At 37.2% G+C, this 144,179-nt stretch overlaps 1 protein-coding gene and 1 long non-coding RNA gene across 6 annotated transcripts; both read left to right on the top strand.

The window, feature by feature from the left end:
• Positions 1-45,305: 45,305 nt before the first annotated feature.
• On the top strand, positions 45,306-52,244 carry LOC127948681 (protocadherin-18). Of its 2 annotated transcripts, none has more exons than XM_052545307.1 (4): positions 45,306-48,240; positions 48,544-48,599; positions 49,422-49,591; positions 50,940-52,244. In XM_052545307.1, exons 1-4 carry the CDS (start codon positions 45,751-45,753, stop codon positions 51,593-51,595), a joined length of 3,372 nt encoding a protein of 1,123 aa, XP_052401267.1. In that variant the 5' UTR covers positions 45,306-45,750; the 3' UTR covers positions 51,596-52,244. The 2 variants fall into 2 exon arrangements, with proteins under 2 accessions (XP_052401267.1, XP_052401266.1); XM_052545306.1 differs by having other exon boundaries at positions 48,511-48,599.
• An 8,816-nt stretch (positions 52,245-61,060) lies between these two features.
• Positions 61,061-138,977, top strand: LOC127948706 (uncharacterized). Of its 4 annotated transcripts, XR_008152157.1 has the most exons (6): positions 61,061-61,297; positions 62,385-62,452; positions 62,539-62,640; positions 113,303-113,363; positions 114,123-114,246; positions 114,702-114,984. It is a non-coding gene; the product is annotated as an uncharacterized LOC127948706 (long non-coding RNA). The 4 variants fall into 4 exon arrangements; XR_008152159.1 differs by lacking the exons at positions 113,303-113,363; positions 114,123-114,246; positions 114,702-114,984 and adding exons at positions 138,341-138,383; positions 138,561-138,977; XR_008152158.1 differs by lacking the exon at positions 113,303-113,363.
• Positions 138,978-144,179: the final 5,202 nt, after the last annotated feature.

Here is a 144,179-nt window from a genome sequence, read left to right as displayed (position 1 = left end):
GACAGAACATAACTTATTCTGCTAAAATGAACAATAATCTCCATAAAATTATGTCACACAAGCATCCACTCACCTCATCAACAACACGGTCTTCGCACCAGTCCAGTAAACGGACAGCTTCCTCAAGTTCATGTGTCGTTCTGAGCATGGATTCATGTTCAGAGACCTGGCCGGTTAGTGCCAATAAGCTAGAATTTAAAATGTGAAGTTCACCAAACTACATTGGGCTCCTTGAATTTCAGTAACATTAAACTGATAAAAAAAAAAAAAAAAACAAGCTGAATATAGAATAACGTATGAAAAAAGTTGAAATTGCTTAAATTATTTTTATGAGTTAAAGTTACTTAAAAATATAAGTTGTCATGACTTTTTCATCATATAATTTTTTTTTACAGTGTGGCATTGATGTCATGACATATACACACTACATACACATACACTTCAATAATCTTACTTATTGTTTGTTTTATGATTATGTAGGAAATCAGTTGGCAAAGACAACAGTCAATATATAATGGATTTATTATTATTATTATTATTATTTATAATTATTCACATTTTATTTAATTATTTATTATTGTGTAGGATATCAAATGCGAGATTGATTCAGCAAAAATATTTTAGTATTTTTTTTATTTTTTTATTTATAACTATTGTATTTTTTATTATTTAATTGTTTATTTTTTTATTGTTTATTTTGTTACGTTAATAATAATAATAATAATAATTTGTTAAACAATTTGTGATGATGATGATGATAATTATTATTATTATTATATTTAGATAATAAAATACAAATAAAATAATAAAAATTACAATAATTATAAATCATACAAATGAAAAAAAAACACGCACTGTTTACAATGAAATATTAAAATAGAAATATTAATTCTGTAATAGTAGTGATATTATTATTATGTTAAAATAAAATAATACTATTTTGATATAATAATAATAATTGATACTACTATGACTACTACCACTACTACTACTACTATTATTAAATATTAACATTAATAGATAATTATTATTAATTAATACTGTATCACTACTATTACAAAAATGAATATTACTATTGTAATATTTTGCTGTGAAAGTGGTATTTTCAACAAGAAAAAAATATGAAAATATAAAAATGATTTGATAAAAGTCTTTATCATTTTTGTTTTTTACTTATTTATTTATTGTGTGTGTGTGTGGGGGGGGGGGGGGGGGGGGATCCATTACCAGAGTTAAAGATAGTTATATAGTTTAGCAGGCAATATCCAAAAATATTTCTATGGACAACAAATAGAAACCATAAATGTGACTTAGCAGAATGTTCTGTTTATGTCTAATAAACAAAAAAGGGATTGTGTAAAGCTAAACTAAATATTTTGATGTAGGAATTGAGTAGTCTAAAAAAAGGACAAAATACAAAATATTTGGAATATGTCCTCTTTAATTTATTGCATTATGTCGTCAGTTTGACCTAACATTCTCTCCATTTCCCACTCATTTTCGTGCCGAACAGCTTTTACATCATTTTGATAACCCCACATAAGCAAGAACACGATCCAGTAAAACACACTGCATGAAATGTGATTCAGTTGCACAACATTTCGCCATCAGAAATGGCTGACATTTTGCTCGTAACCTTTTCTGTCACTTTCGCCATCTCGTCTTTGTAGTTTCGCGGGTGCGCGAGATGAAAGCGTTAGTTAATGAGCCGCCTCTGTAGGGTGTGAACTGATGAAATGAAAGAGGGGAGAGAGTCTTATTGTGAAGTTTAAATGTGAGGGCAGCCCTTCGGATCAGGTATTGTATTTGTACAGGCGGAATAATGAAAGCCTGATGCAACTCCGTGAAAGAGTGAGGGAGGGAAAGACAGAGGGAGAGAGAAAGAGGAGAGATTTTTCCTTCAGTGGGATGACACCATAACGGCATCAGCTGTGTTGAAATAGCATATGCTCATCTCTGCCTTTGTGGCATCAGATCTCCTAAAGCCAACCTGCTTTGTAGTTCCTTATGGTCTTACATAAAGTTGGAAGTGATTCTGGATTTTCACCTGCATGCTGAAATCATTTATGATGCTGCATCTTTATCCCATGACCCTGCAGTAAGTTGAGCATACTGGTGTGACGTGAGCATACTGGTGTGGATAAATCTGACTCAGATCTCAACAAGAGTCATTGCGTCATCTACTGCAGGTTTAATGAACACGTTAATATTTAATATTCAGTCTCGAATGTTTCACAGTAATTTAACTTTCTAATTTGTAACAAGTTTGACCAATATCTAACACTGTCCTATTAAGATGTGATATGAAACCGTTCCAGTGAAAACAATCTGTCTGCCCACACCAGACACACATCATCACAATCAGATCAGCCAATCAGATGAGCATGTGGGCGGGCGCTCTCTACATAATCAAATTAAGAGATACTGAATGATTTTAACATTGTATCCTTTGAAACTAAAACAGAATGAAGTTCAACATTAACATTTTTAATTAAAGATGATCTGTCATAGTTGAGGCAGTTATTGATATTTACATTTATTCAACGTTTAAAAGTAGTGTGTGCATAAATACCTCATATCTGTGTGAGCAATGTATTTTTGAGCTTGGACTATCAAGCTGTTAGCTTAGCAACATGGTAATTGTAGATTTTTTGGAATCAAATCTTACTATTAGTCAAGTCTTTTGTGTGCAAAGTGAGATTAATTTAGTTGTTCTCTCCAATCCATCTTATATAAGGTTGGATTTGGATTTGGATGCTGCTTTAGAACAGACCTGCCTTTAAATTATGACCTTCATTACTCAAACCACACTTTATCTCTGCTTTAAAGCACAAAAGGTGAACTTTTGAATAATATCCAGGCTGCTCTTTTCAATAATGAAAGAGAATGAGGGCTGCCTAGCTTTAAAATTACAAAACAGCACCATGCAAGAAAAGCTTTTTGCTTTATTACAGGGCTTCAGAAGCCATGTGATAACTTTTAATATTTTAAACACTGGAGTTGATTACAGTAAAATATTGATGGCTGTTTGAGTAAGACAGTGATCACCCAATTTGGAAAACATGTTATAAAGTGGTTGGGGCAAGATTAAGATATTGTATGGAGTAATGCTTCAGGCCAGTTCCTCTTTTAGTGATTGTGTGATCGTGTGTGTGTGTGTGTGGGGGGGGGGGGGGGGGGGTGTGTGTGTGTGTGTATGCCTGCGTGACAGATGGATTCCTCAGGCTCTCTGCCCCTGTGGTCTGGTACAATCCAATGCCTCAAGTCCTTCTTTGAAGCTCTGTTTCTTATAGTTGTCCTTGTGCAATAATACACACACAAACAGTCAAACAGATGGAGGAAACATTGTAATCAAGACTCACAAAAGCAGAAAAGTGTGATACAGTTCAGTGTTGTTGTTGTTAACTAAAACAATTTTAAATAATTTGTGTTAATTGAAATAAATGTTATACAGATGTTAAAAGATTTAAACAAAAATGAGGAATGATGTATCATCACTGAAATAATACTACATGAATAAAATTATCAAATTAAATTAAATAGAAATATTAAAAAGTTACTATAAACATCGCATAACATCTAAAAATAAAAGTAATAATACACACACACACACACACACACACACACACTCGCACCCATGAGAATCAAATATGTTTCTACTGGGTAAACTGAAGTTCTGAACAAATAAATGGTAAAACGGGAGTTCCGGTTTATCCAGTAGGATCTTATTTGATTCTGAGATGATTCTTTACTGATCCAATGGAATCTTAAGGAATGATTCCAAATAATTACAACAGAAAATAGATGTGTGACACAAAACTATGGAAATTGTAAAAAAATAAATAAATAAATAAAATAAATAAAACAACAATAACAAATGGAAAGAGGCAATATAGGTCTATAAGGTCCCACAACAATTCATGTCGGCTCCTCTCTCACCCTGACTTTCTGTCACAGGGGTCTTCATTCTCCATTAGAGGGGAAAATATACATTGCTGGGGAAAATGTTATTGGCCTTTGGTGTGTTTGTGTGAGAAATGTACTATTACATGCTGTTCAGAGTAAAGCTATTTATAAATTGAAAGGATGAGGGGTTGACCTGTGTCAGTGTCACTGGGGACGAAAAGTTCATGGGAATCATGAGAAACCCTGTAAAGTCACTTCTTCCATTTACACATAATCTCTCTACCCTTTTAGATCTCTCTCTCTCACTCTCTGTCTTTTACTCCATAAATCTCATTTATTTTGTCCCCCACCCCCCCACAATGTGTTCATCTTAAATAAACATTTGGTTGAAATTGTGTTCATTTGAAAGTATGTAAGCTATTAGTTGTTTGTCTTTTAATTATTTAGCCTCAAGCCATACTGAGTGCATAAACTGGACTTAACATGTCAGAGCATTTTGTGCGCTAATTAGAAACTGCCTCCAAAAAACATTTGATCTTATCTTGTTGCAATAATTTTTGATAAGTCTTTTTTAACAAGAACAAGCTAACGATCAAAGAAACTAATACATTTTTGCTCAGGATTAAAAAAAAACTTATTATGATCACAATCTAGAAGATTGCTTATCTTTAAATGATCTTAGCAATTTTGTAGAAACATTGCTTTGGTAGCAGCTGCATCCAGTATTTTGCTGAAAATGAAGACGATAAGTGATTTTATCTGATAAGAGACAAATGTGCAGTTACACACTGAATTTTTTAAATGTTTCTAAAAGAGACTAAATCGTATAGGATGAACTATGTTGTACTTCTAAAATTAGCTTATTCTTGAACATTTTGATGCAATTTCATTGTGTGCAATCCATTGGTACACTATCTCACAACAAATTTATACATATTTTATGAGGTGGCTAATTCATAAGAACTCACTCGTACGATTTCTTCGAGAGGTTGGTTTAGGAGCGGACTTAGTGGTGGTCATCCATTCGAATTCCTACGAATTTGCCACATCATAAAATACGCATGATTTTTCACAAAACGCACAGTACAAATTCATATGAGGTGAAACGAATTTGCACTAAATATTTACGAATTGCCATGTGAACGGGTTGGTAAAACAGCAATTATTGTAATCCATTTGCTTGGGGACAACAATAATCATATTTTAGTGGCGATAATGTTGCTGAAACAGGGCCAGAAATACCCATAATTAGAGGACATTTTGGAATTAAGTGTTATTTTGAGGAAAGGGGGATACTTGTTATTGAATTATGTTTTGGAGATTTTGCTGAACAAATGGGGTTTATTCTTGGGTTGAGGTATGTGATATGTATTTACCCTGTATAAAGTATAATTGTTAAATCATAGTCAAAAAAAAAAAAAAAAAAAAAAAAACTCTTTTCCACGAACATTGAATATTTAAGAAAGGATCAAAAGCTGAATACTCTTTATCAGTGTGGTTCCCAGAAATGTATCCAAAATTGCAGGACAATGTTCATGTAATACTGGATAACATCTTGGTGCTTGTATATTTTACAATGTATAACTATGTAATTAAACCCTTCCTGTTCATCCAATATGCTGTACAGAACACCGGTCGATACTAGGCAGTATTAGTAAAAGTTTTTAACATTATTACCTTTAAGATGTTGTTCCGTGTCCTTATTGGTATTGAATCCATTTATTTATTTATTTATTTTTTGCATTCTGGTGGGAAACTGCAAAAGATTCTGCTGAGTTATTTTGACACATTCAACATGTTTACTCATTTCAGTTGGGTTCCATATTTGAATGGAGTTAACATTTATCTTATCTTGTTTGTCGTCGTTTTAGACGGTAAAAGTCTGATCCACATCTTAAAAACACCCCTTACTGTGGTAAAATTACTATTGCACAGCTTCCTGTGGCTTATTGCTTTAATATCAGATAGAAGTGAATGACAAATATTTATTTCTGTAAGCAGCTATTTTTCGCTTCGTTTGAGAAGCACATCATGATGTACTTCTGCTTTATCAAGTATCATTCTGAACAGCCGTTTTGTGTGACAGTTGCTCTAATGCACCAAAATGTTCTTTTACTAAATGACCTCTCTCTTCTCTCTCTTCTGTCTCTTCTCTCTCTCTCTCTGTCTCATTTCATGCATGATTACACTTGTGATGGAGCTTTTGGCTTTTGTTTAATTACACACGGTCAGCCACATCTCATTGAAAAATTGAAACTCATTTTGTCTAAAAGCTGCTTAAAAAGCTTGATGCTTCTGTTGGTTTCCTACATAAAAACCCATAATCCCATCACTGCTAAAAACCTCCTTAAACCCAGTCTTTAACAAGAGCCTTGAACATTTTAAGAAAGGAACAAAAGCTGGATCCTCTTTATGAGTGTGTGTTTGTGTATGCAAGGCTGAGTTTGAGATTGCCAGCTGTTGCAGTATTTCTCTGATCAAATGCGAGACTGAGGGTTCATTGTGTTAGAAGCCAATGTCTTGCCAGTGGTGCTTTTCCAGTCATGTGTCTCTGAAGTCTTCAACATTGCCAGTACAGCTGGACCTTCAGTTGTCAATGCTGCCAGGGGTGGAGATGATAGAGTCAGTTGCATTAAAGTATGGCGAGAGAGTGGTACATTAATGTTTACACACATGTTGAACATTTAATGTCACTCTCCATTTCGCGGTCCCACTCTCTTTCCCTCCGGCGGACTATTTGTGTCGTTTTGCTTTGGTGTGTCTCTTTCAACACTTCTTCACAATAAATTGACATAAACATTATTTCTTTTTTTTTCTTTCTTTTTGTTCTCGTTATACTGAAATACCCCCTTTCCTTTAAAAGAAAAAAACAAATGTTGCCTTGTGTTTCTCTTCCTCTCACTCCATTTCTCTCTCTCACTCCATTTCTCTCTCTCTCTCTCTCTCTCTCTGTCTCAGTGATCATGTATGCGTGACAAGTTAATATGTTGCACTGGCTGCAGCCCAAACTCACAGAATGAACAAACAGCTGTTCATAATTACTAATAAGGCAAAGCGGAGCTGGTCATTTCTCTTTCTTTCATACACACACCCTTCCATGCTGTATCTTAAGAGTTACAGCAGTTTAAACGGACATTTCCCCCTATAATTTACAGACCCTCATGATGTTCCAAACCTGTGCGACTTTATTTTTTCTTTGAAAAACAAAAGGACGAGTTTTGATGAAATATAGTGGGAGAGGGATGCTTTTAAGCTTATAAAATGCATATGCAAATAATTAAATGAATGCGTTTAAAAGAGAGAGGAAAAGGCGCACATAAAAGTCCATGTGACTAATGCACTATATTTCAAATCTTCAAGTCATAATATCGTTTTATGTGAAGAACAGACTGAAATTTAAGGTTTTTTAATAATCCTGATTCAATAATGAATAATTCAGAGTGGTTTTGTGAGCTAGTCTTGATTCAAAAGAATGATTCATGAATTTGATTCTCAGGAACTAACAAAGTCGAACTAGTGTGATATCTTTTGAGACTCAGCCCTCATTCATTGCATTGAACATAGAAAGTACAGTGCTTCAAAATATTCCATTTTGTGTTCCATGGAAGTTTCATAACAACATGAATAAATACAGCCCAGATTTCCATTTTGGGTGAAATGTTCTTTTAAAGGCCTGTTCACACCAATGATGGTTATTAAAAAGAATAATCATAGAGTGCTGCAGCTATAACATCAGAACCGAGAAGTCTATTTTGCCACTGGGTTCCCTCAAAATTTTCCTGTTGGTATTTACAATGGGGCATTTCAATTTATTAGTGAAACGAGATCTGTGGAAAAGATCCTTCTTTTGTTATATAACATAAACTACAAACTCTTCCCCAAAAAAATAAAAATAAAATAAAAACTTTTTTTAATAACAAAAATTGCATTTTCAGTGTGTTTAATTTACATCACAGAACAACATACCCAAGTTTGCTAACCATAAAATTATTCCGAACCTGTATGAGTTTCTTTAATCTGTTGAACACAAAAGGGAATATTTGTTGATAACCAGTTGACGGTGTCCATTGACTTCTATAGTATATATTTTTTACATAATACAGAAGTCAGCGGCTAACCAACATTCTTCAAAATATCTTATTGTATGCTCAACAGAAGAAGGAATCTCGTACTTGAGGGTGAGTAAATGATGAATTGTCATTTTTGGGTGAACTCTTCCTATGTTTTAACTCCTCTAAGAACAAAGTTTGACTTATATGCCTTGCGCACACACACAAGTTTTCACACACCCCCATGACAATTCCAATACCTTCTTTAGGGTAAAAACTAATGTGTTATTACCTATGGGCTTCCAAAGGAAGTTTAAAAGCATATACAACTTCCTAGGACTTCCAGGCTTTACCCACGGCATCAGGTTTTCATTTTCAAATACCACACTGCTCTACATATGATACATGAAATATTCATCTGATATTCAAGTAAATAGGTTGGTGTCAGGTTATATAGACACCGATGAAGGAAGTCAGTGAGTGTGTGTATGCGAGACAGCTTCAACATTTTTAAACCCCAGAGAAGTTATGTATCTTTTAAGATCCATACTAAGCTGGAGGAACTTACTCAAACAGAGATGAGGCACACTACATAATATACTATATATATATATATATATATATATATATATATATATATATACACTATATATATACATCAGAATATCAACGTGCCTAATAAGTATTCACACGGTGTATGGATATTTTTGTTCTGTGAAACATGAAATGGAGAAAGTTTTAATAATTTTATATTTCCATGCAATCAGATTTAAAGTAACTGGTGTATTCCAGCTTCAAAAGTGAATAAAAATATCACAAAAGTCATCCCCTACAGCCCTCTTTTGGAGTCCTTGGCACATTCAGGAGAGTTTTTGTTTTGAATTTTCTTCAATAATCCAGTTCACAAAACTGATCTATATGACTTATTCATGAATCATTGCTGCTTCTCTCATGCACTCTCATATAAGGCGACACGAAGGCAAGAGAACTAGGATTGAGGTCAAGACATCCAGCACTTGCATACTTGAGTTAGAATACTTTCAGTATATGTAACTATTCTACTTATAGAATGAAGTGCACAAGCGTTTATGTCCTCTTTGAAGCTTTACATTACAACTTCTTATTCATTGCAATTTATTTATTTTTTTTCATGGAAAGGAGTAAATCATGAAATAAATACTTATTTTTTAGGTTAACTATTCCTTTAATTTCACGCACTGAGTTTTGGAGTGTGTAGAATGCTTTACAGGGCTACTTCCTCCCCCATGAACAGCTGCTCAGCTGCAAACTTTCATTTGTCATTGGTAAACATTCCATTCACTCCCATTAATCCAGAGGACATGCAGAAAACAATAAGTTGTCAGAAGCAGTTCTGAAAGCAGATTCACATTTTCCCACAGTCAACTTTATTATCTGTCATTTGATTTTAAAAAGATCATTTTCAACTATATTGCCCTTCTCAGTCAACTCCTTTGAAGCCACAGTTATGGCAAGCTTGCTGGAGTGTTACTAAAAGCTTTTCCCTTGTAATATTGCACAATCTTTCTGGTACATCATTTACATTGAATAATGGGGAATTGGACTACAAAGAAAGTCATTTCATTTTCAGTAATCCCATCTCCTTGTGCGGCATGTTGAGAAATGCCACGAACCCTGCATCTCAATGAACAACAGTTCAAATTAGACATTGGTTGTTTCGCATTACAAGTAAAAATCTCAAGTCACACACATTAGCTCAGCTATGTCTCTCATGTACATACCTTTAGCCTGTCTATGAAGACTTCAGATAAAATCAAGATATAAGTGTTTTAATCAAATCCACTTAAACCTTACCATTAAGCTCAATAGCACATACTGTACCCAACCTTGAATCCATTTTCATGCTCCACAAAGAGTGCTGTGTCAAGAAGGGCAAAGTATGTAGGTAAATGTGGGTAACCAAGGCTTTGACCCCATATCCCTATTGCTCACTTTATATATAAACTCTTCAAAAGACCATGTTACTATTTCTTTAGCTAATTTATCATTCATATTCACTATTACATATTTATATAGCCATTTACATCAGTCATGAATCAAACATGAACTGGAAACACAGGCATTGATTTAATGTACATGGTGAAAGAAAGCGAGGGAAGGGCAACTGCTGAGTATAAAATATAAGTCATTTTTCCCCTGGAGTTGACTAAAGCAATTTAAAGCTTCAATTATATTTAACTTATAGAAATCCATCACGGTATTAATGAGCAAGGGCAATGTGCCATTTTCAGCTGCACAGTAGAAATGCAGTTGATATTTTCAAGGCTATTTCCGTACACATTGTTTTTTCCAATCACAAATGAATCCGGGTTACATTTTTCGCACTTATTTCCTACCTAATCATCCATCTATGAATGTCACTGAATTTCCTTGCAATTGTCTGACTCATTATTTCCCTTGTTCAGACATAAACCCCTGTATTGCACTTTCAGTAATTTATTCAGGCATTAACAGAATAGGCTCACACATGTTGCTCATTGTGGTCTATTTTAAGTAGTGTTAAGTATATGTATACAAAAGTTCCCTTGCCATTTGTGGAATGTCCTTTAAGAACACTAACATCCTGTTCGATCCACAGTTCCCAGGAAACTCCAATTCTCCCCCTGTTTTCCCATACGTTCAGCACACTGTGGTTATGATATTAGTAGTGTGGGTGGTGTGGCTTAGTGGTCAGGGCTGTACTGTGGGTTTGAACCCCACTCAACAAACCAAAGAACACCACTGGTGCAAGACACCTTTGCAGGTTACTTCAGGGGTATTTAATGGGGGAATAAGTATACAAATGAAAGTTTCTAATCCTGCTATAGAAGGTCTCATGAAAGATGTCACCATGATGGCAGTATATGTTTCAAATAAAGAATAATATATATCCATGTCAATAGTATACCTTTGCACATATGCCAACCACCCATAATGTTTGCTCTGCTGCACCCGATACCATGACAGACATTTGCTTTTGCATCTGTCACTGATGCAAGAACTCAATGTCAATTTTCCCAGAAACAACTTGAAATGTGAACTTGTCTTTTTGACTATCTGAGATGAGTTCTGGCCCAGAGAACCCCATGGTATACCTGCGTAGAATTTATAAAAAATTTAGAATTTATAGAGAGCTATAGCTTTCTCTGAGAGTAACAGAGATTTAAGCAGCGGCAGTCTGTGTTAAGTGACAGTGGTTTTCTGAAAAACTCCTGAGCCCATGTGGCTATATTTAACACCGCATCATAATGGTTTCTTGTGAAATGCCATCTGAGGACTCAAAGGTCATGCCCTCAAAGACTGAAATGCTCCTTTTATACCCAAAAATGAAACCTTGACCTATTACGAATTCACCGGCTTAGTGTGAACTGTTTAAAAACAGTTTAATTTGGATATTCTACAATCTTTTCACTTTTATAAAGCCTCTGTCCCAACTTTTTTGCAAATATGTTGTAGCCATAAACATCCCAATTTACTAAATACATTTACGTTGGTCAGTGAAAACTTTGGAAATCCTTTCTTCGTACTTCTTTGTACTTTGTTCTCAATTACATAAAACTTAAAGAGAATTAGCAAATCACAGATTCGTGTTATTACTGCATTTTCAAAATGTCCCAACTCTACTGCAATTGGAGTTGTAATTGAATACCACAGTATGCAAATCGGGTCATGTAGTAGAGAACTGTGCATGTTTGAGGGAGTGGAGTGTGTTTTTCAGTTATGTGTGAGTCATTGAATCATCAATCAACAAAGAAACTAGGGTTGCACTTTATTTTATAGTACATGTACTAGCATGTACTTATAGTGTACTTACAGTGTATTTATCTAAGAAAGTTCTGGTAACACAAGGTAACTACATGGGGTAGGGTTAGGTTTAGGGGTAGGTTCAGGGTTAGTACCTAGTTATTACATAGTTATTGTAATCACTATAATAAGTACATAGTATGTACATGAGGAACAGGACTGTAAAATAAAGTCCTACCAAAACTAGTTATCCCATTATCCTTTATTAAAACAAATAACCTAATATTGGCCTTAAAGGGATTGACCCCTAAATTAAAGTTGTGTCATAATTATCTCATTAATTATTTGATTTTAATGGGGGCCCAGGGTACACTCAGGCCATCTAAATTTGAAAATAAGACTACTAACTATCCATTAGAGCTCAATTTACCTCTAATTGTAGCAAACCAGGCAAACTACTATCCAAATTCTCAGAGACTAACCATAGGCTAAATAAATAAAATTCAACATAACTTCACACACAAATCTATTACTTTCCCAGTCCTCCCCCAATTTACATAACCCCTATACCAGTGAGTTACCTTCTCAAGATCCATCAGCCTTCGCCACAGACGCGCAGTTTCTAATGCTATCTGATGGGCAAAGTCAGCCTAGCATAGCACAAATCAAATTAGCATAATGGTTCTGGAGTGCTGAGATGCTATCTGTCCACGTTGGGTTAATGTTCCACTGTGAAAAGTGGCCGAGGGTTCTGGATCACAGTGCTGATGTCCGGGCAGAGTAATAGCCACCAGATGTGAGGGACCATTTTGGAGAAAGAATGAGTGAACTGGGGGAAAAATAAACAATGCTAATGCCTCACTTCCTGTCACCTACAAATGCTTTCTTGGAGAAATGGAGAGGGAGAATTTGAAGAACAGCATTTTCTTACCTAATCACTATGTCCGCTTACTGCTGCTACAGCACATTTCAGGAACAGAAGGAAGCACCTATTGCACATTTTTCACTGAAAGTTACTCAAAGACAGTGAAAAATCAACACGATTTATGTCAGAGACAGAAATTATTGATTGTTTGCTATGAAAAAGTCAAATATAGGGAAATAAAATAAGTTTTAAAGTCATTGGATTGAATTAAATTAGATACTGCTAACTCTCGCAGTGGCACTGCCATTTTATCAATGGCTAGCAGATTTGCTTTACTTTGCAAAGAATATAATCCACACAGAAGAATGAACCAGGGGAAATGAACACTGTGCTTTCCATACATTCCCTAAGGTTGTTTATCATTCCTTGGTTATTTATTATTATTATTATTATTTTTTTTTTTTTTTTTCTTTAGAGATTAAATATATACTCTAAATCTTTCTCCTGCCTGCGCTGGAAAAGCATAAAGCAAACTCTGCAGTGTTCATATGTCTATCCCACACACTTGCTGTTGCTGTTCAAATGTTTTATGTCCACATTTGACCTGTAAAGGTCTGGCAGAAAGAGTCCCTTTGCTTGACTATATTGCTCAGAGGAACATACTGCCTGGGAATACATGCTGTACTTCCTGGACTATTTTCTTTCTTTCATTCACTCATTTGATATATATTAATACATATATTATTTTGTTCTTTTGTTTATTAATTTGCTGTTTATTTCATTTGTTCATTAAGTAGCTCTTATTTGTATTTCTTTCATTCAATTATTCACATAACCTATTTTGGGTTCTTAGTCTAGATGTTTTCTCTAGTCTAGTCTTTTTCTTTCTGCGAAGTTAAACAATAATATTTATGTCTATATAATTTTTGAATTTATTTTTCATTAGCTCTTATTTCATTAGTTTTTTGTTTCTTTCTTGTTCTTTGTGTGAATAGAAAGTCTATATATAATTGTATCACTTTAATTTGTTTTCTTACACTAGCTCGTTACTTTTGTATTCATTGTTACGGTGTGAATGTAAAAATATGAGGAAAGAGGGAAAAAAAAGTTTGTCTGTTTTTAGTTAGCTTATTTCAGTTACTCTTTCATTGTTTCTTACTTTTTTTTTTTTTTTTTTGCTTCTACCATTTGTTCACTTGTTCTATGATTTTTGACTTGATCGTTTTTTCATCTCTGTAAATAAAGTTAGGAAATAGTTAAATTAGTAATATTCAAGAATGTTAAAAGTATGTGTCAGACCTTTGATGGAATTTGTATTGCACAACAATAGTGTAACCACAACCCTAATTCATCATATCGTCTAAAGTGTATTATGAAAATATTTTTTTCTATTCTTTTATAGGGTCCATAGGAGGGTCAAGAGAGTTGGCGATTCAGTGGGGACACAGAAGGTCACTCAGGTTTCGGCGGTGATAGATTGGATTAATCTAGCCTCTGGCACAGAATGATGGAGATCGCGCGTACACACACACCCACACACACACACACAGAGAGACATACACTATAGCCCACACAGTGAAATGCAGGCACAAAGATTCACACACACACACACACACACACACACACACACACACACGTGATAAACAGCCCAGGAGACGGTGACTTGATGAAATTGGGGAAGTGTCATTTTTAAGAGAGAGGCCATTAATAATAAACATGGGAAATTCTTGGCTGATGCATTTAAACCTCCCTCTCCAGCTCTCACCTTTTTCTCAGTCCTCCACCGCCTGTCATACAGATCTATTTCCATATTTCTATTCATATATAGGCCATTATAACCATTTGTGTGTCTTCATTTAGTTTAAGGCAGTTTTCACACTTTACTTGTTTGTCGTCTAAACCATATCATTCCTTCACAAGAATTTATCAAAAAATAAAAATAAATAAAATGATGCATTGCTATCTTCACAATTTTAAGACTTTTTTCCATTGTTTCTATATTTATCACTTAAAACATTGAGCACTATGGGGCCAGTCACACAGTATGTATTTTTGCTTTCCACTATGCCACATTTGAGTAGTTTTACTATGTAAACATGCACTACACAAATGTGTTTGACCATTAAGCATAATACAACATTTTCAAAAACAATAATTTAAATTAAAATGTTAAAATAATAATAATAATAATAATAATAATAATAATAATAATAATAATAATAATAATATTTTCACTGTCCTGTGTCCTGTTCTTTTAAATACAAAAACTTTGTGAATAGCCCCTTAGATTGTTATGACATGACAAATGCTGATTGGCTGATGACCCCACTGATAAAACAACTATAATTTAATGAACATTAAGTATATATATAATTTTACAACTGGTAAGGACATTAAAAAAATGCTTTTAAATTATCATGTGCTTCTCAATTGTGACCTGGACCATAAAAGCAGTCACTGAGGTATATTTGTAGCAATAGCCAAAAATACATTGTAATAATACATTTCTTTAATGCCAAAATCACTAGGATATCAAGTAACGATCATGTTGCATTAAGATATTTTGTAAATTTCCTATTGTAAATATATTAAAGCTTACTTTTTTATTAGTAATATGCATTGCTAGAACTTCATTTGGACAGATTTAAAGGTGATTTTCTCAATATTTAGATTGTTTCCATCCCTCAGATTTTAAAATAGTTGTATCTCGACCAAATTTTGTCATATCATAACAAACCATACAATCATCAATGGAAAGCTTATTTATATCCAAATTAAACCCTTATGACTGGTTTTGTGGTCCAGGGTCACAAATGTTTTGTAGTGAAGCTTAAAAAAAAAAAACACACATTTGCTTTTTCCCCCCATTCCACTCTCTTGTGTCTTGGGTTTTTAAATGCAGAAACATGTTCTTTGCAAACAATCCCTTGGATAGTCACAGATGTTTTGCAGATATATAAAGATTGCGAATTGCTTGCTGAAGGTATTTTATTCAAAGAAGCAGGTATGAAAAATGTGACCAAGATCATGGAGAATTGCTAATTGGGATTTAGTGTGAATAGCATTCACACAAGCTGCAAACCACAAACTGTTTCCACACCAACCAACAAAAGCTTTTAAAATTTAATTTGTTCCTTCTCACAAAAGTATATTACATCACACTTACAAAGTCAAATGGAGGTTTGAAGAACTTTTGACATGATTTAAAGAAGTTTCGCCTGTTGCATCATGCAACAAAACATCAATTTGAGTGAAAACCGTAGTGAAAAGGCTACCTTTCTTTATATGTAAGTGTTTTGAAGCCACACTGGCACACCTCAGTTTGGGAGTGAAGGGTTGCCCAGACAGACAGTCAGGCAGCGAGGAAGAGGATTTCTGCCATCTGTGTGAGACATCAAAGGAAGCGTGTTTGCCGAATTTACAGGAGACATTGAGCGAGAGGGAAAGAAAGACTGAAAAAAATAATGCCTATGGGGTTAAGGAGGCATCTCTACTGGTTTCTGTCTCTTTTATTTTTCTCTATTTCACTCTTTGTCAGTTTTTGCGTATCTGCTTTTGACAGAGGTGTATTTTCCAGCGCAGGTTGTCTTTCGGTTTTCCCCCAAATGAGACAGATGACTATGACAGCTCAGCCTTTCCTCTATCACCGCTAACACCTCTAACATCTTTTACTAGAGGTGTCTTTTTTTCCTTTGACTTTTCAATGTACCTGTCGTCCCATTTTCTCTCATTCGTTCTTTTTCTCAGCTGGACTGTCAGTCGTTCTCTCACTATCACACATTCACAGAAAGCTATTTTCTCTGCTCTCTCTCACTTTTCTATCTCTGTCTGTTGTTTTGTTTTTTTCCTCTCTCTTCAAGTCCAAACAAATATGTTTGTCTCTGTTTTACCTGTCTAGTCATGCTGAAGCTTATCTGCCTCATGTTAAACTCAGAGAGGCAGAGGCCCCGTCTGCACTGGGTATTACTGTAACATCCATCTCTGTGATTTGATCATAAGTGGACAACCCTAAATACAGTTTTGCATTATTGACACACTATTTTCCTATTTAATGCTGTTCAGTTGCTTTGTCACAATCTGTATTGTTAAAAGCGCTATATAAATAAAGGTGACTTGACTTGATTGTCACGAGTTTAACTCGAGATTAATCACAATTTAATCACACATTTTATCTGTTCTAAATGTAGCTTAAATTAATACTTTTCATGTTTTTAATACTCTAATCAACATGGGCAATGGCAAATATGGATGCTTTATGCAAATGTATGTTTCTTATTAGTGAAACCATACTCAATATAGATCATGAAGACTAGATATGTATCAAATGTCAAAGATGTTTTTCAAAGAACTTGTCAATGTCAATAAGACACATGAAAAAAGAACATAGTCAAGTCACCTTTATCTGTATAGTGCTTTTAACAATACAGATTGTATCAAAGCAACTGAACAGCATTAAATGTCAAAATGTGTCAATAAAGCTAATAGGCAGTTCATCACTGAATTCAGTGATGTCAACATCCAGCTTATTTCAGGTTAAATAGTATCTGTGCAATCAATTCAACAATATCGCTTGAAATGAAGTGTCCCCCAACTAACCAAGCCAGAATGGAGAAAAAAATCTTGGGAGAAACCAGGCTCAGTCGGGGAGCCAGATCTCCTCTGGCAATACGAAACCAGCAGTTCAATTCCAGGCTGCAGCAAAGTCAGATTTTGCACAGGACTCATCTGGTTCCTGTGGTCTTGTCCCGGTGGCCATCTAGGAGACAAGATCTTGACTGTGGATCTGTATCTGGGTTCAGCTGTCCTGGTCTCCGCTGACATTCAGGGCTGTAGAGGTCCTCTCTTGGTGCTGATCCACCAGCTGGATTCGTACTGGATCCAGGTGACTGAAGTGACCATCTGATCTGGATACAAACTGGATCTGGAGGCTACGGTGACCTCGGAATAAAAGAGAAACCGACTAATATTAGCGTAGATGCCATTCTTCTAACGATGTAGAAAGTACATTGTGTGGTATGAAAAGTGTTCCCAGTTCCGGTTTTCCTAATTAATGTAGCCTAAAAATCCTTTAATGGATTTGAATATTAGAAATGTGTTAGTATGTTATGTGTAAGCAAGGTTAAAGAGATGGGTCTTTCATCTAGATTTAATCTGACAGAGTCAGGGCCGCGGGAAGTAATTTTGAAAAGGGGGTGCTGTGAATTTATTTATTTATTTTTTTGACAAAAAACCTATGAGCCTATAGGCCTATTTAAAATACACTTTAAAAATAAACACATTGAGATTTACTACTTTATTGTCATATACACTTCAGTGCACAGCCAGCCAGGGTCTGAAACACACAGACATCAGTTCTCAGATATGCGCAATGCGCTATTAATCTGAAGCAGAAGCAGAAATAATAGTTTAATAATCGAAAGAAAACAAAATAATTACTTTCATTACAATTTCAGATAGCCTATACATACATGCAACTTATTTAGATACAACAAATAATATTACAACAAAATATAATATTAATCAAACTTCACAATAACGCTAAAACAATGCAATCGATTTGGTCAGCTGGCTTGAGTCACTGCACGTTTATTTCACACGAAACTCTATTAACTCCAAAATCTTTTTACGCACACCACAAGGAAATAATCTCTGAATATTTAAGCAATTTGTTTATTGAACAGTTCTCCACATCCATTATGCAAAGAACACACGCACAGTATAAAGCTTTCTGTCTCCATCTCCGACCTTTTTACACAAACCACAAGGAAATAATCTCAGACTATTTAAACTTTATTTAACAGTTCTCCACAACCATTACGCAAAGAACACACGAACGAAATAATACTCTCCATCCCCACCACCTTCCAAAAATACTATAGTGTACTACTTACAATTGCTTGGCTAGTCAAAGCTGATCCCACACTTGTTGCCAAAAAAATAAATGTTACAAGCGCGGCAGCACCATGCTCTTACCTGAGCTACATGCAGGCGGGGTGCCCTGGTTACAGGTGTCTAAATGTCGAGGTGCGCTCTGGGGTCGTGGACATAAAGTCTCTCATGAGGGGACGAATGTCCAGGGAGTTCAGAATGTCTGTGTTGGTATGCATCAGCGAAAACTATGTAAATTTACTAGTCAGCTGCTGCCAAAGATGGATGTATTCTGCATGGAACGAGCGGGAAACCTTGTTACTCGGCGACCAAACCTGCCTGCCTGACGTTGACAACGTAACTTCCGAACCTGTGTTGATTAGGCCTCAAAATATGAAATTAAAATCCAAAATATACGTAATAGCCTACGTGCGTCAAAATCATTTTCTAAAATATTCATAAGGAATTTATAAATTGTGCAAAATATTTTTTATTGGGCCATTGGGCCTACATTTTTTTAAATCTCCCTCTCGTCACTAGGGGGTGCTGCAGCACCCCCATCACCCCCACTTCCCGCGGCCATGGACAGAGTGTGTCTGCCTCCCGAACAGTGTTAGGTAGGTTATTCCAGAGTTTGGGGTCTAAATACGAAAAGGATCTGCAGCCCACAGTTGATTTAGATATTCTAGGCAGGGCTCTGAACCGGTTCAAGGAACGAAAACGAAAACTGGAAACGAACAAAATTTTGGCAGGGACAGAAACAGAAACGAAATCACATTTTAGTTCCGAACAGAATAAAAAAAATGTAGATGGCCATTAACCGGTTAATAACTTTATTTTATCCTCCCATTTAATATTTGAAATTTGCTGTCAACCAATCATGAATTCCAGCAGTACGTCCTATGAGTGAAATGTCAGCTCAGCTGTGAACTCATCATATGTAAGTCGCGATGACAAATGCACCGCCCTTAGAGTTTATTTCTATAAAAAGCAATATAGGCATATACACTAAATATATTTCACTTAAATCATATTGACAGATTAACGAAACAAAATAAAAAAATAAATTGCTAAATTACGGTTCATTGACACATGTTCCAAAGTTTTCAGAAAGGAAAATGATACAGCAAAGAGTAGTTTTCTTTATTTTGCAAAAGCTTTACAGTTTTAATTATTTTGCAAAAGCTTGACAACTTTGAATAATGTCTTGCTTCTGTATAACCACCCAGCTGTGGTATGACCATCGCGCCGACACAACATCATTTTGCTATATTGAAGCCTGTTCATTATCAAAATAAAATACAGTTAAAGAAGCAAATAAAAAGTTACACTACTCCGTTCAGCATGACTGCGCCTCACTGTGCTGATATAGCCGATGTGAAGGATGATGTTTTGTGTCGATGAAAGTAAAATCACTATATAATAAACATATTTTAGCATCAAGATACATCGGGAATATTAAAACATTTGGATTCGTGCCGAATGAGAGAGGTAAGCATCAGCTTCACCTTAGATTAATTTGGTTTTGGATTGATGTTTTCATAGCCTAAACTTTAGAGGATTTGTTTTGGAGAGAAACTAATAACTGTTTTTAGAATGTTTGTTAACATTTTGCTTTAGCCTTCATTATTTCGGAAAGTAATAGGGCTAATAAAATGCGACGAGAGATGAGACTTTTTTTTTAAATTTTTTAATTTTTTTTTTATTTTACAATGCACCAATCATTTTTAAATATCTTAAAAATACTTTGATGTCTTTAAAGTGTTGATATATATATATATATATATATATATATATATATATATATATATATATATATATATATATATATATATATATATATAGTAGCCTACATTTGGCCAAAATCTAGAAAAGATGATGCTGTATTGACATTGACTAAGCGCAACTGGTTATTGGCTAACGTTAGATCTCTATTTTTTCATTTTCTTTTTGAGTAAAGAAAACACTTTACTTTATTATTATTATTATTAGGCAAATTATATGCAAATAATATTGTTTTTTAAAAAATAGCGTTATTAACCGGTATTTCTTCCACCCGAACCGGTTTCAAAATGGTAATAATATCAGAGGAATGCAGAACAGAAACGTTATCATATTGATTCTGATCGGAGTGAGCCGATTTTTTTCGTTTTCAAGCCCTGATTCTGGGTATTATCAAATTGCCCAAGTTTTAAGAACACAACGGAAGTGGAGGACTGTGCAATAAGAGCTCATTCAAATACTGAGGTGCTAAACCATTCAGGATTTTATAAGTAATGAGCAAGATTTTTAAATGTTTAATAGGGAGCCACTGCAATGTTTGCAGAACTTGGCATATATGGTCATACTTCCTGGTTCTAAAGTCACTAAGTTGGCAACTTGGTCAATGCCCATCTATGAAGAAAAATCTGTGTGAATGAAATGTTTTTAGGTCAAGAAAATGGTACAATACCTTTCAGTATATAGTTTTTTTTTTTTTTTTATTTATTTTTTTTCAAAATGTTGCTTTGTGGTGATCATGTGAAATTGGGGTTTGATTCCAGCCTTCCATTCCAGCATTTGCCATTAGTGGTTAATGTGGCCTTGCTAATCAGAGAAATAGGTGATCTCTTCAAATTAGTTTTTCACAAAAATCTCCTTTGTGAATATTTACAACTGCATTCTTTCTTGACTTTTTGAACATAGGCTGTAAGTTGTCCAACTTATTACTGGAGGGACTAATGAAAAATACTCAGAAAATCTGTTTATCTTGAACACTGCAGCTTTTCCTTAATGGAATGTGCTTATGTTTTCAGTTTGACAGCAGACATGTATTTGATTTGGCTGAATAACTAATTTACGAATGTTTTGTTTTGTTAGGTTGCTCACTCTGGCAGATGGAAGATCGTTCTCTCTCTCTCTGGGGTGGAGTTTTTATTTATTAATTTTTTTTGTTTGTTTTTTTTTAGCTCATGTCCAATGATTATGACTTGTGATTTGGAGAAATATCACTTCTCTGCAGAATGTGCTGTTAGATTGTGAATGCAAAAAATTAAAAGTAAAATAATAATAATAATAAATATTTCTGTTTGGCCTACCTTTAGTTTTCTTTTACTTTGCCCTTTCCTCTGCTCTTCATTTTCGCTAATGATGATGAAGTGTTTGCCTGACTTTTTTTGCTTGATTTCTTCTAGTCATCTGCTCCATGCAGTGTCTTCACTGGGTGTTCCTTCTTCCAGCAGAATGCATGATGTCAACCTGATATCTCATAAAACTCCCCTCACGTTTCTGGCAAAAGTGGACAACCGCAAATTCAATTAGTTTTACATTACAGAGATGCATTCTCCTTACTAAAGAAATTCAGATATTGCACCAAAATATCAAATCACACTGAAGATTGATATCACGCACTAACAACTTTTATTACTGCTGACATTTATGTCTATAAAATGAATGGCTCCATCATGACCCCATTAAGGCCAAAGCCTTATTTTTTTCTTTCCCAGAACAAAAAGATATTCTCAAAGAAATATACATTAAACTTTAAACCAATAAAGTGAAGTAAACTGCTTGAGCCAGCAAACTGGGGAATGCTTATTTGGGCTCTGTAATGCACTGCAGGGACCCATACAGAAACCATGCTTTCAAGTTCGCATTGTGATGCATAACTGCATTCAATAATATCTTTAGAGAATGGAAAGGAAAGCCAAGATGACACATTTACCCCATACCGAGGCTAGACCTGGGACATTCTGACATCTGGGATTACATAAAGGTTTCTCCTCAGTAACCTCACTCACACTTGTCTTTGTCAACGTTTGTCCTTAAGTGATTCATTTAAATCACTATGTGGACAACCTGATGATGAGAGCTAGTACATATTACCCAAACAGGTCAACAGAGAACGCATCAGCATAACAGACACATCTCCATTTCTCAGTTCATGTAAATTGACACACAAAGGTCATGGGATTTCCTGAACAGGATCCATCCCATCACCCACTCAGTTCCCCACGGAAGCGAGAGGGTAAAAAAAAATCCTTTCATACCCCCAAAACTGAGTGAAAATTCCTGTTTTTGTTACTCTGATCACAGTCATAACAGCTAAATTTAGTAAGGCTAGAATTCCACAGCATTCTTTGTGAGGGGAGGGGGCGGGTGGGGGGGGGGGTAAATAAAAAAAAATGACCACTAAAAAAAACATTTGTTGTAAGAGGGCAAAACATTCCAGTAGTTAAAAATGCTGAATTTGGCAAAAGTTGCTTTTTAATGACTATTCTGTAAAGGTTTAGCATGTTATCTTGAAATGTCAGGCAAGGACAGGGCACAAAAGCATTTAACACTGCACTATTGCTATTGCTGAAATAGTCTTCGAACCCCTGGCAGTTCATTTGCACCCCCAAAAAGAGTAACTTGTTTTAGCACAGCAGAGTAGTGAAACATATTGCACTCTCCATTTTCAAATCTATTTTTGGCTGCTGCCCCAAATTGAACACGCAAATCCAAACCATCATTCACAGACCCGAACAGGCCATCAGAGATATAAATTATCCCTTTAAAAATTGGAATGACCCATCAGTGAACCTAATAATAAACCTCCATCTTAGCATTCCGGGCCTCACCGTCTGACTGTCCCGTCCAAACAAAAGCCGATGGGAGGGGCAACCAATATTTCATTCCTGCACTGGTGCTTTCTGCTCCAGCAGATTTAGATTGAGTCCATTGGGAGGGATTTGCTGAGCCATAAAGGTCCCGGAGTGATGGAGTGGAAGTTTAGTGTGAGGGTATTCCATTCTGACAAAGGCCTACAGGTCGCCCCATTTGTCCATTGGTTTCTTTTAATGAGACCTCCCTGACAACCCCAACAAAGGCCCAGGCCTCTTCTCACTGCCAGGCATGGTCATTATTTTGATATGCATTCAGAGAAAGGACCTGAAAAGTTTTGACGCTAAGACTTGAGGGAGTTTTTAAGTGGGTTTTGGTCTGCGAACTTGAAAATCACTTAAAAATAAGGACTTTTTTCATCTTCTGAGATAAAGTGTTGTGTCAGCTTTCAGCCAGTATTAGTTTACAATCAAAATGCATGTGAGAGAGAGAGTTTTGGTACAGTACATTCAGAATGAATGCTTTTAAACATTATTTCAACAGTTTATTGATTGTGTGAAACAAAATGAATATACTGACTATTATTCAACAGTTTGAAATGTTTTTGAAATCCCTAAAACATTCTATTATGCTCATATTTATGTTTTAAAAATTGCACTAATATTTTGAAGTATTATTATCAATATGTAATAAACTCTTTTTACTTTCCTAAATGTAATATGTAATGGATTTTTTTGACTAAGGCTAATTTTTAGCACTCATTATTTCATTACCAGTTTTAAAAGATCCTTCAGAAATAATGAAGCTTTTCTTATTATATGAAACAGTTGTGCTGCTCAATGTTTTTGGGGAAACCAAGAACCATAGGATTCTTTGTAGAATAGAAAGTTCAAAAGAACAGTGTTTATTTGAAATAATATAAACTTTAAGCAACATTATAAATGTCTTAAGTGTCACCACACATCTGAAAAAATGAATGTATTTTTGCTTAACAAAAATATACATTTGGATTCCAAATACTTCATTAAATACATAATGTGGGAAAAGCTGAAAAAGACTCCAAAATTAGGAATTCTATGCATATAAAACTTATGTATAGTGTAAACTAAATCTTCAGATCTGCCATTTGATTCTAAAAAGGGTTATACATTAATTCAGGATGCAAAAGAAAGCTTTACAAGGGGAATGCTGAAAAGAATGTATATGATTGGACGATATGGGTGTGTGCATGTGTTTTCAGAGAGTCCATCTGTAGAGTGAATGTTTCCAGGGGTAATGATGTGTGTATGAATGGGGAGCTCCTTTACCCAAACCCCTCACCAAATGTTCCTCTCCCTCTAGTGCTGTAGCACATTCATACCCAACATCATCATTCGAAAGAGAGTGGGCGGAATACGGCTGAAAGGGTGTTGGCAATGGTGTGTCAGTCAAGTACCATGAAAACAGATGTGTTTTAGAGCTGGACAGAGGAGAAAAAGTGGGGATTCGGCCACTGAATACGATCATTGTTTGGTCTCGCTCTCTCATAGAAAGCTGCTTAGCAATCATTGCAATTCCAGACCAGGATGCTAATTGCATCCAAACACTCAGTATATTCCTATCTACATTAGAATGGCTTGCTAGTGGGGACCAACTAGCAACCACCCAGAACATCCAAGCAACATAGATAGATAGATAGATAGATAGATAGATAGATAGATAGATAGATAGATAGATAGATAGATAGATAGATAGATAGATAGATAGATAGATAGATAGATAGAAATGTATAGATATCTATACATTTATCAATACATGTAGGAGCTTTGACCCTAGCAACCATCATGGTTTTGGACAGGCAAGCACCACTCACATTATGAGTGGTTAAGTTAATCTAGTTTCACATTATTGCTGTAAAATCAGAGATTGTTTCATTGACTCCTTAGACGAAACGCGACATCTCATATCTTATGCAACCTCCTGAAACAAGTCATCACATGCACATGTATGCAAAACCTCATCCATCAGAGTGGTGGGGATGTTTGGTTTCTCATTTGGTGCCGAAAGCATGTGAACCCGGCTGCTCAATCTCAGTTTAGATATGCGCACATGAATACATGCACACCCCCTCCTGTCAGGATGGTGGATAATTAGCTGGTGCTTTCTGGCAGGGGGTGGAGTGCACTGAGGAGAAAGACCTGCTAAACTCTTTTGTCCCTTTTTTGTGATGTCACATGGAGTTCCTCCCCCGCCGCTCCTTTATGACACAGCCACAGGTTCCTTTTCACTCTGCTTGTCCTCATACATTCATGGGCATCATTCAGCAGGCCCCCCGCTTTTGTGTTGGGTTGAAACACCCATCAACCACCCTGATCTGCTCGCACTCACCATATGGCTCCAGCGAAAGACCCCCACTAAGAGTAAGGAAGAGAGAGAGAAGAATAGAGGGTAGTGAAAAAGATCTAAAGCTTCAGCAGCACATGAAATTGATTTTATTTTTGGCTGCTACAACTCACAAAATGGGAGAAAGATGGAGTGTGGGTCTCAAAGAAAAAGAGTGACAGGCGGTGAGAGAAATGCAAAGGATGGAAGAACTGAAGCTTGAATTTTCAGCTTCATCATCACACACTGATCAATCTCCCGCATGAGCTGCTTGGATATTTCAAAGAAATCTTTTGAGTTTTGAATGCTCATTTAAAATGCATAATGTGATTAAAATGCAAAAACAATAGGAATCTAGTCTCTTTGTCTTTTGCGGTTTCATCCTGGAATGTGTGCCCATATTTTCAGTGCACTAGTTTGAATTAGAACGATTCAGTCATTTTGAGGCATTACTAAATTCACAACAAACTCCCTCACTGAATCACAAATCATTTTGCCATTCTGTTTGAATTTAAATTCATCGTTACTGTTATGGTTTAGCATATTAGATCCAACTGTAAGTATAAGAGACATTTTTCTATCTAATTAAACAAAAAATAAGATTATTACACTTAATTAAAAAATGACAACAAATATGGATTCATACAATATAATGTAATATGGGACTACAAAACCAGTATTAAGTAGTGTGGGTATATTTGTAGCAATAGTCAAAAATACATTATATGGATCAAAATTATAGATTTTTTCTTTTATGCCAACATTTATTAAGCTTCTAAGTAAACATCATAATGCATGAAGATATTTCGTAAAGTTCCTACTCTTAATATAATAAAACAATGTGCATTGCTATGGACTTTATCTAGACAGCTTTAAAGGCTGTTTGCTCAATATTTTTTATATTATGTTTTGCACCCTCAGACTCCAGATTGTAATTGTATGTCAAAATATTGCCTTACCCAAACAAACCATACATCAATTAAAAACGAATTTATTCAGCTTTCAGATGAGGTATAAATCTCAATTTTGAAAAATTCACCTTTATGACTTGTTTTGTGGTCCAAGGTCAAAGGTATATTTATTTTATATGTTATTGATTGTTTGAATCATCTCAGAACTGTCAAAAAAAAAAAAAAAAAAAAAAAAAAAAAAAAAAACATTTTAAGCGGGCCAATTATAGCAAGTCATTATGCTTTAATTTGGATAATATTGCAGGTGTTTGTAGTTTTCCCCAAGCTAATTCTACAATAATAACAACACATTTTTGATAATTTACAAGCTAAAGAAGCAAATCTGTGTTTGCAATTGATTATGTACATGTCATTATTGATTTTAATAAATGGACCTACCATACCATTGGTCTTTGTTTAAAGGGGGGGGTGAAATGCTCGTTTTCACTCAATATCCTGTTAATCTTGAGTACCTATAGAGTAGTACTGCATCCTTCATAACTCCAAAAAGTCTTTAGTTTTATTATATTCATAAGAGAAAGATAGTCTGTACCGATTTGTCCCGGAAAAACACGACCGGCTTGAGGCGTGACGTGTGGGCGGAGCTAAAGTATCACGAGCGCCAGTAGGCTTTTGTGTTGAGAGCGTATGGAAGCTGTGACATTACCGTGAGGGAAAAACCATCATCCAAAACAAACCATGGCTAACAGTCAGATTCAGTGTATATTTATGATCCAGAATCAGATCCAGAGGCTGAAATTTAACAAGAGCAGCATCAGCAACAAAGTCTCTATGTGGTATGTACTGAAACTGTATATATTTGCTTAGCGGTTTTGGAAAATGACTAAGTTCCATTTTGTCGTCTTTTTTTTTTTTTTTAAGCTGTACATGTGGAAAGTGCAGTTCGATGACAACATCGCATGTTGTTTACTTGATGTGCTTACGCGCCGATAGCTAAGTTAACAACACAGAGATATTTGAAGCAGTTTTACTCACCGCATGCGGTTCCAACACACGATCGTGACCCTTTTTCTTTGGGACTGCATTATCCTTAAGAAATAAACGTGCGAAAATGTGAAAATCCGGCGTTAAACTGGGCCTTGTTTGTAAAACAAGCATCTTCGAAATGCAGGGGAACAAACACAAACACTTGCACAACTCCGTTGATGCTCTGTAAAAATAAACTCCATCCACTGGTCCCTTAATGCTGTTTTTCTTTTGGTAATCTGTGCAGGGTTGTCTTGCTCTGGCAACCAAAAACACACTCCTTTTGTGACATTTCGCGACGCTCTCGCTCTGATCAGTGAAATGTCTGTGCTCAGCTTCGCTATACGGGAGCGCGCGCTCTTCCGGCAGAAGTGTCCTTAGGACCCATATAAGGAAATTCCGCTCCATCTAACGTCACACAGAGCCATACTCGAAAAAAAACTTTCCGAAACTTGTGACAAACCGGAAGGAGTATTTTTGGAACAGAAATACTCCTTCAAACGTTCAACTTAATTTTTTAAACTTTTCCATGTTTAGCATGGGAATCCAAAAAAACTCAGTATGCGTGAAATAGCATTTCATACCCCCCCCCCCCCTCCTTTAATATAACAGCATCATGTTTATGGTACACATCTCATATAAGTCTGTATGTATGCTCTAAGGCAAATTAGTAAAAACACATATACCTTAATTACCCTAGGTTGTATTCTCAAGATGACATGATAGTGATGTTGCTGTTTCACACAAACATACATGTGGACTTTCTTGCATGGCTGGGCATCTGACTGCATCTGACAAATAGTAAGAGTGTGTGCTCACCCTAAGGGTGTGAAACCTGTGCACCGAGCCCAACAGGTCATTCGCACACCGTAGGGCAAAAAGACACGCAGCTCTACATGACTACCCATCCTGACCCATTTCCATCAGTTCTCATTAGATCAAACAGCACCATGCTACAACTCTCCATATATTCCTTCCTCTCTCTATGTCTGTACGATCCCTTATTTCTTGCTCAGCCGTCGGCGGTGAATTGAGAGGTGAGAAAAGATTTAATCGCTCAAAGAGTGTTGTGCTCCCCTCCCTTCTTTCTCTTGTTATTTTGTGTTTCTCTCCAAAGTGTAAAGTCTGAACACGGTGCGGCAAACAAAAGCGTGGTTAATGAGGGTGCTAAATGCAACACACATGGAGCTATTGCAGCAGTCTCCTGACAGCGCCACAGATGAAAGCAAGAGGAAGTAGCTGTGAGACAGACAGAGAGCGAGTGAAAGAGATGGAGAACAACATTACACCGAGATCAAACCCTGCTGATGAGATCTGTGTGATGTTCAGAAAAAAACATGGTACAACCCATTTAGGTAGAACAACATATTTAGGTAAAACAATGCTTCCGTTCACCAGTAGAATAAGTACATGGCTGGCTATTAATGTCTTTGTGCCCCCCCCCCCCCCCCCATTATAGTCCTTGTAATGGATTAAATCATCAAGGATTTCTCCTTAAGCTGTAAGCGTATGAATCATTTATACTGTCTTACCATAACAAACCTTTACCTGATCTGCAGGCATATTTAAAATTAGTTTGTTTGGATCTTTAAAAGTAAAGAAACTGCATAGACAGCTACTGTCAAATGTGCGATCATCTCATTTGACCTAGCTATCTGATTAAATATGTTTTTACTAGTTAGATATAATTTTAATTTTTTTGTGTTTTTTTTTTTTTTTTTTTTTTAAAGTTGAAAATGAACATTGGATGGATGGGTGGATTGATAAATACTTTGGATGGATGAATAGATATTGTAGATGCATGATAGATATATAGATATTGTAGATTAGTGGATCAGTACAGTAGATAGATGGGTGCATGAGTAACTGGATGGATACTGTAGATCATTAAAAGGACAAGCTGATACAGTAGATGGGTGAGTTGATTGGTTAATTGATACATGCTAAGAATTGGTGGATGAAAAGGTATTGTAGATGGATGATGCTATGGATGGATATTTAGATACTGTAGATGGATGGAAGGACGGATGGATGAATATGTGTATGAATAGGTACTGATATGGATAGATGGATGACACTATGACTGAATGGATACTGTAGATAAGTGGGTGGATGAGTACATACCGTTGGCTGGATGGATGGATGGATGGATAAATGGATAAATGGATTGGTGGGTAGATTAATAGATACTGTTGACAGATGATACTATGTTAGATATATAGATACTGTGGATGGATGGATGGATGGATGGATACTGTAGATATGTGGGTGGATAAAAAGATACTGAAGATGGATGATAATATGGATGAATGGATTGATGGATGAGTAGATACTATTGACAGATGGGTTGGGTGTATGGATATTATGGATTGGTGGATGAGTAGATTCAGTAGACATATAGACAGGCATATGTCCAGTTAGATGTCCATTGTCAGTCAATTTTAGCAGAAAATTAACAGCAACCCGAGATCACCCTGTCAAAGCATTTATCCTTCTGCATTGAGAATGGCTTATGTATGTTCTTAAGGACTAATTTGCAACTTTGATTTCCACAAGTTAGGTGAAAAAACAACAGCTTGCAGTGCCCGTCTAGATGTGAAAATTGACTGTTTGTTTCGCAGCATCTTTTTTTTTATCTCTTTCTCCCCCCTCACTCACTTTTCATAGTTAATGGAGTATTCATCGCAGCAGGTTTAATTTCACTCTTTCTTTTCTATTTTGCTTTAATTAACGGCGGGTTCCTCTAATCACTCTCTCTCTCTCTCAGCACTCCAACAAGCTAGACCGAAAGATCTTTACCCCCCACAGAGGAGGAGAAATTTTTTTTAGGGAAATCTACAGAATCTATCTACAGTGCCCTCTACTATTATTGGCACACTTGGTAATGAGCAAAGGTGGTTGTGAAAATAAATCTGCATTGTTTATCCTTTGGATCTTCAAAAAATTTAAAAAGCTAAGCTAAAAAAAACCTATCATTGAAGTAATGATCCATCCATCTTATCTGTCTGTCTGTTTGGTGGTATACAGTTCATTATCTACTGTCCGTTTTAATGTAAAGAAGTAAATTATTAAATGATCAGGCAGAGTTTATTAGTAACATTAGTCTGAGTTTATGTTTATAATATAACTTTATATCTTGCAATTGCATGCAACATTATAAAAAACTCTAGTTTTGAGAGAGCTGAAGTCAGCATGTCCATGCCAGTGCTAACAGTAGCTCACTTCTGCCCCAATTCATCAGCGGCTGTTATAAAACAGTGATGCTAATACTCTCAGACTGCTAACATCTGTTAGCATTTGTGTTTCAGTGAAACTATGATAGAGGCTACAAGTGCTATCATGGCCCAACATCTCCATACGCTATCTCAGTGCAACATCTCCAGGTAGAGAGAGTTCAGCCATGCCTGTGATGGAAGCGCTATCAGCTGCTAGCATCTGGCCATGCTAGCTGCCATTCATCAATCAGTATGGTGGTTTGGGTGAATAGGGCAGGAGAAAGTGGGGGGAGGGGTGGAGATAACAAAATGGAGTCTTATCACCTATATCTTATCAGCTTTAGTCCTGTGTGTTCCAAACTGATTGGAAACATACAGTTGAGAAAGCGTGATAGTGGGACTTTGCGAATGAGAGCTGAGAGATGGAATATGAGCACTATTACGGCCTTTAGAAACTGAATATTTACCTTTTACAGGTATGGTGAGATAACAGACAAAACTAGAATTAAAAGTTAGTGAACTAACTTTGATGTTGGCTTGGCCATCTTGGCCATGGAGCAAAAGAGCCAAAGTACTTGTGTGCCCAACATTGAGTTGCCCCGCTGCAAAATTAATACACATAATAATGCCATAAAAAAATACACCTGCAACAGTCTTTTTCCATGCTCCCTTGCTGTTTTCTTTTTTTAATAAAAAGCCTGGGCTATGATAACAGCTATGACAGGGTTGTCTAGCTGGATGTGAAATAAGTCATGCCTATTTTTCTCGTGTATGTATTTCACAGTCCTGCCACCGTTGCGTTGTGGGCAACGACACACAAGATTACTGAAACAATGCATTTTAAATCAAGGAGATCATAAGGGGTCCAAGCACAATGGTTTGTATAGATGATGCAGTTACACACTGTTTAAAATTGTTTAATTTGTACTGTATGTTCATTCTATTTATTTATTTGTGCTATTTACATAATGTTTACTTTTTTTTAAGTTTGTTTTTGTTAATGTAAAATAGCACTGCATAGTCTTCACTGTAAGATAAAATACACAATCAAACCAAAATGTATTCAGACACCTTCAACATTTCTCACATAATCACAGTTTATTTGCTGTAGTTTAGAAACTGGTAATAATATATGACAATAACTCAGAACAAATTCATCTTGATAATTTCGGATAACTTTGATAAAAAGATATGTAATGGAATCAACCAAAACTTCAGACTGTCAGTATGACAATATTTACACAACTATCAATACTTTGTTGAACAGTTACCAAGCAAGAAATGCTTAATTTGGTTCAGTCTGTGGTGTGAAAAGGTTGCATTAACAATTAAAGAAAGAAACACTTAAGCAAAACATGGGCAGGTCCTTAATTATTATTTTTTTAAATCAATTTCACTGGTAGCCTACTGTATGAAGAATTAGTGGGTATAATATTTCACAGATCACTATTTTGCCATACTCACTTACATAAATGAACTAGTGGCCTGCACCCACTAGTAAAACAATTCTATCTTATTTTTGGATTGACTTTGGATAAATTCTTGTACTACAAGGTAATTCAGTCAAGAGCAGTGAGTGATTTACTTTCATTTTCATACATTAAAGACTCTGACAGCAGAGCTAGTAAATTAGGCGCGGTCCCTTTAAGAGACAAACGCATCCATTATGATGATACACATCCGATTTTTTTTTTTGCAAATCTTTACTTTCACTTAAGACATAACACATACTTATTCGAACACACTTTCCAACACGGGTATTTCGACATATTTTGTATGTATTTGTTGTCGGTACAAAAGCAAGAAGACTTTGAGACGCGTCTCTGCTTGCTCCCTGAACAACACCGCGCTGCTGAATTGAGCTCTTTTGCTTTTCGCTCTTTTTTCTGTTTATTTAAACTGCGATTTGAATTTGTTCGTTCAGGTCCAGGAGGAAGTGAACGTCCTGAACGACAGCTCTGTTCAGTGTTGCTGTCCCTGTCCGCGATACGCGCGGCTCTCTCTCGTGCACACGCGCCATCAGCTGCTCAGTTCAGTTTCCCGCAGCGCGGGGCTGAAGCCAACTTGATGTGTTGAATGCTCGGAGCACGTTATAAAACGTATTCTTAAAATACACATTTCTGTTTTAATAAATGGTCATATTAAATCATAGCATAACACATAAGTAGGTACAAAAATAATCAGTGATGCATGCGACCCTTTTGGTCTCAGTGTAGCTCCCTGCTTTACCATGTTATGCAACGCTGAGCAATTGCTGCGACGTTAAGCCTGACAGAGAAATCTCACAAGCACATATAAACACTCATTTTCATATGTGTAATATATTCTTCTAATTGTTTTGTGCCGTTTCGCTGCAGTGTTTTAATGTGAAAGGCTGTAAATGTGTACTTCAAGTGTTCAGAGAAATACATCGCGAGCTACCATCTGTGACGTTCAGCATGATGATTCAGTTAGAAACCAGCTAAGACCAGCGTGACAGTGGCCAAAACTACTTTAAAACCATATAATATATTATTCTAATTGTTTTGTGCCGTTTCGCTGCAGTGTTTTAATGCGAAAGGCTGTAAATTCTCTGTGGACTTCAAGTGTTCAGAGAAATACATCGCCAGCTCGCGGACATTTGGCTGCCGCGAATATATCATGTTATTACTTTAAACAGTTCAGAAACATCTGAATTTAGCTCTTGGTGTGTTCTAACGTGTGGATTGCGTGCAATCGCCGTTTTAAAAGGTCTTAAATTAGAATGAATTCGCTCATTGTGAGCTCCGTGGAGACAGACTGAGCTGAGCAGCAGTGATTCTTCTCTCGTCTTTCTGACTGCTCTCTGCCCAGAAATAAATTATTAATGAGCCCTGACCCCTGTAATAATCAGATATGTTGGTTTAGCTTGTCAGTTTGAGGGAAATTGTATTATTTACTTGGTATTTTTAACCGGTTTAAAAGTGAAACGAAACCCGACTCCTCCCTTTAATCTCGGTTATTGCAACTAGGGGCGCAATTTTTCTCAGATAATGTAAGTCTATGGGTAATGTATTTTGACATTTAAAAATTAATAAAAAAAAAACTTTAAGTCTGATCAGTCTGAAAAGATATAGCACACACCACCGCTCTATCCCGCAGGTTTCTGCCGAGTTTGGGGCTTGTGGCTTTAAAGCCCTAGGAGGAGTAGCGTTCAGAATTTCTGTCAGAAAAATAATAATAAGAAAAAGAAGAAGAAGTTTAAATAGCATAACAGTATGTTGGCTTGTTGCCAAGCCAACATAATAAATGCATCTGGAACAAACCTACATACAATAGACTACAGTGATTTTCTTCAGTGATTTTCAACCCAAAAATAGGTCTCAGGTCTGCTGTGAAAATAATTATAAACATGTTTTCGGGTGTATGCAGTAAAACTAAAAAGTTCACCCAAAAAGAGGAGATTTCTTTCATCTTTTACTCACTGTAATTACATTCCAAACACATAAGACTTTGATTCATGACAAATTAAAGGGGGGGTGAAATGCTCTTTTTCACTCAATATCCTGTTAATCTTGAGTACATATAGAGTAGTACTGCATCCTTCATGAATCCAAAAAGTCTTTAGTTTTATTATATTCATAAGAGAAAGATAGTCTGTACCGATTTTTCCCGGAAAAACACGACTGGCTGTAGGTGTGACGTGGGGGCGGAGCTATAGAATAAGCGAAGCGCGAATAGGCTTTGGCGTTGAGAGCATGTGGAAGCTGTGACATTACCGTGAGGGAAAACCCATCATCCAAAACAAACCATGGCTTTCAGTCAGATTCAGCCGTTTATTTATGATCCAGAATCAGATCCAGAGGCTGAAACTGAACGAAAGCAGCAGCAGCAACGACTCGCTCCAAGCGGGGCTCGAACCCGGGTCTCTGGCATGGGAGGGGACGCACTAACAAGGAGGCAGAGATATTTGAAGCAGTTTTACTCACCGCCTGCGGTTCCAAAACACGATCGTGACCCTTTTTCCTTGGGTTTGCATCATCCTTAAGAAATAAACGATACGCAAATCCGTCGTCAAACTGGGCCTTGTGAACAAGCATCTTCGAAATGCAGGGAACAAACAAAAACACTTGCACAACTCCGTTGATGCTCTGTAAAAATAAACATCCACTGGTCCCTTAATGCTGTTTTTTTTTTGGTAATCTGTGCAGGGTTGTCTTGCCCTGGCAACCAAAAACACACTCCTTTTGCGACTTTTCGCGACGCTCTCGCTCTGATCAGTGAAATGTCTGTGCTCAGCCTCGCTATACGGGAGCGCGCGCTCTTCCGGCAGAAGTGCCTCAGGACCCATATAAGGAAATTCCGCTCCATCTAACGTCACACAGAGCCATACTCGAAAAAAACTTTCCGAAACTTGTGACAAACCGGAAGGAGTATTTTGGGAACAAAAATACTCCTTCAAACGTACAACTTAATTTTTGAAACTTTGTCCTTTGTTTAGCATGGGAATCCAACTCCTTAACAGTGTAAAAAACTCAGTATGCATGAAATAGCATTTCACCCCCCCCTTTAAGATATATTTTTTTATATAAAACCTAATAGGTTTCTATTCCTCCATTAAAAGCCCTGGTAACCAAAACTCTAATGATAAAAAAAGCTCATAAAGGTGCTGTAAAGGAATCCATGTGAAACAAGCTGTTTAATCCAAGTTTTGTGAAGAGTTATGACCAGGGTTAATTAGGCTTTTCTTCACATATGAACACCTAATGTGTGAATCACACATGGTAAACAAGCTCTGCATGTCGCACGCTAGAACAAACCTCATTGGTTTTCATGCATCATGGATGCTTGAGCTTTCATATGCGGTGAACTCTATGCATGTTTTGATCATTGTTTAGATAAATTAAATCTATATATATTTGCCAATTTAGCAGACATCACAAATATGTCATAGAGGTTTATGAAATATTTGGTTACACTTTAGAATAGGGAACACATATTCACTATTAATTAGGAGTTGTCCCTCAATAAACTGCTAATTTGTTGCTTATTAATAGTTAGAACCTTGTTCTTTAACACTTTAGAATAGGTAACACCTATTAGCTCCTTATTAGCATGCATATTACTAGAATATTAGCCATGTATTAGTGCTAATTAAGAACATATGCCTTATTCTACTTGACCTTATTCTACATCCTTAATCTTACCCAATACCTAAACCTAACAACTACCTTACCAACTATTAATAAGCAGCAAATTAAGACTTTATTTTAGAGAAATGTTGTAGTTAATAGTTAACAAGTGTTACCTATTCTAAAGTGTTACCAGTTGGTTCAGTTATGGGGTAGGGTTAAGGGATCTAACATGCAGTCCTGCAGAATAAGGCATTAATATGTGCTTTTTAAGCATTAATAAACAGCTAGTATACTAGTAACACGCATGCTAATGAGCAGCTAGTTAATAGTGAGAACTGATCCTTGAAATTAGGTACCAAATATTTTGATAATAATGGATAGTGAATGAATTGAATGGATAGTTTTGCATGTGATGGCTCACATGATGAAAGAATGTTTAGAAGATGTGAAGAATATAACAAATTCGCAAATAAGTTTTGTTCATCAAGCCATGTGCAATTATATAACATGAAAATTGTATACAGTTGTACTCTACTTATTATTTATAACTCTTAACTCTGTAGGCTACATATAATATTTTGCACACGTTCCATTTGCTAAAATGAATTCATGTGTTAAACATTTTGCACAGTGTTGAGTCACCATGTGATGTCTAATGAAATAATTTAATTATTAAGTTAAATGTTAAATAGTTATTGTAATTATTGGCGCCAGTAATGTTGTAACTACCCAGTGAGTTATTTTAAAAGATTGCTTCAATAGTATCTAACATCAACACTATTCCTTTCTTTTTCCTTTCAGGTTTTTGGTCCTCAAATATGTGAAAGGCTTATTTGAGAATTTGTTTTCTTCCTTACCATGTTTTGTTTTCATCCCTTTGTTATTCGACATCTAGCATGCCAATCTCAATGGAGCAGAGGGGGGCTCTGATCACTGTTCTCTTTTCACCATGGATAACGAGATGAGGAGAGATCCATATACCACCCTAGAAGAAGAGACACAAAGAGGGAGAGCTTGTTTTAATAGATCAAAGATGCTTGTTTCCCAAAATTGTTGCCTTTGGATCAGGTTTGGCAGTAGGCTCATAGCAATTCAGAATAAAACGTTTAGTTGGACCTGATTTAAGAGCTGCGATTCAAGTGAAGCCCCTTCAGTAGCTCCAGAACATCACATGGGCTGCTCTGGTCTCACATGCATGTTCTCACTGTGCCGTTCTGGCTGCTTAGGATTTGTTTATGTTCCTCTGCCAAGCATTTTGATGTAAATGATGCACATTTCAGAGCTTGCCATTTTTATCCACATCTGCATTGGACATGCTGCAATTTTGTGCTGTATTTCCAAGAGAACTATCACTGAGGCACATATGTTACTAAACATGAAAACAATCAGTGTTTTGATGGATTGCACATTCAGTTTCTCCAGTTTCTATGCTTTTAAGAATTGTTGTAGTTACAGAATGAAAGATTGTTTGATGTTCTCAAACGTTAATGAGGTCATGGCAGATGCAGGTTGCTCATTATGCAACTTTTGTTTATAAGATATTATGTGTTGGGATAATTTTCTGTGGGTCATGGAAATATTGTTTTGCAGATAATTTTCTTTTCATAATATATTGAAATTTCATGTACACAATATTTTGGCAAAGTGTTTTTGACATGGAGGTCGTGTTTACTGTATGATGCACATTGCAAAAGAGACTCATTATACAGTTTTGTTTTAATGCCTCAGGTGATTATCTGTGTAGTTAGTGTTGGAAAGAAAAAAAAAAACATCTTGTTAATGAATTGAAACTGTGCCAAGCATATCTCAACCAATCAACTGCTGGTTCAAATGATTAAAGCTAAGTTTTACAAATTACACATCACGCAAAAAAAGAAGAATTTTTTTTTTTGGGAATAATAATATGCTGTTCTCTGTCTATTTTTTTATTTGTATTTTTCTGCGTTCTTTCTGCTTCTACTTTCTCCATCTGTCTACATCTGGAGGAATTGGTTATGAGTGAGGATCATTTATTTTAAACAGTATTTTTAAGTACTGTTTCTACATTTGGCACAAATCCCTAGTCTAGATGAAATGATGTTCACTCATTTTACTTTCAGATTTCCTAGTGAAACAAGCTGAAAACATGTAGGACATGGCATGATTTTATACATTGGGATTTGATTTGATCAGTAGTATGAAGGGGAGGGGTTGAAATATAATGTTTGTGGTGTCATGTGAAAAAGAATAGAATTTCACAGGAGTAGCAGAGTTTTTAACAATAAGTAAATTAGTCTAGTGACTTTTTTATGGCTTTTTGTAACAATTAACTACTTTTTAATTTTTATGTATAAAATGTTTAGGGTTATTGGAAATATGTGCCCTTTAAATACTTTTCTGCAACACTATTACATATAGCTTACTGCACGTTTCACGGCAGTATGAAGTGAAACAATCCTGCGAGTGGCACTAAACTGGGGGTTCAATACATGACCCTGGTACGTTTTTGTTATGTTGATATAGGCACGTATTGCTGTGTTTGTATTACATTGCTCCTACGTATTGCAGTGGTTCATAATTCAAATATCTGAATGTTGAAGAGCTAAAAATGTATGCTCTATTGTGTAATAAATATCCCCTACACAATTCCAATCCCTAAAATTACCTGATAGTGTTAACAAATGTGAAAGTGACATTTAAAAAAAAAAAAACATTTGTTTGATGCAGCCATGCTATTTTAACTTCCTTATGCCAGATTTGATCTGCTTTGTTGAACCATAGTTGGTTCTGGGTTCGAGGTTCGAACCAGCATATTGCATGAGGAAACCGAAACCGGAAACTGATACTTTTGAATGTGTCACCACATATACCGCTTCATATCCATTATGAAGCGGTATATGTGGTGACACATTCAAAAGTATCAGTTTTCAAATCCTGCAGCATGTTAAAATGGCTGTCAAACTGAAGAAGCAGTCCTACTAGGCCTGGATGGCTTGTGGGACTCCTGAGGCAGCTGATGGATACCGGCAGGCCAAGCGGGCTGCAGCTCGGGCAGTTGTGGAGGCAAAAACTCAGGTCTGGGAGGAGTGGTGAGGCCATGGAGAAAGCCTATTTGTTGGCCTCGAAGAGGTTCTGGCAAATCGTACAGTGCCTCAGGAGGGGCAAGCAGTGCCCTGCCAACACTGATTACAATGGAGGTGGGCAGCTGTTAACCTCAACTGGGGATATCGTCGGATGATGGAAGGAATACTTTGAGGATCTCTTCAACCCTGCCAACATGTCATCCATTGAGGAAGCAGAGGCCGAGGGCTCAGAGGTGGACTCGTCCATCACCCAAGCTTAGGCCACCAAGGTAGTTACGGAGCTTCTCGGTGGCAAGGCACCAGGGGTGGATGAGATCCACCCCGAGAACCTCAAGTCCCTGGATGTTGTGGGGCTGTCTTGGCTGACACGCCAGAGGAGTGAAGCATCGTGTGGCGGTCGGGGGCAGTGCCTCTGGAATGGCAGACACTGGGTTGGTGGTCCCTCTTTTCAAGAATAGGGACTGGAGGGTGTGTACCAACTACAGGGGGATCACACTCCTCAGCCTTCCTGGGAAAGTCTATGCCAGGGTACTGGAGAGGAGAATTTGGCTGATAGTTGAACCTTGGATTCAGGAGGAACAATGCGGTTTTCTTCCTGGCCGTGAAACACTGGACCAGCTTTAAACCCTTTATACCGGTCGATCTACCTTTCTGTCATGGTAAAGAAGGAGCTGAGCTGCAAGGCAAAACTCTCGATTTACCGGTCAATCTGTGTTCCTACTCACATCTATGGTCATGAGCTGTGGGTCATGACCAAAATGACAAGATCGAAATTAGCTTTCTCCTTAGGGTGGCTGGACGCTCCTTTAGAGATAGGGTGAGGAGCTCAGCCACTCTGGAAAAGCTCAGAGTAGAGCCGCTGCTCCTCCACATCGAGAGGAGGCCAAGTGTCTTCGGGCATCTGTTTTGGATGCCTCATGGACTCCTTCCTGGGGAGATGTTACAGGCACAACCCACTGGGAGGAGGCTCCGGGGAAGACCAAGGACACGCTGGAGGGACTATGTCTCTCAGCTGGCCTGGGCAGGCTTTGGTATCCCCCCAGAACAGCTGGTAGAAGTGTCTAGGGAGAGGGAAGTCTGGGCATCTCTGCTTAGGCTGCTGCCCCAGCAACCTGGCCCCGGATAAGCGGAAGGAGATGGATAGATGTGAAGTAAAAAGGGTGTGTGTTTGTAATAATTGCATCATTAAGATGATTTAAACTTTTACTTTACATTTTAAAAAGGCTGAAAAAGGAGTCTCCTATCCATAATATTGCTCCTCTTGTCTGAATCAGAGAAAAATGCACTGATAAAATATCTCCGTACAAGCGAAAACAGTTCTAAACAACTACGTTGGTGGATATTGATATGAGAGGACAACAGGGGATGGATGTTTGCTTTTTTTAATTTAAAGCAAACATGACCTATGACCTCAAGATTTTATAAAATATTGAACAGACTTTACTTCAATCCCTCACAGTCTCATTTTACTTAATGTAAATTAAATATCCTGTCTCTCATACACAATGCACAGCCCACACATGCACATGATCTAAAAACAGAAACATGTTAGATGTGCAACAGCTGGTTGATAAAGTCTCTGCCTCTAGTCCAAACCACCTTGGGACACCTAAACCAAATTTACCCATAGGAGCCTCACTTCTCCACTGCCATGCTGTTCTCCATTCCTTTACCCACAGCTGTAAATCTGGCCTCTAACAAACTACAGCATATACAGCTTGCCTGATACATGTAACCCAGGAACCCTTTGCTCACACTAGAAACACAGAAGAGTACGGGCCCCCGCTGTTTAACTACCTCTGCTGGAATGCCTTCGGCTTGCATGTGCTGTTGTTTTAAAACTCACGTTTTTGGCTACTCACGTCTCCTTAAAGGAATAAAGGGTGTAATGAAAAACCGACAGTCAAGTTACAAACCTAAGAGAACTGTGGTCCATTTGTTTAAAAGACTGTTAAAAGCAGGAAATTTTTTCAATCATGTAACATGACAGTCTTTTGAGACCTAAAACCCTTTGAAGGGCCTCCACTGCCATTAACACGGCTGTGAAATATGTTTTACTTTATAAATTGACAGTCTTTAGAAAATATAGCTTTATTTGGAGGTGTTTCTAATTAAGGGATTGTCCAATGAAGTTTGTCTCAAGAATGAAACAATTAAGAAAACGTTTTCTTAAATAAAACACTTTTTTTTTTTCTTTTTTGTTAGCTCATCTTCCTGCCAAGCTCTGGCACTGACCCATTTACAACTGCTGTTGCACATGTTGGCACTATCACCATGTGCATTCTGATACCTTCATTAAAACATTACTGCAACAACTCCATCAATGTGTATCCCATATATGGTTGTCTGATTTGTTTCCATGGTGATCGCAGCTCCAAAAATGAGCTGTCAGTCATGAAGATTGGAGACCAGTCAGGGATTCAGGAACTGAGCATCATGTTCATCATCAATTGCACTTGAGTGGACCATTCCTTCCTTGTTGTCTTAACAACTAGCCAGCAACATCTTTTTGTCTCATTACTTCTGTCTGTTTCATTTCTCTCTCCTTCTCTCTTTCTTATTCTGTCACTCGTCAGAAGGAGCCACCTCAGCAGACATCAGTGTCAGAGTGATTTGTCCTTGGTGACGGTGCTTGAACTTGGGCTGAGAGTTTGGTATTAGTCATTGCCAGTGTGAGAGTGTGTGTGTGAATGGCTTTAGGGAGGTACATGACATTGACTATTAGTTAAAACATTTCTCCAAAAACAGAGAAGAAAAACACCTGGTAATGAAGTATGCATCACAATCTTAAATGAATTCCACTAGAATTTTCTTAACAGATTCCAAGATAGTACTTTGTGAGAAATTAGACATCTTAAAATGGTACAGTGGTGGCTTGTCACTGAGATACAGATATGGTATTATTATTTTTTTTTTTTTTTTCTGGCAGTCCACAGTATTTGATTATTAATGGAATAAAATATCAATTTTTCTTTTTATATATATAGTAACACCAACAAATCAAGGTTTTGCTTTATTGTTTATGTATAAAAAAAATCTTAATATAATAATAAAGTGTGTGTGTGTTAATTCTTAGTTCATGATATAATTTCTTTTAACTTTATAGCAGCAGGAAAACTAGTGGAGTTCTGATAAAGATTTCACAGTATATAACAAAAAATCCTAGGACTATTTCATTTTTTTACAGTAGGGTCTTATTTGATCCTATTAGAATACTTTAAGTTCAATTCCATTAATGATGATAGATTTTCAGTAGGGATCCTTATTGCTTTCCTTGAGAATTTTTCACTTGGAAACTCATTTAAATATGCACTGTATGCAAGGCTTTTCATTCATACAAAATACAAATTTTAATTTCAGTCAGATATTAATGGACAATGTAAAGCTCAATCCGCACCCTAAGCATAAACTCTCACTGGCAACATTAGCAACACTGTAGCTAAGGGTGGCCCTCGAGTGCGGCTGTCATAGAATTTCCACAAATTAGCTACTACATACACAAACTTGTGGTTCTATAGCAGGGCTGGATTACTATAGTGGGCTACTGTTAAAGAACAGCAATAAATTTGTCACCCTTACCGCGACACGAAGCTCAATATGGTGTTTTTAAGAACGCGAACTACATCCATCACACGAGCAAACAGACTCTTGAGTCTTGTTATCCCGCTCAACGACTCATAAAGCAGTAAAAGTCCATTCCAAGCGGGGGGAGAGGACTAAGTTTGCTCTTTGGCCTGGTATGAATAACAATGTATATCGTCAGAGACCTTTGTGACCGGGGGTCTATTGAAAAAGCGACAAGGCACAGTCCGCCTTGAAGGAGAAAGTGCTAATCGAATGAGGAATAATGAGACAGACGAGGCGACAGATGCTCGCGTGCCTTTACAACAGCAGCGCGCACTCGTTCACGAGCATACCACCGATACTAAAAGTAAAGTTTGTGCGTGAGTTTGGAAGCCAACATCATTTGGCTTGCCTTCCACCTGCTGCAGCCATTGTTTGGCTGGGGATGGACAGCATATCAATGACAAAAGTTGAATCTGTGGCCTAGTTTTATGGCACATGCGAGGGATGCGCCTCTGTCAGGGAGATTGAGACACAGTGGCCCAGTATATGGTGTTGTAAAGTTGTACTAGCAGCAAAAAATGCAGATGTTCTTTGCTCGTTGACTTGTTCATTATACCATTTGAGTCCTTAATATACAATATTTGTTGCCAGCTAAAAATATAAGTGCTGCACCTGTCTCACAAATTGGTTTTCACTTAAATGTATTAGTTTCATTATCGCATTGTCCGTGAGTTTAAATAGATTCTGTCAGATGAGGCTTCTTTTTTTTCCGCTCTCGCTTTTTTTTAAAGCCAAACCGTGTCTAAGTGCATTAGCTTGTGCATCTGTTTTTACTTATCGCACTTCTTTTAGACTGTGTGATTTTTTTATGCAACACTGCGGGCATTCCAGAACCCCCGAAATTCAGCAAAGACTTTGACGTCTTTGTTCAGGCAATGTGATTAGAGCAGAGGTAATTGCATTAAGGCTTCGGAGCCAAAGAGAGCGCTCGGCCGTATCAAACCTGGTTAAAGTCGCCCTGCTAAAATTGGAAGGGCGAAACGCAGACGATTCGCAAACACGGTGTCTCATGAAAAGAATAAACTAAACAAAAGGAAGCGGCAGGGTCAAACATGCGCCTTCTGGTAACGCTGAAATTTCCCGGTAATCACTTTCCCAAACAGTCGCTAGAATACCCCAGTGTCTCAATATGGGCCTTCTTGGTTTGTTAAAGCACATGGAACTCCAGACTTGGGAAAAGAGGAGCAGCATTTGTGTCAAATCTGTCGCCAAAGGGCTTTTTATTAATCCAAGCCCAACTTCTGTGAGTTTGATACGGTTGGCTACATTTCCACGGGTTAACATATCACCATGGGAATTTGAGTGAGAGTCAGGAAATAGGCCATTTAATGTATTTTATTCATCCGTTTGCCCGTGAGCGTGATAGAGCAATTGAATTGTCCCCGTTTTTACACTTTCAAACTGAACTAATTTCCCTCTCTAGTTTAGACTCAGAGAAAGCTTTGTCTCTACAGAGGAACCGTGACCCATGCGCAAATGCAAATTACCTGGTCCAGACGACCCGGTCCAGACTGTGCACATTTTTAAGCGCTTACATGGATGTTAAGTTAATACATTTTGCTGGAACCACACCAAAAGAGATGCACGAGATGTAAAACCCCGCATTATTCACGTGAGCAGAACTGTTTGTGCGCGTGAGCGAGTTTTTCACTCATTCATCAGAACAAGTGATTCGACACACAGCTTAAGCTTAAACGTATATGGCAGATGAGGAGTCGGTAGCGCGTGAGAATACTTGAACCCCAACAAGGGAATAATAAAAGGATTTAAGAAAGGCAATTAAGCAGTTTTTGAAACATATTCGACATCTGAGGCAAAGGCTGGTTCAGTCCTCCAAAAAAGAAATGACCTATATCTGATGTTACAGTGTAAGCATCTACTGTAGTGTTTTAACACCACTTTAATTTAACACCAATTATGTTAAAAACATTTACACAAACTTTTCATCTACATAATAATTAAGAAATATTGTAGCTGACCAGATGGGAAGGATTCTAACACTTTATTTTCTTTTGTACTTCTATGGACACACTGTATTTAGAATTTTGATCTTCCACGTGCTTTCAATTTTTATTTGATGGTAGTTTTACTCATTTATTTAATTGCTTATATATTTTTGGATGGTGGAGAAACAAATAGCATTGAGCAAGACATGGAACAGGACTAAGGCAAAACTTGAACCCAGGACCCAACAAGCACAAGAGCCCTTTATATGTCAGAGCAGCACACTGCCCTCTGTGCATGATAATCAACTGCAATGTTTTCATTTGGTGTTACAATCCACCACACTCTCTGAGGTTTTCCAGATTACCACACTATCAGAACCCTCTTGAGAACATTTAGACAACTTTTTAGAAGGTGTCTCTTAAGTATTATTTTATTTATTTATTTATTTTTTAGAATGTGTCTCATTAGTATTTTTTGGAATTCTTGCAGGAATCTTGCAAGTTCTTCTCCCTTTAAAGATGTATAGGTTCTCCAGGTAAGGATTTGGGGATCCATAAATAGTACATATCTTAAAATTTTTACACAACATCATATTTTATGTTAAATTACACAAGTTAGGGATGCATACGCTTTCTAAACTATTTCACATTAGAAAAGTAATGTTATAAATAAATACATGTATTTGATATATTAAGGGTTTACAACATACTGAGTTTACAGATGTTTAACCAGAACGGTTCTTACCAAACACAGATTCGTAAATGAGGCCATATTTCGAATACATCTTTTCTTTAGCTTCACATATTTGCCAAAATATTAAATTATACGATGCTTAACCAAAAAGATAGAGGTGAATATTAAGTGATTAAATTGGATTGACAGTCATCTAGAGGGAAAGTTCAGCTCGAGATATTCTTAAATTCTGCTCTCTCATCCTTTGTTGAAGCGCGTTCAGGGGAGTGAGAGAGAGAGGAGGGAGAGAAAGACCCTAAAGGGCGGAGTTATCCACTTCCTTTCTCCCCTTCATTTAATTGGGATCTGTAGTGGCTCTGTGTTGAATGGTCAGTCGCAGAGAGAAGCGTTTTGTCTGAAGCCGTGACTGTAAAGTAGGCTTTGCTATTTTGGGTTAGTCAGTCAAAGAGTGTCTTCAGACAGCGGGAGACAGATACGCGCGCGCACAGGCTCTCCAGACGGAGGTTGTGCTTCCAGTCTCTTGATACGCGCAACAGATTTCTCCTTAGTGACAGAGGGGTATGCGCTTTTGCATTTAATGTCATTGCTTGTTTTAGGCACTTGCGCTCTATTAATTTTTCAAGACCTGTTTGTCACGCCGGAACCTTTTGAGAAGACGCTTTTCCTTCGGATTTGGAGATGCTTTTGAGACAATAACAACGCATGCAAAGGATTGAGACAGCTCAACAAAGGAAGCGACAATCATCTTGAGAGTTTATTTCAGTGCCTGTCGGAACCCAACATGGATACCAGCAAGGGCACAGTGTTTTGTGCCACTTTACTCAAACTTGCTGTGCTCGCGACATTGGGGCTGTACGTCTCGGCTAAAACTCTGAAATACCAAGTTCACGAAGAGCAGAAGGTGGGTACAGTAATCGCCAGACTTCGAGAAGATGTCGCTGATGTTTTGTCCAAACTTCCGAGCACGATTCCGTTACGCTTTAGAGCCATGCAGCGCGGCAGCGCGTCTCTTCTCTCCGTGCGCGACCAGGATGGAGAGATCAGCATCAGGACCAAAATTGACCGCGAGAAACTGTGCGAGAAGAATCTCAACTGCACTATCGAATTTGATGTCCTCACCCTCCCAACGGAGCACCTACAGCTGTTCCACATCGAAGTGGAAATTTTGGACATTAACGACAATGCGCCCCAGTTCGCGCGCCCCGTTATTCCCATAGAAATTTCAGAAACCGCCGCCGTGGGGACGCGCATTCCCCTTGACAGCGCCACCGACCCAGACGTCGGAGAGAACTCACTGAACACATACTCTCTGACCCCGTCTGACTTCTTTATGATAGATATTCTATCCAGAACCGATGGCGCCAAGTACGCGGAGCTCGTTGTGCTTAAAGAGCTGGATAGAGAGGTGAGAGCAAGCTATGAACTCCAGCTCACCGCCTCAGACAGGGGCGTTCCCCCAAAATTTGGAACAACGCTCCTGAAAATCAGCATAGCTGACTCAAACGACAACAATCCGGTGTTCGAGAAGCCATCTTATGTGATCAACTTGCTTGAAAATTCCTCTTTAGGCAGTTTGCTTATTGATCTGAATGCCACTGACCCAGATGAAGGGACCAATGGTAAAATTGTATATTCTTTTAGCAGTCACGTGTCACCTAAAATTCTAGAGACTTTTAAGATTAATTCTGATAATGGTCATTTGACACTAATGAGGAAAGTTGACTTTGAAAGCACAAATTCGTTTGACATAGATGTTCAAGCTCAAGACATGGGCCCTAACTCAATGCCAGCACACTGTAAAGTCATAATAAAAGTGGTGGACGTGAATGACAACAAACCTGACATTAGCATCAATTTGATGTCCACTGGGAACGAGGAAATAGCTTATATATCAGAGACGGCTCCTGTAGATACATTTGTGGCTCTGGTGAGGGTAGATGACCTGGACTCTGGGTTGAATGGAGAGGTGGATTGCCATCTCCATGGCCAGGGTCATTTCAGGCTGCAAAAGACATATGAGAAGAACTACATGATCCTTACAAATGTCACTCTGGACCGAGAGAAGAGGTCTGAGTACAGCTTGACCGTTATAGCTGAAGACAAAGGCTCTCCAAGTCTATCAACCTTCAAACACTTCACTGTGCAGGTCCAGGATGAGAATGACAATGCGCCGAAGTTTGAGAAGAGCAGGTATGAGATTTCCAAGGCGGAGAACAACTCACCAGGAGCTTATCTGTCATCTGTGAGGGCCTCAGATCCAGACCTGGGCCCGAATGGTCAAGTGAGTTACTCTATACTTGAAAGTACAGTCCATGGGAGCTCCATCTCCACGTATGTAACTATTGACCCCTCGAATGGAGACATTTATGCGCTACGTACTTTTGATCGTGAAGACGTGAGTCAGATCTCGTTCTTAGTCCAGGCCCGGGATTCTGGAAGTCTTCCACTGTGTAGTAATGTGACCATCGTGTTGACCATCTTGGATGAGAACGACAACAGGCCAGTCATCATGATGCCTCAGCTGTGGAACCACACAGCTGATGTTCCAGTATCCAAATACGCAGAGATCGGAGATGTTTTAACTGTAGTCCGCGCGATAGACCGTGATGCTGGCACCAACGGTGACCTGTCATGTTCTGTAGTAGGGGGCAATGAGGCAGGTTACTTTGCCATGGATGCTAAAACATGTGAAATTCGGACCAACGTCAGCATGCAGGACGTCCCACAGGATCACGTGGAGCTGACCGTGCTCGTGCAGGACCATGGTGCTCAACCCCTCAGCGCCAGAGCCCTACTAAGACTTTCACTTTATGAAAACATTGAGAATCACATGAATCCCCATCTGACAGGTGGAGGAACTGGAGACGGCACTCTAGACGTGTCCATGATCATCATCATCTCCCTTGGGGCGATCTGCGCCATACTGCTCCTCATCATGGTGGCCTTTGCCCTTCACTGCTCACGCGAAAAGAAGGACACTCGCTCATACAACTGCAGGGTGGCTGAGTCTACTTATCAACAGCACCCTAAAAAACCCTCACGTCAGATCCATAAGGGCGACATCACCCTGGTGCCCACCGTCAATGGGACCCTCCCAATCCGTGCACATCATCACTCACCAACCTCCTCACCCGGACCTGAACGGGCCCACATGGGCAGCCGGCAGAGCCAACACAGCCGCCAATCACTGAACAGCTTGGTCACTATTTCCTCCAATCACATCCCTGAGAACTTCGCCCTGGAAATGACACATGCCACGCCCCCTGTGGAGGTAAAAGCAAAACTTGCATATTCAAACAGTGTAATTGATGTTAATCTTCATAAAGAGCTTGTGAATTCTCTGTCCATGTTTATACTCATCTTTTCATTCACCAATGTCAACATAACATTCACTTCATCATGTGTGTTGTTCTCGTACTAACAGTTTTCCAATTTCCATCCGTTTGCGTGCGTGTGTGTGTGTGTGTATGTGTGTGTGTGTGAACGAGTGTCGTGTTCCATCAGTATTTATTTTTATTTATGTCATCTGTTTTTGCTATAGCAAGTCTCACAGCTCCTCTCAATACTCCATCAGGGTCAGTATCAGCCGCGGCCAAGCTTCAGAGGGAACAAATACTCTCGCAGCTACAGGTAAACTTACAAACAAGCAAATACTACGCTCCCAGCTACAAATCCATATTTGGGCATGATGTGCTCTAAATAGTATGGTAGAGTAGATGGGTAGAGATACTCAACCTGTTGTGTGCTGCTGGTTTGATCGGATTGGATGATAGGTATTCTAAAATGTTTGTGGTAGAATAGGACAGAACTTCCCTGTTGCCGTGGTCACCCACGTTCGCAGATCCTGATTGGACTGCTCCTCACATGAGGTCATAGCTTGCTTTCTGTGCTTTTTTTCTTTCCTCTCATCTGCGTTTTGTTTTTGGATCATGTCATTTTACTCCGTGCATATTGTTGAAACCATTGTCCCATACAATGATGCATTTCAGTGTCAATTTGGTCATTTAAAAACATACTAGTTTTAGATAGTTGCACTTTTTTGTCATGCACGCCTCTGCTGATGTGAATCAAAATATTTAAGAGACATTTTGGGTGTGAGATAAATGCATGGTGCTAAAGAGACATCACTGAATAGATCTGATATGATTGTTTAGTCTGTGCAAGTTAAATTGATGGGTTGGGCATATGCTTGCCTGCTTTGCATATGCATGTTCATAGACTGTATGCAATGCATAGAGATGCAATCAAACATATAATGCCACTCTTAATGTGTCATACTCTATGTTTGATTTCTCTGACAAATCACTTTTAAGTGGAGGCTTTATGTAGGTTGGTGGTTGATGTAACTTGATTGTTTTATATTGTTTTTTAATAATTAGCCTATATTTAATACTGCATACTCTATTGCATCATGATAAACCTGTAACTGTGTTTGTGTGAATGTGTGTGCAGGTACGCCCTCCAGGACATGGATAAGTTCAGTCTAAAAGATAGTGGGCGTGGCGACAGTGATGCGGGCGACAGCGACTGCGAGATGGGCCGTGATTCGCCCATCGACCGGTTGCTAGGCGACGGCTTCGGAGACCTCTTCCACAGCGACGGACACCACCGTCTCCACCCAGGTGAGAGAGGAACTCTGATTCGTCTCGCATGCGGTTTCTCACCTTTTATCATCCTGTGTTATGACATTCATTAGCTTGATTATATAGAGCACATTGCGTTTATGATGGCGTTTAACACCCCGGTCTACAGTAACTTATTTTTATTACTTTGTTAACAATTGCGGGTGTAAATGAAATGACCTTCACTATGCTTTTAAACTCAATATGGATGTGAAAATTAATGCTAAAAAGGCTTAAAAAACATTTAAATGATCTGGTTATTGGTTGAAATCATGTTATTCTTGTAACCACTACATTTTGCAGTGTCAATCTGTTTTATAGCTTAAGACACTGTATGTGCATGTGTGGATGTATGGACCGGAGTGTTATTTCCCTGTATTCATTCTCTTCTCTGAGTGACAGCCCTATGCTTTCAAAATCTGAACTGAGGAAAATTCACCGTAATTGCTTTCACAATGCAGTTAAACCCACCCTTCTGCACGCACACACTCTCTTTTCTCTCCCCAGAGGGCCGCTATTTCAGCCCTGCTCTTCCTCTTTCATAGAGAGAAAGAAGCAACCTGTGTGCATCGATTAGAGTTCCACCCTTTCCTCACCAAAGCGGTTTATTGTCATTTTCGCTCAGTTGCTTTTCCTCCATCCCAAATCCAGTTTGTCCTCTCCATTTTTATTCCCTCGCTGCTTTGTCTCTAATATTCAAATTCAGTCATATCTGATTCGTATAAGACGGTGTTGCCAAAGTAATGAATAATAATCCAGCTTAACAAAGGATGTCAGCCTGCACAAGAGAAACTGGAATGGAAGAATGACAAACTCTCCATCTCCTCAGCTTCTCAAGCTCACTCCCCAACTCACCCACCCACCTCTGAAATCCTTTCTCTAACTTCCTAACCTTATCACCCCTCTTCGTTTTCCCATTCTCTTTCATCCCTTTGTTTTCCTCACTTTCCTTTCTGTCATTTTTCACATGCCCAGAGACAATTTAATTGCTCAGAAGTTGCTCTTTCGTAGCTCAGGAGATTTATGGTTCATTTAAGTACAGTATCACATTTGTCTCAGAGGTTTCTCTTACAATGTCTAGTAATAAAAGTAGATACAATTTAGACAGTGGATGAGAATTATAGTAGGCTAGATAATTTGGTCTCATGAGAAGTAAATGAGAAATGTTGGATATTGAAATGTCCTTTGATTAACAGAAAATTGTAACTTAGACATTGTAAAGCTTTCTTCAGAAATGCTACACTAAAGGTTCTATATTTGCATTCATAAGAATCTTTAACTTTCACAGAGCCCCTTCATTGCACACAAGATTCACTCAATAAATGTCTGTCTGTATTTCTCTCTGTAGTCATGAAATTGTGTACGGAGGAGTGCCGTGTGTTGGGTCACTCTGACCAGTGCTGGATGCCATCTCAGGCGTCTTCGGATTACCGTGTGAACATGTACATCCCTGGAGAAGAGAGCAGGCCTCAAGTCCTCGAGGAGGATCAACAGTCAGTCGACTCAGCTAAGAAGAGCTTTTCTACCTTTGGAAAGGACAACGAGGAGGAATGCGGCGGTTCGCTGCTGTCAGAAATGAACAACGTCTTCCAACGTCTCCTGCCAACTTCTTACGCTGAGGTCAATGAGAACGAAGGATGCACTGGCCATCCCACTTCCTCCATCGGCATGGAGATCAGAAAGGGCTTCCTGCCGGGTAAGGTGTCATCTACAGCTCCCTCCTACCCGCAAGGTGTTGCTATTTGGGCGGCCAATACTCACTTTCAAAATCCTGGCAGTGCCGTGACGAGCGGACACGGCTCGACCAATCACGCAACATCACAGGCACATTTAAAATGGCTGCCGGCGATGGAGGAGATCCCAGAGAACTACGAAGAGGACGACTTAGAGAGCGTGCTCAGCCAGCGGCAGGGAAAACGCAACGACATGAGACACGAAGTTGTCGACGCTAGCGAACTGGTTGCCGAAATTAACAAATTACTTCAGGACGTACGCCAGAGCTAAACAAGAATCTGTTAAAGAACATTTCCCTGTCTCTTTCTTTTTCGTTCACTTTATTTTTGTAGAGTGAACTAATCATTTAAAGGAGGAGAGAGGGAGAGAGTTCAGCGCTGTAGCCTTGATTGAGTCGCATGTGGAAGCATTTCGGTTAATATTGTTTACTTGGTATGACTTTTTTGGTCTTTTCGTACAAAAGTGAACACAATGTGATTGTAAACACCTTTTATGTGTTTTTTTTTTTTTTTTTTTTTTTTTACTCCGTATTTATATATGTGTATATATGTGTTTGTACAGAAAGCAATACAAATGTCTATTTTTATACAGTATTTCACTGCATGTATCTAAAATTAAACCAAGATTTGTTTGTATACTTGAAAATGTTTAATGTGTGTTTGAGCGTGTGTGAGTGTGCGTAAGAATGTTTTAATCGATACAGATTTCACAGTGTATACAAACTATTGTTGGTGGTCCAGTTCTCTGTTATCATTATTGTGACAACTGAAATACTCTTACCAGAATGGTTCTCTTTCCATGGTTTATCAATTACTGTGAAATATTTCTTGGGACCTTATAAGGATTTTTCTCTTTGTCAGCAGATCTTTCTGTTACAATTTTTCAATAATGTTGCATTAAAAACATTCATTTGGAGAAAGCTTTCACACTCTCTGTTTTCATTCATGATTTATTCAGCAAATCTTTTGGTCTTAGTTGTAATTATGTTTACCCTTTGGCAAATCCGCATTCATTATCTTTCATTATGAAAGCATCTTTTACCGTTAGCCTTGGAACTTTTTGAAAACGAAGCAGACATAATCGATCACCTTTCTACACAACAGTGATTCTTGTAACCAACATACATCTGTTTCCATGGACCTCTGCAATTGTTGCTTTCACTAAGAGCTCCCCCTTTTGAGCAGAGCAGGTATTGCAGACAAAAAAAAAGATATCTGCACATGGCTTGGCCATCAGTAGGAGTGCTAATGTAATTATTTCTGTTCATACAAATCTAATTGATCACTTTATTAAAGAACACGTTTTATCTACCAATAATATTCTGATTATATGCCTGATGAATCAAGCCTCATTTTGTTGTCTTTGCAAACCCAGAAAGGGTGGAATTCTGCCCTGGTTACCCAGCCATAACTCCTAGTAATTAGCTATAACCCTGAGTAATTAGCTCGTAGAAAGATTATGGCTTTACATAAAACATACCATGCCCCACAAATGTTGTTATCAGTGGTGTCTGATTACTTCATACACACGTACTGTATAAAATGACACAGCCCACTGAATCTTTCATACAAAGATCAATATATAATGTCCTACCGTATGCATGTGTGTGGGTCTATGTATGCATGTTTATAAATGTGTGTTCTTATGTTTTGTGTGTATTTGTGGTTAACACCTGTCAATGTGTATAATTTAACAGCAGGCAGCTGTTCAGGATTAGTAATCTGGAGTGCAGCCAGTCGATGTGATGCACTGTGGAATCATCTACGCTGCCCTGACCGAAGCATAGAGCGGCCATTATCCACACACTCTCGCTCAACATTGATTTTACTTTATTATTCTTTGCAGCAAGTGGCAAGCAAGCTCTATTCTCACACAATCACCTCTTTCAGCATGCATGTTAGTGTAATTGTATGGTGTAAACGTTGGGCACTCTGAACTTTGAATGCAGAAATCTCATGTGATCGAAGCTGCTTTGACTGTACGACCTTGATCTGGAGTTCTTCTTCCTTATACTTTTGACCATAAACCACGCTTTAAACGTGATGATTGTAAGTGCTGGGCAGTTAACCTCAACATGCTCCCTACAATTAGTAAATTGCTTTGCATAAAAGTGTCGGCAACACCGGCGATAACTAATCATCAGAAAAGAATACTGCAGCCAGTAAGCACTACCCTATTCATTTAGGCTAAGATGGGTTCCTGTGTGCAGCAGGGGTGTTAATTCACCTCAGGGTCAGTTTAATTCGCTTCCTCTCTGCTGAGCATCACCTGTGGCGTGAGGTTCCTGTTTTCCTGCTGAGTAACTCTGTGGTAAAGCTGATGTCAGAACTTGATTTTGGACTGGAGTAGATTTAAAAATATTATGTTACACTGAAGACTGAAGTAGCCTAATGGCTGTTGAAAATTCAGCTTTGCCATTACAGGGATAATTAACATGTGATGTTACATCTCTTGCTATTTAAAAGAGTAATATTAAAGATTAACATGCATTTCTTAAAATATACACTGTAAAAAATTTCCTGTAGAAATTACAGTAACTTACTGGCATCAGTTTGCCAGTAACTTACTGTAAATCAAACTTACAGTAAAAATACTGCATTCATATTTACAGTACCATTTAACTTGCTGTAAATGTATTTGCAGTAATATATTTTTTACTATAAAACACAATTATGTTTTTTTCTCCTTTTATATATTTAAATACAATAAAATATTACTTTACACTGTGAAATTTACTGTAATTGGTTCACTTTTATTATGTATTGTAAGACTTTACAAATTATTGTATTTCAACAGGTCTCACGTCTCAGTAGTAAAAACTATAAAAAGAAACAAAAGACTGTTTAACTTCTTTTATTGGTTTAATGGTTAAATTGTAATACTTGAAATAACATTTTAATATTCTTGCAGATTGTACTTTCAGTTTTCCAAAAACTTGAATACATTTCATTTATACATAAAAGTTTCATATTAAGAGCATTTTAAAACAACAGACATGAACAGATTCAGTCATAAGAACAATCTTAAAAATTTACAAATTCAGAAAACTCCTATGTAGAATGTATTTGCTCTTAGTAGCTTAATAGTTTTGCCAGCTAAAATCCAGAAACTCCTTAAAGGGATAGTTCACCCAAAAATCTGAATTAGGTCATTAATAACTTACCCTCATGTCGTTCCAAACCTGTGAGACTTCCGTTTATCTTCAGAACACAGTTTAAGATATTTTAGATTTAGTCCGAGAGCTCTCAGTCCCTCCATTGAAGCTGTGTGTACGGTATACTGTCCATGTCCAGAAAGGTAAGAAAAACATCATCAAAGTAGTCCATGTGACATCAGAGGGTCGGATATAATTTTTTGAAGCGTCGAAAACATTTTGGTTCAAAAATAGCAAAAACTACGACTTTATTCAGCATTGTCTTCTCTTCCGGGTCTGTTGTGAGACAGTTCAAAACAAAGCAGTTTGTGATATCCAGTTCATGAATCATTCGATGTAACCGGATCTTTTTGAACCAGTTCACCAAATCAAACTGAATCGTTTTATACTGTTCGCGTCTCCAATACGCATTAATTCACAAATTACTTAAGCTGTTAACTTTTTTAATGTGGCTGACTCGAGAACGAGTCAGTATTTTGTTCATTATCTGGCTCAGCTCGGTGTTCATCTTCAGTTCTCTCCTCACAGCAGTTCAGTCAGTGTACTTTTTGAGTAAATGAATTACTCTGGGATATTGGTTTGTTTGAACTCAGAAGTGTCAGCCACATTAAAAAAATTTAACAGTTTAAGTAATTTGTGGATTAATGCATATTGGAGATGCGAACCGTTTAAAATGATTCAGTTTGATTTGGTGAACTGGTTCAAAAGGATCCAATTACATGGAGTGATTCGTTCGCGAACCGGATATCACAAACTGCTTTGTTTTGAACTCTCTCTCACAACAGACACGGAAGAGAAGACAATGCTGAATAAAGTCGTAGTTTTGGCTATTTTTGGACCAAAACGTATTTTCAATGCTTCAAAAAATTCTAACTGACCCTCTGATGTCACATGGACTACTTTGATGATGTTTTTCTTACCTTTCTGGACATGGACAGCAGACCGAACACACAGCTTCAATGGAGGGACAGAGGAGATAAATGGAGGTCTCACGGGTTTGGAATGACATGAGGGTGAGTTATTAATGGGTGAATTAATTTTTTGGGTGAACTATCCCTTTAATGAAGGAGGATACATGAGGGTTCAGACCAGAGTTCTTCCTTTGCACCATCTTCCCACTTCTTTTGATGACGTGGAACTTTGAGGAGCACTTGCTGTTGTCAGGGTTAACATTTAACCTTTACAAAACAGAAAAAAAAGTTAGATCATTTGATGTGAAAAATGTCTAACAAAACAACCAAATACTCACAACAAAACCAAATACAGAAATGCACTGCAAATGGCACAGAACACAACGGAAATATTTCCAGGGGACCCAATATGTGACAAACCCGGATGGAGCATGTTTAGTACTCAACGTCTACTTTTGTTTTCTTGCACAAAATACAGAGATTACATATTTATGACATACAACTTTATATACAATATAAAAAAATGTAAAAAGAACATGAGGGTAAGATATTAATCTATACATTAGTAACATTGTAAAAAAATTGTAATGTTATGTTTAAATAAGTTTCATAGGTAAGAAATGTAAGGTAATGTAGGGTCCAAAGATGAAACAGCTAATTTTAAAGTTGAGACACACACAGATAAATAAAGCATATTACAAAAACTTTTTTGTATAAAATGTATTTATTTGCAACAGTTATGTTAACAGCAATAATAAGACATTTATGTCCCAAGTACAGCTATTAAACTGATAGACACCATGCTGCTTTGTCACGACAACATCCCAGGTTAAAATAATGAGGAAATTACGTTGGCTAAATCCGAAATCGCCCCCTTAACACTCATTCACTCATTTCTACATTAGTCCACTAATACGGTTCACTTGAAGCTGTGAATGAATTCGGACAGCCGTTGATCGCGCATTGGATGTACACAGTCGGGTTCGTCACTTACTGGGGTCCCCTGAAAACATTTCCATTGTGTTCTGTGCCATTTGCGGCGCATTTTCGCGAACGAGATTATGTTATTCTCCCGATGCTGATGTACAGAACAAATGTTACATTTGAAGTAGACATATTTTTCTCTTGGTTGTTTAGTTTCCTTAACTTTATGTGTTTGCGGTAACGTTAAATGTGAGACTGAGGGGCGGAGAGGCTTTGGAAAGTGTATGAGCATTCAGGAACTGCACACGAAAACCTTAAATTCGCCGTGTTTTTATGTCTTTTGGCATGATTAATAAAGGCGTATAATGTCTCCACAGAGACGCCAGTGTTTGCACACGACACGAACATTGCGGGTTTTACTCTAGCACTACAAGCATGACGTGCATTTATATGGGGTAATCAGTTAACAGCAAGCGATAATAGCGGGAAAAAATCCGACTGACTTTAAGCTAAATCCACGAAAGCTTTGTTGTTCGGCTAACAGTTCACATGAACACTCACCAGCTCCTGGAGTGGTCAAACCCAAGGCAGAGACCCGTTAATGTCCATATTTTGACGGTGAAACGTTCAGAAAAGGGAAAGAAAGGAAAGAAATATGAATGTTTGCACAGTGTCACTACAACTCTCTCTAGCTCTCTTCACAGCATAAATGTGAGGTGACTGCGCGCCGTTCAGTGGCAGCGTTTTTTTTATTTATATTTTTGTTTTAGTTAAACCAAAGATATAATATATTTAAAGTAAAAGAAGTAATATTTGTACCCACCTTTGCATCTGACTGGTTCTTTTCACATCTGTGTGTCTTGTTTTCTTCTTTCTCCAAGTGGGAAATAAAACTTGATCTGTGATTGGTCAGGTTTCGCGCTCATTTTTTCTTTACTGTATTTAGATTTACAGTAAATTAAAAATACTGTAATTTAGTGTCGCCAAGAGGGTATTCCCCAAAATGTAACTATAAAATACAGTAATATGCTGTATAACTGTCCTACAGTAAAATACAGTTCATTTTACAGTTAAATACTGCTAAATTTACAGACATTTCTAACAGTGTAGTGGTTCTAAAACCTGTCCTGGAGTACCCAGCACTGCACATTTTGTATGTCTCCCTCAATTATCACATCTGATTCAACTCATCAATTCATTAGTGGAGACTGCAAGACCTGAAATGGATGTGTCAGATATAGGGAGATATACAAAACGTGCAGTGCTGGGGGTACTTCAAGGAGAAGTTTGAGAACCCATTATAATATATTACACCTACTCAAATTGCATATATTGAGAAATGAAGTGGGCCCAAGACTGAGCCATGAAGCACCCCAAGTCCAGTGGTCTGCTTAATGCTACGTTAACATGCAGCCAAATACTCAATTTGTAATCAGATTGATGGCTTAATCAGACTGAAAAGCCTTCATGTAAACACCTTAATCCATCCGAATGAGCTCGATTGGAATGAAATTTCGATCGGATTGAAGGGGGTGGTTTATTCCTCTTCTAAAATGATTGAGAGTGCATGTAATGGATAAATATTAATTCTACTGTTGAGAACAAATAAAGACACCATGTAGGAGAGTGGTTGTTATGTGCAAACAGTGCGAAACTGTACTTTTTTTGTGCAGTGTGCGCATGTAAAAAATAAATAAATAAATAAATGCTGATTTGAAGCTTGGACATATAAATGTGCATCAAACCGATCACTTTATTTAAAAAATTGTGCATGTAAACATTGCCAATGTGTCAAAGGCAATAGCCAGGTCTAGAAATTCTGACAGTAGAGAAAAATGAGCATAATCTTTATTTATTATTAACTTCCTACTTTTTGTGATTATATTGTTGTCTCAACACACAGAAGATTAAATTATTTTGTATTCAGTCAATGTGAATGATTTTGTCTCTAGAAAGATGTCCAGACAGCTGCCATATACCACAGCCAATACTTTCACACCATTGCTTAATTAAATCAACAAATAAATTCTGCAATCATGTCACGTTCTTATTAATTAACACTTCAAGTGTGGGGAATACAAATTTATAGGGTGTGAGTGTGTATTTGTGTTTATGTCTGTGGGTTGTGGGTATCTGTGTTCTGTTAACACCTTTTGGTTTCTCGGATTCACACAATAGAGAAGACTTGGGGAAATAATGAAGTGTGTTGCATCTCAGTTGTTCTTCTGAAAAGTACTTTGTGTAATTTTATACACAATATTTGTTAAGAAAGTATTATTTGAAACTCTTATGCAAAATTTTGATATCAATGCAACACTGGACACGACTGGAGTATCCACGTTCAACTGACTGATAATACTATTACAGATTTTATTTTATTTTTATTATTTATTTAATCTAAAATTTAAACTGGAAAAAGAAGAAGAAAAAGATTAAATAACTTTTTTTTTTTTTAACCAATAGTCAGTCTTTCTGATAATGTTCTCTGGCTTCTAAATGAGGCTATATTGATAACAGTGTTTGTTTCAATGTATTAATACATTATACTCTTAAGAAAAAAAAAAATTTTGTAATCCACTCACCTTTGTTTTGCCTATGACCTTGTTCGAGTCAGACATAAAAGGTAGCATTTCAATCTATGTTGCCTGTGTAATTGAATTCATTATTGATCATGAGTCGCGAACTTTTTCTTAGGCCACCATATATTATTTAAAGCTATTTCATTTTTTAGGCTATTAATAGGTATGCCATTTGGAACTGTTAAAATTACAAAATCTTCTCAGATTTAATAATGTCAAAGACGCTGCATCTCAGTAAATGCCACGATCATCCATTAGCACATATTAATTGTCCCTACTACTACCTTACACAGGTAGCATATTATACATGCATATTACTGCAGGTAGAATTGTTGCTAGATAAAATTACACTGGTCTATGAGAAACCGTGATCTCTCTGCAAGAATCAGTATTCATAAGCTGGGACAATTCCACATTTCAGTAAAGAGAGAGAGTGTGTGTGTGAGAGAGAGGTCACATGTTGTGAATCTTGAATTGGTGCTATTAATGTTTGGTAATGTGCTTCATGGGCATGCATAAAAGAGATTAACGCCACATTACCAAATCATATTTACTGAAGCACTATTTGCATAATGGAGTGTGTAATGGAATTTTTACGTGCACTATAATTTCATAAACTTCAGAAACGGTAAGTATTTGTGCTTTTCTTCCATTTACAGTCAGATGTCATTGTATTCATACACCGAGAAAGTGTTCACGATCCAACAGGATGCAAATGGTTTGCTTTGACAACAATTCAATTCAGATTTGATTTTTCACTAAATGATGTGATGCATCATAAATTCTGGACGCTGGTCAGGATTGATTTAAATTTGATTTGATTATGTTGGTATGATGCATATATATTTTCCCAACGGTGCAATTCATAAAATTCATAATATATTGGTGTTATTCTAGAAGTTATAATTTATAGTGAGGATTATTAGTGGGGCTTTTTAATGGAATGCCTTGGCAGCCACAACTATGGAATATTTATTCCAGTAGGTCTATATATTTTTAGATAATTACAATGATGTCTGAAGATCAGCTGTTGAAAGTTCAGTACAGAGTAACCACAAGCGTTTTAAATGTGTAGAACATATCTCTAGACTCATTCGGTTTAGTCACACACACCTGAGCTTTTAATGATAATTTACCATTCTTTCTCTAAAGAGGTATTTGTCATCACATCTGGCTAATGAATTGACTTTATCCTTTTCTTTTCTCTGTCATGTTTGATGAATTCGCTATGGAAATTACCATGGAGGCCTGCAGGGGCCCCGTGGAGGATAACACACAGTACACATTAGGGAGGATATATGTCTCCCTTTGCTTGACTGGAACAAGGAAAATAAGTTCTCATATCAAAACACTCCACAAATACATGGCCTCCCTAGAGATGGTGTGAGAACAAAGCCAGACAGACGTAGTGAGAGGATGGAAGCAAAAACAGGGACAGTGAGAGGACAGAGGCCCTGTTTACACCTGGTATTAACATCTGTCTTTGTGTCAGGCAAAATAGATTGCTGTTTACACCTTGATATAACATGCGTCTTGTTGCATCGATTTGTTGTTGGATTTTTCTGAAAGAAGGCCAGTTGTCCTTTACATTTCTTTTCAAGCCAGTAAAAAAAGACTATATCTTTGTAATCAATATGATATAATTAAATGATGTTCCTAATTAAATAAAATAATTAAAATCCTAATTAAAATACAAAATGAATAATGTTACCTTGCATATGGTGTATAGATTATTTTGTGAATAATTATTTTGTCTATCTTGTCTTTTAAATGAAGGAAGATGCTGCTGATCAAACCTATTTGGCCTCTCTAAACCAATCATTTCCCAAGACTGGTATACTGAGCCAATCAGAATATGGTATCTACCAGCCCCGCCTATTCTAATCGGAATGTTTGTGTGAGAAGTTTATTAACTACCCAACGTTATTCTAGAAAACTACAGAGTAACAATAACCAACATTTATCCAGTTAACTCCCACTAAAGTTACTTTCAACTCCCTGGCTGGCAGTTCCAGACAAAATCATTCTGTGCTCGAGGCCTTAGCGATGCCTACGTTTTGCTAATTAATAACGGCGGGCACGAGTTCCCTCGTTCAAAATAATCCATATTCATCAAACATTTCAAACGAAGGTAAGGACACATTTATGCACGTATATACACAAGTGAGAACACTTGTAATCAATTATTAGTGAATGAGACCCACCAAGGCTTGAGGCTGGTGTTTGAATATGGATTAATTGACCTGTCAGCATATTTGGGTCACCCAGGGCCAGTATAAGAAGTCAGAAAAATCTCAAGAAAGTTCAAGTTCGCCGATGATCCTGTTCATGTAGCACAGGCACAAAAGCCTACTAAAAGAATATCCAATCAGTTCTATTTTCAAAATCAGTATTTTGGAGCAGGGTAAGTTGCTTGGATAATTTAAATCTATTGATTATATGTTAGTGTAATATATTATTTAGCCGTTGTATTATTTTCACTAATTTTCAGTTATCAATCAGTGGCAGTTTGTGTAACTGATGGGAGGTCATGGCTTGTTTGCTGTCACCAGCAGATGGCGCTCTGTCAATGCCACATGGGAGCTGTGAGTCTGCTCTCGTATGCAAAACTGTCTCTCAGCTTCCCCTGGGTCTTTGAGTAGAAGGGTTTGTGTTTTATGTCTGCTTGTACAGAGCTCAAATAGACTTGAATTTTGCATGTCGAGTGTTTTCTCTCTCTCTATCAATCTGTTATTAAAGTAGACCCCTTTCTCTGATTATTTTTTACTCTGTAGATTATTTCTTTCTTTCCGATAACCTTTCTTTTTTGGAGGTTAAAATAGCATATATTGATAAACTATGTTTTTTTCTTGTTTCTTTTTTTTTTTTTTGCAAATGAAAATAAAAGGTGTGGGTAGTCTACTTAAAGTCTCATGTTGTCTCAGTCTTGGTTGCAAAATGTTAAGAAAAAAAAAAATATATAAAATGTAGTTAATTAATTTGATATGTATTTAAATACAAGTTAAGCTATGCTGCTAACAAAAAAAACATTAAATAATGCATCTTACAGGTCTTATTCTGAATGGTTAATATATGTGTATATGAATTATACTGTGTGTCTGTATATAGACAGATAGATAGCTGTACATTCTACATTTATCTGAGGCAGCTAATGATTATGAGCTGTTATACATGCAGCTAAATGTGAATAAATCCAGCTTTAAGATCATGAACCCATCAGGAATCTCAAATGCTGTAGATTTCCAGTTGTGAGAACCACTGAAGGGTTCTCGTCCAGGTATCTGATCCATGAAGCAGTGCATTATTTTTCTGATGGATGAGTAACCTGGCCATGCCGCTGTCAGCTCTGACATTTGTTTGTCTGCGCTATTACAGACGTGTGTGTGATTGATAACTGAGCATGCTCTCAAGCAGACCTATGGGTGTTTGATAGCTATGTAGTGTGTGTTTGTGTGCACGTACTTGATCGTGTGTGTTTTCTCAATCTGCAGTCCTTGTTCACCCTGCAGCCTTGTGTCTGCTATCCAGATGGACTCATTACAATGATTCCCACACAGCTGTAAGGAGCTTGCTCTACTTTTGTGTACAAAAAAGACATTTGAGCTTAAGCAGAGATGGTACATATTTTATCTTTTTGTGTGTCAGGAGAGGCATCTGCAGATGACAGGAAGGGGCTGACGGAGAATTGCCATATGACCAATCGATACTGAGATGACAGTAGCAGGATGGTATGCGTGTTGCTGTCAGGTAAGACACGTTCCATTGTGTGGAGTTGAGTTTAAATTTAGTTCTGAAAGTAACTTGTGGACTTGAGCAGTATAAGTTTTGGAACAGGTTCAGTAGGTCTTCAGAGATGAGAAACTTGGACAATATTCATCTTTTCCTGAGAACTCAAAATATAATGTGCAGCCAAAAGAAAGACTGGTGAAAATTTTTTGGCCCCTATCCTAGATGGTGAATGTCACAAATAGAGGAAATAAACTGATAATATCAGAACTTGATAACAGAATAATTATTAATCCATGATGCCCTTTTGGTGTGTGTCTGTGTGTGTCTGACTTCTGCAGGTCACTCTCATATCAGATAATGCGTTTATGATATATGACTTCAGATGTCCAGGTTTTCTTAACATTGTTTTTATGCTAAGGCAAGCACCACTGCTTAAAGGTTTTGGGGTTTGTTGTAGGATGAAGTGGTCTGTGATTTTTGCAAAAATTCATAGACTTGCACTGAACAAGGTAGACCAAGCCCCTGGGCAGTAAGCAACTAGTAAACTATAGATGTCCTAGCAACTGCATAGTGGCACACAAACAACCACAGATAATCTGTGAGCATAGTTTTGCACAGGTATACAACAGCAGTGGCATAATAATAATAATAAAAATTAGGTATATCTCAATAAATTAGAATGTCGTGGAAAAGTTCATTTATTTCAGTAATTCAACTCAAACTGTGAAACTTGTGTATTAAAAAAATTCAGTGCACACAAAATGAAATCGTTTTAAGTCTTTGTTTCTTTTAATTGTGATGGTTTTGGCTCACATTTAACAAAAAAGCACCAGTTCACCATTCCAATCTCACCAAATTAGAATATGGTGACATGCCAATCAGCAAATCAATTCAAAACACCTGTAAAGATTTCCTGAGCCTTCAAAATGGTCTCTTAGTTTGGTTCACTAGGCTACACAATCATGGGGAAGACTGCTGATCTGACAGTTGTCCAGAAGGCAATCATTGACACCCTTCACAAGGAGGGTTAGCCACAAACATTCATTTCCAAAGAAGCTGGCTGTTCACAGAGTGCTGCATCCAAGCATGTTAACAGAACGTTGAATGGAAGAAAAACATGTTGAAGAAAAAGATGCACAACTTACCGAGAGAACTGCCGCCTTATGAGGATTGTCAAGCAAAATCAATTCAAGAATTTGAGTGAACTTCACAAGGAATGGACTGAGGCTGGGGTCAAGGCATCAAGAGCCACCACACACAGGCATATCGAGGAATTTGCTGAACCACAGACAGCGTCAGAGGCGTCTTACCTAGGCTATGGAGAAGAAGAACTGGACTGTTGCCCAGTGTTCCCAAGTGCTCTTATCAAATGTTTTTCAAAATGATCAAGTTTTGTATTTCATTTGGAAACCAAGGTCCTAGATTCTGGAGGAAGGGTAGAGAAACTCATAGCCCAAGTTGCTTGAAGTCCAGTGTTAAGTTTCCACAGTCTGTGATGATTTAGGGTGCAGTGTCATCTGCTGGTGCTGGTCCATTGTGTTTTCTGTAAACCAAAATCACTGCACCCGTTTACCAAGAAAGTTTGGAGCACTTCATCAGTTTTTTGAAGATGCTGATTTCATTTTCCAGCAGGATTTAGCACCTGCCCACACTGCTAAAAGCAACAAATGTTGGTTAAATGACCATGGTGTTGGTTTGTTTGACTGGCCAGCAAACTCACCAGACCTGAACCCCATAGAGAATCTATGGGATATTGTCATGAAGAAGATGAGAAACAAAAGACCAAAAAATGCTGATGAGCTGAAGGCCACTGTCAAAGAAACCTGGGCTTCCATACCACCTCAGCAGTGCCACAAATTGATCACCTCCATGCCACGCTGAATTGAGGCAGTAATTAAAGCAAAATGAGCCCCTACCAAGTATTGAGTATGTTTACAGTAAATTAACATGCTTTCCGGAAGGCAGACAAATGACAATTTTCTTTTTGTCTTATGAAGTATTCTAATTGGTTGAGAGAGTGAATTGGTGGGTTTTGTTAAATGTGAGCCAAAATCATCCCAATTAAAAGAACCAAAGACTTAAACTACTTCAGTCTGTGTGCATTGAATTTATTTAATACACGGAATTCACAGTTTGAGTTGAATTACTGAAATGAACTTTTCCACAACATTCTAATTTATTGAGAAGCAACTGTATATATAGCCATGATAATAATGTCATAGTAGGCTATTTACAAGAAGACAATTTTAACATTATTAAGAAAGTAGTATTTTTTTTTTTTTTTTTTTTTTTTTTTTTTTTTAAGAATAAATAACTAAAATTACCGTGGTGTCACTGTGGTGACCAATTATTTTTCTATCCAAAAGGTTTCATTTGAAAATGAAAATATGCTCTTAACAGAAACACAGTATAAATTTAACTTCCATCAAAGCTGCAGTTAAGAAGCTTATTTTATGCTAAATGTTTAATTGTCCTTCTGAGGTTGAGGTTATAACATCAGTGTTGAAAAGTTTTTAAAACATTCATTGTAAGCATCATATGTAATGTATATTATAGGTTAGGATAAAATCCTTCACACAGTTTGTAACGGGATCCTTGGATCTTTATCCTCCAAAGGTTCTTGGCCTTGAAGACCTCTTTTCTAGCTGATGCATCGGTTTTGAAGCCCAAAATGCCCTTTATAGTAATTTAAGAAAAAAATAGAGGTGACCTTGTTTGAACTTTCACCTCAGTTTTGAACTATTCCATATCCTTGTGTTTATACGCCGGTACCTAGCATTAAAGATCCTCCATTCTGGATGATCTGTCTTGCTTTCACCAAACAAACACTGTCTCACTCCCTGTTGTCTCCCATATCCCTTTCCTCTCTCGCTTTCCTGGCTGCATTCCTACAGTGGGACTCATCTGTCTGTTCTTCCAAAAATCAATGTCTGTCAAAGGTGCAGCTCCTGTTCAGAGTAGGGCAAAAAAACAAGGGGAAGGAAAAAATGTCAGACAATAAAAACAAAAGAAAGCAAAACATTACATTAGCTTTTGTGTCTGCGAGTCTCTGTTTTCCTCTCTTCTCTAGCTTTCTCGTAACCTGAGGGAATGTACTGGCAAGATCTGAACGATGAGGACAATTCTGTTTGCACTCTCGTTCTCTGCCTTTTTCTTTCTCTCTCTATCAGGTCTTTTTCATCCTCTTCTTTCCAGTGCCCTCTCAGACCGATTTATGATTATTCTGTCATGTTATACTCACCCTCATGCCCTTCCAAACCTGTATGACGTTGTCTGTGCAACAAAAAGGAAGAACGTTTAAATAAATTCCCTGGTCGCTCCATGCAATTACAAAAGGGACTGGTGCTTTCAAGGTTAAAACAGTAGTCCATATACAATAGCCATCTGTTAAAACAGGCTACAAAACTGTCTTCATTTATACACTAGCATTCCTTTAGATGAGAGAAATAGAGATGTCTGATTCAGAAATGCAGGATCCTTTCAATCAACCAGCTGATCTGGTTCACTAAGCCAGTCTGAATGATTTGTTCATGAATCAGACTGATTAGGTTATCTGGTTAATGACCCAGTCATCCGGTTGTAGCAATTAAGTTTACTGGAGTGAAAGATTATGCATTAAGAATATCACTTGGACTGTAGTGCAACAGTTGGAGCAGTTCTTTGAAATACAGCTTTATTTTCTGCCCTTTTGAACCCTTCTGACCTTCTGAATGCTCAGCTCACCATTCATTGGAAGAAAAGAAGCTACATGTAATTTTGATTGCTTCTACAAAAAGCTAAAACTTTTAAACGTTGTTTTTCTTGTTCTCTTTTTGTTATCTCACCCTTTCTGTTGTCCTTGCTATCCCTCTCTCATTCGTCTCAGTATAGCAGTTATCTTCTCTCCTTTTTCATCCGGTTCTCCTGGGAAAGGTTCTAGTGATGTCGAGTGTTGTGTGTCTGCATCTGCAGCGTGTGCGTGTGTGAAATGAGAGGGATATCCTCTTGGAGACTCCTGTCTGGCAAGTGCTGGAATCAGATCATCACCTTGTGGACCTGATACCAACAGAGAGAGAGAGAGAGAGAGAGAGAGACAAGGAAAGAGAAAGGGGAAGGAGGAGAATGAGATTAGGGAAGCTTCTGTGAATTATTATTTATTATATATTTTTTTCTTGGTAGCTGTGGTCACAAAACTTTACCATTAAAAATACAGTGACAGTTTCAGACATTACAGGGCTTTACAGGTCATTTTAGTGACTGTATATTGATTTAACAGGTTTATGCCGTGGCTTTTTATATTCTTCTCCCATTAACATTACTGACATTTTATACACTCTACTGGATATAATCTACTAGTTTTTAAGTCTGTTTAGAGGTACATGCTGTTTATAGCATCAGAAAAGGAAGTTATAATTGCAACCACAAGGTATAACCAATGCAGCCCTGTTGGCTGGAAAATATAGCAATAAACTAGGAAAGTTTGCCCAACGAAGAAGATACTAGTTTCATTGTGACTTTCATTCACTAAACACTGCCTTAACTGAAAATATTACCTTAGCAACTATTGTCAGTTGCCAATCACGTTTCAATGGAGTACCTGTGTGTTTGCATAGTTTGTCAAGTAAAAAATAAATAAATAATAGTAATAATAGTAATAAAAATGAGAAAGTGACAGTGTACCTTGAGATGAACCAATAAGTATTTCCCGGCCCATTACTTAATGACCATCCCAAATTATTGTAATTATAACAATAAAGACTCCAAGGTAAATGCATGTATACTTTTAATGTAATTATGTTTGTAATTGGGCTATTTTTTAGCTTCTGAGTTGATGTGATAAGCAATTGAGTCTTAAGTTTTGATTAGTGTCGTCACAGTAAATGTCACTTTTTTTTCTTTTTTTTTTTTTTTTTTTTTTTTTTTTACAAATTAATATGCAAATTTTACAGACAAAAAAGATCAGTCCTGTGAGATGTTTTTTCAGACCTAGCAACAGTAACCAAGGGGCTTGAGGCTATTGTTTTGTAGAACACCTTAAAATATGAGAGGAAAGTTTTAAGTTGATCTGTGAGTTGAAAACACAAGGTCAAGTAAGGATTTAGACGTGATCAGACATGTCGTGTTGCTGTCTTTTTCCTCCATGAGTCGTGGTCATTAGTTGGATCCTGGAGCTTTTTGTCCAGGTATACACCAGGAATGACAGTAGACTGTGAGAGAGACAGATAATAACCATCTTTTTGACATCTATGAGTGTACTTATCATAGACAACATAGCAGGACTGAAGTGTGTGTGTGTGTGTGTGTTCATGCCACTGTCGTAGGCTGTATGATTAGTCCATCAGGGTCTGTGTCTAGGTGACAACTGGCAATCATTTGGACTCACTTCATCAATCTCCATCATTCTGTCTCCATTATTCAGTCTCTCTCTCTCTCTCTCTCTCTCTCTCTCTCTCTCTCTCTCTCTCTATGCCTGCAGCTCTCCTCGCAGGGCTTCTCCAGTGAGTGAAGATTCCGCATTCAGCTATTATTATATTAATGGTTTACTGGCATGAATGCTCAAGTGACGTTGTTGCCAATCCCACAAAACAGTAATTATGTTTAGCAAAGCCTAAATAATGAATCACAGAAATGCTAAAATGTTTTAACTACAAAATATTACAGATATTACAAGATATTACATTAAGAGAAATTAAATTTTTATTTATTATTTAACATAATAATAAGCATCATAATTACGATCAACCATACTCTTATACAATTTATTATAAACAGTAATTTTTAGTGATAATATTGATGTTAATATGAATTAATAACAACAAAACTTGTATTATTATTGTAGTTTTTAAAAGGGTGGAAAACATAATGAAATGTTCTAACTAATATAATATAATGTGCTTGCATGTGCTTTTTTTTTCTCTCTCTCCAGTTCTGTTATTATTTAGACTACATTAAAGTGTTAGTTGACCCTGAAATTAATTCATCATTTACTCACCCTGGTATTATCCTAATGCCATTTACCCTTCTTTATTTTTTTGGAACACAAGAAGGATTTTATTTTTATTTTTTAATTCGTTAAAGTTTTACTAAATTGTCTAATACAACAGACTAAAGAACAATTTGTTCATAAGACATTTATTTTAAAATGTTGATGCTGAAGTAATGACTAGATATACATTTTTAGGTAAACTATTCCTTCAAGCGTAAACCCAATAGGATGCTAAAGGGGGGGTCATGTGATGCGATTTCAACTTTTTCTTTCACTTTGGAGTGTTACAAGCTCTTGGTGCATAAAGATCTGTAACTCTCAAAGACTAAACTCTCAAATCCAAAGATGTATTCTTTCTAAAAGTTAAGGCTAACACTTTACAATAAGGTTCATTAGGTAACATTAATTAACTGCTTTAGTTAGCATGCACTAAGAATGAATAATAGTTCTTCAGCATGTATTATTCTTAGTTAGTTAATAGAGCTGCAACTAACGATTATTTTTTCTGTCGACTAATCTAACGATTATTTTTATTACAATAAATAATTAATCTAATGTTATTTTTTTTATTAGCTAATGAATCCTTTGGATAACTTTACAAAAAAAAAATATAAGTACAACTTCTAATATAATATTTCAACCTTTATTCATTTTCAACCAATGTGGTTGAAGTTTTTACAGTATAAAATAATAAAGAGGCAAAGAAAAGTAGTTTACTATTGTAAATATGAGTTTATGATAGCGTTCATAATTAAACAGTACCGAAAAATTGTCCGAAACGTCATGAAATGTTCTTTAGCATCACAAACCATAAAATGTAGTCAGGGTTCTGCTATGGTTTAGCATGGTTTCCAGAGATCTGAAGCGGATTCGGGGTAGCTCAGTGGTTTGTGACTGTTGTCTCGCGGCGCGCTGTCTTTTAAGGGGCCGTTCACATATCACGTCTGTTGCGCGCTCAAGTTTGTTATTTCCAATGCTCATAATGGAAGAGACGCTCATTTTTTCCAGGTGCGTCCGCACCGCAACGAGTTAAAAACCTCTCAACTTTTCAGAATGCCGCAAGCGCAAGAATATCAGACCTGAAGAAGGAAGTTGGTCGCAGGATCACACAGTTAAACCGTAACCGGAGAGCGCCAAGATGTTTTCCTCTGAGATGCTCGTGCATCACAGTTGTGCTGCCATGGTACACCATATCGGTTTTGCAAAGGGAACAAATGGGCCATTTTATTTGTCCTCTGTTTAAAGTATTCCCATACTTTTGATAACAGTGGTCTCTGTGATAGAATGCAACTCTCTCCATTCCTAGTATGCCATTACGCGAGATGTAAACAAACAGTTTGACGCGTCGACGCATTTCACGGACGTCGACGTATTTTTGTAGTCGACGTAATCGATGACGTTGATGCGTTGTTGCAGCAATATTAGTTAATTTGAACATTTACAAATGCATTATTAAAATCAACTGTTTTGCTTGTTAACATTACATGAACTAACAATTAACAACTGTATTCTAATTAATTAACATTAAGAAATATGCATAAATACTGTAATAAATATACTGTTCGTTGTTCGTTCATGTTCGTTAATACATCAACTAACATTAACTAATGAACTGTTTTGTAAAGTGTTATTTAGTTCAGGGTCAACTGCACCTTCTTAAAAAGGCTCATTCTAATGCGCCCCCACATGTCTAGATCACATTGTTGGAAGATTTGCATAACACCGCCCAAATGTTCATGCAAAAAAAGACTGCGTTACTTTTATTCTCTATTTTCACCACTGCCATGTTGTGGCGATGCTGTGTGTTTTGTTGTGAAAGCGAAACTATTTTGTTGCCTTCCTAAAGAGAACAAAACTAGAAATCAGTGGTTAAGTTGTATTTACTACACTGTTCTTGGAACAGTTAAACCCTAATATTCAGATGTGTGCAGTGATTATGTCCCCACCGGATGCAATAAATGCTTTGTTTGTAATGGGTTTCATTGGTTGTTTTACATTGTTGAGCCGGACTCGGCCAGAGCTGGCGCCAGCGGGAACGATGACATAGCACAGAGTAAAAATAAATAAAATAAAATAAAACTTTCCCATTCACGGATTTTGTCAGACCTATATTATTAAAACTATTAGAATACAGGGTTCATACAGATAGAGATTTGGTTGTGAGGCAGGTCAGTGGAAGTTCTAAGGATGTGTTTTAGAAGCAGAATTTATTTGAATTTGAGCGCCGTGTTTTAGAATGATGTAGGCTATTATGCACGAGAATTATGTGCAAGAAGCTGCTAAAGACCTGAGATGAGAATGCAGCATTCAAGACGTCTGGTATCACATTTACACTGAAATACAATGGAAAAGAACAGAAGTGCCTATTAAAAGCTACATCGCAAATACAGATGGCAGAGTATTGAATAAAACAAAATCGCATAGCCACTAAATTAAAAAAATCTGACATCCAGGAAATAAAAATGTGAGCAGTTTTGAGGAACGGTCTTTCCACAATTATAGACAAGTTATACCAGAAATACTTAATTGTGTCTGCTTCACAATGAAACACAAGCTCATTGCAACTGACTCCCTGACACAATACATTCATTGCGACCCATTTAACAGATGCATCATTTTAAGTTGGAACAACTTGAACAGCAACAAACAATAACAATACAACAAAATAATTCAACTACGATCATTTAGCCCTCTTAAACATGAAAAAAAAAAAAAATAAATCATCATAGCTTACTCAGTAGTGCTGCTTTTTTAGTTGCACTGCTTGCGTGGGAATTTGTGTCAGAGTAACAATTAAAATGCGACTTTGTGAAACGGACTGTCCTAAATTGTTGCTATAGCATCATATTAATGCTAGAAAGCTTTTTCTGCATTTGGCAACTACATTTTTTAAATAAACCATTATATTTCATATGTAAAATCTATTTTCACACTCATCTTTGCTGAGGGGGCAAGATAGTTCCAATATATAGAAAATAAAACTACATAAACGCATTGCATTATACCAAATACACAAAATGTTCTTTTTATTAAAGTCATATGACCCCTTTAAACGAGATACATCTTAGTCCCTGAACCCCCTACATCCCTTTTGGAATAACATGCAAATATGAATTCTTCACAACAAGACCAACATATAATTGTGGACAGCAAATCAGTATGGGAATGAGACACTATGGCAAGTGGGATAGAAACAAATTGCTGGTCAGACTACTGCGTTATGGCTCCAACATTATTACCATCTAAACCATTCCCTCTTTCCTTTTTCTTCAGTGTCTGACTTCTTATTCCTTTCTCTCCTCATTTTTCCCGCTTTCTCCCATCATCTCTCTCTCCTATGTCCCATTATCAGTATATGCTAACTGTCTGAGTCGTTCACCGAGACTGATTCCAGTTAATAACCATATTGGTGACATTCTGTTTTATCCTTCTCTTCCGTTGTCGTTTAATACAGAGCCATTGACTGGGCCCTGACTGAATTTAATCTGTCTCCTGTGCTCAGGCCTGAATTTATCACAGCCATTCAGGTTGGCTATAACCTGTCCCACGTGTGCCTCCTGAGCCACTGTAATAAAAGCAGACAGGTCTTAATAACAGTCCCCTCTCTGCTGTTCACTATCAGCAATACTTCTTCTAAATATACTACAAACCGAGAGAGCGAGAAGGGTAAATTCTTAAGCAGCTAAAGGAAAAATGTGTGTCTTGTTTCAAAAGAGCACACAAATGCAGCTTCCCATTTTTGTTTAATTTGCTTTAACCATAAAGATAACTATAAAGATATTAGCATCCACACCAGCAGACAGTAGCGTCTGTTTACTAAGTGCACACTTGTCTGCCGCTTTATATTCTTGAGCTCGTTATAGCAGGGTGGATTCAGATTGGCTGTCAAAGTTTGTATTGTTCATCAGCTGAAAAAAAAAAAAAAAAAATTCTGAAAGTGATCCCAAAGATATTGTTTCTCTGTACTTTTATCATTATAGCTGTGGTGTGGGCTCTGCTATTCTTTAATATCTATAAGCTTTTTAAGCTAATAAGATTTTAAGGACTTTATCTTTCTCGTTATCATTATAGTTAAAGGGGGGGTGAAATGCTATTTCATGCATACTGAGTTTTTTACACTGTTAAAAAGTTGGATTCCCATGCTAAACATGGACAAAGTTTCAAAAATTAAGTTGTACGTTTGAAGGAGTATTTTTGTTCCAAAAATACTACTTCCGGTTTGTCACAAGTTTCGGAAAGTTTTTTTTCGAGTATGGCTCTGTGTGACGTTAGATGGAGCGGAATTTCCTTATATGGGTCCTAAGGACACTTCTCCCGGAAGAGTGCACGCTCCCGTAGAGCAGAGCAATTCATTGATCAGAGCAGATACATTCACTGATCAGAGCGAGAGCGAAATGTCACAAAAGAAGTGTGTTTTTGGTTGCCAGGGGAAGACAACCCTGCACAGATTACCAAAAAAAAAAAAAAAAAACAGCATTAAGGGACCAGTGGATGGAGTTTATTTTTACAGAGCATCAACGGAGTTGTGCAAGTGTTTTTGTTTGTTCCCTGCATTTCGAAGATGCTTGTTTTACAAACAAGGCCCAGTTTGACGCCGGATTTGCACATCGTTTATTTCTTAAGGATAATGCAGTCCCAACGAAAAAGGGTCACGATCGTGTGTTGGAACCGCAGGCGGTGAGTAAAACTGCTTCAAATATCTCTGTGTTGTTAACTTAGCTATCGGCGTGTAAGTACATCAAGTAAACAACATGTGATGTTGTCATCAAACTGCACTTTCCACATGTACACCTTAAAAAAAAAAAAAAGATGACATAAAGTGGAACTTAGTCATTTTTCAAAACCGCTAAGCAAATATATACAGTTTCAATACATACTACATAGAGACGTCCTGCTGTAGTCGTTGCTGCCGCTGCTCTCGTTCAATTTCAGCCTCTGGATCATAAATATACGCTGAATCTGACTGTTAGCCATGGTTTGTTTTGGATGATGGTTTTTCCCTCAAGGTAATGTCACAGCTTCCACAGGCTCTTAACGCAAAAGCCTACTCGCGCTCATGATTCTTTAGCTCCGCCCACACGTCACGCTCCCAACCGCTCGTGTTTTTCCAGGAAAAAACGGTACAGACTATCTTTCTCTTATAAATATAATAAAACTAAAGACTTTTTGGAGTTATGAAGGATGCAGTACTACTCTATAGGTACTCAAGATTAACAGGATATTGAGTGAAAACGAGCATTTCACCCCCCCTTTAACATCCTTGATGTGAATGGGGCTTTTATGACTTTGTTCAGAATGGTATACAACACACTACTCTTACCCGTAAATATAATATAAGTTTATAATATTGTGTACGGTTTTCTGTATGCTTGTTATTAACTAAAACTGTAAAATAAAAAAAAAAAATTTAATTACTTGAAACCGAATGTTAAATGTAAAACAAATATACTTAAGCTTATTTTTCAGTACATTAGCAACATTTTCATTTAGTTGTACTTGAAATACTAAGTAACTAAACCTAAATAAACTAAATGTAATAAACCTTTTTTAAAATAACTAAATAAATAAAAATGCACAAAAACGCATGACAAAATGACTAAAATTTTAACTAGAATAAAAATGAAAAACAGTGTAGTATAAAAATATATATATAGCAATAGATTGTGTGTATATATATATGTATATGTATATGTGTATATATAACTGTAATTTGATTCTAAAATAACAGTAACGTGTTGAAAACCACACTTACCAGCAAAATATTTTAAAGCGTGCAATATATCGTATGCACACAATACATGCGCTCAACTTGACCTTGTATGATTCATTTGCAATTTTTGTTGTTTCTTTTTTTCTTTTTATATTTTTTATATTTTATCATTTTCCACAGATCAGCCACCATTTCTTTTCTTTCTTTCTTTTTTTTTTATCAGACAGCAAGGTACCTGTGAAATACTGCTTGTCTCTTTTCCCCTCTTATATGCTTGTTTTAATGTGTTCACTTGATGTGGTTTTTAACATGTAAAGTGTTTAAACAGTAAGATGTTAGCTAAGCTGGGCTGGATATCTGCAATCTCCCAGTGATTTCATGAGAGGTGTGAAATGCTTGCCTCTCCATTTCTCTTCCTTGTTCTCTTCCTTGACTTTTTTAGTTTTATTTTGCACCCAAAATATCTCCCTAGTGATGTTTTAAAGCTGATATTTGTCTTTTAGTTTGTAGGAGTTCTGATCCGTATTCATCAGATTCCATTTGTTCTCTCTCCAGTCGGTTTAATACGAATGTGGGTGGTCTGCACTCCTGAGATGTAAAACCCTCATTAGCAAATCCACATTTGAGTTCCGACTTCATGTTCTCTGTATGTTCAGTTCGTAGAGACGACGTCTGCTCGTGTAGTCCTTCAGCACCTGTGGAGACGTGCTAGTTTGTGTGCGCCATGCAATGATTTAGTCCATCTCCGCACGGATAATTTAGACGGGGTGTCAGTTTAATTAGGACATCCGCTGTCTTCTGGCTAAACCCAACGCCTAAGAGTTTAGCTTCATTTTGTGTCATGAGATTCAATTCAATAAACCCACTTAGTTTATTGTCTCTCTGTAGTGTGGGCTGTTGTGCCCTACTAATTGTCCACCAGACAGAGGGCTCACAGAGCCATTTAGGGCTGAAAGAGCTTATTTAAGACACTTCCTTCCCTATAATAGGATCAAAATGGAATTAAAGACAATAGGGTGCTATTTAGTTAGACTACCCACTGAAAGCCAAAGAGATAGCTCCCTGAGAGAGAGAGACAAAGATCGAGGACTGTTTTGTTGATTAGAGTGTAAGAAGAGCTGTGGTTATCTCTTGGGTTGTGTGTGTGTGTGTAGTTATTAGGTGGAGATCATTTCTAGCTATGTCTTGGGTGCAAATTTACCCGAAGTCATAATGGACGACCTCTGATCGATATGCACCAGTAATGGAGATAATGTGTCTCTGATTGGCCAAAATTAATTTTAATGGAAACACCGGCCTATTCTGTAATTTTTGTCATTAAAATGTAATGTGTGAAGGTTTTATACATTTTTTTTACATTTGGCCTATTAAAGGGGTCATATGATGCGATTTCAATTTTTCCTTTTTTCTTTGGAGTGTTACAAGCTCTTGCTGCATGAAGAATATCTGTAAAGTTGCAAAGACTCAAGTCTCAAATCCAAAGAGATATTCTTTAAAAGATATTCATCAAAGTTAAGACTCTGCCATGCCCTCCTAAAACGCCACGTTTAAACACCCCCCCCCCCCCACATATCTACGTCACTATGTGGAAATATTTGCGTAATGCCACCCAAATGTTCAAAACAAAGAAAGAAGGCAAGATTTCAGTCACCTCAGTTAGTGCTGAAACAGTCAGTGAGATGCTGTGTGTTTCTAGGCAAAAATAAATAAATAATAATAATTAGGATCTTAAGTAAAGATCATGTTCCTTGAAAATATTTTGCTAATTTCCTACCATAGATGTATCAAAACTTAATTTTTGATTAGTAATATTCCTTGCTAATGACATAATTTTGATAACTTTAAATGGGATTTTCTCAATATTTAGATTTTATTTATTTTTTTACCCTCAGATTTCAGATTTTGAAGTAGTTGTATCTCGACCAATTAAAATTGTGGTCCAGGGTCACATATGATATTAATTCTGCTGGAAAGACTCGCATTGGTCCCCAACATATGTTGTGTTTTTGATGCTGGGGGCCCTATATAACTTCTTAAATAGCTTATCTAGAGTGCCCTGGGTCAACCAGCTTCATGAGAAAGAATATTCTGGATGATCAACTGTAAGAGCACCATCCAACATGACAGTAGACCTTCCTGAAGGTTTGTGCTGGTTTAAGCTGATCTTTTCAACCGGGCAGTCACGTAACATGTTTTGTTAATTGCATGGGTGCAATTCATAGGGCATTTAGAAATTTACTTTCATGTGCAAGGTATTAAAAATCAAAGGTATAACTAAAGCTCTGTAAAGAAAAAAAAAAAGAAAATCCTTTTCATGTCTCTTTGGGTATTCAAAATCTCTACTCCTAGTCTTATAGTAGATTAAAACTTACTAACTACTGTACTTCTCAAAATTAGGTGACTAGTTCAGACATTTAACTTTGTTTCATTTCAGCTTGGTCTGCAAGACGTCTTGTCTAAAAAGAGTAGTTAAGTTAATTAGTTGACATCTTAGTCAGAATTCTATTTCTATACCCAACTTTTAAAAACAACCGAGTCAATCTTCCAGTTTTACAGATGAACATCGTATGTGCTTAATGACCTTTCAGGCAACGTTTCAGCTTCCACTCATCAGAGGTCATGAAGCTCATGAATACAGCATGCCGCAGGATCGCATATGTCTCGTCTAATTGTACATTTCTTATTCAGTGCTTTAGTTTATTAACCACAATAGTCATAATTGTGGCTTCAGGCAGCAGTGTGATGATGGACAGCACTGGCCAGATGGACCTGGGGAGTCTGGATGAATGAAAGCACTGCTCACAGTATGCTAATAATCATTGTGTTTACGTTGCTGGCTCACAACCGACGTGGCTACTTAGGATGTCAAAAAGAGAAGGGATTTTTTTTTTTTTTAATTGAACAAACAGTCAAATAATGGCATGACCATTTAGATTTAGACTGGAAGCCCATTTGCAAGTAAAATAAGGGCAGAGACTAATGAATGTAGCTTTCAGAATGCATTTAGTACAAATGGTTTTGTTTTTTGAGAAATGCCAGGGGCTTGTCATTTCTTTTTGTACTGAAATGATTTTCCAAGTGTGGATTGTTATCAGAGATTGCTTCTTCCAAAAACAGCCTGAAACAAAAACCCAACTGTAAAAGCTTGTAAACGGATGCATGCAGCTCTGTAGTGCTCACCTTTGCTGAAGTTGTGCAACATGAAGTGATATCCCCCGTGTCTTGTGCAGTTTTGTTTGTCTGTAGTAAATATCTGTGACAGCTACAGGTCTCGTCCCGTTTAATGGAATGTTGAATAAACTGTTTGGTACCAGTCCACACTAATGCAGTGAGGATCCATCTAGTCTGAAGTCTTAATGCTTCACATTCAGTGTAGAGATCCACTTCAAGTGAGTCCTGTATGACTGGTCACATTAACATTCACAGTTTTTCTTGACAAACGTTTGTCATCTAACAATTCCACTTATTGAGGTTTGATTTTTGTTGAATTTTAATTCTATGCCCTTACTTGAAACTTCCATATGCTAAATCAAGATTTGATTTCCAAGTGTCCGTGGTCCTCTTCTGAATGGTACACAGCTCTGTTTTGAGCATATCTAGTCCATATCTATTATCTTTGAAGTTGTGCGTACCTACTGTATTAGTATGATAAATTAATCGATCAAAAAATGCAACAAATAAACAAATCACTCTTAGCAAATTCATCTTTAACTGTCCTTATAAAAAGGACAAACAATTATTAATGATTCTTCCTTCCCTTCACAGATATTTGTCCAATCTGATGCTCCTCCATTGCAGCAGGTTCATGTTAATAGATTCCAAAATATCACGTTTCTACTGGAAAAAGTTTCTGCTTTGCATTGGATTCCTTTGTTCATTTAACCATATTCTTCAGATGTTGAAGAACTTTGGGAAATAAACACATTGGCTGGTGTGATCTGAATGGACCCTTCACCTTCAGTGTTAGAATGTGACCTTTCACGTGAGATAGAGTGTTCTGGTGAGGACTATTGAGTGAGATGTCCTTGGAACATATGGAGGTGTGATGTTTTATGTGGCGTTGTTTTTAAAGATCTGGAATGAAACCAAAGGCTGGATGTTCAAACAATGATCTATCACTGTGTCAATACCAGGTTGCTCCAGGGTTTTTTCCCCCGCGATAAGAGCTCTAGAAGTTAGTTTTGATATAAGCACCATCAAAGTAACTCATTTAAAGACATTAATTCATACTCAACCTGTTCAGATTGTCACATTTTCTTTATTTCTTATTCAGTTTGAGTTAGGAAAGTTAGCTTCTCATCTGGCCTGCTTCCATGTGGGTTACACTCTGTGCTGACTGTAATATCTCTACGATGTACTAGTGTAATTATAGATGTGCTCAAAGCTTCAGTACCACATGTTCCTGCTTTCAGAAATATAAAATCACTGGCTTTATGTGTCTCTGTGGTGACATCCTGTGTGACATTATAATAACTCCTTGCATTTGTCATCTGTTGCTGATTTGATTCATTTTTATAAATTGGTTTTATAAATTGGTTTTATAAATTGCATGTAAACGGCACATTTGTCCTTTATTCTCTGGCTACTTCTTAACCACAAGGTCTCCTTGCTCTCTTGATCTTAGTTCTGCTCCTTGGCAGTAGGTGGCAGTAATGTCCTACATTTGAGCTCAGATGAGCGCCATTAGTATGGACTATACCACATGACCATCAGAGACCCCGCTGTGAAATACATTCAGTGCATGTAACGCCGTCCGACCTCTCCCTCTCCCTCTCTACCTCTACTGCGCTCTTCCTCTCTGAAAGGATTAATTGTGAATGCACAGACAGTTTCTTAAAGCTAATGATTAAAAAGAAACTCAGAGCTCTTCCAATTATGACCCTGCCAAGCATCCATGAGATACTACAGCCCTAATTGGTCAGATCATTAAATCGGGAAGGGAAAAAAGGAGAGAAAAGGAGGAGAAATGAGGGAGGGGGTCTACACACAGAGTCTTCATGATACCATGGTAAGAAAAGTAGAGAGAGAGTATCCAAAGGGTAAAGGTATGTGCTGCGAGATTGTTCCCATGGAGACAGCAGATTCTGGGATGCTTTGGGGAGAAAAAAAGTTTCATTTTTGTTGATTGCAATGAAATTGCACTAGGGTAGCTGCAAATGTAGTGTGCTATAATCCAGAGTGTAATTACTGTACACCTGCCGGAAATCATAAGGATAGTAATGTTTTCAAATAATCTTTCTCTCAGGTTTAGGACAATTTGCAGGAAACATTGGTGATTAAAGCAGAAAATTAGAAATTAGATGAAACGGTTAGATTGTTCAAAACAATGTGGAAGGACGATTGATTCTCAACTCATTTTATTTCTGTAATGTGACACATTTCCAAATCAAATGAGAAAAAGTGTAGTGAGACCTGATTTAATCCATTGGGAATGCGATAGTAATGGTACCGTATGATGTAGAGCTTGGCTTTACAGGGTTAACCAAAAATTGACATTTCTGTTATCCTCACATTGTTCCAGACACAAAGGAATATATTTTAAATAATATTAGTAACCAAATATTTTGTTGACCACTGACGAATCAAAACGACTCAGAATATCTTTTTATGTTCTGCCGAATAAATTAAGTTATCAGAGTTATCTAAATAATTTCATAATTTTCATTTTTGAGCAAGTTTTTTCTTGTTTTCTTGTTAGCCTGTACAGTCTGACTGATATCAAAAGATAAAGTTGAACTGTATATTGACGAAGTCTAGACATTCACAACTATTCCGTAAAACAAAAAGTGACATTCACTCTTGCATTAAGTAACAGAGTGTTACGCCTCGTAATAGCCACTCTGCAAATTGTTAGCGATGCTGTCGTCTAACAGTCCGTTTGTCATGGATGTACACTCACAGATAGAAGCTTTTGAAGCTCTCACGGTCTCTGAGAGCAAACGCTCTATCAAACTCATTCGCTCTGTTAGACAGACGGCCAGAGTGAAATGCTGTGGTTGTGGAGCTGCCTGTTTTGTCTGGCTGTTCCTCAGAGGGTTGCCTTTGTGACTGCATGTGTTTGTCCTGATCCGCTGTTTCGGCCTGACCTCATGAATCCATTAGCGCACTTGTTCTGTTCTCCTGTCCCCTTCGTTTCTCTAAAGACTGTACGCTTAACTGGAAAACAACCTCATGTGAGTGGGAGGGAGGGGAAACCCTTGCAAAGAAATCCGACCAGATGGGCTAAGACACACACGAAGACACACACTACACGTTAAGTGCCGTGGATCTCTCGGTGTGCTGTGAGATATGAGGTGGCTCTCTGGCTTGTCGTTCAAAGAGGTACCGTTATCAGCAAGTGCGATATGTGTCATGTGTTGCTATTGTGTGTGGATTGCAGTGTGTGTTTCAGGTTATTAATAGGTGATGTGCGTTACGCTTACGGACGATGGGGTTCTTGATTTTCCCTGTGCCCATCAGCGCGACTGATGAAGCCATTTGGCTGTTTTAGTTTCCCTCCTACATGCACGCTGTTTGTGCCATGTGTGTAAAGCTCATCCTGTTGCACTTCACGGCCTGAATTCAAGAGGGAAAAATCGAGTATTTGCTCTGGATCTCTAACGGATAAGTGCCTGATACAGCACATCAGTGCAACATAAATCATTAGGGCCCGAGCACCGATGGTGTGAGGACCCTCTTGTATCTGCTTTGTTTATTATTATTATTATTATTATTATTATTATTATTATTATTATTCTTCTTCTTCTTCTTCTCCCGAATGAATCGCATTTTTGAGGGCTTTAACATGCTCAAAAAGTCATGAAACTTTGCACACGCGTCAAACCTGGTGAAAATTTTCGTGTGATATAGGATTCAGAAGAGGGTGTGGCAAAATGGCTCGACAGCGCCACCTATACCAAGAAAATCAACAGCCTTCAAGCTATGTTTCACGTACATGCACGAAAATTGGCACACATATGTAACACACCAATACCTACAAAAAAGACTCTTGGAGCGAAATTCTAAACCCAACAGGAAGTCGGTTATTTTTAATATTATGAGCATTTTTTGTGTAATTTTGGTCATTTCCATGTGTTGTATTTTAACGAACTCCTCCTAGAGATTTCTTCAAATCAACACCAAATTTGGTATGCCTAATCTAAAGGCCTTAGCGATGTTAAATTGCGAAGATCTTGAGTTTTCGTTGAAGGGCGTGTCCGTGGCGGCCTGGCGAATTTCGATGATTCGCCATGAAAAATGAAGTTGCTATAACTCACACATACAATGTCCAATCTGCCCCAAACATCACATGTTTGATGAGACTCCGAACCTGAACAGATTGACATGCCCATATTCAGTTATAGTCATAGCGCCACCTATTGGCAACAGGAAGTGACATATTTTACGCTGCGACGAACTACTCCTACAAATTTTATGACATCAATGTCTTTTTTGTGGTCAGTCTAATCTAAAGGCCTGTGCCATGTTCAGTTGTGAAGATCTTGAATTTTCGTTAAAAGGCTTGTTCATGGCGCCGCAACGAAGTTCGATGTCTCGCCATGGGAATAAAAGATGTTATAACTCAGGCATAAAATGTCCGATCTTCCCCAAACTTCACATGTGTGATAAGAGTCCTGGCCTGAACAGATCTGCAGGCCAATATTCCACTGGGTGTGGCAGAATGGCTCGATAGCGCCACCTATACACTTTAAACGGAGTGCGCCTCGAGCTATGTTTCACGTACATGTACAAAAATTGGTACACACATGTAACACTCCAATACCTACAAAAAAGTCTCTTGGTACGAAATCCGGATCCCAACAGGAAGTCGGTTATTTAGAATTTTCCCTTCAAAATTGGTGTTGTTTTTGCCATTTTCAGGGGTTGTACTTTAACGAACTCCTCCTAGAGATTTATTCAGATCAACACCAAACTTCTTCAATGTAATCTAAAGGCCTTTGTGATGTTAAATTGCGAAGATCTTGAGGTTTCGTTAAAGGGCGTGTCCATGGCGGCCTGCCAAATTTCGATGTTTCGCCATGAAAAAGGACGTTGCTGTAACTCAGACATACAATGTCCAATCTGCCCCAAACTTCACATGTTAGATAAGACTTCTGCCCTTAACAGATCTACATGCCCATTTTCAGTTATAGTCATAGCGCCACCTGCTGGCAACAGGAAGTTACATGTTTTACGCTGCAACAAACTACTCCTAGAATTTTTTTGAGATTAAAGTATTTTTTTTATTCAGTCTAATCTAAAGGCCTGTGCAATGTTAACTTGTGGAGATCTTGAGTTTTTGTTAAAGGGCGTGTACATGGAGCCATGACAAATTTTGATGTCTCGCCACAGCAAGAGAAGTTGTTGTAACTCAGGCATAAAATGTCCAATCCTCCCCAAACCTCACATGTTCGATAAAAGTCCTGCCCTGAACACATCTGAAGGCCAATATTCCATTACAATGATAGCGCCACCTGCTGGCAACAGGAAGATTGGCACATATATGGAATAAACATTCATATATTCTACTTATATTTATGAGTTTAAACGCATATTTCTCACCGTTCACCTATTAACTAAAGCCACTCGCTGCCGGTGAGCCCCGGTGCGAGGGCCCGTTCATCGCTGCTTGCAGCTTTAATTTTGTATAGAATTGTTTCTTGTTTGGTTGTTCATTTTGTTAATGATGTAATAATGATATATATATATAACATCTCTTTTGTTTAATCTTTTAAAAATAAAACAAATTATTTTATTTTATTTTCACCAATAATGAGATAAATGTACCATGGGTGATTCAACACAAAGCTGTTTTACCAGCTAAGAAGATCAGCACTTTTAGAGTTTCATCTCCCTATCTGATGTGAGCATAAGTATTGGAACAGTTGCCTCACAGGTCTTTCTAAGTGTTCAGTTGTGTCCTGTTGCATTAATTCTTTAGATATTAAAAGCAGGGAATGTATCTTATCAATTACATCCATTGCTTCTGCAATCTAAGTCTTGCATTCGATGATGACACACACAAACCAGGATGAAGACAAGGAAGCAGACTCTGAAAGAAAAGCAAGCAATTTGGAGGCTTAAAGAAAAGAGGAAGTTAGTTATAACTATAGGAAAAACAAAGAGCATGGAGAAATCAAGAGTTTGGAAACTATCGGTGACATCAGCAACCAATGACGACCTGATCGGCTGAGAAAACAGTAGCTGATGACAGATAAATCATAAAAGCTGTGAAAATGAACCTTAAAATACATGTCTGTAAAATCACCAACAACCTCCAGAAAGCTGGGGTGATGCTCTGTCAATCTACAGTCCACATGAGAATTTGACACAGAATTACAGAAGCTAGATCCAAACCTCTGATCAGTACCAAAAACAGGAAGAGTCTTTAAAAATGTGAGCCAGTAGAGTTTTGGAACTGAGTTGATGGACAGATGAGACAAAGATTAACCTTTATCTAAGTGACTGGAAAGCAAAAGTTTGTAGAAAAAATGGGATCTGCAAATGATCTTAAGCATACAACCTCATCTGTAAAGCTTGGTGGAGGTGGTGTCATGACATGGGCAAGCATGGCTGTCTCTAGAACAGGACCTCTTCATTTTAATGATGACTTAGTGTATGATGGCAGTAACAAAATTAATTTTGAATGGTACAAAGTCATCTTGGCTACCAATATTCAAGAAAATGCCACCAAACTCATTAGAAAGCACTTGATAGAAAAAGATTTTGGAAAAAAATCCAAGTCCAGGCACTCAATAGGATGCAAAAGTTAAAAAGCCTTTAATAGTTGGGCTAAAGCATTAAAACACCAACGCGTATCGGCCCATTGGCCTTCATCAGGGTGTTGGTAACAAACAGACAGAATCACGCAATACTTATAGTTGCATTGGTTTCAGGTGTGCCACTCTGGCACTTGCAACACAATTTTTGGCCACTAGAGGCAATAGTTCAGATAATGGCTAATACAGTACCAAAGGTCAAACCATACAAATACAAGATAAGAGATCTCCAAGTGGAAAAAAAGAGTAACACCAATACAAACATCTTGTGTACTCCACACAATTATATCCCTAAAGTCAATAAATGTGTAGAGGCTAGTTACCCATCTTACTTCTGAATTCATTGTCAAGATAGTTCTAAAACAACAGGAGAAAAATATTATTATGGGCATTACAGTACATTAAAAGAACAGTCAACATTCACGGACAACAATACACTGTCCCTATTGAGACACAACCTTTACAAAAAATGTGAGAGGTCAAAGTCTTCATTAAGACCTGGATGACTGGTGGCCCTCAAGGAATAGATCCAATATGTCTCCCTTTGTTTAAGGCGTTTGATGATATCCCCACCCCTGGCATCCAGGCGAACAGCCTCAATGCCCACTACTCTTAGGGTCGAATCACTCCCATGTTTTGCGTCTATATAATGTTTGGCCATTGGATAGTTCATATTTCCAGTCCGAATGGCATATCTATGTTCAGCTACCCTGTCTCTTAGTCTCCTTTTAGTAAGGCCTATATAAAAACAGCCACAAGTACACTCTAAACGATAAACAACATGGGTAGAATTGCAATTTATAAAACTATTAATAGTGTAAGTCTTATTGCTAAAAACATCCATAAATTTGTCAGTTTTAGCAATATTCTCACAATAATTACAATTACCACAAGGAAAGTTACCCTTGGGTTGACGAAGCCAAGTTTCACGTTTAGGAGTAGGGAGGTAACTTCTTACTAGCTTGTCCTTAAGTGTGGGGGCCCTCCTAAAACTGATTCCAGTGGGTTCCGTGAATATTTCCCGTAAAGTCGGGTCACATTCAATAATGTTCCAGTTTTTCTTTATAATGTGTTTAATCTGGACAGCCTCCTTGCTGTAATGAGTGACAAAATAGGGTTTCTGTGTTGATACTCTATTGGGTCTAGACTGAAGCAAGCTCTTCCTTTCAAGTGATTGGGCTCGATTATGAGCTTGAACAATAGTTTTTGTTTGATAACCTCTTTGTTGAAAACGCCGCTGCATATCCAAAGACTGATACTGGAAATCCTGATCTGAATCACATGTACGCCTTAGTCTCTGGATCTGTCCAAAGGGTATGTTATCAATAAGCCATGGGGGATGAAAACTATTAGCATGCAGCAAGGTATTACGATCTGTTGACTTTCTGAAGATAGATGTATGTAAGAATCCCTCATTATCTTTTGAGATCCGTAGATCAAGAAAGTTAATAGTGTGTAAATCATAGTCCAGACTAAATTTTAGGTTCTCATTTAAGCTATTAACATATACATGGAAGTCTACAAGTTCTTTTTCTGAACCTGAGAACATCAAAATCACATCGTCAATATATCTACCCCACCACAAGATTTTATCTTTAAAAGGGTTGACGTGGGAAAATATATAACGCTCCTCCCATAAGCCTAGAAACAGATTGGCATAGTTGAGAAAGCACTTGATATTGGATCAGGACAATGATCAACCAACCAACACCCTGCCAGTTCAGTCAAGGACTTTATCAGGGCAAAGAAATGTAAAGTCTTAGATTGCCCAAATCAGTCTCCAAATTTAAATCCGACTGAACATTAATTCCACTTGCTGCGTGGCAGCGAGATCAAAGCATGTCACAACTCTGTTGTTCTGGGTGAACAGTATACCGGTAGATGTGATTAACGGAAGAGGTTTAGGACTATCACCTCTATCAAAGTTACACACTAACATAACATTTATTTTGCCTTGTTTGCAGATGTATTTAAGCTTTGCATTTTTAAAACAAGTGATTTTAAGCTGTTGAAATACAATTTACAGCAAAAGAGAACTCATTTCACTATTTCACTATATGTGAAATAGGCTATACAGGTGCATCTAAAAATAATAATATAAAGGAAAAGGTCTTTATTTTTTGTAATTTAATAAAAAAAAAAAAAAAAAAAAAAAAAAAAAAAAAACTTTATTATATTCTAGATTCATTTCACTCAATCTGAAATATTTCAAGAGATTTTTTGTTTTAATTATGATGGTTATGACTTACGACTTCGGAAAGTTTAAAATTTAGTATCTCAAAAAATTTACTATTCCATTTTCATTATAGGAAAGACTACTGACTTGGCAATGGTCCACAAGGCAATAATCAACACCCTCCATAAGGAGGGTAAGCCACAGAAGGTCATTGCTGAAAGGGCTGGCTGTTCACAGAGTGCTGTATCAAAATGTATTCATAGAAAGTTGACTGGAAGGATAAAGTGTGGTAGGAAAAGGTGCACAAGCAACAGGTATGACCACAGCCTTGGGAAGATTGTCAGGAAAAGCTGATTCAGGAACTTGGGAGAGCTTCACAAGGGGTGGATTGAAGCTGGAGTCAGCGCATCAAGAGTCTACAGATGTCACATTCATAGAACCAAGCCACTCCTGAACCAGAAAAAAAAACAAAACAAGAAACATTTCACCTGGGGTAAGGAGAAAAAGATCTGGACTGTTGATCAGTTGTCCAAATGCCTCTTTTCATATGAAAGTAAATTTAGCATTTAATTTGGAACTAAAGGTCTGGAGTCTGGAGGGAGAATGGAGAGGCACAGAAGTTTCTGAAGTCATTGATGATTTGGGTGCTGTAACGGCTGCAGGTGTTGGTCCATTGTTTTATCAAGTTCAAAGTCAATGCAGCCATCTACCATGAGATTTTGGAGTACTTTATGCTTGCATCTGCTGACAAGCTTCGTGGAGATGCTGATTTCATTTTGCAGCAGGACTTTAGCACCTGCTCACAGTGGCAAAACCACTTCCAAGTGGTTTGCTGACCATGATATTACTGTGCTTGATTGGTCAGCCAACTCACCTGCCCATAACCTCACAGAGAATAGGTTATTGTGAAAAGGAAGATAAGTAACATCTGAAAAAAAAAAAAAAACAATACAGAGGAGCTGAAGGCCACTATCAAAGCATCCTGGGCTTAAATAACGCCTCAGCAGTGCCATAGGCTGATTGCTTCCATGCCACGACGCACTGAAGCAGTAATTTGTGCAAAAGGAGCCCCAACCAAGTATCGAGTGCATAATTAAACCTGCTTTGGAGATCTTTTTTTTTTTTTTTTTTTTTGATTGATCTTTGAGAAAATATTCAAATTTGTGAGTTATTTATTTATTTATTTCCTAAGCTGTAAGTCATAACCATCAGAATTAAAACAAAATTAATTTGTGTGCAATGAATCCAAAATATAAGAAAGTTAGCTTTTTTTAATGAAATTACAAAAAATAAAGAAATTTGATGCACCTGTATATCCACATATATATTTACACAGTGAAGAATAAGTTTTTAAACATTTGATTACTTCATACAGTGTATGACGCATTTTTTTTATTTATTTGTTTTTTGTCCTATTGCTTGTAATTTGTTTCTTATTCTTATTTAATTGCTGACTGTTTACTTGTCTTCAATAAGTTTGCTATTTTGAATGTTTTTGTATTTAATTTAGGCTAGTATTATATATATATATATATATAATATTTTATTAGTTTATTTTTCTTTTCTTGTTTTTTTTTTTTTTTATGATATTGATACCGATCACAAGAATTAGGAAAAATGTAGTATCAAATTTATTTGATATCATGAAGACCTTATTTAAAACAAAAATAACTTGTGATATATATTGTTTCCGTGAAATGAAATGACCCATATCATGATATAAGATTTTGCCCCAAACGTGTACTGTAGTAACTCAGACACCAAATGTTCAGCAGTGGGGAAAAATAAATTATTCCTATTTCGTTTTCTTTTATTTCTTTCTTTTTCTTTTGAAAAGATGAGTACTTGGTGAAGGGCATAATTAGTGACAGAGGTGGTGGTGAAGTTGCCTCGAGTCTTGAGTCAGATGCTATAGTATTGATGAACGATTGTTGTGTCCTTTCGGTGGTGTGTGTGTGTGTTGTCTCCACAGAGCTGTTGCTGGTGCCAGGCTTTATTGATCAGTCTTAACAGTTATCCCAGCCCTTTCTACTCGGCCCAGGACTACTGCAGCACAGAATTAAATGAAAGAAATCCCTCAGAGACAACAGAATGGTCAGTGTGGGGCAGGGAGAGGAAAGGATGGAGTGAACGAGTGAAAGAAAGTCTGTTTGATAAAAAGTCTTCAGGGCTGAGGGCTAGGATTTCAACATGTTGAAGATCTCAGAGCTTCATTGATTCAATGTCTTCCTCTCAGCCACACACACTGACCATCAAACCATCAAGGATCACACAGTACTCCTCACCTATGGATCAGGCTTCCAGGAACCTGAAGGGTTACCGTACATGCTTACAAAAGCTCTTGAACAATACATTGTGACTAAAGACAGCATACTGTTTCAAAGGTGAACATTGCTATTCCATACTCTGTGACAGAAATGGTATTGTTTCTCATACCAAAGCTCAGAACCAGTATGCATTTCCATATGATGACAATATAACATGATAACTACTATTCAGAAGATACTCCCTAAAAAGTTTTTGAAAGAAGTTCGTTTTTTGTATTTGATGAAAAAGACAGTAAAACAGTAATATTGTGAAATAGTATTGGATTAACTATTTTCATTAATTTTAATATATTTACAAGTATATACATGTGATTTATTTCTGTGACAGTGTAGCTGATTTTTCATCACTCCCAAGTTTTTCTGTAGATCAAAAACTTCATTATGAATAGAAAGTTCTGAAACATAATTTTAGTTATTATTAACATTATAGATTTATTTATTATATCACTTTTGATAAGTTTTAATTTCTTTCAAAAAAGTCTGACCTAAAATGTTTGAACATTATTGTATTGAAAGATTAAAAGAACCATTGTGAACTGCAAATGCAAATATGAAGAAAAAAATAAAGAAATAAACGAAAATAATAAGAATAAATGTAGGATTCTTATTAAAATAATAAATGTAAAGAATAAATATAATCAAATTAACCTAAATACAAGGTCTCAATTGTTCCAATTTGTTTATATCATACAAAACATTTTTGTCATTTGCTGCCAGTCAAATCGACAATGGTTGCCGTCTCATGTAACCTCACATCACCAACTCTCATCAAAGAATGCATAACTTCCAATTGCTTTGACATTAGAAGACACTGTCAGTGTGTATATTTTGACATGTATAATTTAAATCATCATATTTATGTCACCACAAACTGACTTTGATGCATCTGGGAGAAGTTATTTAATATATGGCGAATAAAAATTATGGCAGTCACAGTCAGTTTACACATGATTTATATAAGAAATAATTTTAGACTGGCGGGTTAAAATAAAGTGGCTGAGTAACTTTGCAGTGCGACAAAAATAGAATGTATGTCAACTGAATATCACATCGCTTCCAGTGTTCAGTGCTTTCCTGACTTTTCATAGGAGCAAACTAATTTTGTTTTATCATCCAGATTTTTGTGGTGATCATCTGGACAACAGGTTTATGGAGGTGGTGCTGAGCCATTTTTGACCTAGAACCACATGTTCTTCAGTAAAAACAAAAAATAATTGGACCAGATTGTGCACTGGCACAAGTATCCACACTTGTCCAGTATAGAATTATTCAGGCAATGGGTGGATAAAAGTTTTGCCAGTCATGATTTAAGCTAGGGTCAGGCTCTCTGATTGGCTCCTGTGATCTTATGGTCGCTGTGTAATTTGCAGAGGTAAACTTATGGGCACACTGGCGTGACACTAATATGTCTTGTGGCTGTTGACATTCCTATCCGAATTTACTGCTGTCATCAAGGTCACAGTCCCTCTCTTTCTCTCTCTCTGTGTCTGTATAAGCCTTAGTCCATAAGAGTGATGACCACAAGTCAGGCTCAGAGAGCAGGGCAAATTCTCTGTCTGTCAAACCCTAAAGCATTTTATAGTGAGTCTTGCACAAAACACACACAATGCATGCTTTTGTTGACTTTCTTCAATATACAAAGGACTGCAATGAATAACAATAGGATTGCTCTGTCCACAGAAATTGAAATCTGAAATTTATTGACAGAATTTCTTTGGAAGGTGTGTATTTTGTGTGTATTCAGTGAGCAGTCCAGTGTGAGCATTACCTTCAACCAATGACTTGAGTTTGTTTTAAATGGGATGGCTGTTTTTAATACTGTAAAAACAGTATTAAAAAAAGGTATTGTGGAATATTATTATAGATTAAAGGGGTTGTGAACTGAGGAATCAAAATTCCCTCTATGTTTTGATATACAAGGTCATTGTGCTATAAAAACATTCAAGTTTCAAAACTCAACACTTGTGTTGTTTTTGGCAGCCTGTTTTAATGTTATTCTAGTCTTTGTGTGAAGCAGTCATTTTAGGTTTTTTTGTGTTTTTTTTTTTTTTTTTTTTTTGCTTTAGTCATGTTCATACTATTCTATTTTTAGTCTAGTTTTGGTCAACGACAACTGATGAAACTTTAGTCTAGTTTTAGTCGACGAAAACTGATGACATTCAATCAAATTTTAGTCAATGAAAAATGTATTTTAGTCTCTTTTTAGTAATGCCATTCCATTTAACCCAGTCAATATAGGACACATACCTTTATAGTATAGGCGAAACCAAAATTTTATTTTAGCCAAACCCATTTCAAACAAGGTTATCTTATTATATTATTGTTACCTTATAGTCTCAAGAAGACATCCATTCCAGACACAGAAGATGCTCTGATTTGAATTTACAACATTTATTTTACTAACCAAGCATGTCAGAAGTACACACAAATACATTTTAATAAAATAAATAGGAACAATATATATATATATATATATATATATATATATATATATATATATATATTGCATTTAAAGAAATTATATATAATTTCTTTAAATGCAAATTATTCTCCCAAAGACTAACCCTATATATATAGTCTTGGTCAGCATAAAAGACTAAGCACATTTGGGGCCAGATGAACCAAACAGGTCAAATTAGTTTTAGAGCGCAATTCCATAAAAGCGCCGATGGGAGGGAAAATTGACGAGTGCAAATCTTAATAAATAAATTTACACATCGAAAGTGAAACTCCTCCAAATGCATATTCAGTAAGGTGCATCACAAATCTTTGTCCACACCTTTTCAGCACTATAATTTCCCACTAGTAAATACTGACAGTAGGTTTTTTAATGTCAAATGAGAGCTTGTGCTGGCATTATGAAGAGATTTTTGAAGCGTAATGACATCACTGGAATATAGCCCCATCGATCCTCAATCCGGCTCTGAGCTGTCAGTTTACTGCTCACATGTGACGATTTTACGGGGCATGCACGTGCACTTATGCACGTGTGCTCAGGGAAAGAGAGGATATGAAAATGAAGTGATGCAAATCAAATCCTCTCTTCCTTGAATATGGAAGAGTCATGCTCTTTCTCAGAACTCTGAACTGGATTAGCACAATCTCACCAGAGAACAGACTGTCTCCTTGTGGAAGAATATTGTGTGATATTGGACATGAAAGCAGAATGTAAAGTTTTCTAGTCTCTTGTTATAAATGGGCTGGATTCAGCCACTTGATCTATCATTAGTTAGTTTATTGTGTAATTGATCTTCTATTTCATAGTAATTTGATATATGCATCTAGAAAAAGAAAGTCAGAGCTGCAAACAAATAGAAAACATCTTCCATTTAGGTATTCCACTAATTGCTGGATCAATGAAATGATACAAAATTACAGCCATTACTCCAGCCTCCAGAAATAATTCTATGCAGCTGATTTGGTGCTCAAGTAACATTTATTAATATGGTTGTGTGATTTACGCAATGCAGAAAATGTGCACAAAATCGTGGAATCTTGTCATAAAAACAGAATTTTCAGTGCAACGCCGAATGTCACAGAATACCAAATTTTGTATGGTTAAATCAAAAGTTGATCTGTGTACTTAAATCAAAATGTGATATGGACTAGACTAAAAAAAGTAAAAATGATTCCTGCATCAGTGTCTCTGTTGTGCATGAATGAATGGCACTTTTTTTTTTTTTTACTACAAACATACTGAAGTACAGGGCCATGCACACACATTTTGAGGGGCAGTGCCCCAGACCGAAAAGGGGCACTAGGGGGTGGGTGCTTGTTTACAAAAATTATCCAGTTGTTACAAATATATAATTAACAGAGAAGACAGCACACGTTGTAATAATTCCAGACTTTATTGCAGATGTTTTGATTAGAGTGGGCTCGCTCTCACTCTCTGAGCCCGTTTATTTTGGAACCACCCATAATTTCTGCCAGATTGTGAAAAGGAGAAATGCAAACAATTAAATATTGAAATTTAAGCTGCATTTGTTTGGTTTTATGTTGTTAAAGTTAACTTCGTGAAAATAGATATGTCTCTTTGTAAAAGGAAATTATTAAATTAGTTTTATTATTATTATTATTATTATTATTATTTATTTCACATGAATTTGAATCAGAATTGGTCAGATGGTCATTTTACACCCAGATGGTGGATCTACCCACCGATTCGACTCGGACCAATTTACCCCTAACCTAGGGGAAAATGCGCCATGGGAACACTTTTTAATAAGAAGCCATATTTTTAGAAATCTTTGTATAGAAACATTCTGATCACTTAAAATGTTAGGAATACTTTTATTAGGATAGGACAGGACAGGATATGATAGATACTTTCACTGTACATCTGCTTCATTTTAACTTATCATGAGGACCACAAAGGTAATAAATGGCTAATCTTACCCCACTCTCCCCTATAAGTAGACATTTAATTTAATATTCTACAACATAAATCTTTATTATACAGGTACATCTCAATAAATTAGAGTGTCATGGAAAAGTTCATTTATTTCAGTAATTCAACTCAAATTGTGAAACTTGTATTAAATTCATTGCACACAGACGGAAGTTGTTTAAGTCTTTGGTTCTTTTTAATTGTAATGATTTTGGCTCACATTTAACAAAAACCCTACAGTTCACTATCTCAACAAATTAAAATATGGTGACATGCCAATCAGTTAATCGACCTAACACCTGCAAAGATTTCCTGAGCCTTCAAAATGGTCTCTCAGTTTGGTTCACTAGAGCCCCTTTCACACTGCCATTCCGGCAAATACAGGGGTAAAGTGTTCCTGCAATTGTTCCCTGGTCGCTAGATTTTGCACTTTCACACTGCCAGTGATGACCCGGTATATGTGCGTGCTTTCACACACAACCCGTAAAGATCCCGTAACGACACGTGACATCAGCTCGTTTTGTGTAATGTACGAGTCGACAACGATAGGCATGTTATACTTTCACTGAAGCAAGCAAACGATCTCGGCGTCAGCGCGGAAAGTGAGGAACTAACTGATCTCTGCTTCATTACAGTTTGCACATGTGTTTCCGTCGCGAACGTTGATCTTCCTTCAAAGCAGCCGGTAAAAGAGTCGCGCGACAACGCACATCATCACTTCGACACGGAATTAGATCTGGCTTTTGTTCACACAGCGCTCGTCCCGGGTCGAACTCCGCAATGTTACTAGGTCCCCGACCCGGGTTCAATTCGGTAATCAGTCCCGGGACGTGGTTGCTTTCACACAGAAGGCGACCCGGCAATGTTCCGGAAATATTGCGGGTCCGACGTGCAGTGTGAAAGGGGCTTAGTCTACACAATAATGGGGAAGACTGCTGATCTGACAGTTGTCCAGAAGGCAATCATTGACACCCTTCACAAGGGGGGTAAGCCATAAACATTCATTGCCAAAGAAACTGGCTGTTCACAGAATGCTGTATCTAAGCATTTTAACAGAAAGTTGAGTGGAAGGAAAAGGTGTGGAAGAAAAAGATGCACAACCAACCGAGAGAACCGCAGCTTTATAAGGATTGTCAAGCAAAATCGATTCAAGAATTTGAGTGAATTTCACAAGGAATGGACTGAAGCTGGGGTCAAGGCATCAAGAGCCACCACACACAGACGTGTCAAGGGATTTGCTGAATCACAGACAACGTCAGAGGCGTCTTACCTGGGCTATGGAGAAGAACTGAACTGTTGCCCAGTGGTCCAAAGTCCTCTTTTCAGATGAGAGCAAGTTTTGCATTTCATTTGGAAATCAAGGTCCTAGAGTCTGGAGGAAGGGTGGAGAAGCTCATAGCCCAAGTTGCTCAAAGTCAAGTGTTAAGTTTCCACAGTCTGTGATGATTTGGGGTGCAGTGTCATCTGCAGTGTTGGTCCATTGTGTTTTTTGAAAACCAAAGTCACTGCACCCGTTTACCAAGAAATTTTGGAGCACTTCATGCTTCCTTCTGCTGACCAGCATTTTGAAGATGCTGATTTCATTTTCCAGCAGGATTTGGCACCTATCCACACTGCCAAAAGCACCAAAAGTTGATGGTGTTGGTGTGCTTGACTGGCCAGCAAACTCACCAGACCTGAACCCCATAGAGAATCTATGGGGTATTGTCAAGAGGAAGATGAGAAACAAGAGACCAAAGATGAGATGCAGATGAGCTGAAGACCACTGCCAAAGAAACCTGGGCTTCCATGCCACCTCAGGAGTGCCACAAACTGATCAACTCCATGCCACGCTGAATCGAGGCAGTAATTAAAACAAAAGGAGCCCCTACCAAGTATTGAATACATGTACAGTAAATGAGCATGCTTTCCAGAAGGCCAACAATTCACGTTTTTTTTTTCCTTTTTTTTTTCTTTTTTTTATTGGTCTTACAGTATGAAGTATTCTAATTTGTTGAGATAGTGAACTGATGGGTTTTTGTTAAATGTGAGCCAAAATCATCCCAATTAAAAGAAAAACCAAAGACTGAAACTACTTCCGTCTGTGAGCATTGAATTTATTTAAAGTTTCACAATATGAGTTGAATTACTGGAATAAATGAACTTTTTCACAAAATTCAAATTTATTGAGATGCACCTGTATACTAATAAACAACTCATTTAGAACATTTATATTATTATTTTTTTTATTATTATTTTTTTGTTTAATATGGTGTGTTATAGATTACTAGTATCAAGTGATTATTAAGGGAAATATACTTAATTACAAAAATTAAAGTGTGACAGCTGCTAAATACTCTATATGATGATTTACCTGCTGGCTTGCTGGAGCTTTGTTTTAATGTTTGCAATGTTGAAAGGCCTTTAGCAGTCTTCCTTCGCACTTTATCTCTCTCTCTCTCTCCTTTCTGGCAAAGGCTTTTTTTTGTCTACAAAGTGTGCCATCAACAGAGATTTTTGTGTTATTTATATTAGATCTGATCGGGTATAATAATTTGACCAGACACTGTAATTCTAAGGACGTGGATATTTTGTAGATATCACTCACTGAGACCAAATCATTGCTGACAGAAATACAAAAACTACCAAATTACTAATTCAGCGAATCATCCACTGACTGTAATTTGGATTGTAATGCATCTACCTGTTAATGCAGCGAGCTTCGGGAACTGTGGTCTCCACTCTCCAGAGAGAGGGAACACAAACTGTGAGAGATGTGGTGGGAAACAAGGAGCCGTTTTGCGTAATCAGTGGATCTTTAGCGGCACTGTAACAGACCAATTTGAGCTGGGGTTAATGGGGGATTGGTGAGAAGGACAACTGAGCTGATGAGGGCAAAGGGTCAGTGGCTGTAGCCACCGGGTCATCCCCCTGTGCATGGCCCTGCTGAAGTATGTGGGTTTTCAGCCTCTGGCGCCTCAGTATGAGTAATCACATGATCTCTAGAACTGCTCTGAGAGTCACTTCATGAGGATTTTAGTTTCATTTGAGAAGAAGTATCATTATGTCATTGTGGCGAGTGGGGCGGGGCCGAGAGGCGTGGGAACGAGGAGTGAGGCCAGGTGTAGTGATTGGAGATGAGCTACACCTGAGCCCCACCGCTAGTATCGAGTCCCACGTAGGAGATGGAAGGATATAAAACTGGAGCGACGACCGTGAAGGACGAGAGAGGACCAGGCCTGGGATATTATTTTATGTTTTGGTTTTTATTTAGGCGCACCAGTCGTCCGTGAGGGGCTGGTGCGCCGTTTTGTATTTACTTTTGAATATTAAAATGAGTTTTGATTGTGCGCCGGTTCCCGCCTCCTTCTTCCCGATGAATATGGAGATTTGTTTATTACAGTGGTGCCGAAGCCCGGGAGAAGGAGGGACGCGCTGCTGAAGATCCCTCGCCGCTGTGGTGAATCCGCGGTGCCCTCGAGCAGGCGAGGTATGTGCCGCCAGGGACGCTCGAGGCGGTGGGCTGGAGCGAGTTGCCGGGGACGGGCGAGCTCGCTGCCGACCGCCCACGACAAGGAGGAACGGCGCCGACTCCTCCGCTCCCTCACGGACGGCAGCCGCCCCTCCTTGTCGTGGGCGGTCGGCAGCGAGCTCGCCCGTCCCCGGCAACTCGCTCCAGCCCACCGCCTCGAGCGTCCCTGGCGGCACATACCTCGCCTGCTCGAGGGCACCGCGGATTCACCACAGCGGCGAGGGATCTTCAGCAGCGCGTCCCTCCTTCTCCCGGGCTTCGGCACCACTGTAATAAACAAATCTCCATATTCATCGGGAAGAAGGAGGCGGGAACCGGCGCACAATCAAAACTCATTTTAATATTCAAAAGTAAATACAAAACGGCGCACCAGCCCCTCACGGACGACTGGTGCGCCTAAATAAAAACCAAAACATAAAATAATATCCCAGGCCTGGTCCTCTCTCGTCCTTCACGGTCGTCGCTCCAGTTTTATATCCTTCCATCTCCTACGTGGGACTCGATACTAGCGGTGGGGCTCAGGTGTAGCTCATCTCCAATCACTACACCTGGCCTCACTCCTCGTTCCCACGCCTCTCGGCCCCGCCCCACTCGCCACAGTCATATAGAAACAAAAACGTAAAGGTCTTCACAACAACCCATCAAAATAAAAGTTCAGTTTAACTTGAAGATGCTGTGACAGAAATATATCACTTAAAGGGTTAGTTCACCCAAATATGAAAATTATGTCATTAATAACACACTCTCTTGTTGTTCCAGATATTATGTCTTACAGGTTTGGAACGACATGAGTGTGAGTCATTAATGACATACTTTTCATTTTTGGGTGAACTATCCCTTTAATGTAATGATAGCACTACTACCACTACTACTAAGTTATTATAACAATATATATATATATATATATATATATATATATATATATATATATATATATATATATATATATATATATATATATATATATATATATATATAATTCTTAAGGAATGTTTACTAATCAAGTTCTAAATAACAGCATTTATGAGAAACAATTTTTTAACAATGTAGAAGTTTTTTTAATTATTATAAATTTATTGCATCCTTGCCAAATGAAAGTATTAATTTCAGCCATCTAATAAAAAAAACAACAACAGATAGTCTGTTGTTGATCATTGAAATGATCTCCCAAACCTCCTGAACAGACAAACTTTTTGCAACTATCTGAAGACACATCTGTTCCATGAGCTCTTGGATAGGCTGGATCCTATTAATGTGCTCTATTTAATGTACTTTCTTTGAAGTCTGTACCTCTTTGAAAAAAAATCTGTATTTCAGCACTTCTTTTGAATTTCTAATTTCATTTGTAAGTGGCTTTACACAATGTTGTGAATCTAAAAATAAAAGCAAAATGAGACCGGGGCTGTCAAGCTCAAAGTATCAGAAGTTTAAGGAAAGAAGTCCATACGACTCAGGCTCTACACTGCAAGTCTTCTGAAGTGTAGGGGTTTCCATTTTTGGATGAAGTATTCCATTAAGGAAAGAAGTAGCTATGTTTCAATAGACAGAAAGAGTGCGTTAAAGCATGTATGAAGTGTGACACTCTGTGTTTTGGTGTGTGTGTGTGCTCCAGTCGGTTCTGTGGAATCCAAGGGCCCATTTCTTATGTCTGGTGAACAGCCTCTGAACAAAAACCCTCTCTTTCTTCCTCCAACATCCAAACAGAGCACCACAAGCTTTTTTTTTTCCTTTTCAATTATTATCAGCTTAACGGGTGATCCTGAATCCAATCAATACAGGTTGAAGAAAACTTTTCACAGTAAATAATAGTGTCCTTTCACTCTCCCCCTCTCTCTTCTTTAGCAACTAGAGGTGTTTCTCTTTCTCATCCTTTCCATTCATGATTTTTTCTATTTTGATGCTCTTCTGTAGCTGTAGATATCGCCGCTGAGAGGCCTCATTTATTACAGCTACCCTGACTCAGCTATCCTGTATTTAACCACTTTATAATTCACTCCGCTTAATTCTGCACACGTGAGAGACATGTAATGCCTCTGCTATTAATAAACTGAGATTTAGAGGCATTTAATGAGATTATGAGCTTGATAAATCAATTACATTTCAATTAAATACTAAAGGCTTTCTGCATTCATACCATTTAACATATCCCTATTGTTAAAGCGTAGGTGATTGATATAATCCAGCCTAAATCTACAATTTTACCCCTGTTTGTTTTCTGTCAAATACAATATAATGCTAATTGTATGAATGCCCTATTGTATTATTAGTTAAAAAGTAGGTGAATGTAATGTGATATCATATCACAGAGGAGATCCAGCAAGAAAAAGAAGTATGAGCTATGGCCTGTAATGGTACTGTCAATACATGCTTCAGGACACTAATTTGGTTGATGTACATTTGTATAGTTTGCACTGACTTTTTAAGTGGCTTTTTTCATTGTGTGTATTGACTGGGGTCATGTCATGAAGAAGCCTTTTTTTTTGACAGTTAAACATGTTCAAAAGATTGTTTTGTAGAAATTGATTTTGCAAGAAAAGTCATCTTTAGTCATCTGCCATTAAAAAAAAAAAATGATATAGAGAACAGATAGACTCCATGCTACTAACAGTAACAGTTTGAAGTCACAGGCTTGATTCACTAATGCATAAACGGCTGCAAACCACTTAGCAACACAATGATCACAGGTCATGATAGTCATGAAATAAGGGGGGTTTCAAAGTCAAATTGTGGCATCACGATTATCCTGATTTCAAATCTTGTCATTTCAGAAAGGTTTGAAATATTTAGTTTTGAGTTCTGCTGTATATTTTTTATTATAGAAGAACCTCTCATATGTATAAATATCAAGAACATGAGCACTTTAACTTTTTATCTGTTATCTATGTGAATACAGTTGTATTGCTTGGTATGCACAGACAAGTATGACTAGTGTTTATATATTTAAACAAGATCTGCCTGGAAACCGATGCCTTGACACCAAACCCCTAACAAAAAAAGAAAGCTGTTATGTCTTCAACGGTGACAACGAGCGCTTATCAGCTTATCAACTTAATGCTGGATTTTCAAATGTGTGTGTGAAATAGTGCTGCAACGACGCGTCGACGTCATCGATTACATCGACTACAAAAATACGCGTCACAGTTTACATCTCGCATAATGGCAGCTTCTGCTCCTGGGAACGGAGAAAGTTGCATTTCATCACAAAGACAATATTAAAACATACTGGTGCTCTCCGGTGTTGCGGTTTAAATGGTTACCATTTTATCTGGTGACCAACTTCCTGGTTCAGGTCTCCGCTGCAGATGGAACGAATTCTAAAAGCACAAACTGATGTGATATTAAGTGTCTAATAAACGCAGACTTGTTCATTGCATGATTCTGATATTCTTGTAAGGATTACAAGTTATTGATATGATCACCCGTAGCGGAATGAAGTAAGTATGATAAACAAAAAAATAAAGTAAGTCAAGTCTGTGTTGGCGCGGGTTTCGAACAAGCATTAAAAGTAGAGCTGGGCTTCGATTAATCTTTTTTTTTTTTAAATGTGGTCGATTCAAAATCGATTCTCAAAGGCCATGAATCGATTTTTTTCCATATTTATTTCCGCAGACATTGAACGTAAGATTAACGTTAATTTAATTACAAATCTTCTCCACTAGATGTCACCCTCTTATGTGCCTTGTGCGATGTTACCAGCGAACCTGTCATTCATTCATTCAGTTTAAAGCAGTGGTTCTCAACCCCCGCGGCCCGTCACGAATACAAATGCGTACACACACACACACACAACTTTTGCAACTCACTTGAAGAAGTTAAAGCAAAGGGAAACACCATATACTACGCAGCAATCATGCTTAATTAAAGAAATGTGGCAAAAAATCTCTGGAGAGAACCTCATATTATTAAATTCGAAAGTGCTTTCCATATTTGGATCAACACAAGGCTACATTTGTGAACGCACATTTTCTGCAATGTTGCTCGTCAGGTCATGCTCCCGTTCGTGTCTTACAGACTGCATCTTAATGCCTCTTGTACTTTCTGCGTCCGCAAGACCGCTATGGACCGCTATGCAGGCTTGATGTAAACATCGCCATCGGAGAGTGTGTACCGAGGCTCTGTGCAGACAACCGCGCGGACAGGTGCGCGTGGTCAGTAGTCTTCAAAAGCACAATTGCACATGTTCAGGCAGTGTGAAGAAGCCCATTGTCAATCGAACCAGTCGGGTCAGGCTCGGGCTTGTGCGGTAAATGAGCGGTCATGTAATGTTTCGATTAGCACGAGAAAGATGCGAAAATGTATGCTGAGTAGTTGAAACGGAGGCTTGCTTCTGACGATTATGTTTTGGTAGCACCAGCAACTAAAACAAAGTCTGAGGTTTGGAAAAGTTTTGAGACTTTTCTAATGAGAATAATGAGTGAATAATGATGCACCATCAGTGAGCGCAGGAGCGCGCTGAAGCCATCTACAGTGGATTCAATCATTTTCCTCCACAAAAACAGGTAGGCCTTACCTAATCTTGGTGAGTAAATGTTTTTCAAATAATAACTAAATATTATTTGAGTCTTAAATGCATAATGTAAACAGAGTAGGCTATATTAGCTAATGTTGGCATTATTATTTTATTATGTCAGCTGCAATGGCGAAAAAAATCCGGCAGAGCCTTTATCTTAATTAATTCGTTATTGTCAAATACCCATCTTAATTTAGAATTTATCTTAATTAAAATTTTTTAGAAAGATTTGTTTTTATTGGTGCGTTGGCCAATTTAAATGCTAAATGAGCCTATACCTAGGGCTATTTATAGAGTGCTGAGATGTTACGATGTTACAGAGGACTTATTTTATTTCTTTGTTCAAAATTCCAAGTGGCCTATTACGTTGGTCATGTATAAATTATGTTAAACCATGTATAAATGACTCATTCATGACAAAAGGCAAAAGAGCTGTGTGCGTGCGTACATTTGAATAATGTCGGGTTGTAAATGGGTTCAGGCTTTTAAAAAGCTGTCAATCAAAATGTACTTGTCGGGTTCAGGCCGAAATCTGTCGGGCTTAACTTTTAAGGCCCGATTACAGCTCTAATAGAAAATCAAATCGAAATCGAATCGAGAATCGAAATCGAAACGATTTGAGAGCTTGTGAATCGAAATCGAATCGATCTGGAACATCTGAATCGATACCCAGCCCTAGTTAAAAGACGGTGTGCCACGGAAAAACAGTCACGAACCACTGAGCTACCAATCTACACCGAATCAGCTCCAGATCTCTGGCTTCAAGACAGGACTATCGGCGGCACATTGTGCAGCTTTTGAATCAAAGAAATGTGACCAATCACGGAAAGTAGGGACACAAGTCGGTTCTGGGGCATTTTGAGTTATTCACAGATTCTGAAAGTGTAGTCTCCAAGCTTTCCAACGATGTGTAACACATGGAAATCTGATAATATTTGGAGAAATTGTGGCACTCAAAAAAGCTCAAAAAAGCAGAAAATAGCCTCTAAAGATTGTGCAGTTCTGACCTGTTCTCACTGCTGCGAGTGACAATGGGGCTCATTTACATCTCATTTAGATAAGCCATACCCCCTGTAAAGCTCCCCCCGTTCGGGCACATTTTCTCTTTGTCGGGGTATTCTTTGTGGATGTAACAATCTCCAAAGTTTGCACTTTGCGTCTGATTGCCTTTAAATGTTACGGATTTTCCCCATTACTCTGTCTTTATCCCCATCAAATTTTACTATCGATATAGCCTCTGATATCTTACGGTCCAACTCGTCTGACGCCAGTCCAATACATTCTTCCTCGTCGTCATCTTTGCTCAGTTGTAGATTAGGGATATTATACAGTCTTATTATGCCACTTTCGTCGTCGCTCAGATCGTCTTCAGAATCAGTGAGCGCTTGTTCATAAGCATCCGGATTGTCGAAGAAGTACTTCACAAAAATGTTTGTGTAACGGCCACGGTTAAGCTCGTCTGCGATCATCTTTGCGGCGTACATCTTCATTGAATTTTGATATCAGCTAGAGCCGGCCAGGGCGCTGCATAATAAGTAGCCACGCTTCCTTCAGAGGGCGGGGCAATAACAAAAGAAACAAAAGCCGGCTTATCCAGTATGGAAATACACAGACAATGAAACGCCCCTACTGCGTGCTAGAATCTCTGACAAACAAGCTGATTTCAACCTCAAAATGTACACTTTTAAATATACCAATACTGCTATCTCAAACACGGAGAGGCTTCTTTGTGATCTCAACTAACAGATTGCAAAAAAACCTGTGTTTGCCCGTTATGAAAATAAAACATAGCAGAACCCTGACTACATTTTATGGTTTGTGATGCTAAAGAACAACTCAATCTCAGACAACTGTAAATTTGTGGATACTGTGGTTTAATTATAAACGCTATCGTTAACTCATATTTACCATAGTAAAATTATTTTCTTTGCTTCTTTATTTTTGTATACTGTAAAAACTTCAACCACATTTAAGTATTTAAAAAAAATGAATAAAGGTTGAAATATTATATTAGTTTATTTTTTTGTAGTATTATCCAAAGGATTTATTAGATAATCAAAAAAAGAACTCTAGATTAATAATTAATTTTAATAAAAATAATCATGAGTAGTCGACAAATCGAAAAAATAATCGTTAGATTAGTCGACAGAAAAAATAATCGTTAGTTGCAGCTCTAGTGTGAAATAAAAATAAGTTTGTGGCATAGAATTTTTAAAATACGTTTGAACGTTTTACACACTGGTTGTTATTGTGGTGACATTTTCACGACTAGAAACTGATGATGAACAAAACAAATTATGATTGGCCTCATGGATGGGCCTTGGCCAATGAAAGCTGCCATGAATTCCAGACTTTCAGCCGTCAGTCTGAAAGTCCGAGACTATTGTTTGGGTAACAATGATTTTGTAAAAAGTGCCATACAGATCAAGTACTGCTTCTATTTAATGCTTCAGTACAACTGAACATTTCAGTAAAACTTTTGCAGTTTGTGCGCCATATTTCTGCATGAATCTTTGGTGAACCTGTCATGATGTAATGCATGCTTTGCAGAGAGGCAATATGACATATTGGCACTGACAACAAACCTGCAGACCATATGTGAGCAATGCCAACATAAAGTGTGTGGGGGGGGGTCCTATATGTATGAATCACATAATCTGTTTAAATCCAATAGAAACGTTTTTAACTCAAACTCACTGTTTTTGCTAGCAACCATTTATACATTGTTCTCGTTTTCTAATATCCATTTAACCTCAGGACAACCGCAAAGCTGCAGTGTATTAAAACTCCTCCGCACAAGTAAATGAGGGAGGCTGAGAGGGAGAGAAGGAGGTTGAGGAACAGACTGAGTAAAGCTGGGAGGAAGGGGAGGGTGGGAGATATAAATTTAATATTCTGTTGTCATCATAAAATGGTGCTGTGGCTTTAGTGTGTCAGAATTGAGCACTGAGCCACAGATTTACTCCAGATGTCAAAAGAAATGGCTCTTCATATTTCAGCTGGTGTCACGCAGCACTCCAGCTTGATGAGCGCTCGACAGCTCTCATACTGTAGCTGCTGCGGGATGGACATGTCAGACAGTCTTCAACTTCCTGTTTTACAGGGAATCATTGTCTCCCCTGGTTTTTACTCCTTCAGGAGGAGCTTTTAGCACATCTTCCTCCTCCTTTTGTCATTTCTTTTGCTAGTCACATTTTTCACATGGATACATAGGGATCTGAGAGGGCTTTATGCCAATTCGCCTTTTTGCCACTCCAGCACTTCCTTTTTGTGACTTGTTTCCTTCCTGGTTTATTCTATTCAGACATTATTTATTCTCTCTCCCTGTTTTATGCTGCACAACTCACATCTCATGATCTGTGCATGCTCAGCATTTAATCTCAGAAAAAGCAACACACATACACACAGGATCCTCAGTGTTTTCCCATGGACACACTCACCTGTCAGGTCATTTTTTAAAGTCTATAATGTCAAAATGTAGTATTGACTCCCATTGTTAGATTTTCCCTTGAGGGAAGCTGGTAGGCGGGTATGGGAGTATTTTGTGTGTGTGTTGGAGTATGAGAGAACATTTGTGGTTAAAACATCGATATTAATATTGCTCTTACTGTCTTCAAACCGCCTAGCCCAAAGTATTAAATTTGGACACATAACTTGTTTCATACTGTACAGACACGAATTGTAATCTTGTTTTTACTTCAGAAAATATAAAATCTAATTTTTCATGGTGGTTCGTGTGCAAGTGTTTGGTTCATGGCAATGATACTCACAATTTAATTAAGGTGCATGTTACACATCATGACTTTTATAATAAAAAAAAAAACAAAAAAAAAAAACGCTCAACTGAGTTCTAGCATTCTTTTTCTTTCTCTCTTACTCGCCCTCTCTCTCTCATTCTCTCTTTTGCACTGGGGTAATGATGCTTATCTCTTGCAGACTGTGTCATCAATAACCTCTTTCCTGAATGTTTGTGTGTGCATGTTGGGCCTATGAGTTTTGGTGTATAAAAAGCACTCTTTCATTTTGCGTTCATGCTCTACTGATTTCATACATGAAGTACGCCGTCTGAGATTATCTACTTTTCAAACTATCACTCTGGAAATGCAGGATTATGTCATGTCATAATATATATATATATATATATATATATATATATATATATATATATATATATATATATATATATATATATATATATATATATATGTGTATATATATATATATATTATATATATATATATATATATATATATATATATGTGTATATATATATATGTGTGTGTATATATATATATATATATATATATATATATATATATATATATATATATATATATATGTATGTATATGCATATTTAGTTTAAAAAAAAAGTAGTTATTCAAAACTATTCTGGTAATGTGACTTTTATTCAGATATACATTAATCATGTAGCTTCTGATATCATCTGGTTTCAGAAGAGGTAAAATGTAGTAGCAGACTGGATTTGGTAATTAAGTTTTTAACACTTTAAAAAATTATACATTCTTATAACATTATCACAAAATTTCTGAAGTATTGTAAAAAAAAAAAAAAATAAAAAAAAAATGTTAAAGGGTACACTATCCACGGATGGTTAAGACAGCTGACACCACTTATGTTATGTGACCCTCTCGCTCGCTCTCTCTCTCACACACACACACGAAAGTAAAAGTGACGTGACATTCAGCCAAGTATGGTGACCCATACCCTGTTCTAGAAACACACAGCATCTCCCCGACATGGCTGCTTCAATACTAACTGCAGTTACTGAAACCACGCCGCCTTTCTTTGTGTGAACATTTGGGCGGCATTACGCAAATATTTCCACATCATGACCTAGACGTGGGGGCATGCTTGAATGAGACATTTTAGGGGCGTCTCTTTGGTTTTGAGACTTTTGTCTTTGCAACTTCAGGGATCTTATCTATGCTCAATCAGCTTGTAACAGTCCAAAGAGAAAGGAAAACTTGAAATTGCATCAGATGACCCCTTTAAGGATTAATATTGGTGCCCTTTTAACCCTTTTATGTCACAGATTTCTAGTTATGATTTTTTTGTTGCTGTTTAGATAATTTCTAGTACATTTTACAAAACATAACAGCTACCAAAAGTTAAGGTTGTTTGGCTTTAAAATGAGAAAAATTGAAGATCAGCGATTTTAAAACAACATGGTGGTACAACATGCTCATTTTAGACAAGATTAGTATGCATGAAGAGATGTGTTAAACATGAGTGAGTTCACAAACAGGTGTGTGTGTGTGTGTGTGTGTGTGTGTGTGTGGCAGGTTGTCAGGTCTAGTGGCATATGGTGTGTGTGCACCCAGGTGATGTCAAAGCACCGTGCCACACTCAGACTCTCAGCCCCATCTGATGACCATCTGTACCCCTTCTTCAAAGAATCTCTGTCTCTTTCCCTCTCTCACCCCCACCCCCCCCCCCCCACCAGACAAATGAATTATTAACTCTCTCGTTCAGCTGACATCCGAGCGATTTGTTTCATCCTTCCATTCCGAGGTGCAGGAAAAAAAACTCTGCTGCGTTCCATTGTTCACCGTCAATCCCCTTCTGGCGTCGAATTATAACAGTGTCAATGGTGTAGTGCTGATTTATTGATGACTTCATAGTTGTGTTATTTTTGTGAGTCTGATTTGTCATCCTTAAGCACCCAATCACATGTGATGTTATCATACGATGTACCCATAATCTTAGTACCCCCATGTCTCGCCATTTAATGATATTTTTCCATATTCAATTGCCTGTAAAATGCTTCTGTATTCTTTTGAGTGCAGGAGATGTCCCAAAGCCTCTTAGACACCTGTTGTGTTAGGATGCAGTTTCAGTTATAATTGTATTTTGACAGATTTTGAAATGGACATTTTTGTTTAGTCTAAGGATCTAATGCGAGTACTGTGTTAGTAAATAAAGCAATTGAATGAAAGCGGTAAAGATCACAACAAAGAAATAAATTGGCGGGAAACAAAAAATCACCCTTATTTTACACTTGCTTTGACCTTATTTGTGAATCACATACACCTTTCATCCATGTCATTTCATCAGCTGATCAATCACATGGAAATACGCGCTTGTTAAGGTTAACATGAGAATGCCTTCAAAACATAGTTCTAAGAAGCGCTTCAAAGGATGAGGTCAGACACGTTAGATATCAACCCTTTCATCTTCAAAATATATGAACGCATATTCATATTTTTTAGCTAAACAAAGGTTGTTCTGATATTTACACTTTAAAGGCTGCTTGACTCCTCTTTGGCATTGATGTGTGGCAGAACGGTGGTGATGAGTGTGATCTGTTTGAGATGCGATCCCATCAGGGGTGTTTTATCTGAGGAGACATGAGGTAGTGACTTCTCAAAAAAATTTGTTTGCAGAATAACTGACTTGGAGATAATGAAGAAATCAATCTGAACAAGTATGAAATTTATTTAAATGAGTGCTTTCCATATCTCTGAAGTAATATTGTCCTACAGAATATTAGTCAACAAATGTTAGTCATATGTCATGAGGTGCATTTACACGGACACTTTTTGCTTCCATCGGATTTAATTTATTCTGATTGACGAATCTGAACGTAGTGTTTACATGAACGCTGAATAAAGTGATCGGGTTGATATGCACGTTTACATGTCACAAGCTTCTGATCGGATTTACTCTTTTGACATGCGCACACTGCATGAATATACAGAGTTTCCTGCTGCTGTTGCATACTGTTTTAAAAAGCGCATGTGATATTTATCTACTTCGAGTCCTAATTAGGCGACGACCAACACATGAACTGTTGTGCTGCTTAATGTTACTTAAAAAAAAAAAAGTCACCAGGAAGAACAGCTTGTTTCGCGCATCATACGTCATTACGCTATTTCTACGTCACTGCGCATGCACAGTACTTTCCAGTTTCAGTTTTCAATCCGGTCAAGTGTTTACATGTCCTCTTGTTCGGATTACAAAAGGGATAAACCACCCCTTACAATCTGATCAAAATTTTAGTCGGATCTGGCCAATTCAATCCAATTGACGTGTTTACATGTGACTTTTTTTGGATTCTGATCGTACCTCTAGTCCTATTACGATCGGATGAGTAGTGTCCATGTAAACGCAGCTAGTGTCGGAGTGAAACGTCAACATACCCAAGTATACGTCGCATCAGTCCAAAAAGACGTCATGACGAGGAAAAAACATATATAAGTTGCACTGGACTATAAGTCGCATTTATTTAGAGCCAAGAACCAAGACAAAACATTACCGTCTACAGCTGCGAGAGGGCGCTCTATGCTGCTCAGTGCTCCTGTAGCATACCACTGAAAACAACTGAAAAGTGTCAACTGAAATATAAATTTTATTTGTTTAACAAAATCCAAGACCAAGGACAGATATTGGTAATCTGGAAAGGCAAATTACTCTGCTAACACAATAGTACACAGAACAACAGGCTGAATTAATGCTCGGTTAGCCACACAATAGCATAAAGAACATAGCCGGGAGGCTGAATAGGCTAAAATTAACATAACAAGCCAGCGAGTCCAACAGTTACCGGTAACGTTAAGCAAGTTCACCAAGCTCCCGCGATCTTATTCCACTTCACTGAATCCCTGAATCACAGAATTTTCAGTGGTAGGCTACAAGAGCACTGAGCAGCATAGAACACCCTCTCATGGCTGTAGATGGTAATGTTTTCTCTTGGTTCATGTCAAATTAATTTTGATAAATAAGTCGCATCTGACTATAAGTCGCAGGACCAGCCAAACTATGAAAAAAAGTGCAACTTATAGTCTGGAAAATACACATGTGACTAGTTGAGTGTTTATCCTTGGTTGATTGTTGATAGTGGAGTTAAAAAAACAAAATGGTGCTGTCTTTAAACAGGAAAAAGTGTAAAAATCATATGGAATTAGAACATGAAAAATGCAAACACAGAACAGGGACTTCACTTCAGAAGTCGATCACGTGTGTAAATACTGCTAGAATAAACCGTATTTGTCAACACGAGTAAACCGTTTGGCTCACTAAATCAATGAAAACCCTTTTTTCCCCTCTATAGAGGTTTGTGGAAAAATATACCAGCATTGAATTTTCCTCAGGCAAAGATCTGGTTTGAAATGCATGGCTGCTCATGCACACACAAAGACCACGCACCTTATTCTTTTTTACAGAATGTTTAAGTAAGTCAATATTTATTATTTCATTAATCTCCTGACAATAATGGATCATAAACAATGATGCAAGCTTTCTGAAACTGCCCTGATGGGGAAGGCAAAAGAAACGTGAAGACGAAGGAAACTTAATGAGGAAAGAAAAAGAGGAATTTGTGCGCTCCATCGGGAGGAAGAGCTTAAGTACTTTCTGATGGCATGCCTGTCTCTCCGACATCAAACGATTTGTTTTATCCGTTTCATATTCTGCTCCTCAAACCGCCGGCCACATGCTGCTTTGATGATGAAACGCAGAGGACACTGATACAACGGATCGGTGTGTGTACATGCGTTTGTGTGTGTGTCTGTCTGATCTGGGATGTTCAAGTGTGTAGATGCAATAACAAAGTTCACGGTGCCAGACAAAGGCTACCATCATTGCCACAGCAACACCTGTGCTGCTTAGAGAGAGAACGAGCGGTGGAAGTAGGTGGGAGAGAGAGCAACAGATTGAGTGAAAGTGAGAGAGTCACCGACAGATTTGTTTCTTCTCCTGCCAACTCTCTCTCCCTCCAGCAAACTCGTTCAATACAAAAGACGAGTGGGGGAAAAATGCTCAAAACAATACGGGGGAAAGAACGCGAGGGAGGGGGCGGAAAAGCAAGGAAATGTGCTAAAAGCCTCTCCTGGGTCAGCAGGATACATCCTAAAAATAAACAAATAGCACTTTATTGGCCTAGCAATACGGGGGACTTGTCGCTCAGTCTTCAAGCACTGCCTCAAATGGCCTTTAAGGACCAGGAAAGAAGCAAGCGTGAAACGGTGGCATGTCGAGTCAACAGAGGCAGCTCCTCGGCTGGGGATGTTGGTCCGTAAAAAGAGAAAAGGAGACAAAAAGAGGTGAAACACCTGTTTCTTGGACAGATTGTGTCTGTTGAGAACATTCAGTGTTATAGGTATGCCTGCACACCATCTGCTGTAAGCGGCGATCAAACACATTCGAAGACTTGTACACCTAATTATACATATTTAACACTTACGCCATATTGTCTTCGAGTCTGTCCTTTGGGAGTTAAAAAAAAAAAAAAAAAAAAAAACAGGTTTTATCCAGAGGCTTCAGGTGCATACACACCCGCATTCACATGATACAAAGAGAGAAGTAGTAAATATAAAACTGTTTTAGCCTGACGCATTGTGATTAAGATATAAAGTCTTTTACAAGGAAACTCAGTTCACTTGGCAGCCATATTTGCAATGCCTCTGGGCAGCTTTTTTGGGCATCTAAGACCAAGTCCTATCTACTTGAATGGGGAAATCATGCAATCTGAAAAACTGCTCGCCACATTAATATTTAAAATCTGACATTGACCAACCATAAATAATGATAAGGAAAATATTTTGTGTTAATCAGAGTTTTGTACTGACTAGTTTGCATACATACATTTTGTCAGCTCCTGGATTTTTATTTCTGGTCATCATGTAAGACGCATAGAAATGCATTTCAGGTTTTTTCATCTGGTATTACATGACATTCCACAAGTAAAACTATGAAAAGCATGATGTATTGTGAACCATTATACACCAAGTGATGTAAATATTGTACATAGCTTATTTTTTTCAAGATTGTACGTTAAATGAGTGTAAGAGAGCATGTAACAGAGAGAACTGTTCTGATTGGCTGTTGTGATTGATTTTTTGTCATGTCATGCCTCCTTTTCACATTTGGTGTGGAAAGACAAATTGCTTGTCACTGGATTTGTGTCATGGCTGGTTAGGACACTTTGCTAATTTAATCACTTGCGGTTCTTCTAAAACACACTTTTTTTTTTTTTTACTTATGTCACAGAGGCCAGTCGTGCTACTGAATGGTGTTAATCATTAATTAAAGGGTTAGTTCCACTGATCTATAATATAGAACTGGATTGCTCATGACGTCATTAAAGTGAAGCCGCCGCGCCGCCATATTGGTAATCCCTAGTGTGCGAAAAAGTTCCATTGAATTAATAGGAATTTGTATGATTTTAATGAGAAAACATCACCTAACAAGTCAGTGTTTATTAATATGAAGTATCACTGTACATTATTACAATGCGAACACCCTAGGCATGTAAACGGATATTTTTTAAAATGTCGGGAATTTCCCCAACTTATTAAAAAGCTACGTTCATTAAAGTAGTGAGCATCATGAACATGATAAACATCAGACGGACACGACCTCAACACATATAACAAACTACAAAGTGTTCGTTCTGAAATCTGAATTTATTCAGAGAAATAACTGACTATATACAGTACGGATTTAAGAAATAAATACAAAGCTTTATTTCCCAGATAGTATTTTTTTTTCATTATAGAGAAATATTAACAACATAATTGTATAATTCATTGTAATATATTAAAATCCATTTCTGATACTAATACGTTCGTTTAATAATTCCTGAATAACTTTGTTAATAAAGAAATAAGCCGTTTTTTTGTTTGATCAGTTACCTGTGTCGTCAGTGCGCAGCAGACACACCCACCAACACGATTTAAATAAATCGCTTATCCTGTCCCAAAAGACCGTAAACACTGCAGATAACATCTGAAGTAAACATTACTTTATTACACATAACATAAAAACGAGTCCCGTTTGACTGATCAGCTTCAAATCGAGTTATTTTAGGACAGCAGTTTGAATGTAACTCAATGGTGCTCTCTGCTGGTAGGGATTAGTAAGATGGCGGATCGAACACTTCCGGTGGCTTCACTGCCTGTTGGCAGTTTAGAACGCGATGAGCGATCCAGTTATATATATAGATCAGTGGTTAGTTCACCCAGATAGCAAAATTATTTAATTAATAACTTACCATCATGTTGTTTCAAACTCGTAAGACCTCCGTTTATCTTTGGAACACAGTTTAAGATATTTTAGATTTAGTCTGAGAGCTCTCAGTCCCTCCATTGAAGCTGTGTGTACGGTCTACTGTCAATGTCCAGAAAGGTAAGAAAAACATCATCAAAGTAGTCCATGTGACATCAGAGGGTCAGTTAGAATTTTTTGAAGCATCGAAAATTCAAATAATGTGTATTAGAGATGCAAACCGTTTGAAACGATTCAGTTCAATTTGGTGAACTGAATGATTTGTTCGCGAACCGGATATCCAGACTGCTTTGTTTTGAACTCTCTCACACAACAGACACGGAAGAGAAGACAATGCTGAATAAAGTCGTCGTTTTTGCTATTTTTGGCCATAATGTATTTTCGATGCTTCAAAAAATTCTAACTGACCCTCATTTGAATGCAAATGTCTCCTATTATTCACAGCTTTGTGAGACGACTGCGTTTGCAGCAATGTTAATTATTGAAGGACTTGGAGAGATAGAGTCTTGGATGGAAGTGGGAGTAGAGGAGGGAAACTGAGTTCTTTCATAATGAATTGAAATGTATTTAGGGTCATCAGTGATAGAAGTGGAAGCTTGCAATTTGCATGAGGTCAAAAAGGCTTTTTTTTTTATTTCTTTTAACATTATACAAAATGCTTGTTGATCAAGCAGTTACATTTCCAGGCCTTGATACTCAAGACAGATTGCAGGGGAGTGAGTTAGAAACGAGTTTTCAATCTTTCGTCACTTTGAAAATGGACCTTTCTGATTTCTGCACTCCAAAGAGAAAGAAATAAACTGATCTGTGGTGATGCTGATTATGGATTGATCAAACATATGAGGCCGACTGGTGTATCGCTCTCTCCACTCCTACTTCAGACATGAGGAGTTAATGTGTGTGATCAGATTGAAGTGTCATCCGGTTCTGTCACAGGCTGTAGAAATGCTATCTATGGCTCTTTCATCAGAAAGCTCTTGGACTTATGATCCTGTGCTGTTAGCATGGTTGAAGGCTAGTGTAACATGCTCATTAAACTACATACAGCTTTTTATAAAGCAACTCAAAACACAGCCAGCTGGTTGGACAGTGATGCAATGGGGTTGTTTCAATGAGAAGTGATTCCGCTTAAGGCCTTTTAGTGACTAGACCATGTTGTTTGAAGCAAAGAGGAAATGCAGACATATGTTCACAGGCCCAGTGTTTGAATCCAGTTTAAATAACTCTGTCAGTGTTTTTTATATAATACTGGAGCTAATTAAACATAAGTCTTTTCTTGTGGTCTATTATTTTTTTTTATCCATAAGGTTATGGTGGGATACTGGTTAACACAAGGTCATAGAGTGACATGGCGACACGCGATAAAAGGTATGTTTTCCAAGTTAATCAAACTATTTGCATTGGCAACACGCAAATTTCTATTTTAGAAATGGTTTCTATTTCTGCGATGTGGCGGCTGGAACAACACCTTACAAACTATATGATAGTGATAATCTCAGATGATTATCTGCTTTATTAAAATGTAAATGTGTCTAATATGAGTGTAAATATAATTTTGTTTGACATTTAGGCTATAACCTGAAAGCAACAGAGAGTTAGATCTTGAAAATAAATTAATGCAAAGATGTCAAATTTAAAAACTCACTGCAATCCATCAAGCATATTCCATGACAAAGATGGTATCAGTCACTCTGTATGTACATTTAATTAATAATAATTAAAAATAATAGTTTATTTCATTTATATAGCACTTTTCTTGGTACTCAAAGCATTTTACATGTAAGGGGGAACATCCTCATCCACCAGCAATCAGTGTATGAGGATGATTAGGAGGCCACGATGGTCAGGTTACACCCCAACTCTTTTCAAAGGGCATCCTGGGATTTTGAATGACCACATAGAGTCAGGACTTCGGTTTAACGTCTCATTTAAGTAGGGTTAAAAGGTTTAATATTTCTGAATTAGATTATAAACGTATCCATTTCGTAGCAATTGCAGAGTGCTCCCAGCCATCGGTTTACTGTTCACATACACTCAGTATACATACAGTAGTATCACAGATTATAATGGGTTCTATATTGTCTTTTGTCGTGACGTGTCATGCCACACCGTTCATGTCCGATGAAGACACGGAAGCAGCGCGGCAGCACAGCCGGCTTTTCCAGGGGATGAACCCACGAGAATAGAGGGTTCCGGAGAACATGTGCACTTTGTTGGTGCACCTTACGAGAGAATAAGACCAGCAAGCAAGGTAAAAATATGTATACGTTTGTTTGTGTGTTTTTGTCAGATTTTTTCATAACATTTATTCAAAACGGCTGTAACAAACTTTACTATGGTAAACTACACTATATTGTTTCAAATGTCTTTTGTCAGCTTACTGAATTAACCAAATTAAAATGATTTTAATGGGGCATGCTTATCTTATATTAACATTTAACATAACTAATGTCAAATTTTGTTCAGGTGTTAGTTAATGTTGTCCAGTAGCCTATTGAGAATTGTTTTGTTTTTAATGCCTAGTTTTATTGCTAGCTGCCTTTATAGTTTTAGAATTATTATTTTTTTTATATTTTTTGATGGAATTTAAGTCACCCCGAGACTGAAAATTCATGGAAAGAGAACAACTATGGTTTTGAGAGGTTTGTGTATTCTGTATGGGCTTTGCCTTTTGAAAGTGTGCCATTTGTACTTCTTGTTTTTCAGGGAACACATTTCTGTCACTAACAAAGTGTATGGTGAACAAAGGTGGTGGCAAGGTTTTGGAGCAGCACCTGGGTTTTGCAGATGGCTATGTATTTTTTGCCCATTATGTTTCTGTTGCCTTAAGATTCGTTGTGAGGATAAATCCAGATTATAACAACATAATATACTGCAAAAGGTCATAAGACAGGAGAAATGGTGAAGATGCACTGTTCCAGCATTGGAAGACTGTATATTTAAGTGTTATATGTGTAACGTTTTAAATAAAGAATTTGAAATATTGTAATCATTGTGTCTGTTATAATTTAATGGCAGTAGTACATATGTATGATAAAAATAAATTGAATTCTATATAAAAATTATAAAATCACATGAAATCTATATTAACATGAATTAATTGCAGTAGTATACTGATGAATTAGATTTTTTACAGTAAGCTACTGTTAAACAGTACAGTTTGCTACTGTAAATAAAATACAGTTCGCTACTGTAACTTACTGGCGACAGCGCTTTTCTCCTAAATTGTAAATTGTGGTGGAGAGTCCATCAATTTGTGTGGCTTCTTTGCTACTTTAGGGTCTGGGTAACTTGAATGAATTTATCAAGTTTATCAAGGCATTTTGCAGGAAAGTGGAAGGTCATATGTCTGCCAGATGAAGCTCAACAGAATTTTATTTACTCTTGAGTTACAACCCAAAGCACAGGAGTAAATCAACATCAGAACAAAATGCGCCACCTTGAGTGGCCCAATCAGAGTCCTGACCTCAGCTCGATTGAGGTACTTTCACATGACCTCAAGAAAATGATTCAGACCAAACATTCCACAAATACTGCTGAACTGAAAAAGTTGTGTGAAGAGGAATGGTGAAAACTTTTCTCTGACCATTTTCTGATTCACAATTACAGACAATATTTGGTGGAGGTTATTGCTGAGAAAGGAGGTGTCAGTCAGTTATGAAATTCACATTTTCCACTCAGCACTGTGAAAGTTTACATTGTGTATTTAATTAAGACATGAAAACATATCCTTGTTTGTGCTTATTTATCTAGGAAACCTGGATGTCTGTTTCTGTCAAATTGAATGATAAAGTTATGCTGAAATCCAGATAAAGACATTGCATACTTCTTCCTCTAAGTGTTTCTTTGACTAGTTCTGATTTGAAAGTTTCAAACTAGGGTAAGGAATATAAATGCATACCAATGCCTGGCATTCATCAGAGCTCCTCTTGACCTTTCATTGGTCATAATCAGGTGTCCGTTAATCCCTTTCTCAAAGCCAAAGGCCCGTAGACTCTCTCCACACAGTGAATTAGCATAAACCGGGCCTCTCCAATCTTGTCTAAAACAGGACATTCTTACAAGCATTTAAATGTTAATTAAGACTAATCAGCATACGCTTAATCCGCCCAATCTCACAGAGCAGAACTTTTGACAGACAAGAGAGCTTCGGCCAATGAATAGTGAATTTCAATGCTGTGTGAGGGCCGGCCGATTGTGGGTTCAGAAGTCAAGTGCTTCCTGTCATCTTCTGCGCATTTAACCTCTCACATTAACATAGTCTTTCACCCGAAAATTTCTCCCTTTAGACAGAGGCCTCTAGTGCTAATCCTTCATGTCCCTGAAGGACGAGGACTCTTTTGTCTGTCCATTTCCACCTGTCCCCAGTGTACCAAGGTCCCAAGGAGCACACTTCACTGGAGGTCTTGTTTCATTTTACAAGTGCCTTGAAATTACTTTAAAAGATCCTTGAGAACCAGTGAAATGATGACTAATCCTTACAATAAGCAGTTTGGGAAGCCCTTTGTCTTAGTGTTCAAAATTTATCGTTGGCCAGCACAATTAGATTTTCTTCCTGAAGATTACATTTGCTCTCACAATCAGTTTATAATCTACAGTACACGACCTTGCATTTTCCACAGCCTTCAATAATTCATGTATTGTAAAGACAACGCTAAAGCAATTGTAATGTTAAACTGTTTGACCTATGCCTGACAGCTCTTTTATAAGCACCGCGGCCAGAAATTGTCCCCCCAGTGCAATGTGTCTCTCACTCATCACTCTATGACCTTGTGTTAACCAGTATCCCACCATAACCTTATGGATCTTTGATTGATTTTCCAATCAGAACTATTTCTCGGTTTTACAATGCTGACATTTATCAGCTATTTAACGAGAGTTTAATGTCAGCAAACTTGACACAGCTGTATTGAGTATGAATTAATGAGAGCAGCTCTGCAATGAGACTGGAGACGTTGGAATCAGATGGAATCAGCAGGTCATTCATACTCAGTGGTTTTCTATCGATGTCAGTCTGTTTGCTGCCAATTTGAAATAGATCGATCCACTGGGCTCAAGGCCCTTGAAGATTTAGACTATAGTATTGCTTGATTATGCCAATGGAGTGGTTTTGGCACCAGCATTCATGCCAATAGCGTATAATCTATGGGTCTCTGTGAAAGCGTTGGAGCGTGGACCACAGAGACTACAATTTCTAGTTTGATTTAGAACGCTGCTATTCAAACCTTGCACTGGAGGGTGTTTGCACTGTTTGTGTGTGGAGTAAGAAAAAAGGAATTTATCTCATTCCTTTTTCCTCCCACATACAGTATCAACAACATGCTGCAAGAGAAAAGAGTGCAAAACTCTTATCGACAGCACATGTCCATTATACTGACGATGTCTGTGTAGACTGCAGTTGACTCTTCTAAGATTTGACATTGGTAAAATACGGTATTTAAAGTCCTGCCTCACAGTTTAACCAGTGGGCCTGTTTATCTTCTCAAGGATGTGCATCATCCTATAAATATTAGATTTTTGGTGTAATTTGGGATAATTTATTCCTGATTTGAGATGGAACAATGGACAATACTTGTACGTCATTTATTACTCTTTGTTAATGTTAATTTATACATTCATTTTCATAATTTTAAGTTAAAAATTAAGATTTAATGGCAAATGTTAATTATAAATTATAAATGCCAAATGTTTTATTTAGTAATAATTATTGTACATGTTTATAAATTAACATAGAAATAGTTGTTGACTGTAGGGTTATTAAAGTTTTATGATTTTTACTATTAAGCTTTGTCTAGTTTCAGTTTTAGTTTGTTTTATTTTTTATTTTTATTTTAATATTTTAAGGCTGTGGAAATTAACACTCCTACTGGTTTAATTTAATGCATTAAATTACACAGCACCGTCATGTCTTATTTGCTTTTCTGTTGCAAGATTCCTGAATATGGAAGAATATGATTTTTACACACTGTCCTCTACTCCTGTGGCAGATGATAGCGATTACAACAGACCGCAGTGTGTGTGTGATGGGGAGCAATCCACCCTTCTATTTCGTCAGGTTGACCTTTTGGCACCTGCTTGACAAGATTGCCTCTTAATAGAACGTCCCTCTGATTACTCTGCCATAGAAGGTGAAATGCAAGTCTATAGAGAATCAGTGGGATGGTAAGAGTAGTTGAGATGTTGAAAATCCAGATTGAAGAAGAGAAGAAGCTATCACGGGTAAAAGGGTTTGTAAGAGTGCTGGTTAAAGAACTGTGAGTTACATCAGTGAATGAATGCTCTTCTTGCTTTTTCATTCTTTAAGTTACTTTGAACTTTACATTTTTGTTTCTGTCCATAAGCAACATTTTAAGGTATCAAGGCTGGCCCAAAAGGTAGAAACATAATTAAACTTTCTGTTAAAATACCTAGTCTCGGCCAAATTCTCAAGTTAGTATTGAATAATTGGGCAATTAAATAATGCGTTGTGAGAAGTTCAGTGAAAAATAAACCCAGTTAAATAACATTTTGTTTTAATTTTTATTTTAACATATTTATGTAATTTGTCTTTTAATTTTTATTCAATTAGTTTACTACATTTAAATGCATCTAATCAGTGATTCTGGACATATCTCAATAATTCTCAATAATTCTTTACTTATTTAGTTGGAATTGCACTTTGGATATGCTAGCTTTGTATTATGTTATTGAAGAAGATGTGTCCAGCAGCATTTAGTAAATTATTTTTTTAGGTAAAATAAATTTTTATAGCGGTGAGTGTTGTTTGTGTCACTCCACTCACTGGTATTGTTTGTTGCTCGTCTCTCTTAAGTGCCGAGGGTTTTGAACCTGTGACACTTGTTTCTCCAAGCCCTCCAATTTACCCTGATCCTCCATGACCCGTGCTTCTCTCCTTTTCTCTCAGTTCACCCTATCTCCCCTTCCTCTCTCTTGCTTTCTTCTCTCAAGGGCACTGTTTTTCTATCTGTGGCCTCCCCCGAACAAATATCTGCTTTAAAATGCCTGTTACAGCTCGTCTCTCTCACCCTTCTGATAATCTTGTGCTCCCGTGACAATTCTCCTCTAGTCGCTCACACTGAGTTCATATCCTCCTCCCCATCCCTCTCCACTTCAGAAAAAAAAATGTCAGAAGCAAGAACAATTTTCTTATTTGAAAAATGTTGAAAATGCTTTTGATGCGGCAGCCCACCGATACGTTACTCTCGGCTTGGCTCGATCTCAGCTCTGAAAAGACCTTGATGTGTGTGTCAAACAAAACAACCGCTTTTCAGTATCATATAGTTTGGAACAGAAATAATCATTACACGCTTTGTGTTTGGAGGTATCCTGGGAATTGTGAATGTTGTGTTTTTTGGAGGAAGAGTGCATTTTCACAATTTCGTGGTGTTTTTCGGAAGTGGTCTGAACTAAATGTAGCGTGCAGGAGGTGTCTTTGATTGTCTTTTCCATTTTTTTAAGACAGAAAGGGAGTTCTTTTTGTCAAATTCTGTGCTTTTTGGGTCTACTTTCATCCGTGCAATAAAAAGGATGGATTTTTAAAGAATGTACTGGCCACACTTGACATTAGGGAAGAAGGTATCTATCCTCAAAAGCCATGAAATAACTTTTACAAGTTTGCTGTATTCCAAATACAAAGTCCAGACCAAAATTGACTTGAATACATTGCATCAAGATCATGTAAGAGATTGTGGGCCAGTCGCATTTGTGAAAGAACCATTCAGACTGTTTCTGAGAACTGGATCAGTGGAAAAGATTCAACTCACAGGAACGATCCAGTCATAAAGCAGACATCGCTAATGTCAGAATATTCTTAAATTCACCTTTTGTGTTCAAGAAATAAAGTGCTATGTAATAACTAATAAGTTAAAATGACTTTTTTTTTTTTTTTTTGTGAACTAATGCACATATATTTTTGCTCTGTTTTGTTACACTATGTGAAAACATCAAAAAAGTATTTGAAATTACCTCAACCTTCAACAAACCTTCACTGTGCAGACTTTCACTGTGCAAGAAAAGAACTCACTTTCTCATTGTCTCACTCACTTTGTCTCGGTCTCCTTTGTTTGTCTGCATTATTTAGCATATGCCATAATCTGAGCCAATTTATGAAATAACGGCATCCGGTTCAGACACACATAACAAGAAGAATTGAAAACATGTCAATACAACTGGAATTGCTTTCACAGCCAATAATGAATTCATACATTTCATATCCCTCATCTCAATCTGCGAGGTTTATGAAATTCTTCTCCTCTGACTGGTTCTCATTTTTAATTTATTTATCTTACTTGTCTTTCAGTTAGAAAGTTGATACAGATCTGCGAGTGTCTCTCTCCGCAGGCTGGGACCAATCAGAAAGCTGTTTTCCATTGATGTGACATGTCAACCGCCGGGGGCCAATCAGAAACCGGCTCCCTCCCCTCAGAATTGACAACTGTAAAAGGTGTTACACATATTGCTCTAATGAGGAGCCCCACTCTCGTCCTCTCTGTCCTTCAAGCTAGAGAGTGTAAGTGAGCACAGGAAACAAGGCGGAATCGAATCGTTTCATTGAATAATGCAGGGTGCTGAATCGCTAATTGCTGTTGGTCTTTTAAGCAGAATGTTCAGAGAGAGTGGACTTCTTTTAAGCCCACCATAATATATGGCTCCTTTGGGCTTCAGTATATAACAGGAAAAGAAGTGGATGGAGCGAGAGAGATAGAGAGAGAGAGAGAGAGAGAGAGAGAACTGTGCTGATGATGGAGTGTAGACAGAAACATCACTCCATCATAAGCAATAATTTCTGTCTGTTCCAGCGCCTTCAATAGCTGCCCCAATCACCGCCAAAAGCCTGCCATGACTCCTAGCATTTCCTGTCACACACTGGCTGCGTGACACTCTATAAACATCCATGCAGACAAGAGTAAACTAGCTCTTCCGCCTCTCTTTTTCGGTCTATTACTTTCTCTCTTTCTCTGTAAACACAGGAGACACTGCAAGGTCTTTGCAAGGTCAAAAAATAAGCCAAACATCCGGATGAGAGATGCCGAAAATGATCCCTCTCAACAGAAGAAGCCACATCTTGGCTTTAATATGAGAGCTTTTCTTTTCATTTCATTCGATTCGAGTAAACCCACCACACAGATATAATATTCTTACAATGCCGATAGCTGCAGGAGATGTAACCGGCAAATGCACGGGATTCATTTCTGAAACGGCTTTACGGAGTTCAGCAGAGGTAGTGCCTGGATGCTATGACAGACTTTAAGGAAGGTTCTGGGTTCAATGCAATATAATCTTTCGGCAGCATTTGTGGCAGAATAACATTAAAATCCACACTGTTTCAAAGGTGTAGCCACAAAACTTTTTACATGCTGGAGTGACAGGAGTGAAGGAATCAATTACTGATCTTGTCTGGGCAGTAGCCAATCTTGATATAGCCAGTCTTTCAAGCTTTTAAAGTTAGGGTTAGGTACTGTAAACCCATAAAAAGGTTTGCGTAAAGCACACACTGAAACCGGAAAGAAACTTTGTGAACTTTGTGTGAGGAAATTGTCCACTCTGAGCTGTTAAATTTTGCAACCAGGTTGGTGAGTTATGCTTTGAAGCGAATCAGCCCATTCATGATCAGATCTTTTGGACTGTTGTGAATTGGATCAAATGATTGATTGAAAAGATTCCACTTAAATGTATCGTTCATTAATCTGCCTTTACTATTTACTATTACTTACTACATCATAAATGCACTAGGAGGAACAAAAGTTTATGGTTACAAGAAATGTCAAGTCACCTTTATTTAACAGTACTTATTGTAACACAGCAGGTTCACAGTAAATAAACAAGAAATAACACAATAATGAAAAAAACCTTCAAATATGATATGAATTCACAAACCACTGTAAAAAAAAAAGAAGTGTGTCATTCCAGTCAAGTTGGTTCAGTATCGACGCAATAACTGTGTAAAGATACTGAATTATAAAGCAATCCAGCTATAATTCAGGTCAGTTAAATGTTTATTAAATTAATTCAGTTAACCGTGTCGTGTTGGAAAATTCATCAGTTAGAAAACAAATTTAACAAATACAAAACTTTTTTTTTTTTTTTTTTCAAAATATAATAATTTGCTTTATAATCTTATTTCATCTGTTCGTCCACCTCACCCACAGCATTGAACTGCTTCTTCATGGCCAAGAAAGATGGGGTCTGAGGCCCTACATCGATTACCGTGTACTCAGTGACCAGACGGTGAAATACGCCTTTCCCCTTCCTCTGGTTCCGGCTGCCTTGGAGGGACTACGCAGTGGGACCTTGGAGGGACCCTTGGAGGGACTACTGTATATGTATATGTATATGTATTTGTATGTGTGTATATATATATATATATATATATATGTGTATATATGTATATGTGTGTGTATATATATATGTGTGTGTGTGTGTGTGTATATATATATATATATATATATATATATATATATATATATATATATATATATATATATATATATATATGTATATATATATATATATATATATATATACACACACACACACACACATATATATATATACACACATATATATATATATATATACACACACATATACATATGTGTGTGTGTGTGTGCGTGTGTGTGTGTGTGTATATATATATATATATATATATATATGATCACCAGCAAGCTAAAACACTCTATAAACCCTTTATTAGCTTTAACAAACACATTCTATATGCAATAAATCAGACCTTTATGAATAAAATAAACACATTATTACAACGTACAATTGCACAAAAGGCTGCAAATGCTCAAGCAAAGTAATTCGTGCTGTTCATGAAGGTGCAGCTCCGTTGTGAATGTGCTCTTCTCATAAGAACGCGGTTAAACACGGGCACACACAGATTGCATGACATTATTTAACAGTAATGTTCTCATTATATTTTGACAGACTTTCCTTGAACGTTGCACTCTACTGTATTTTACTTTTTGAAGTGATTTCTATAATAATTCAAGCAATTAAAAACTGTGTGTTTCTGAAGTGTCTTTGCAGGAAATAATGCTTTATTTATCAGCTTTAATAGATCGACAAAATTTTATTATCAGTTTGATAGTGATAACATTAAAATTAACATTTATCAGCCGATACCAATATGGTGGCCGATATATTGTGCATCCATTTTTACACATTTATGGAACCCAAAACATTACTTAAAATGGCTTATGTACAGTTTCTTGTCAGTATTAAAAAATATACAGTTTACACGAAAATGAACAGTCAGCCATCATTTACTCACCCTTAAGTTGCTCAAAACCTTTATGGAGTTTCTTTCTTCTGCTAAATACAAAAGAAGATATTTTGAAGAATGTGGTGAAAGATGGTGGTAGCTTTTGACTTATAGTATTGTTTTTCCATAACGTGGGGGTCAAAACTACCAGCAGTTGTTTGTTACCAAAATTCTTCAAAAATCATCTTTTGAAGGAAAACAAAAAACGGCATGAAAAGTGAGCAAAAGGATTACATAATTTTCATTTTTGGGTGGGTTGCACTTTAACCTTAAAAGAGATATTCTGACACTTCAGTCAATGTGTTGCAGTGTTTTTGTTCTCTTTGCTCTGGTAAAGAAATAGTTATCTCTTTATTTTTGGATTGCGGATGGACCTGTTTCACCCTACTGTGTCTCCAACCCTGCCTCATTATCTCATCTCTCTTCTCACCCTCTGACACTTTTTATTTATTTCAGATCAACTTTAATTTGTGAAGATTAATCATCATCACCCCTATTGTCTGTTTGCTGACTGTCAGCAGTGTCGCCTTGAATCATGTCCCCCTCCTGCAGGGAACCTTCCTCCTCTTTCATTAGTTTAAATGGGCCTCGTGATAGACATGCTCGCAGGTCTTGGCTCCCGCTAAATTACATTTCAATATTAGCTCAATCAGTCCCTGGGTAAATATGCCATGACCCTCTGGGACGTGAGGTGGGGGGTAGCGAGCGTGCTCCTCGGACGCTTTGACAGAACTGAGCGGAACACGCACAGGAGATGGATAATTGGAAAAGGCTATGTGCTCAGTGGAAATAGTGCTTTCTTAGGACATCATTTGATTGCTTTTCAAACTTAATGTCTTCCTGTATGTCAACATTAGTCAATCTCAGAGGAAATTCACAAACCCTTTTCATTAGAATGATGGTCTTAAAATTATGACACAGCGGCTCTGATCGACAGCTTATGCATCACACATTTTTGAAGCTGCCATATACTGCTGTAATTGTTGACAGCTCTCCACTGCTGTACTTGAAACTCCGCAGGCCCATTTTAAATAGACAAGATAAATATGGCCAACTAAAAGGATCAAATTAATTATGTAATTCTAATCAGTTATTATAAGGATTGTTCACATGAACTCTGGGGTTAACAGTTGGGACAGCTAAAGGGGACGGAAGGGAGAAACATGTCCAGATGAAGTGTTTAAAAGCAACTAAAAGCTAGACACAAGGGTAGATTGAAAATAATGTGTTGTAGTTTGTGCAATGCTAAACTGGAAGCATGTAATCAAACTCTTTCAGTTGACAAGTGCCTCGTTCCTGTACGTGTCACGTAGCAGAGCTATTCCAACCACTTTTTTTCCAATCTATCAAAAAAAAGTAATTTGTCAGTCAAATATGATTTGTTATATTTTAATAAGAGTAACAAACCTTCCATTGCATTGTTACTTTGGATATTGAGATGTTTTAAAAACTAGTAAGGGTTGAAATCATAACCTCTTTTAGTGATCCATGTTATGAGCTAATACTCCTATAGACAGGAAATGTCATGTATTAACTTCAGAAACTGAAACTTATGTGTTTTTAGAGAACGATTCGTTGCCTTATCCTGAAAAACGTTTGTTTTGACCAGCATCTGATCTTATTTATATTATTAATTTCCTCTTTCCTAAGCTATTGTTTGGATGATATGCTGGTTTTAATTTGAGTGCGTATTACATTCCTATACGGCGCTGAGCAAATAGTGTTAGTGATCTTATGAAGCTCAGTTCATGGTGCTATCGCATTGCTTTAATCAGTTTAATACCCTGTTGTTTGTGCATACTCTTTTATTTGATGTAGATTCCATTGTGCGCTGTACTAATATGGACAGATGTTCATGTTGATTATCACTGAAGTCATTATAACCTGTGTTAAGCATCTGAAGAAGAGTATTAGAATGATCATATTGTGATGACGTTAATGTTGAGCTCTTGCAAATCTTTTTAATGATCTGCTGTTGTGAGCTGAGCTCAGTGCTTTATTGCTTTAAAGCCTGTTTTCAACTATAATTCCATTTTGATAATAATTTTGACCTTTGACAATAATTCTCCAAAACAGGGCCTCTAATTTGACTACTGTCTTTAGAAAAAGGGTTGTTTTTAACATTATTTCTCTCTGTGCTGCTGTTCAAACAATGACAAACCAAGGCTGTGACGGCTATTACAGCAGTTCCTAAATGCTTTCAGAATGTATAATTTTATACTGAATCTACTATATAAATATAAAATGTAATAATATACATAGTACTATAGTGAATTGTTTCATAAAATGAATTATTTCATTTTGTGAGAGAAAGAGAGCTTAAAAGTCACGCTGCCTTTGGCTTATTCAAGTCTTGTGAGATTAAACCTCTGGAGAAAACCTAAGCCAGTAAAATGGCCTTTAAATTTAATTGAGGTCACTGCAGCACCATAACAACGCTTGCTGGTAATAAAGCAGGGCTGTATTAGTGTATTGTTTTATTAATAACTCTGGCTGTAAAATTATATAACTCAGGCAAAGCGTTGAACAGTCTGCTATGAGGAAAAACAAAAAGTTTACTCTGGATGTAGAGCAGAAAGATTTCCGGCAATTGATATGAGATGATTATCATATAAGATTATTTGTTGGATTTTTTTTTTATTAATCTTTTTATTATTATTATTTTTTTTATAATAGCAAAAGAGAAAAACCAATTGTAATCCATCCATTTCAATAATCATTTAAGGCTTGAAGAACACTTACCTGCTTTCACTTCAGAAGATTCACTCTGTACTTGTTTATCTGAAAGCAGGGATAAGGCCTTAAAACTTTAAGTGAATTAGTGTTGTAATTCTTATTTGTTTTGCAGAACAAGTGGATCAGTGTTTCCACATTCTGTATATGTTAGCTGGTAACAGCTTATGTGTATAGTCTTGCACCGTAAAAAGAAAAAATAAAGAAAAACACTTTTACTGTTTAGCTCACCAGCTGTGGTGACTCGATATTAGAAAATGTAACACAAAACACCCTAAAGTAATTTACTGATAGCAAAAATAAGAAGAAACAAAACTCAAAACAAAAATCTCAATACAATAGAGATGTTTTATGTCATGCAGGCATTTATGTGACAGTGTCTTTTTTTAATATTTCTTACCATAAATTAAATAATTTAGTTTTTACTTGCAAAAACCATACACATGACAGCATTTACAGTAAATTGCATGTGATGTTAGCCCATTTACAGTTTTCACTGTAGGTAACTTGCAGTAAACCAATAGATGTTTTATTTTTATTTTTTATTTTTTTATGCAGTCTGAATTTTCTGTTAAATTGCAAATATTGTATACATTTCTGAATTTAATGTTATTTTTAAATACTGTACATTACTGTAGTTCCTCTATAGGCTACTGAATGCAAATACAATTTTGGCACGGTTGCCCAAAAGCAAACAAACAAACAAAAAAGTTAAAAAAAATGAAGGTTGAGGAACCTGACTCCCCATCTTCTCATTGGATGTGCGTTTAGAGAGAGATGCATCTCAAGAATTACATAATGAAAGACTTTTTGTTTTTCGATTTAAATAATTTAGTTTTAAAATAGTATTTTAAAGCATTATATAGATGTATTTATCATGTCAGAGAATTATGTATACTCTTACCTTTATGAGCAAAAATGACGGCGTACTGGTAGTTTCCACTGTTATATAAAAAGGGGGATGTACCTAACAGCCCTCATTTATCTAGGGAAAAAATAATAATAATAATACTGTGAAATGCATGAAGTATTTTATGTCTGTTTTTTTTTTTTTTTTTTTTTTTTTTTAAGCAATTCGTGTTTGTTTAAGATGGCTAAATTGATCAAACATAATGTTCAACTCACTGTCTGCCTCTGCAGCTTGGTCATTCCTTTAAAAAACAATAAACTTGAATTTTACAAACATAAAATATTCAAAAAACATATTTCTAAATTAACTTAATAAAGAAACAAAAAGAAGTATGACCACTTTGCCATTTAAAAAAAAAAAAAAAAAAAAAAAAAAAAAATGTATTATTTTAATAGCTTTGTTATAGGAAAAAAAAGAGAAAAAAGTCACGGTATACAGTCAGAGTTCGGCCGAGAATTCTCTTAAGCTGTTGGACAAGTGCCGGGCCAATGCAGGGTCTATTCGTTTTCCTTTGTTTCAAGTTTCCCCCAGCTCTGTGGCCCCCCAAACTGCCCAGGCTTATATGCACCTGCACACCCTGCATGCCTTGAAGCTACACCACTGCCTCTATTTCAAACCTACCTCAAACGCGTAGTTTTCTACAAAGTCCCTCCTTCCGACAAGCACAGTCTGTTCTGATTGGCCAGCTGACCCAGTGCATTGTGATTGGTCGGACACCCCAAGCATGCGTCGGAATAAGTTTCAACATAATTGTAAAAACATCAAATATAATGTCATTAGTTTTACCATCAGTTAAATCCTGAAAGGGGAACAGAGTCACATGACAGACACTGTGATGATGTTCATATGTATTTATAGTACACAAGCCACGATTATTAAAGCTAACTCCACGTTTATGTGACCCTGTCTGTCTCTCTGTCTGTCTTTCTGTCTCTCTCACGCACACACACACACACACAAACAAAGTGATACTCTACATGGCGCAAAACTCTTGGCGGCATCAACACTGCTGCGGTTCCAGACACCATGCCTTTTTTCTTTGCATGAACATTTGGGCGGCATTACACAAATATTTCCACATTGAAACATAGACATGTGGGGGGCGTGTTTAAATTAGACATTTAGCCCAATCTGGAAAACCCCTTTCTTTCAGATAGAATAAATCCTTTTGTAAATCCTTTTGAGCTTTGTAACTCTGCTGATCTTACATGCACAAATAGCTACATAACACACTAAAGTAAAGGAAAAATAGAAATAGCATCATGTGACCCCTTTAAATGGCTATTGGTTTATTTATATTTTTTTGCATTATATTATATTATATTATATTATATTATATTATATTATATTATATTATATTATATTATATTATATTATATTATATTATTATATATTTCCTGGGACCTTTTTTTTTTTACACTTGAGCAGTATCTTCAGTTAATTAGCACTGATTTTTTTAGCACATTTATTCATAGATGACAAAGAAACAAGCTAATAAGAGTTGTGACACTTTTTGAGAGCAGTGAAATGCAATGGTTCTGTGGTCCTCTCATTAATGCTTGTAAAGATGAAGGTTTGCTCATACTGTAGGTGAATTCACGCCTGAGCTTCAGTGATTAGATTCCACCTTACAAAGACTCCAAATTACTTTAGTTAAATGCCTCATCTAAATTTGACATATAAACAAATTAGTCATCAAGAAGGTTTTTCTCTGTCAGCAGTTACTGATACTGTGAAATTAAAGTAGATAAGTATAGTAACTTTATTCTGTGTCTACTTTTCAGTGTATGATATTGGCTATATTTAAAAGAAAAGAGAGAAAGCTAAAAATTTACATTATGCTGAAATACATATGATTCCAATGTGCTACATGGAGTGTCTGGATATGACTGGGTGCATGCTAATTTTTAGCTGACGCTTTTATCCAAGGCGAATTACAATTGCTATATATGTCAGAGGTCGCATGCCTCTGGAGCAACTAGGGGTTAAGTGTCTTGCTCAGGGACACATTGGTGTCTCACAGTGGATTCGACCCTGGGTCTCTCACACCAAAGGCATGTGTCTTATCCACTGCGCCAACACCACCAAATTTTTTTTTTCTCTACTTGTCGTAAATGTATTTTTTCACTATTGTGGAGCACTTGTCTTAAAGAGCAGGTCACATGGTTTTTGAAAGATATCTAATTTGCAGTTTATAGCGTAGCTATCCTTAAATGAAAACAATGTGCAAAGTTGACAATCAAAAAAGTAAATGATAAAGATACTGTCTCTTGAAAGAGAGAGTCGATTCTGAATTGCCTTAATGAGTCATTATATTTTCATCGGTATACGTCACTGGGTAACACATTTGCATAGTCCCTGCCTGCCCCACGAAATGCAAACCGAGTCTGACCAGCCCACAAACACTTCCTCTAGTTAGTGTGTTCATGTTGAAAAGACGCTGTGTTCAGTGATACCCCAGAAATGCAATTTGTTGTACAACTTTTTGTTGTGTCATTTTATCAAGGACTTTTATTTTTGTAGCACACAGACTTTATACTCATAGTGAAATTGCTGTTTATTTTGCTGCACCGGCAGTTATAGGGTTAATGCGGGAGAGATGAGCGAGTTAGTTAGGCTTGTGCTCCTGTGATACAGCTGTTCTGTGTTCTGATTAAAAGTTAAAACAGAGCGTCTTTTGTCTGTCGTTCTTTATACATTACAGTAGAGCGGCACATGGCTTATGTACCCACCATTATTGTTTTAAGTGTTCACAGTTTAGCAGCTATGCTTTAGCTGTGGGCACGATTCACTTGCATAAGTGTTTTTGTATTTTATGTCATTATTATTATTATTAAAGGTGCTTTGTCAATGGGGACACTCACTAACTTGCTCAAGGACTCCTCTCTGTGCCAATCACAATAGGCTTGGCCGGCTGAAAAATCAGAGCAGAGTAGGTTTATTGAAAGGAGGGCTTTGCTCCAAACTTGCTTGGAATTAATCGTTTTAAAATCATTGGCAAATGACTCTAATATTAAATGTATATTCTGAGAAAATTACTCTTTTCTGACCTTAGATCCATTTAAACCTGTTTTAGGGGACTCCAGCACAATATTAGGACACTTTTAAATACCATATAACCTGCTGTTTAATAGTGTTCAACTGATTTTGCAGCCAGTTCATTGCTGATGGACTTCACTTTTTGGTTTTGCTGGTTTCAGTGGAGCTGTCCTGCCTGGGCCAACAAATCTCAATCTTTCACAAGACAACCTACATCCTACATCTGCTTTTCATTCTGTTACATTATTTCTAAGCACCGGTGTATCCCGCCTCCTTTTGTGAGATAAATCCCCTCCTCCTCTATGGGAGAAAAAAACTGTTTTGTAGCAGCTGCCTGCATATTATATAGAAGGATTAGCATAATTTTACACAGATTTCCTCTGGCTCAGCTTCAGATCTGCACACAAATCCGACTAGATGTGAAGTACTTCCTTCCACCTCCCTCTATGTCATCCTGTTTTCTCTGTCTGACCTCTCTGTCTGTCTGTCAGACTATCCTACAGTTTTTCCTTCCCAGATACAGTAAGATCTTTCAGAGGTGAGGCTAATGTCACTGTGAGGACCATAGGAGAGGTGTGAATCAATACCAAAGACTGCATTCAAGAAGTGCATATACCTCAAACACTGTGTGATACAGTACTTAAGATTCAAGAGACTTTGTTCGGAGTCATTTTGAATTTAAAGTAGATTCAGTCGCATGGTAAAAGCAAGAATAACCACATACAGCTAGTAATATAGACATTTGGAGTGAATCTCTAACCAAATACAAACTTATTTAGAATTTATTGATATGTTACCAGGGTCCCAAGTAAGCTCTTTAAAGGGGTCATATGATGCAATTTAAAATTGTTTCAAGCTCTTGTTGCATAAAGAAGATCTGTAAAGTTTCAAGACTAAAGTCTCAAATCCAAAGAGATATTCTTTATAAAAGTGTCAAGCACTCCTAAAACGGCTTTTTCTAGCGCCCCCACATGTCTGCGTCATGATGTGGGAAGATTTGCATAACACCATCAAAATGTTTACGCAAAGAAAGAAGGCGTAACTTTTATTCTCGCTGTTGCCACCATCGCCATGTCATGGAGTCGCTGAGTGTTTAGTTGTGAAAGCGAAGCCACTTCGTTTGGCCTTCCAAAAAAGGACACAACTAGAAAGTTTTCAAGTTGTATTTACAACAATGCTCCAGAACAGTTCAACCCAAATATTAAAATGTGTGCAGCGCACTGTACTGTTTCCTGGAAGAGTAGCCTACAACACCGGTTTCTATAAAGTGGGTCAGTATCAAGGACAGTCTGGCACTTCTGACTTAGTCTGTAAGTATGTTTACACATTTAAAGGATTTGCCACTGATGATTCAAACGCGAGTTTTGAGCAGTGTAGAGTAGCACTTGTTGTTTGTTTTTTCACAATTGCAGACATGGTTTTATGTTTATGCAGGGCGATAAGCCAAGCAACGCGTAAAAAAAAGTCATTATAATCAGTAATTATGTGTCCACTGGATGCTGCAAATGCCTCGTTTATTATGAGTTTTATTGGTTTTGTCTCCTCTAGCCGGGACTCGGCATCACAGTACAGTATGTTAAGGGCCGTAACATTTCCATCACATGTTTGAGGAATTCAGCCAATCACAATGCACTGGATAGCTGGCTTTTCAGAACGATGAGCTTTGTAAAAATGGACACATTTCAGAAAGGTGGGGCATAGAGGAGCAACAATAATGTACATTATATGAAAAAAGTGCATATATATATAAATGATAATTTTTGCCATTTTTTTTTTTTTTTTTTGTCAGGAGTATGACAGCAGCCAGTGCTCCACACAGAGATCTGATCTCATCATCATCCAGTCTGTCTGGAATAACATGAAGAAACAGAACAAACTAAGACAGACAATCCAGAATAACTGTGGCAATGTCTCCAAAATGCTTCAAGAAATCTGCAAAGAATACATGAAGTATAATATAATATTAACAACATGTACTTACTGTATGATTAGGGTTAGGTTTAGTGTTAGTTACATGTATTTATTCATAATTTACTGTCATTACTAGGGCTGAAATGATTCCGCGAGTAACTCGATTACAAAAAATGATCGAGGCAAATTCCTCTGCCTCGAAGGCTCTTTTGATTTATTTTAAATCTCACGTTTGAATTGAGGGCGCGAGCAAACATAAAGAGTACATTGTGGCATGTCTCTATTGCAAGATAGAGCTGGCATACCACAACGAGGGCCCTATGATTTCCGGGATGCAGAAAATGCGGAGGGAATCGCGGAATCCAGTCATAAAAACGAAATTTACAGTTTAACGCGGAATGGCACTGAATTTGCCAAATTTTGAATGAATTAATCCAAAATAGGTCATTGCACTTACATCAAATCACGATATGGACTAACATCTGTACATATTAAGCTGGAACAGTCTATTTAAATATGAATCCTGCATGTTCTGCGTGTCTCTGTTAATGAATGGAGCAGAAGCGCGTCTTCCTTTATCACACACACTGAAGCGCGTGTGACGCTCGCGGTGATTTCAGCGTCTTTCCTCTCACTCAATAAAAACGTGAAAACGTGAGGAACATCTCCAGAACTGATCTGACAGTCACTTCATGAGCATTTGACCATTTGATTTGAGTAAAACTAGCGTCACATCACATACACAGAACTGTAAAGGTACGTCAACCCGTCAAAATAAAAGTTCGGTTAAAGACTATTGTTCAGCAGAATGTACATAGCCTACCACTAAAAAAAAAAACAAAAAAATCTAACATGTCTTCCATGTTTTATTTTTAATAGTAAATCCCCTTTGTTTACCAAAAAGTTAAGTTTGCTTAATTTTCAATAATTAAAAGATACATTTAATTAATGTTTTATGTGTTTAATGTTTAATGTGCATCTCAGAAAATGCTTTATTTAAAACCCCAACTGAATGGCACTTAAATGCACTTGATTCATCTGTCAACTTTATTGTCATTGTTCACAGTACAAGTACAGACAGAGAAACAATGGGTAATAATTAAATGATTATTTTTGATGTATGCATTGCATTCAATGCATTAAAAAAAAAAAAAATCTAAAAAAGGAAATTAATTTGTCCATTTTAAGAGACCCAGGAGTCTTATTTTCTCTTGCATAATTAATACTGCACTTTAAGCAAAAACACATTTTATCCAATTACTCGATTAATCGATGGAATTTTTGGTAGAATACTCGATTACTAAAATATTTGATAGCTACAGCCCTAGTCATTACTATAATAAGTAGGTGTAATTATATAACAAGGACACTGTGAAATAAAGTGTTATCCAAGATAATTTTGTTATATCCTATATCAAGATTTAAAAGTTGTCATACAGTTATGTAATATTTTGGCTGTTCTGTACCGTATTTTCCGGACTTTGTCACACTTTTTTTTCATAGTTTGGCTGGTCCTGCTACTTATAGTCAGGTGCGACTTATTTATCAAAATTAATTTGACATGAACCAAGAGACTTGAACTAAGTGAAATAAACCAAGAGAAAACATTACCGTCTACAGCCGCAAGAGGGCGCTCTATGCTGCTCAGTGCTCCTGTAGTCTACACTGAAAACATAGAGTGCCCTCTCGCGGCTGTAGACGGTAATGTTTTCTCTCGGTGCTTGGTTCTAAATAAATGCGACTTATAGTCCAGTGCAACTTGTATATGTTTTTTCCTCATCGTGAAGTATTTTTTGACAGATGCGACTTATACTCAGGTGCAACTTATAGTCTGAAAAATACAGTATATGTACTTAATATTTAGGACAAAATCTTTCGTTTGGATGTCCGTAAGAAGGTTTGTTGCTGGTCATTTGCATGAGCATCACTTAAATCATACTAGAAAGAAATCCAAAGTTACATGCAGAATTACTGAATTAATGTAATTCAGTAAGAATTAATTATTACTGAATTAAGAATGACATACCAATTTAACAATTTAACATACCAAATATGTATACATACCATACCAATACCATACCAAAGATGAATGTTTCACAAACTGCAAATTCTAGAATGGATCAATTTGGTTATAATGTGCTGTAACATATCTTTTATTTAACTCATATTTCAATATCACTCTCTAAATCTCTAGCATTTTTTTTCTCTCCTGAGCCTCAGACCAGACCCAGAAGATTCTGTGCTGTCTATTAAATCTGAAGGGCTGGAATTTTGGATCAATACAGATTAAGAAACGAAACGTAACACCATGGCACTGACCGATATCTGTCCTCTCCTGCAGTAGTTCTGATATTACTTGTATACTATGTAATATCCATAAATCACAGAAATGTATAAATCCTGAAAGAAAGCCAAGGAAAAACCCTTCCGACTGCAACTCCCGTGGGCTTCTATGGGAGATTAGAATGGAAATCTCTTTTATATGAGTCTTTCTCTTTCTCTCTGTGTGGATGTGTGTGCATGTGGTGATTGCGGTTGGCATTTGTTCAGGTCGGGTGAGGAGAGGTGCGGTTAAGATGGCCACCCTTGAGGCAGGCAGGGTGACACTATTACTGGGTGAGATTGTGTTCTATTCTCCTGTGATGGCCGTACAGCCCACGGGTCTGTTTGGAGTTTGACCCGAGTCCATGCTGGCGTGAAGGGAAGCAGTGTGAGCTAAAAGGAAGATTACGTTCAGTCTCTCACACCTACGATTGGGTGTTCATTCAATAACGCACCTCACTTAATGTCTGAATTCACTACTTTTTTTTAAACAGTTGAATCCAGGTACAGAATTTTTGTATTACTTCAGTATTACAGTCTAATATATAAGAAACTCTGTAACACTTTAGTATAGGGACCAATTCTTGTTGCTTATTAGTACATATATTATTAAAATACTGTACTTTATAAATCACATATTCTGCATGACCATATTGTACATCCTTGCCAGATACATAAATTTAGCAATCACCTTACTAACTAATAATAAGCAGCAAATTAGAAATATATATTGAGGCAACAGTTGTAGTCTTTGGTTTGTTAATGGCGATAATAATATCTTACAATAACTTACAATAAAGTGTGACTGAAGCTACTTTCAGTTATAAAGATTTTTAACCTTTGTGTGATTTCCTTATATTGTGCCAGCAGTTTTTTTTTTTTTTTTCTTTTCTTTTCTTTTTTTTAGAACTGCATTTGGGTTTTACTTTATTTTTGAAGTATGGTGACATAATGACCTATCATATAAGGTGTGATTTAACTACTATTTTGGAGTAGTTTTTGGATCAGGACTGCACCCATAAAGCTTTCTATGAGGTTAGGGGTTGTGGACCAGTGATCCATCCAGGCATTGCTTTATCTACAAAACATAACCATGATACTGCCTTAGAATCTGGGCTAAATCAAGGTTTGAAGCTAGCAGAATTTTGTTAGATACTGTTTTGGAACAGCCTCCACATTGGTAATGCACCTGTGATGGCGAAAACCTGCTGTAGGCAGCTTTGGAACAGAATCTGTGTGTGCTGTTGGTACTCAGTGCCCTCTTGATGGTAATTCTTACAGATTTGTTGGGAATATTGTGATAATTTAAAGGTATTTTATCTGAAAGTGTTACTTATTTTCTATTAATATGCATGTCCCACTTATTCTAATTTGAGATGTACATCTGTTGGCTTTTAAATAATTTTAGAAGAATGTCAAATCAAATTGAAATCTGCTTTTATGAGATCACAGCGTGTAAATTCATATTTTAAGTGCTGTAAGTGGGTGGTTGTCATGAATGTGTTTCTCCCACTTAATTAGGAGTAAATGCAAATCCAGAGGTGAGAAAAAAAAAAAATCTAAATGTAAAAATAGTGGATGTACCACAGTGTCTGGACAAGTTCTTATGTTATTTTGCACTGTAAGTGGATGCAGTTCTTGTCAGCATGCACAATGTATGTTCCAGCATGTGAAAAGATGAAAGGTTCAGTGCTGTAAATCTATCTTTCAGAACTCTTTTCAGAACAAAAGTGAATTTTGTATTTTGTCTGATACACCACACAGTTGTTTCTGTGCAGTTTCTAAGAGTAAGACTAGTAATGTATCTATTTAAAAGTAGTTTCATATCAATAGCAATCACACTTTTCTTGATGTTTTGAAATCAAAAATGCATTGTACTGTGATGCACTGTTACTTTCAGAGCTCAAAAGCCCTTCCCATTTCAAGAACACTAAACCAAGGCGAAAAAAAAAACTAAAACTGATGTCTAAAACCGATAGATATACTGTAATGTCAGAAATCAAATTAACACGCTAACTTAATTTTTGTCTTCACTGGCTAACTTACAAATGCTACCATATTATAAAAGGTGACCAGATGCTCCATTTTTGGTAGTCTGTCCCTGACACTAGCTTTTCTTAAAATGTTTTGTTTTATACATTTTAAAAATAGTTAAGAAAAAGTGAAATTGTGTAATTTGGCAGTAAAGGCATAGCAGCCTACAGGTAACACTATAAATGTGCAGTGTTTGCTATAATAGCTTCTAGTCATGTTATAATTTGTATTTTACTAACTGTACATTTGCTATTTAAAAAAGTGGTACTCTCCTTTCATTCTTTAATTCATAGGTAACATTTTGGAAATTTTAGAAATGAACATCTGAAATGTAAATGTGACCCTTCCCATGAACCCTCCCCCTGCTCTTTTTTAAATACACTGTTTACTACAAAAAAAAAATAATCATCTTATATTAATTTGTAGAACCTTTTGTTAGAATATAATTTTTAATACTGACTGAGTAAGGCCATGTCAAAGATTGAAATCATAGTGAAATTGATGGTTAAAAAAAATCTAACTTTGATGCTTATCTCATATTTAGATTGAAACTTTAGTCTGGATTTTACGGACAGGGTCACAAATGTGTTAGTGTTCTAGTTAGTGTCAGGTGAAGAGATACATTGTTACACAAAATGAGCAATGATAGTTGCAGTCTTTCCTAAATGTACACTTCATGAATTTGTACCCATAACAACTAGGTTTCAGCTCCCAACCAGACGCCTCATTAAAACGGTCACATCAGATGCAAACTCTCTCACATCTCCATCCCTTCTTTCTGGGAGCCTGACCTCGATTTCTGAATCTGTAGTCCTCACTTTTCCAACTCTGTGAAACCCTGCCTTTGAACATTTGGGGATTCGTGTCTTGCTGTCTCCTAATCTAATCCTATTAAACTTGCAGGTGCCTTTTTGTCCCTCTACGGACCCTGTCCTTCTTCTCTTTCACTCTCTTTAGTGTCACTAATTGAGAAATGGCTGCTGGCTCCTAGGCAAGCATGAAGACCTAGAACATTCCATCTTGATTAAGGGACACTGCAGAAGCAAAAGAGATTCACATCGAGTTCTTTCTTCCTCTTTACTCCTATTCTTAATTCAAGTGTATCATTATTATTTAATTAGTTAATGTTTTGATTTTATTATATACGGGTACGTGTGTGTGTGTGTTTATTATGTAATAGGTAAAAATGCTTAAGACACACACACATGTGACCATGGACCATGGATTGGTAGCAATAGCCAAAAATGTTCGATTATCAGGTCAGGGCAGTTCCATGATGATATTTTGCTCGCTCTCTCTCTCTCTCTCTCTCTCTCTCTCTCTCTCTCTCTCTCTCTATATATATATATATATATATATATATATTCCCTATTATCTGAGGTCCACAAAAATGTGCATTATAAAGTAAATGTTCTAAACAATACATGAGCTTGAATGTTTTAAAGGACTCCATCTGTCCATTCGAATCATTCCCATTGTCTTTTACATCCCAGCCTGTCTCTTGGCTGTCTTCTTCCGCTTTAATGATAACTGCGCCATTCTTTTTCATCCTGCTCTTCTTCATCTTCCTTCTCTTTGCGCTTCTGACAATCGGTGAAGATGACAATGCCTGCTGAATTTTGAGTGTTTTTGTATCATTGTGAGAACTGACTGCCTGCTTTTGTAGAGAAGACCTTTCTAGTGCCTTTAAAAAGTCTTTGTAGAGCCCTTTTGTGGAAGACTAATGCATCGACTCATTTGCATATGTGTTTGTAATTTACCTTGTGTTGTCAACAAATCATTGAAAGTATGTAGTAATTGACACAGCATGTTGTGCATCTACTGTACATAATATACAGTATGTGCTGCTGTGTGATCATATTTATGCTAAAAATACCTGAGTTTTGTATATTTAAAGCTTTTTATGTCATCCGATGATCTTGAATAGCACAATTTTGTCCAATGACACACTACTCTGCTGATAAAATTAGTCTTATCCCACAAATAACACGATCATTGGAGCATTGGTGCTGTACAAACTAAAGAGCACTTGAATGAGCGGGGCCTTGAATTAATATTACTACAAATGTGTTTTTTTGTTTTTGTTTTTTTCTTTTTACTGGGTTGAATATTTCTTTCCTTACTTTCCAGATCCAAGTGCCCATTAGAAGCAGGAGGTGAGAGTTATAAGTAGGTATGTTCCTTTTATTTCAATGTAATTTAGAGCGTAAGAGCATTGCTAGAACACTAGTTATTCTTACAGATTGTCCTTCAAAAGTCATGCATCACTGTGCACCTCACATAGAAGCTCTTAGTATTCAAGGAGAGAGAATGTATGTCATTGTATGAATGTGTTAATATCTTGTGCCAGGTCTATGGAAGTGTCCATGGCATGTAAAGGAATGCACATTACAGGGAAGTAACGACCAAAGGCTTTGAGCAATTTGGATTTCAAGGGCCAAATTATTATGCCTGGCCTCCAACAATCCTGAATATGTGATTTGTGGCCTAGATCTTGCTACGCATTTGATATACTGTAGATGAGTTCATCTGCATGTACACAAGAGTGTGAGTGGACATGTTTGCTTTTATTATTCATATATGTCTTTGGTTTAAGCCTGATATTTGTTCTTCTCTGTAGACTGTGACTTTCACCAATCTGTATTTTCAAGCATAACTTATTTGAAGCGTAGAGAGGATCAGAATTATTTGTACATTAAAATTTTACATTTAAGCACTTGGCTGACGCTTTTATCCAAGGTATATATTTAATAATTTAATGTATTCTCTTTATGCCTTCAATATAACCAATGGTTGTGTTGCTAATTCTAGTCTCTACGTTTTTGTCTGTACTTTCTGTTAGAAATAATAATCTAATAATACCAAGGAATTGTAACATTTGGGGGTTTTAACTTAAAAATAAAATGTTTCTGGATAAACACATTTGCAAGTACATATTGGATAATAATACTGCCATACATGTGTGTGTGTGTGTGTGTGTGTGTGTGTGTGTGTGTGTGTGTGTGTATATATATATATATATATATATATATATATATATATATATATATATATATATATATATATATATATTAGTATTTTAGATCTAATGAACAACAAGTACACTATTAAAAAAATAATAATAATACTATAGATATTTGTAATGTTTACCTTTCATTTGAGGTTTAGAAATTGTTTTAAGTCTCTTATACTCACCGAAGCTGTGTTTATTTGATCAAAAACACATTAAAACAGTGATATTATGAAATGTCATTACAATTTTAAATAACTTTAACTGTAATTTTCAATCATAATGCACTCTTGTGATGGTAAAGCTGAATTATCAGAAGCCATTACTTGTAGTCTTCAGTGTCACATGTTCATTCAGAAATCATTATAATATGGTGTGTTAATCACTGTCACTTTTGAAAAAAATAATTAGACTTTTAAACAGCAGTGTTTGTATTTGTTTAATAATATTGACGTTGAGCATAACAATTATCCCTGCTCTACTCTTCTCTTATTCAGACTGAATATTTAGTTATTCTGACAGTGTGAGGATGAATGTGGTTAGCTAAAAAGACTGCAAATGCAAACAGTCAACGCACAAATGAATTAATGCAGATAATTGCTTACTCAATACCCCATTACATCACTTTTAAGAGTTAACAGTCTCTGTGTTGGTGCTGTTTATGGCTCACAATGATTTCATTATCAGCTGAAGTCTCTGTTTGTCTTCATATTTAACACACACATGCACACACACACACACACATAGACAGAGGCTTCGATAACTGGCCTTGAATCCAGTGAATGAGTAAATACGCTAAGCTTTTGAATCAACTCCACTGATAATGACATCTATGCATTATTCATATAGCTGAATCAGCGATCTCTCTCCGAGCGTTCCGGCATCCTCCTATCGCCCTCACACATCTACAAACCTGAGAACAAAAGGCTGTGTTTTGTCTCCGACTCTCTTGCAGACTAGTAAGTGTCTCATATGCCTATAAAAACATTTGGTTGAAACCTTGTCAGAAATGGAATGCCAAAAAGGGAATAAGCCATCTACTGCAGATGCATTAGAATGAATGAAAACAGCTGTATTATGGTACCTTACACAGATGAACTGATGGATCTGAAGGGGGCACACGCTGTCCTGTAACTTCTGAGGTTTATTCGTCAGTGTTTCAAGTCCATCTTTGATGAATCACACCCTTCAAGAAAGAAAAGAGTCATTGGTTAAAAGCTTATTTGCATGTAATTTGTGATCTGTTTATACTCTAATTGATGGACCCATTCAAAGGGGTATGATTTGTTAATGAATCAGACCTCGCTAGTGTCATTTTAATTAGTTTTAGTAATTTTATGTGCCTTTGTCATTGTATGTTTTGTTTTTATTAACAATTTTTATTTCAGTTTTAGTTTTATTAATTTCAGTACTTTATCTTAAACTTATTTGAGTTAGTTGCCAAGGCCTCATAAATAATGTATTATTTTTTTTTAATTTTTATTTTAATCTCAGCTTTTTCAATTACTGAAAACAGTATTAATAATTTTGGTTTTTATTTAATAACAACACTGATGACTAGTGTTTCTTACAGGCTTAAAACAGTTTTATTTCATTATTTTTTTATGCTTTATTGTCAACAAATAGCATGTATAATGGAGAAAAAAAAATCCTTTTAGCATGTATCAACAAGAAAGAAGAAAAAAAAAGGTGAGTGTACATAAGCAGCAGTTTATAGACAAGTAAGTCATTGACCTCTTTATCACTTTAAGAGAGACGTTGGTCTGATTCTAGCTACACTATGGAGTCTTCATCCGGGCTATGTGTTTTAAGCGTTCCGCTGAGAGCTGCCAGCATGCAGAGGAAGCGCAAACCATCCCATTCCATCGAGTGTAGTGCCTTTCCGTTGTGAAGCTGCAAGTGAGAGCAGCATGGAACCTGTCTGTCAGCTTGAGCTCCGCTGAAGCGAGCGCAATGAGGAATTTATAATTTCATGTTCGTGTGACATCAGAGCTAATATCTCCTCTCATCACTGTCAGGTTCCTCTCAGAACTACACACAGTCCTCCAGGGGTCAGCCTCTGTAATGCTGCGATATTGATTACAGGCTTGTCACTTTGCCAAAGGGGGAACATTTCAACACCAGGCTTTTCTTAGATCTCTGTCTTCGTGCCTGACTTTCTCTCTCCATGTGTCTGTCGTCTTCTTTCTGACTCTCCTTCTATCTCGCTCTCCCCTTTTGTTTCTTTGTCTTTCTTTCAACACACATTCACTCACACAGAGCAGGAAATTACCTGTGTGGAATGTGGATGTTTGGAATGGGTCACCGAGGGCCATGCTGGAGGCACTGACTATTTCATCCACACTTACAAGTGGGAAAAATTATCCTTGCTCGCTCTCTCTCTTTTTTGCTTTTTTTTTTTTTTTTTTTTTTGTCTGCTGGAAGCTCCTTTACTGCCATGCTTCATTTGAAGATAGTCACCTAAGTAAGGTCTTCACTGGTTTGGTCGTGTGCCTCTCAGTGTAAGCCATCTATGACCAAATGAATGTGTGTTTGTAAGAGCCTTTCGGACTGGTCAGGGCATCGTATCATATCACTACAGACAGTTATGTTTGCAATGGTCTTCTTGAAAGAATAGGGTCCAGATTCTCTTTTTAATTTCTTCTAGTTGGTATGACAGAAAGGCAGAACCTTTCACACATACAGTAGAAAATAAATATAAATAGTAAAAGGATCTGCATTTCATGAGAGTTTTACCAAACTCTTTTACCAAATATTAAGTCATATCCCAATAGTTAAATATTATACATTATATATAAATATAAATATCCAATAGAGTTGGATAAATACAATCATTTGTTTGGATAATTGTGGACTAAATCTTTTATTTCGTTTTTTTTTTTTTTTTTTTAGGGTTACCCCCAAATAGTCGACTAACTGTTCGTCGACCACAAGAGGCTTGGTCAAGCAAAATTTCTTATTCAGAGACCGACTATTGGATTGATATTTATTAAATTTATATTGAAGTAAAGTAGCATCACTTCCGATGCTATTATACTTCATCCTAAAAAAAAATAATATTAATAATAATTATCTTTACTTATTCCTTCCCTTTCTTTCTTATACTTATTTGAACAATACCTGGAACTTGGTATCATGAGCACTTCCTGTGTCTGTTTGCGTCTTTAAGAAGAATCACTTTATGTATTACCCAATTGTAAGTCCCTTTGGATAAAAGCATCTGCCAAATGACTAAATGTAAAGGTAATATTCAGAGACTGATTTATTGAACTGGTATTCGTTTGTTGTATGATTTCAATTGCTGAAATGGTCCTGGCCTTTGAGTTGGGCAAAATGTTTTATTTACTTTTCATAGTAGATTAATTTAATATTAGGTTTCAGTTTGTCTAACAGTTCTTGCAACAGCAACAAAAAAGGTTATGTGCCTCTAATGCACTGACACTTAAGTGTACTGTTAAGTGTACTGTATTCACGGAAGTTGTTAGACCTGTCAGGGAATGCAGCTTTAATGGCCGTAGACGAGACAAGCAAACAAACATGCCAAGAGACAAGCCACACATGCTAGGGTTATAAACTTAATGTGATCTTAATTCACATTGTCCCTTAATCAATTGTAAGAGCTGTTATTCATTTTTAATCATGGTAGAGCATGCAAATGGATGCATATCGTCTGTCTTAATGTTCCATATTTTTGAACGGGTCCTCACACAGCCACTCCATTTGTGAATGATAATGTGGACTGCCATGCAGGGACTTGTTTTTGTATCAAAGCTCTTTAAAGAAGATTTGCAGCTCTGCCCGGCTTCCATCCTTGCAGTGGAAGGCTAGATAATCGGATCCATCTAAGCACCCTCAACAAGGATTTACATATTTGAGGTTGTCTTTTTCGAGAAAATTGGAATTTGCAATTAGATGAGAGAGTGACACTCTTTTTGTGTATGCGGCCCACTTCAAAGATTGTTGTTTTTCCAAGTCAAATGATGCATCTCCCTGCGTCTTCCCTTTTCCGCAGCCCATATGTGCTCCCAGAGACCATGGAGCCGTGGGAGAAAAATGGATTACAAATGAGAAATTACCTCTGTGGAATGAGAGGAAAACACATTGCTTAAATTTCCTTGTCTTTCAGGTATTGAGCGATTTGTCTCAAATGTGCTACAGAAATGAAAATATGAAGCTTTTCCCTAACATGAATTTGAATCAGCCCAGTGCTATGCTATTGACCCTCAATCACAACTCATAGCTATTCCGAGATTTGGAGTTATGCTTTCTCACTGCATATCACCGTCTAGTTTCTTTTTCCCTCCTCCCTCTACATTTAAAGAGAGAAAACACTTCATGTGCAAAGAAACAAAACGCTTTTGTTTTATTGATGTGGAAAATTGTTCTTTGACTATTATTATTTGTTTATGCCATTGCATATCAGGTCCTATTTTCTTTTTGTTGACTGTGAGTCGGGGAAAAAAGACCAAGGCTAAATTTAAGTTCTGGATGATTGGGCACAGACCGCCATGTCACTCCATTGCCCAGACACCGGTTGTCGACAACGCCTCCCCGTATCATATGCGTGCCATCTGCAATCCATATTTGCCTAATCAAACAACATTCATATCAGTGCTAATAATCAGCGGCACTGCAGAGCCTGCCTGGCCGAGATATCATCACTCTCATATTCCACTCATATCCGAAATGCGCTATCTGCGCTCCACAGATTACCGTTACAGAATTACCCTACGCCAGTGTTCAAAGCGCTTCTCTCTCTCCTGCCTCCAGCAATTTAAACATTCCCGTCTGCTCCGAGTTCCACCGTTAATGCCAACAGTTGGGAATGAGGAGAGAGGCACAATATAGTTTGGTGAAATTTTTATAGTTGTAAAATAGTGTAGGGGGTTCATTTCTGTTACAGTATAACAGGTACAGAAGTGTTTGAAATCTGTAACTTTTAAAGGTCTGTTGTAGTTT

This window comes from Carassius gibelio, chromosome B1, assembly GCF_023724105.1.
Source record: "Carassius gibelio isolate Cgi1373 ecotype wild population from Czech Republic chromosome B1, carGib1.2-hapl.c, whole genome shotgun sequence".
Classification (NCBI taxonomy): domain Eukaryota; kingdom Metazoa; phylum Chordata; class Actinopteri; order Cypriniformes; family Cyprinidae; genus Carassius; species Carassius gibelio.
Note: the sequence above shows the minus strand (reverse complement) of the source record. Positions and strands in the feature narration are given on the sequence as shown.

Excerpts from the sequence above, each read along its gene's own strand:
- LOC127948681 (XM_052545306.1), top strand. The coding sequence starts at position 45,751 with ATGGATACCAGCAAGGGCACAGTGTTTTGTGCCACTTTACTCAAACTT. Across the intron at positions 48,241-48,510 it reads ATGCCACGCCCCCTGTGGAG|CAAGTCTCACAGCTCCTCTC; the intron begins GTAAAAGCAAAA and ends TTTTTGCTATAG. Across the intron at positions 48,600-49,421 it reads AAATACTCTCGCAGCTACAG|GTACGCCCTCCAGGACATGG; the intron begins GTAAACTTACAA and ends ATGTGTGTGCAG.